This window comes from Bufo gargarizans, chromosome 1 (genome assembly GCF_014858855.1).
Source record: "Bufo gargarizans isolate SCDJY-AF-19 chromosome 1, ASM1485885v1, whole genome shotgun sequence".
In the NCBI taxonomy this organism is placed as follows: Eukaryota; Metazoa; Chordata; class Amphibia; order Anura; family Bufonidae; genus Bufo; species Bufo gargarizans.
The window spans coordinates 367530970-367675148 of record NC_058080.1 but is presented as its reverse complement, the minus strand read 5'-3'; the positions used below and the strand labels follow the sequence as shown (position 1 = coordinate 367675148).

The 144179-nt window shown below is 45.6% G+C and overlaps 2 protein-coding genes across 5 annotated transcripts in view; both read left to right on the top strand.

The window, feature by feature from the left end:
* The first annotated feature begins 42838 nt into the window (after window positions 1–42838).
* On the top strand, window positions 42839–123933 carry PALM (paralemmin). 4 transcript variants are annotated; one of them, XM_044284423.1, is made up of 9 exons: window positions 42839–42943; window positions 89977–90022; window positions 95930–96010; window positions 96983–97113; window positions 112543–112648; window positions 118596–118617; window positions 118733–118792; window positions 120903–121034; window positions 121911–123933. In XM_044284423.1, exons 1-9 carry the CDS (start codon window positions 42939–42941, stop codon window positions 122426–122428), a joined length of 1101 nt encoding a protein of 366 aa, XP_044140358.1. In that variant the 5' UTR covers window positions 42839–42938; the 3' UTR covers window positions 122429–123933. The 4 variants fall into 4 exon arrangements, with proteins under 4 accessions (XP_044140358.1, XP_044140385.1, XP_044140375.1 ...); XM_044284431.1 differs by lacking the exon at window positions 42839–42943 and adding an exon at window positions 74730–74863; XM_044284450.1 differs by lacking the exon at window positions 120903–121034 and having other exon boundaries at window positions 118733–118756.
* Window positions 123934–134305: 10372 nt separating this feature from the next.
* LOC122920246 (mitotic spindle positioning) overlaps window positions 134306–144179 on the top strand; it is a 59005-nt gene continuing 49131 nt past the window's right edge. The window contains exon 1 of the mRNA XM_044269604.1: window positions 134306–134435. The gene's annotated coding sequence lies outside the window, so the exon portion shown is untranslated. The remainder of the gene's footprint in view (window positions 134436–144179) is intronic.

The window sequence follows — 144179 nt, the reverse complement described above, 5'->3', positions numbered from 1 at the left end:
CAAAAGTATAGAGCTTATATATACTTTGTGAAACTTATCACATATGTAGGTACAAGTACACTAGTTAGGGTGGCCACTTGCTTCACCCCATAAAACTGGAAATTCTAGGCCCTGCCTCAATTCTGCTAAGCCATGCCCTGACTCAGCTAAGCCATGTCCCCATTCCCGCAAAAGAAGAAAAAAAAGAAATGGAAGACCATCAGGTGACCTGCGCTGGGGCTTCTCTCCCGCTCCGTCAGCCACAGAGACCCTTGTCCCCCGTCTCTAGCGTCTGACTGGGAGTGAGAGAAACCTCAGTTAGTCCCTTTGTGCTTGCAGTTTAGGGTCAGACAACACAATGCTGCTGTTGAGTGTGAGTTACTGAAAGGGAGGAGAGTCCTGCGCCGGACAGAAGATGGGGAGCCAGGAAACCAGACTGTCTGTCCTAAAATCAGACGTCTGACCACTCTAACAGTACTCTTGAAAAATTGTGCAAGTCAATTATACGTTTGGCAGAATAATCACTAGAGGTATCGTTTTCTAAGCTCTAACAAACATATCACTTATTTGAAGTAAACGAGGCAAGGAAATAGCCCGCGTTCAGGCAGACAAATGTTTACTTATCTTTACAGGACCCCTTGTGGTACAATGTAAGCACTGCATTTTTTGTATTATTATCAAAGTGACAGACATTGGAGGGAATTCATTATGAGGGGAATTTTTTATGTCAGCTTTGCTTTCAGCTACATTGGCCTAACCTGTGGCAGATTTATTAAATATATTTGACACATCTTTAAAGGGATTTAACGAGATTTTTTCAACTGATGACCTCTAATCTGGATAAGGCCGCATGCACACGACCGTGGTGTGTTTGCGGTCTGCAAAACACGGATGGCGTGTTTTCTTCTTTCCCAGACTGAATAAGCAAGTGTAAAATAGGCCTAAAGGATCTTTAAGGTGCTTATCGTATCTTCATTAGGACACACTGCAGTCTGAACTGTGTAAGAAGAGTCTGATAATTCAAGCCATATAAGAAAGAGGGAGGGGGTCACGTGTAATTTTCACCCAAAGAAAAGTGATATAGGTTGTTGACAGGAGTGCACCTAGCCTTTCTGCTGCCTCAGGCGAAAATTAAAACAGTGTCCACCCTCATCCCTGGCCAAATTCTCAACCGAACCTCTTTCCTCCTAACATTACATACAGCAATACAAAACATACAGGGTAATACAGTGCCACATATAGTACCTCTTACATCCAATGCTGTCTCCTTTGATGTAGATGTTCTCTTTCCTCATTTTCTCTTTTCAGACCAGACCACCATGATGATTTCTTTCAGCTGCATCTCGTCTCTGCAGAGTTTGACAAACAGACTTCTTAGTTTCCTACTTTTCCATCATCCTCCCATCATCTGAACACCCCATCCTGCCACCCCCAATACTGTGCCTGCTGTGCTCCCCAAAACGTTACTGGAGAAACAGTCCCCCAGAAAATACTAGTATCATGTAGATACTGTATATTCCTGCGTATAAGACTACTTTTTAACACATGAAAATCTTCTCAAAAGTCGGGGGTCGTCTTATACGCCGGGTGTCGTCTCATATGCCGGTATACAGCGTGCTGAAACTTACTTCCTAGCAAGACTGGAGAAGCTGTCCTTCTCCAGCTTCAGGGACAGGCGCCCTCTAGCTGAACCACCGTGTGCTGCATCCCGGCCAGCCACTCCTGAAGCAGCCCCCTCTTCCTGCTCTCAGTGGTTTTCTCATGCCGGCAGTATCACATTGCGTACTACTGCTCAGATCGTCTTGAAGACAGGGAGGGCTGGGCAGGCAGGGAGAGCTGACCCACCCAATCCAAGCAGGCTTTGTATGCAGTGTGCATAGAAAATACCGGTACATCGCTTGCTGTGATTGGCTGGTTGTTATATACTGGGTTGGATTGGCGATTCTGAGGGAAGGTAGGGGGGGATCAGGAACATCTACACTTCAGCGAATTCTTATGTTGGCAGATCTCTAATGAAGTTTGGTGTGCATCTTATCTGTGGTGAAAAAGATAAGAGGAGTCTATCTGGGGAGCAGATACATGTGGTGGTGAATACAGTACAACACCAGTATCTGTACCTGTACATACAGTACAGCACCAGTATCTGCATCGGTTCATACAGTATAGCACCAGTACATACAGTACAGTATACAAATGGCTAACAGTCAAGACCCCATCATGGCTCTACCAGCAAGAAGAAAGAAATATGAAGCCAGTTTCAAATTTAAAGTTGTAAACTTTGCCATGGAACATAATAACTGCGCTGCTGCAAGACAATATGGAATAACAGAAAAGATGGTTTGCGACTGGAAAGCAAATTAAAAGCATTAAAGAGTATGCCAAGGGGTAAGTGTGCATTAAGGAGAGGCACCCCACATTGGCCAGAACTCGAAAAACATGTAGCAGACATGGTGAATGAGCATCGCCAAAACGGTTATGTAGTGACACAAAATAAAATACATTTGTTTGCACTTCAGTGAGCCAAATCTAACCCAGATCACAGCAACAGATTTAAGGCCACTGCATCCTGGTGTACTAGATTCTTGGAAAGGCATAGTATGGTAATACTGAGGCAAAAGACGAAAATTGCACAACAATTACCTGCAGATCTTGATGCCAAAGTAAATGTTGTTGGAGGGGTAGTCTTATACGGCTAGTATAGCCCAAACCCTATTTTTCAACTGGAAAAGTTGGGGGTCGTCTTATACGCCGGAATATACGGTAGTTCCCTCTCAAATTTTATTTCAAGACACGGAGGCTCATATTGCTTAACCCTTTCTTTACTTCTCACAAATAGCAGCAAAGAATTAAACAACCAAAATCCACCAATGGGCACACAGCCCTCCCCTAGTCAGGGTATAAAGGGACCACCCCTTAAGTCCATCCTCCTCTTTCTTTGCTGCTGCACAAGTTAAGTATTCCACCCTCCTGCTTGCAGGGGTGGTGGGTTATGTTTAGATGTCATTATTACTGTTTTTTATCCCATTATAGGGTGTTTTCTTGCCCCCTGATGTTTCATGGCCGATTTTAACTGTTAGGGCTGTGGTGCCGCCGATTTTTCCTTACAGGTTCCCTCTTCCCCCCCCCCCCCTGCCCTTAATTGGGATCGGGGGGTCTCTTTTTGTTTCTGTGCGCCTGCTTGATCGGGTCGGCGATTACCTTTTTTCACCGCCGCTCCGTTTGCGTCCGAGATCTCTTGGCTTCTCGCGGGATCTCGGCCGCCATCTCGTCTTCCCCAGCTCGTTTCCCGCCACTCCGGCTGCTACGTCCGAGATCTCGCGATACTGGGCGGGATCTCGGACGTCTTCTGTGGTAAGCCGCACCGCTGTACTCGTGCAGCGTACGGCCTCTCTCCTGTAACTGCCCGGAATGGCGGCTCCTTCTGCAGCACAGAGTGACTAACTCTGCTTGCTTTTTTCTCCCTGTAGCTGGGTTTTAGGGTTAGTTATATAGCGGTGCTCAGTTTCTTCCTTGGGGCTATATATATATATATATATATAGTGTGTGAGTATGTCTGCCCAGAAGGCCCCACCATCAGTACTTGGGACTCCTTCCCTTGGAGACTCCCCTTGTCCCCCTCAAAATATGGGTGTTGCCCCAGCTGCAAGGGGGCCTGCTCCGGTCCCAGCAGATCCGCAGGCACTTACCCTGCAAAGGTCTATCTCTGAGGCCATTATCTCTGCAATGGGCTCTATGTCCTCAGTATTAACTCACTCTATATCCCAGGTCCTTATCGCCAATGCCTCATCTACGGTGGCCCCTAACCCCATGCCTTTGCCAGCCCCTGTTGCCTCCAGAAGTGATATGACTGATGGCGTTGTTCCATCCAATGACAGCGCGCCTCGGCCGCGCAAAAGAGCCTGTCCGCGCCAGGCAGAAAAAGCACGGCATTGGAAATCTGCTCGGTCCCACCCCGAGCTAGTTTCTGATTCTAATGGAGAATCTGAGGAGGAGGCTTTGATCGATTCATATAATGATTCAAATGAATATGACGATGATGATATGTCACCTGCTCAGGGGACGTCTGTTCATCAGCGCCTCAGCGACCGTTAGAGGTCGATCCGGTGAACCCGTCCCAATCCGTTTCCATTTTGGATCCGGCAGGGGAGGCGCTCTTTGACCCGGACTCTTTACACCACCCCAGGTCCGCGGAATGGCTCCCGGCTCCCCACATCGCTAGTTACTTGGAGTCCATGGTCCGTAAGCCCCTTAGCAAGGAGGCACTGAACAAACTCCGGGCAGAATGCCCCCGCCCGGCGATACCTAATAAGGTATGCGAGACGCCGGTTGTGGACCCGAAGATGGTCCAATTCCTGTCTAAAACGGGATTTAGCCCCAAGAGAGGCCTAGACTCGGCCCTTAAAGCTTGCCAAGACAAGTTACTTGATATTATGGGCCCCCTGACAAAGATTTTTGATTTGGCGGAATCCGCCAAGGCTGAAGGCCGAATGGTCGACCCGGACGAGCTCCGTGGTTGGGCCCAAAGAGCCATTTGCATGGCAGGTAATGCAAATACCTCCCTCAGTATTGAAAGGCGTAAAGCCATATTGTTAAAAATTGAGCCAAAATTGACCAATATGGCCCTGTCGGAGTCTGGCAAGGATGCCCAAGGTTTCCTCTTTGGGGATCCCTTCATTAAGGAACTAGGAAAGTTTGTAGGAACCTTCACCGCATTGGATAAAGCCCAAACGTCGATGCGTAGGGTTTTTAGTGGTAGGGTTTCCACCAGGGCCGGCAGTTCAAGGGGCCGTCTGTCCGGCCGTTCCTCTTTCCAGACCCGTGGTTCGGGTCGAGGCTCCTACTCATCATACCGTCCACCTGCCAATGAACAAAGACACCAGCCGTCTTTCTTCCCTACCCGTGGTGCTTCCGGACGGGGAAGGCCTTACAGAGGAAACCCGAACCTCAGACGTCCATTTGGTAAGTCTACCGCCCCTTCGCCCTTTTTCGGAAAGCTGTGTAGGGGGCAGACTCCAACAGTTTATACATGCTTGGGAGTTCATTACCAACGACCCCTGGGTGTTGTCCACGGTTCGGGGTTTCCACATAGAGCTTGTCGCCCCTCCGGGGCTTCCAGTCCCGCCCCCTCCCACGTTCCATTCACGGGAATCCCAGAAGCTAATAGATATAGAGCTATGGGCTTTGTACCTCAAGGGAGCTATAGAGCCGGCTCCTCTCGACCACGAAGGGGTAATCAGCAGTATTTTCTTGGTGGAGAAAAAGGGAGGTCAGTTACGCCCCGTTATCAACCTCAAGGCTCTGAATGTATTCGTCAAATACAGGCATTTCAAGATGGAGGGCATCCATCTCCTGAGGGACATGCTACTCCCGGGGGACTGGATGGCCAAGTTAGATCTCAAAGATGCCTACTTGACGGTTCTGATTTCTCCTCCTTCCAGGGATCTTCTGCGCTTCCATTGGCAGGGAGCGGTTTGGCGCTTCTCTTGTCTCCCCTTCGGTCTTTCGTCCGCCCCCTGGTGTTTCACCAAACTGATGCGTCCAGTGGTGGCTTGGCTCTGCTATCGCGGGGTGAGACTCATAATCTATCTGGACGATATTCTGATTATGGCGGAGGACAGTCCCTCTCTGCTGTCGCACCTGCAGATGTCAGTTCATCTCCTCTCGGCTCTGGGCTTCATTATCAATCGGGAGAAGTCTTGTCTGATTCCTTCTCGGTCCATGGAGTTTGTCGGATTCCAGTTGGATTCTCTGTCCTTGACTCTCAGTCTCCCTCCTGTGAAGGTACGGTCGATCCGCAAGGAGTTGCGTCGCACTCTTACCCTTCCGCAGATTTCTCTGCGTCATTTGGCCAGGGTGATAGGTCTCTTGTCGTCCTCCATTCAGGCGATCTTTCCGGCTCCCCTTCATTATCGGGCCCTTCAGCGCCTCAAAATCGCTCACCTGCATGCCGGGGCTTCTTATGCGGACCTTATCTCTCTGGATCAGGAGACGAGAGACGAGTTGGAGTGGTGGATTGCCAACCTATCTGCCTGGAATGGCAGGGCTCTGTTCGGCCCACGCCCGGATATTGTGATAGAGTCGGACGCCAGCCTTCACGGTTGGGGCGCTCATTGCGAGGGTGTTTCCACGGGAGGTCCGTGGTCCACGGTGGAGTCCCACTTACACATCAATGCTCTGGAGCTTCTGGCGGGGTCGTTTGCTGTCCACAGTTTCGCCAGCGGGAGGGCCACGGCCTGCATTCGCCTTCGCATGGACAATATCTCGGCCGTCCGTTACATCAATGCCATGGGTGGTACCCGTTCGAGGATGTTGACGCACCTAGCCAAGGAATTTTGGGAATATTGCCTGTCCAATGGAGTTTCGGTAGTGGCGGAATACCTACCGGGTTTACACAATACTCTGGCCGATTGGAGCTCTCGCTACATCTCAGACGCCAGGACTGGAGATTAGACGGGGAGATACTTTCCTCCATCGAGTCTCTTTGGGGCCCGTTTTCGATCGACCTTTTCGCGTCCCGTTGGAACGCCCAGCTGCCCAGATACTTCAGTTGGAGGCCGGACCCGTCCGCAGAGGCAGTGGATGCCTTTCTCCAGTGCTGGTCAACGGACGTGATGTATGCATTCCCACCGTTCTCAATGATTCCTCGGACCTTGGCCAAGATACGTCTTCAAGTCTCGGAACTGGTGCTGATTCTTCCTTTCTGGAGCGCGCAGTCGTGGTTTCCACAGCTGTTGGAACTTCTGGTGGAGATTCCCAGGTTGCTTCCTGTCCGGACGTCGCTGCTGCTGGATCCGCTGAGCCATCCTCACCCACTGATTCTGGAGGGGTCCCTGCGTCTTCTGGCTTGCAGAGTGTCGGGTTGTCCTGGCAGGCCGAGGGACTTTCGGAAACGGCTATTTTCCTTTTGGAGAGCGCGTGGGCCCCAGGGACCAGAAGAGCCTATAGGTCGGCTTGGCGATCCTGGGCTGATTGGTGCAGCCTTCGGAACTTGGATCCCACTACGGCCGCTGTAGGCAATGTGGTTCAGTTTCTTAGTACTCTGTATGAAGATGGTAAAGCCTATCGGACTATAAATGTGTTCCGGTCCGCCATTTCCTCCGGTCATAGGGGATTTGATGGCTGTTCTGCCGGACGACATCCTTTGGTGTGTCGATTACTTAAAGGCTCCCGCTTTGCTCGTCCCCCCAGGCCTCGGTTTTCTAGTTCTTGGGACGTTTCGTCCGTATTGTCTTTCCTGTCGGCTTGGCATGCTAACGAGGATTTAGCCCTTCGCCAATTGTCAGCTAAATTGGTCACTCTTTTTTGCTTGATCTCTTGTAAGAGGGTCTCGGACGTCCGAGCACTAGATTTTGACGCTCGGTCGTTTACACCGGAGGGTGTGACGTTCAATATTTCCCGGCGTACTAAGACCGGTATCACTTCGGTTTCTTACCCTGTTTTTCCTTCTTCGGTGGCGCTCTGTCCTGTCGCGTGTCTAAAGGAGTACGAGTCCAGAACTCGATCCTTGCGGTCCTCTTCGGCGACCCAGTTGTTTATTTCCTTCCGCAGGCCTTTTGCTCCGGTTGCCGCGGTTACTCTGTCGCGTTGGGTGAAGTAGATTTTGTCTCTCTCGGGTATAGATACTTCCGTTTTTACGGCGCATTCTGTTCGCGGCGCTTCCGCGACTTCCTTGACTCTGTCGGGTGCGCGCCTGGAGGACGTCATGAGGTTGGCGGACTGGTCACGTGTCTCCACATTTAGGGAATTTTATTTTAGGACGGATCCGCATGTTTTTGCTTCTATTGTGGATCGACTTTGAACTAGCAATATGAGCCTCCGTGTCTTGAAATAAAATTGTATGATTTTCCTAAAATATGACGTAAAGTCATGATTTTATGAAAGACACGGAGGCGAGTATTGCCCCACCCGTGTCTTCTCCCTCCCTGGGGTACTGTTATTTATATTTATATTATGGGTCATGTGCATGTATTTTGTCCTTGTTGTTATTCTGCCTGTTGAGAATATGTTTAAATTATTTAACTTTCTTGCCTTGTCTGCCGCTATGTCACTGCTATGGTATTTCCGCATGGCGTTGCTGGAGATTATCTGTTTGTTTCTCTTTTTAAGGTTGATCTCATCCAGTTCGGTGGAAGGTGGAGTGGATCTTCGGCGCTCCCTGTTTGCCGTTTTTTCTTCGTGTCGATGGTTCAAGGCGTGTTGTTCTTCCGGTTGATGTTTCTCCTGGTTCCGGTTGTTCCTGTTTGATTAGTTGATGGAGTTATGAAGACAAAGAAAGAGGAGGATGGACTTAAGGGGTGGTCCCTTTATACCCTGACTAGTGGGAGGGCTGTGTGCCCATTGGTGGATTTTGGTTGTTTAATTCTTTGCTGCTATTTGTGAGAAGTAAAGAAAGGGTTAAGCAATACTCGCCTCCATGTCTTTCATAAAATCATGACTTTACGTCATATTTTAGGAAAATCATACAATTATTATTAGCACACAGTGCCCTAAAACATAACTGTGCCCAGCAAAGTGTCCCTGCACCAGTACAAAAAATACCCCCTTATAATGTGCGCCAGTACAAAAGATACCCCCTTATAATGTGCACCAGTACAAAAAATACCTCTTTATAATATGAACCAGTACAACAAAATACCCCCTTAATCCTTTAGATCAGACCCCCATATCACACCTCAGATCAGACCCCCATATCAGATCTCAAATCAGAACTCCATATTAGATCTCAAATCAGAAGCCAATATCAGACCCCCATATCACACCTCAGATCAGACCCCCATATCAGATCTCAAATCAGAACTCCATATTAGATCTCAAATCAGAAGCCAATATCAGACCCCCATATGAGACCTTAATCAGATTGCCATATCAGATCTTCAGATCAGACCCCCATATCAGATTCTCATATCAGACGCCCTTATCACACCTCAAATCAAAACCCCATATCAGACCTCAAATCATTCAGAACCTAATATCAGATCATCAGACCCCCCATATCAGACTTCAAATCAGAACCCCATATCAGACCTCGGATCAGAACCCCATATCAAACCTCAGATGAGACCCCATCAGACCTCCATGTTAGACCCCCCATATCAGACTTGAAATCAGAACCCCATATCAGACCTCAGATGAGATCCCCATCAGACCTCCATGTTAGACCCCCCATATCAGACTTCAGATCAAACCCCCTTTAGATCTCCATGTCAGATCGCGATTTCAGACCTCAGATCAGAGCCCCATATCAAGCATTAGATCGGACCCCCACATCAGACCTCAGATCAGACTCCATGTCAGACTTCAGATCAGACCCCATTGGACCTCCATGTCAGAACCTAATTTCAGAGCCCTTTTAGACCTCCATGTCAGACCCCTATTTCAGACCTCAGATCAGACACCCTTTAGACCTCCATGTCAGACCTCTTTTAAACCTCCATGTTAGACCCCCAGATCAGACCCAAAAAATACATAAATTCACTTAACTCTCCTTCTCGGCCACTGCTCTGCAGGTCTGGTAGTCTCTCTTGCACTCAATGTTCAACTTCTCTGAGTTCGCGCAGCACTGTGACCTGCAATGTCAGGTTATAGTGCACACATTACAGCCTGACACTGTACACAGTCATGACAGTTCAGCGTGTACAATGCAGCGGCAACAGCCAGGACCCCTTTTGTAATGGTGGTGGTACCCAGCTGTAGGAATGGCCGAGTGGTATAGGGTGGCCTAAAATGTTCCTTTATATGTGGTGTGAGTGTCACGGTGCTCCTACCTGGATACGGCTGGACCTCAGGCGTTGGCTCCGAAGCAGACAAATAGGGGGGAATAGTTGAAGAATTTGAAGAAATAATTGAGTCCAGACCTTGTGATGAAGTTGAATAGCAGCTTTACTTTGGTAAAGTAGTTTCTCCAAAACAGTTTACAGACTTTGTCTTGGTCCCAGCAGGCTTTAGCATTAAACTTGGCAGGCAAACTCAACTCTGCTACATCTGTTGCTCTCTGACTCTGCTGTGCTGGCAGGCTAGCTGTATAACTTAGTTTCTTCTTGATGCTGCAACTTCTCTCTTTAGTCTGACTCTTGATTATGCCAGGGAGCTCTCCTCCTGACTCCTGAGGCTCTAAGCTGTGGCCTCCATATCCAGCAGAGCTGAAGGTGCTCTGGCTGGCTTGGCTTGGGCTTGGCCACGTCCAACAGAGACGTTAGACTGCAACTAGAAACTGGTCCCCACCCTTCCTGCAGGAAGTGGGACTTGCCCACTCCTCCACAGAGGTGAGTTAGAATGGAATGAAAAGCTCCATTCTCTCTAACTGTAGCTCTTCCGTTTTTGCTGCCACCTGCCAGTGAACTAAGCACATTAAATTTAAACACAACAGGTACATTAGAAATAGGAATGCACAGTGTAGTGGACCTGAAATAAATACATAAGATGACATATATTAGCAGATACAGATAGAAGCAGGGCAGAGGAGTGGTAATGCTACTCTGGGGCGTTACACGTGGACCTGGAGACCTGGAGAAGACCAGGAAGGGTGAGTACAGCGCTAGCAGTTCTTCGCTCCCCGCTCCTCCTGCATACTAGTTAGCACTTCCATAATGGAAGCACTCACTAGTATTTGCTTTATAAGATGCACTGCATCTTATACAGAAATTGTCAGTGCACCACTGGTTTAGAGGCCAGTCACAATTGCGACCGCTGTAGCTATGTCACTGGGCAGAGCCCACCATCAGGCTAAGTGTTGCACCTTTTCTACAGGTTGCTGTACTCAAAATAAATATTTTCACAATGTCCTTGGTGGGATGTGGATCTTTAGCATCTTACAAGAGTGTGCTTGTATAGTATGTCCAGGTACCATAAAACCAAAATCTCCTGGACATTTAGCTGTGGATAACTTTTCTCCACAGCCACAGAGCATCTACTCGCACCTTCTCTCAACACTGTCTTGCTTTGTAAAGTTCTCTTTTGTTCTTTTCTCCAATTTTCTTTTCTCTATATTTTTGTGTCTCTGACTGGTTTACACTCCATGGCTTTGTCTTTGCATCTGCTCTCATCACAGTGTAGACAATGGGGTAGATTTATCCAGCTGGTGTAGAGTAGAACTGGCTGTAAAAAATGAAAGGTGAAATCTAATTGATTGCTATCGGCAACTAAGCCACTTCCTCTTTACACCAGTTTGATAAATCTCCACCACTGCCTCTACTAGACTTCTGTGCTGTCTAACAACTCCCTATGAGGCCCCACCTAGCAAATGGCTGTTACAGTCTGTTAAACATTTACTACCTATTGTACAGGAAAATGCGTAGAAATCTTAAAGCACCTCTGGACCCCCTTTTGCAGTGTACTACTGCTTTTCAGTGGGACACTGCACTAGGTATCTCGAACTGGTGCAAAACAGCCCATATATATCAGCTTCTATGCCTCGCGAATGGTGCAGTACAGCACTAAAGTGTCTGCATGTTCCAATAGACATTCCCAAAATTCAGATTTAGTCTTATGACAAGAAAGAATTCTTGTTTTCTTTGTAGAAGTTGAAATGAGAAGTGTTACAAATAGACCAATTCCCTTTAACTTACCACACATTCTCTAGGGACAGCATAGTGATATGCATCCATAAAACCCTCCAGCCCTGCATGGTCATGAGACATAACATATTCCTCTACATCTTTGTTTTAAAATAATGTTACTTGTTGATTTTCATTATTTACCTCAGTACAGTTTATTGTTAACACCCTCATATCACAGTGATATTATCAGGCCTATCAGAGGTCATGATGCCTAGATACATGTATCTACTTTCACACTTGCGGCAGAGTGATCCGGCAAGCAGTTCCGTCGCCGGAATTGCCTGCCGTATCCAGCAAAACGGACATTGCCAGACATTTTTCATGCAACGGATCTGTCGTTCCGTCGACGGAAATTCAAGCCGGATCCGTCAATCCGTTTCATACCGTAGACATTTTTTGACGGATCCGTCTGCCGGATCCATCGCAATAGCAGATCCCTCTATTCCGTTTTAAACGGAAAGACGGATCCAGTATTCAAATTTTTTAGATAAAAATATGCAATCTGTAAAGCAAATACTACAGTGGCTTTAAAAGACAACTGAAGGTCACTTCTGCAGATTGCAAAGATTATGCCGGACCATATTCGTTTTGGATTTCAGGCTCTAATTCTGGTTTCAAGCTGGAGAAGACGTCTTCGAGCCAGACGGCGTCGTAAGCTTCGCTATTGGGTGCATCCAATAACCTCTGCAAGAATAAGAAAGAGAGTTTTTGAAACTCTGTTTCCTGAATTGAGGGATTATCCTGAACAATTCTTTATTACTTACGGATGAACGTAGAACGTTTTGATGATCTGTTACAACGTGTGTCACCTCACATTCAAAGACAAGACACCACTCTCCGCCGCTGTGTTTCCCCAGCACAACGCCTATGCTGACAATAAGGTAAAGTACATACTTATTATAAATAGTAAAAATTATTTTCGGTATACATTTTTTTAAGATGTTATTTTAGGTAGTGTGAAACCATAAATCTTTTTTAATCCAAATGTGCTCTGTTATTCTGGCATCACTGTACAAAGTGCATAATTTTTGCGACAATTGATGCTCAGCATCATTATTTTGACTTCTACATCTTGTATGTTAAAGTTTTAATCCATATGTAACATCCCAGAGTTATGTTACTAAACTCTTTCTCCCCGCTACATCCTGTTAAGTGTATGTATATTGTCATCCTGTGTAATCTAACATTGCATCCTTCATTATGTGCATTTGCTAATCCTGTTATATACATATTTGCTGTAATTTCCATGTACACCAGCAGGTGGCAGCAATGTGTTTAGCATAGATCTAGTTTAGTTTAGTATATCTAGACTGGAATAGTACATTCCAGTTTAGCTCCCCTCCTCTTTGAGAAGGTGTGGAATGTTCCCACATCCTGCCTCATGGGGAGGAAAGGAAGTTCTAGTTAGTGTACCAGCCACCCCTGCTTGGGGAAGGTTGTGTTAGTTGGAGCTCCCAGAAAATAGGGATCCCAAACCAGGTCCTTGTCTTGGTTGAGTCCAGAAGCCTGCACCACAGACGGCGATTGGACCCCGCAATGACTACCAGGAGGCACCGGAAACTGTCCGCCCGGCCGCGACATCATGTATGAGCAGCCGCGCTCCCTGAGGCCCAGACCCGGTCCGTACCTGCCCCTGCACCGCTCCCTGAGGCTCCCGATACCACCAACAGGGCTAGGCCTGCTCCGCCAAGGACACTTACTGGTGCAGCGGAGGCGGCCGGAGCTCCCACTCCGCCGCCCAGAAGAGACAGCCCCATCACAGCAGCTGCAGCCACCTACATCATGCCTCTAACTACTACCATAATGGAGGACTGCCCTGTGGACATCGTCACTGCCCCTAGAGACTTTCAACCGCGTAGAAGACTCCCAGTCCCTCCTGTAGGCAGCAGCAGACTATCTGCCAGGCGGATTTTACCACAGTTGCCCCTGACTACTGGAATAGCAGAGCCAGAAAAGAGCCATTGTGACTATTATCACTTCAACTACAGAAATCTCTGGGCCTACTACTACTACTACTGTTACTATACAGTCTGAAACCATCAAACAGGAGCACTGCCCTGATGTGTGTGAGGATAAGGAGGAATCCACTGATACTGCTCCATGCACTCCGGAACCACTACAGAATCCAGCGCTTCTTGCTATGAAAGACCAAGGGTCTATCCTTTATTGCTGTCCTGAGAACCTGTCACCTGCCAGGAAAAAGCCAAGGCTTACAGAGGATTTTCCAGAGAAAGGTGATCCTGCAATTCCAAGTTCTGCCACAGAAAGCCACCAGCAGATTGCAGATGAAGCTTCTGCAGGAATTACAGCTGCTGAGAGCACCCAGGTTAAAGAAGAACTTTTGCCTCCTCAAACATGGGATCCAGGAGGAAGATTTCCAGACTTTCTTGTAAGAAAAACTACCCAGTGTGCAAATCACCCACTACCTTGTTTTGATTACAATTAACTTTTATCCCTGTGGATTACAATTGACTTTTACTTATTTCCAGAGGATTCTACTTCAACAAGCTTTATTTGAGCATTCTATTGCATTAATAAAATTGCACTACTTTTATTATAAAAATGTTTTAATGCAACATAAAAGATTGCACCCAAAGAAAAGACTCAAATGATACCTGAGCTCTTTGTGATTTTCATGCTATTTAATAATTTTGCACTATTTTACCAGTTACCTGTTATGCAACATTTAAGATAACATGCCCATTGTGTGTATTCTTTTCTAGGTGCCGCAATGTGACCTTCCTGCACTATTTGTGATGATTGCACTTAACCATTGCACTTAACAAAAATGTAGCAACTTACATAAGTGTGCCGTATTTGACAGCTCTTGTTCTCTCTCCTCTTTATACGGACTGTCTTCATAGGAACGTTGAATACTAATGGCCTACACCCGGTGATATATACCTATAGGCACCCAGGGTAGGACCAAGTGATAAGTCCAGGCAGATCCAGTAACTTCACAGGTACCCCCGCTGCTTCGGGAATCTTTAGAAGTCCTAGACTGCTCCTTCCCGCTTGTTAAATGTTCAGGATTGTTCCCATCCTGGGGTGTCTCATTTCCAGGAGAGCAATGGGATTATACTACCCTCCTCCTGTGACATTGCCAGAAGTGCATGGAGACGATAAATACCTCCCCTTCTGAGCCTTTTGCCTAAGGTAAGGCGCCTCAAGCCTTTGAGACATATTTTAGCTTCCCCTCAGTCATCATAGTGATCGTGCTACAAGCCAAATTTCTCAGGCTATGGTGCAGGGAAGGGAATACAGGATAAAGCCACCCTTTCATTTGCGGGCATTTCATTACACAATGGTGGGATTACAGAGTAAAGACACCCCCATGCTTTCTTTGGTGTTTAAAGGATCCAGAACATACAAAGTCAGTCAGTGATGCTTTGCTTTGTGCAGTATTTAGTTTACCTGGTTATACCAAGAGAAGGAAACTGTGTGTTGGACACCTTACTTTAGCGGGCAGGAACCTGGGGAAAACTGTTATGTGTTTTGTCTAAGTATGTCTTTATATGTATTTCACGCAGCACTTTGTATTTATTGGGTACCCAGAGCTGATTCTATCACCCTCCTAAACGTAAGCCAAGGGCGGCTTAATTTAAAGTAAAGGGGAATGTAACATCCCAGAGTTATGTTACTAAACTCTTTCTCCCCGCTACATCCTGTTAAGTGTATGTATATTGTCATCCTGTGTAATCTAACATTGCATCCTTCATTATGTGCATTTGCTAAGCCTGTTATATACATATTTGCTGTAATTTCCATGTACGCCAGCAGGTGGCAGCAATGTGTTTAGCATAGATTTAGTTCAGTTTAGTATATCTAGACAGGAATAGTACATTCCAGTTTAGCTCCCCCCTCTTTGAGAAGGTGTGGAATGTTCCCACATCCTGCCTTATGGGGAGGAAAGGAAGTTCTAGTTAGTGTACCAGCCACCCCTGCTTGGGGAAGGTTGTGTTAGTTGGAGCTCCCAGAAAATAGGTATCCCAAACCAGGTCCTTGTCTCGGTTGAGACCAGAGGACATTCCCAGCCTGAGCCATCAGCCTCAGCTGGTTGACAAGCAGGCAGCCACCTCCAGCCTCCAGGAAGAAGCATTCCCTGTGAGCCAAGCTGTGAGCACATATCCAGAGTCCAGGCCCATACCAAGCAGAAGATAGTCAGAGCAGAAGATAGATACCTGCCAGATTCTCCAGGCATATTATCAGAAGCAGAAGAGATATTGATCCCTGCCACATATTGCCAATACCTGCTGGGACCTAAAGGACTATTGCTGTAACTCGTATGGATTTATGCTGCATTAAGTAAAGACAAGTTGGATTATATCACAAGTCTGGATCTCATTCCTTACTACCAAAGTTCCTCAGTTACTCCTACTAGCAACACTCATTTTATTGCAAGTGAGCCAGGATCCAGGAGTCCAGCCGTACCAAGGTAGGAGACACCGTTGACATTACACAGAGACACTATCCCCATTCTGGCATTCTTCACCTGGCACGTGAGTTATTACATCTTAAAGGGCCCTGCAACAGTACCTTGCGCACATTGCAATTGGCGTCACGAACAAACCATAGACTTATATACATCTATCCTGACCACTGCATAGTTGGCCACCGTACCACGCCCTGGCTCACTGCACATATAATAGTCATTAACGATGTAGAATGAACTGTGATCAATATTTGTCACCATGGAGAACAAACTTTTATCGTTGCTTTTTCAAAAAAATTATATTGGCCACATAAAAAATCTTGACCAAACAAAAATATGGAAATAAGGTCCCATACAATTGCGTCCGATTGATATACCTTGTATATTATGTTTTTTAAAAATCTTTATAATACCCCCAAAAAAATTGTTTTTAGGTTTCTGGCAAGTGGAGAAAGTTTTAGCTCACTCCATTTTCAATTTCGCCTTGGCATATCAACTGTCTCCATAATTGTGAAGGATCATGCCGTGTTTTGTGGGAACAACTGCATGATGAATTTATTACACATCCAACTAGACAGCATTGGACAGAAATAGCTGAAAAATTTGGGGACGTTTGTCAGTTTCCCAACTGCATAGGTGCGATAGACGGGAAACATATTCGAACTATCAAGCCCCAAGGAACCGGATCAGAGTTTTACAAGTACAATAAATATTTTTCGATAATCCTAATGGCCATCGCAGATGCACAATATCGTTTTGTTGCCGTCGACGTAGGGGCCTATGGACGCACCAACGATTCAATGGTATTTAAAAATTCTTATATGGGCTGTAGTCTATATAACAGACAATTTGATTTTCCTCCTCCTCAACCACTGCCAGGTACTGATGCCCCACCCATGCCGTTTGTATTGGTTGGTGATGAGGCCTTCCAAATGTGTGGAAATCTTCTGAAACCGTATTCAAGCTGTGGATTAAATTAAAAAGAAAACGCACATACAACTACCGCTTGACCAGGGGTCGAAGAATGGTTGAATGCACATTTGGAATTTTGGTAGCAAAATGGAGGATTTTCACTAAACTAATTCATATGAAGGTTGAATCGGTCGACGAGGTTGTAAAGTCTGCTGTGGTGTTACACAACTACCTCCTTAAAAAAGAACCACTCAATTTGGAATAGATACCAGAGGACAGCGAGATGGCAAGGATTCAAAGTTTTGGACCTTGGCAGGGGCGTTGCTAGGGTCTCAAAAGATCCGGGGCACAAGCCCCAATAAATATGTCTTTCCCCCCCCCCCCCCGCACTATGCTGTGCTTGCTATACAGCGGCACTTACCTGTCACATCCAGGGCCTCCAGGGGACGTCTCCTCTCTGTCATCATCTTCTCCACTCGGTCTGGACAACTTCTCTCAGCCGCCTCGTCTCTGAGGAGTGTGACACACAGACATCTTAGCTTCCTCACATTCTATCATTATCCCCTAACTGGAGTCCCCACAGTGTTATCCTGCTGCTTGCTGTGCCAAAACCTCAACCCCCCCTCCCCCAATACCCCCCAAATACTATCCTGAAGAAACATTACTGCCCCCCATAGTAATAGTGCTCCTCATAGTCCCACCAATAGTAATTCCCTTCTAGAATGCCCTCGTTAGTAACACTGCCCCAACCGTGATAATGCTCCTCAACAATGCCCCCATTATTAGAAGAGCCCTCCCACATTAATAATACCCTCACAGAGCCCCCAGTAGAAATAAGGCCCCCTATTGTTCCCCCAGTGGTAATAAAGCTCCCTACAGACCCCTCAGTAGTAATAAGGCCCCCATAGTGCGCTTAGTAGAAATAAGGCAGATCTATAAGACCCTCCTATAGAGCCCCCAGTAGTAATAAGACCGCCTATAATGTCCCCTGGATCTGCAGTGCCCCCTGCAGTCATACTCCTCCCTCCACCATAGGGTCCCATGTAAATAACATAATCTCCTCCCCAGCCGCCTCCAACGCACAATCCCATGTAAACATCACCTCCTAAGGCTACTTTCACACTTGCGTTTGTGCAGATCTGTCCTGTACTTGTACAGGACGGATCCGCACCGATATAATACAAACGAATGCATCCGTTCAGGACCGATCCGTTTGTATTAGATTTGAATTTCTAAGTCCCAATACGGATCCGTCCTGACTTACATTAAAAGTCAATGGGGGACGGATCCATTTACAATTGCACCATTTTGTGTCAATGCAAAGAGATCCGTCCCTATTAACTTACATTGTAAGTCAGGACGGATCCGTTTGACTCGGCAAGGACATGCGGACACAAAAACGCTGCTTGCAGCATTTTGGAGTCCGCCTCCAAAATGGAACGGGGGGCCGTACGGAGCCGAACGAATGCATTCTGAATGGATCCGCATCCATGCAGAATGCATTGGGGTTAAACTGATGCATTTGGGGCTGCTTGTGAGAGACCTGAAACGGATCTCACAAGCGGATCACCAAACGCAAGTGTGAACGTAGCCTAAACATTAAGTCCCATGTACATAAACATCATTACCCCCGACCATCCACTTTCAACATACAGTCCCATGTAAATAACATCACTCCCTCCTCCAGCCACCTCAAGCACACAGTTCCATGTCAATAACATCCCTCCCTTCAGCCCTAACATACATCCCAGTTAAATAACTACAACTCCCACCATTGCTCTGCCTCTCCCTTCACTTACCTCTCCTGTACAGACATCAGCATTAGGCTCCTTCTCCTCTTCACTTCGGTCCAGCCCTGCACTGGTCACATGATGGTGACATCATCCAGGTCATCCTATCACAGCCTGTTTTGCTGATCACATGACCTGTGATGTCACCAAAGGTCCTTCGCCTCTTCCCAGTGTAAGATTCAATTGTATTGCCGTTCTGTGTACGGCAATACAGTTTTACATCAGACACGGAGGCTTCATATTGCTTTCTCTTCCTTTACTGATCACCAATAGCAGCAAGGAGAAACAAAAACAAATGCAAATGGTCACCATAGTAACCCATACGTCCCACCCCTACAGCCCCAATATAAGGCTGCGTCCAAGGTGGTACTCCCTCTTTCTTGCTGCTCACCAGATAAGTAACATGTTCATTTATCTGTTAGCTGCTTCTGTTCTCCCTAGGGGTTTTATATCGCTATAAATTATATTCCCCTTGTTATTTTCTCCCCTGGGGTTTGTTTCCTCCCTTTAGGTGCTTTAGGGATTGTGCAGCGGGATATCTATTTACCCTGCGTTCTTTGTCCCAGGGGCTTATCTCTGTCATGGCAGCCGTTGCCTACTTCAGTATTCCCTGGTCCTAGTTTGCGCGCTGCGTTTTTCCCCCTGGGACCCTTCCCTCTGGGGGTCCTTGTGTTTTCCTCCCTCTCTCCCCTTCTCCCCTCGGGAGTTTTTGCTTGGGGGTCCCATTCTGTGTTGTGCGCGCCGCTGGCCTTACCGCCATCTTCTGCCTCCCGGTTGTGGGCCACGCCCCCCTCTTAGCGCGCGTCTGCTTCTCCGGCTCGGCGGCCTTCTCTCCACTGTTCGCGCTCTTTTGGCTGGCTGGAGCGAGATCTCGCGAGATCCGGCGGCCATCTTGGTTCCCGTTCCCGCGAGATCTCGCTTCCTCCGGTCTCCTGCGTGCCTGCTGCCGGTCACCTGTGCTGCTGCTCCGCTCCCCTCTCTCCTGGGGTGATTAACCCCTCGTTTTCCAGGCGCCTTACCCCTAGTTCCTCAGGCTCCTCCCTCACAGTTTTCTTACTGCAGGTACCTTGTTCCCTGTGCTGGACCATTATGGACCCCTCTGCCCAGTCATCCCCCTCCTCTCTCCCTGGGGATGCTAATCTCGCTGACTCAGACACACAGGCGCAGCTCATCCAGCGCTCTGTGTCTAATGCTATTTTGCAGGCTATGGGTTCCATGTCCACTGTCTTATCACAGACCATCTCCCAGGCCCTGTCTGCACACCCCCTAGCTGGGGCCAGACTTGCTCCCTCTGAGATTGCTCAGCATTCTTTTGCTGCTGAACCTCCTGTTGGACAGGAGACAATGACCGGTGTGTTGATAACCACCCCAGACGACGCGCTGAGGTCGCGTAAAAGAGCTTGTCCCCGCCAGGCTGATAAATCGCAGGTGTGGAAACACGCTAGAGCCCAAGCGGATGCCGACTCTGACTCGGATCTAGGTTCGGGCCCGGAGGATCCGGCAGAGGCTAGCGATTTTTCAGAGGAGGATGACGCCCCTCTGGGGTCCGACCCTGTTACCACTCCCCCTGCTGTTCCTTTAACTAAGGATTCCTCCTCGGCCTCTGCTGACAATTTCCCTTTGGATTCCTCCGGGGCTCCCATGTTTGATCCTGAGGCCCTCCACCACCCTAGATCGGCGGAGTGGCTCCCCGACACACAAATTAGTAATTACCTGGAGCATTGGGCCCGCCGTCCTCTGTCCAAGGAGGCGCGCGGTAAGCTGCGGGCCGAGTGCCCACGGCCTATTATACCCCATAAGGTCTGCGACACGCCCGTCGTGGACCCGAAAATGACCCAATTTTTGTCCAAGTCTGGGTGGAATGCCAAGAAGGGTTTAGACTCAGCCCTTAGAGGATGCCAGGACAAGCTCCTGGATATTTTTGGTCCACTGGCAAAGATTATGGAATTGGCGGAGTCCGCCAGACATGAGGGTTCCCACATTGACCCTGAGGAACTCACGGGCTGGGCCCAGCGGGCGATTTGCATCGCCGGGGGAACCAATGCATCCCTGTCAGTGGAAAGGCACAAGGCCATCCTGCTTCAATCTCGCCCAGACGGAGACGGGCAAAGAGGCGGAAGGCCTGCTTTTTGGGGACTCCTTTATAAAGGATCTCAGCCGCTTCGTCGGCACATTTTCCGCTCTGGACAAGGCGCAGGCTACTATGCGCAAAGTCTTCCAGGGCCGGGTCTCTCACAGGGCCGGCAGCAACAGGGGCCGTCTGTCCGGCCGCTCCAGCACCCGAGGCAGGGGTGTATCCAGAGGCTCCTTCTCCCAGCGAGCCGCATTTCAAGACCAGCGGTCTCCCCCAACGTTCTTCCCATCCAGAGGGGGACAATGGCGCTCTCGTTCCTTCTGAGGAAACACGGCTCCCCGCAAGTCCTCCGGTAAGTCAGACCCCGGGCGGGGATTCTTCGGTCCTTTGTGTAGGGGGCAGGCTTCGGCATTTTTTACACGCTTGGGAACTAATTACGTCAGACCCATGGGTTCTGGCGACGGTCAGGGGCTTCTCCATAGAGCTCACAGACACCCCTTGCTCAGTGCAACGCCCGCCGTCCTCTCTTTGGAGGGGATCGGACTCCGCCCGGGTGGACGAGGAGCTCTCTTCCCTCTTCCTCAAGAGGGCCATAGAGAGAGCTCACGGCCACTCAGGGGGGGTAATAAGCAACATTTTCTTGGTCCAGAAAAAAGGGGGTCAGATGCGTCCCGTCATCAATCTCCGGGCCCTAAACAGCATTGTACGGTACCGTCACTTCAAGATGGAGGGAATCCATCTACTCAGGGACCTTCTCTCCCCCAGGGATTGGCTCGTGAAGCTGGATCTGAAGGACGCGTACCTTACGGTCTCGGTGGCCCCCCACTCCAGGGATCTCCTTCGCTTCCTCTGGAAAGACGAGGTCTGGAGATTCACATGCCTTCCATTCGGCTTGTCGTCGGCTCCTTGGTGTTTCACCAAACTCCTACGTCCGGTCATGGCCTGGTTGAGGAGTCGCGGAGTACGCCTCATAATATACCTGGACGACATCCTCCTGATGCATCAATCCAGGTCGACACTGCTGCAGCACCTCCGATGGACGGCGGATCTCCTGAAGTCGCTCGGCTTTTACTCAACTTGGAGAAGTCCTGGCTCACTCCCTCCCAGAGGTTGGACTTCCTAGGCTTTACAGTGGACTCGATCTCGGAATCCCTCAGCCTTCCAGGGGACAAGTTACGGTCCATTCGCAAGGAACTGCGACGGGCGTTGACCAGTGCCCACCTGTCCCTGCGTCACCTAGCCCGCATCATCGGCCTGCTGGCATCCTCCATACAGGCTGTCTTCCCGGCACCGTTGCATTACCGGGCCCTACAGCGCTTGAAGATTGCGCACCTCCGCTCGGGGGCCTCCTTTGCAGACATGGTGGAATTGGATTCGGAGGCCAGAGAAGAGATTCGTTGGTGGATCGCCAATCTGGAGGCTTGGAACGGCAGGGCGATCTTTGGTTTCCAGCCGGAATTCACCATCGAATCGGATGCGAGCCTTCAGGGCTGGGGAGCACACTGCAACGGGGTCTCCACCGGAGGACCTTGGTCGCAGGTCGAGACACACTTGCACATCAATGCCCTGGAGTTGCTGGCCGGCTCCTTGGCCGTCAAGAGTTTTACCAACGGTATGGCCAACGCATGTATCCGTCTCCGGATGGACAATATTTCAGCGGTTCGCTATATCAACCGTTTGGGCGGAACCCAGTCTGCTACTCTGGCGGGATTGGCGAAGGACTTTTGGGCGTACTGTCTCTCCAGGGACATCATGGTGCAGGCCGAGTACCTACCGGGACTTCACAACGTGCGGGCGGATTGGAGTTCCCGCCATCTTACGGACGGCAGCGACTGGCAGTTGGACCCGTCGATTTTCTCGGAGGTGTCATCCAGATGGGGACCCTTTTCAGTGGACTTGTTCGCCTCCCGGCTCAACGCTCACCTCCCTCGGTTCTACAGTTGGCGCCCGGATCCGGAGGCGTTGGCGGCGGACGCGTTTCTGCAGGACTGGTCCTCCGGCCTTCTCTATGCCTTTCCCCCGTTCATGATGATTCCGCGGATGCTTCTCCAAGTACGTCGCCATCTGGCGGAGTTGGTGGCGATAGTCCCGTTCTGGGACTCCCAGGTGTGGTTCCCGTCTCTCCTGGAGCTTCTGGTGGACATTCCCGTCCTTCTACCGAACCCGACCTCTCTCCTGCGCTGCCCTCAGGGGACTCCCCACCCTCTGCTCCTGGACGGATCCCTGCGTTTGATGGCCTGCCGGCTCTCAGGACTCCAGGAGCGGTCGACGGAGTTTCGGAGGCAACTAGGCGCCTCCTGGACGACGCTTGGGCTCCCGGCACCAGAAAATCTTATCGGGCGGCCTGGCGAACTTGGGCTGGCTGGTGCCTGGAACGGGACCTGGATCCCGTTTCAGCTCCTGTAGCTCAGTTGCTTCAGTTCCTCACCTCCCTCTTTGAAGAGGGAAAGGCTTACAGAACGATCAATCTTTTTCGTTCGGCGATTTCTTCGTCACATCAAGGTTTTGACGGCGTTCCGGCAGGACAGCATCCTTCCGTTTCGCGCCTCCTCCGCGGCACGCGGCTGTCTCGGCCTCCCCGGCCGAGGTTTTCTTCCACTTGGGATGTTTCCCTGGTGCTTACCTTTTTGTCCTCTTGGCCTACCAATTCTGACCTTTCCTTACGTCAGCTTTCCGCAAAGTTGGTCACTCTCTTTTGCTTAATTTCTTGTAAAAGAGTTTCTGATGTGCGGGCTCTGGACCACGACGCCAGGTCCTTTACCCCGGAGGGCGTGTCTTTTAATATTTCGAGACGCACGAAGACGAACATCCGGGTCGTGTCGTACCCCAGCTTTCCTGCTTCCCCGGCCTTGTGCCCGGTAGCTTGTTTAAAAGAATACGAGGCCAGGACTCGTTCTTACAGGGCTCCGGCTGTGCCGCAATTGTTTCTCTCCATCCGTCACCCGTTCGGTCCGGTGACTAGCCCCACTTTGGCCCGTTGGTTGAAATGGGTTATGGCTCTGGCCGGTGTGGACACTTCGGTGTTTACAGCTCATTCGGCGCGCGGTGCGGTGTCTACCTCATTGGCGGTCTCGGGAGCTCGCCTGGAGGACATCCTACGATTGGCGGACTGGTCTAGTGCCTCCACCTTCCGTGAGTATTATTTCCGTCCTCCTCCTCATTTGTTTGATCCCTTGGTTAACCAGCTTTGAACTAGCAATATGAAGCCTCCGTGTCTGATGTAAAACTAACTGATTTTCCTAGTCTACGACGTAAAGTCATAGTTTTATTAAGACACGGAGGCGAATATTGCCCACCCTTCCCTCCCCTGGGCTCTTGTACTGTGGGGGGGGTTTTGGCCTGTTAGCTCTACTTTATTTGGTAGGCCTATTTTGAACTGTTATACATTTATAGTGTTAAGTTTTTCGCCCTTATGTGCTCATACTTGTTTGTATGCTTTAAACCGGCCTGGACCTCTTGTGCCCGCTGGATATGGGTTTGGCTTGGCCATGCTCTCGCTTTATCGGAGTTTGCTTCTCTTGTTCTTTCAGGTTGAGTCTTCCTGCCCTGGAATGTTCCTGTTCTGGACGATGTTTTCCTCCAGCTCCTGCATCTACCACGTTGGATTTGCTGAGAGTCTTGGATGATGGTTTCCAGTCCTTCCCTTGAAGTGGATCCTGTCGCTGGAAAGTTCCTGCTTGGACTCCGTGGGTCTCTTTGGCGCGGGTCATTCCTTGAGTGTTCCGGAGTTGTTCGTTCATCGGTTATTATGGACTGGTTCGCAGAGAAAGAGGAAGTACCACCTTGGACGCAGCCTTATATTGGGGCTGTAGGGGTGGGACGTATGGGTTACTATGGTGACCATTTGCATTTGTTTTTGTTTCTCCTTGCTGCTATTGGTGATCAGTAAAGGAAGAGAAAGCAATATTCGCCTCCGTGTCTTAATAAAACTATGACTTTACGTCGTAGACTAGGAAAATCAGTTAGTTGTATCTAGCAGGCAGGCAGGACATTCGGGGCATGGGACAAAACATCCGGGGCCCAGGCCCCGAATGTTTTAACCTAGCGACGCCCCTGGACCTTGGTCAAGTGTAACAGTTTTACAGATGAGAGACTGTTTTGCAGATTATTTCTGCTCTGAAGAAGAAAGGGTGGACTGGCAGGACCGATTTGTATAAACATTTTGTGATTCATTTTCAAATAACCGTTAATTTCTGTTTGTTTGCCTGTTTGTTGGTGGTTACAGTGTGTTGTATTTGTTTTCGATTGGATTTTTGGTTCAATAAATATTGTTTTTCAACGTAGTTGAAAGTTTTTTTAAATATATTTATGTGCCCACAATAGAGGAGAAACACATTATTGCGTCGCTCCATTGGCGATGGTATATTATGTGAGGCATGTTTATAGAGACTCATTTTCAATCTCCCCACGCTAGAGAAGCGACACATACTTGTGTCGCTCCACTGGCGCTGGTAGATTTTATCAGGCCTGTTATGGAGACTGAGGTTAAATCTGCCCACGCTAGAGAAGCGACACATACTTGTCTTCTGGCCTCATACTGCTGGTTGGGCGATAATTGTTCCAGCGCAGGTAACAACGATACAATATAGTGATGCATCGGACTCATTTGTGTCATCATCACCGCCCCCTCCTGAAGACGACGCAAATGATCCTCCACAGATGCAACCCTATTTGTGATCCCCACCAAGGACTCATACATGAGCCTTGCGAGGTCTTCGTAGTCCGCCTGGAGGCTCCTACCTGACTTCTGGCGACGCAAGAGGGCCTAAAAAAGTGGAGCCATAGTGGACATTGTTTCGTCGCCAGAGGGCCCAGGTAGGGAAACAGGTAGGGAAACAGGGTGTTCCTGACCAGCAGTAGGAGCAGGACGAGAGGGACCCGCAGTGGCTTGCTCTTCAGGGACTGCCTCCTGTGGAACTTCGGGCTCCAGAGTACTGCTTGATGTTCTGTAAAGCAAAGAAAAAAAAATTGCAATTTTTTTTCATGGGAGAACCTCTGGAATAGAGGTGAGCAAAGAGTCTTCAGAAGCTACATAGAAAGTTGCATTCCAAAAAATACATAAACATACTGTACATAGCTAGAGCCCATGCATTATATTAGTTTTCATAGAAGTGTCTATGTACAGTATAGCCTTTTTTGGTGAAAGAAACTTCAAAGAAAAGTGAAAAATCGGAAGCATGCATCGCTCATCTGTACTCCACTAAATGTGGATGTCCAAGACAGAGTGCCAAATGACAGTCTGCCTGGGCCATACACCTAGTTTGAGAACACATAATCTATATAAACCATATATCTTACCTTCGCAGCTCTAGGGTTCTTCGTAGGAACCCCAAGGCGGCAGAATAGCTGTATTCCCGCCTCGAGGTTCCTCCCGACCCACTCGGGCGCCGAAGTTCATCATTAAAGGCCTTCTTGTAGCGGTCCCTGATTGAGCGCCACCGAACCATGATCGTATTCCCTATAAAGTAGTAAATAAAAAAAATTATGTATATTATAAAAGTCAGTGGTTTAATCAAAGATGGTTTACAAATTAATTGAAACAGCCACAAGAATAAAAAAATATATATTTTGAAAAATATCAGTGGTGGTGATAAAAAAATAGACTGTAAACCACTTTTGATCAATAAAAACATTACGTGTCTGCTAGCTACAAATGAAATACTTTATACTTACGGCACTGCTCCCGTTGCCTTTCTCTGAGGTCGTCCCAGTTGGGCAGAATGGCCGCACATATCTCGTGCCAGAGGAGCTGTGTTCCCTGATGGTCTGCGTGGCGACGGTCAGTGTGGTCCCACAATGGTGGACGCTGCTCCACCATATGGATGAGGAGGTCATTGTCGATAAAAAATCCTTCGCCGTCCTCCTCATCCCTTCTGGTGGAGAATTGGGAACCCTAAAGGAAAGAAAAATAGAGAAAAAAATTAAACTTTAATCTTTGATAAATTTGAATTGAATAAAAACCATAACTTTACAATACTCACATGACCACGACTGCGGCGTGCTCCACGACGTCCTCTGGCAAATGGTAGATGACCTCTCTGACTGGCAACGGGACGAGATGGCTAAAAAAATAAAAGAAATACGTAAAAAAAAAAAAAGTAAAATACAATGCCTTTTTACTTTGAAAAGTATAACAAAAATATTAACCTACCGTTTCTCCTCCACCCCCGACTTCCTCCTCCCCTGTTCCTCTGGGTTGCCCGGGACAACTCTCCTCCATAGATGATGACTGATTAAAAAAAACTAATTAATTATTAGGATGCATTATGTACACAATATACAGTTTGGAATGCTAAGGAACTTTACATACCACATCCTGGTGGCACCGTGATTGAGGAGGAGAGCTCTCGGCCTCACTGGATGACGAAGATATGCCTATCAAAAAAAAGAATATTGTATATTTGGACTTTAAATAAAAGAACAGATCAACTGAAAATAATACTTACTTGTCATTGTAATTTTAATGAAAAGCTGGCTGGCTGGCTTGCTGGCTGGATTGCAAAAAACGAAATACTACTACTCCTAACATGCAATATGTACTTAAATTACCTGCAATCCCTATGCTATATTACATAGGGGTTGCAGTTAATATAAGTACATAGTGGATGCTAGGAGTAGCAGTACACAGGACTACTACTCCTAACATGCATTATGTACTTATATTACCTGCAATCCCTATGTTATAATACATAGGGGTTACAGTTAATATAAGTACATAGTGGATGCTAGGGGTAGCAGTACACAGGACTATTATTCCTAACATGCACTATGCACTGACAGCTACTATGTACTTATAGCTCCTATGTATAAGTATATAGGAGCTGTTTATATTTTATTTTTCTGTCAAACAACCCAAAAAATATATAATGCACTCACCTTCTATGGTTTGCTCCCGACTCCCTCGCAGGCAGGATCCAGACAGGATGGCGCGAAACTTGCTCCTCCTCTATCCAGAGCAGGAGCAGATAGGATATCCGGATCAGTCGTTGCGTCGTTCGCCGGAACATTTTAAGCCGGATCCGTCCTTAATACAATTCAATGGAAATGAAGGACAGATCCGGCGTAACATCGAATGCTACGGCTTTTGAGCCGGAGATGAAAATTGAGCATACTACGGTTTTGTATTTCGGCGGAAACGTCTAAAAGACTGAAGCGGAGTAATCCTGATGCATCCTGAAGGCCGTACTATCCATTCAGAATGCATGGGGATCAAACGGATCAGTTATTTTCCGGAATTGAGCCCGTAGGACGGAACTCAGCGACAGAAAAGAAAAACGTGTGAAAGTAGCCTTAAACTTGCATTTTTGTGTTTCTTGAATGGTTTCCTTTAATTAAAGGGGTAGTCTCACTTATGCAAATAGCATTTATTATCTATTATCTATTATCCGTATTGCTTTATTTGCTGGCTGGATTCATTTTTCCATCACATTATACACTGCTCATATCCATGGTTACGACCACCCTGCAACCCATCAGTGGTGGTCATGCTTGCACACTATAGGGAAAAGCACTAGCTGCGCTCCCATGGTCCTGATTGTAGGGTGGATGTAACCATAGAAATGAGCAATGCTCCACATGACCAACTTTTTGAAATTTACGACATATCGGTTGGCTATTGGCATTAAACTGGTCAGTGGGTAATCCACCATAATTCCTAGGATTACCATTATTTCGGTCTACCTCTAGGGTACCAAGTATCAGGCTGGTGGCTTTGTTTTATGCCCTGTACCTCTTTTTGTAACACCTCAACATTTTGTGCAAGCTGCAACACCAACTCCTTCAAGTTAACTTCGGTATTTTCATCACATTTCTTAACATTAGGCTCTACTGGTGTGCTCCTTTGTTCAGACATAATGGCACAATTATAACCTGGGTCTGAATCAGAACCCAGTACCTTTACTGCAAGCTCCTTAAAGTCAAGGCATGGCATATCAGGGTGTTGTAATGCAAGAACTCTCAGCTGGGTTTTTACAGCATCTAGTCTGGCACCCTCTACAAACTGGTCTTTCAGAGTCCATTCTGGGTTAAATACCTCATGTGGACTCATGTGCTGGATGGTACGCAGAGCTTCCTGGAGGCTTAGAGCAAAATCTCGCAGGTTTTCATCCTTCCTTTGTTTGCGGCTAAAGAAATGCATTTTTAACTCTGATAACATGCTGGCAAGTCTGTCTAAAATTTGGTCAGCAGTACGCTTTTCAGTACTAGGCCATGACTTAACCTCCCTTAGGGATATTCTTTCCAATTGACCAATCAAAATAGTGACTTTCTGGTCATCATTAAGGGAAATCATCTTGTAAATGGCGCTAATCTGATCCCTAAAATCTTTGAGGCCTGTAGGCTCTCCTCCATATTTCGGTAACCATGGTGTACCAAAAAAATATGGTACTGACAAGGGTATTGTTTGAAAAGGGCTAAAAAACCCAGAACTGGCAGGTGTATCACGGTCTCCATCTACTGACATGGCAGCAAAGTATAGTAGCACTATGAGGTAGTAACCCAGTCCCTCACTAGCAAATCTCTAGCTAATAATGCAGGAAACAGTCTCACTAGCACAGTCACTTGCCTGTGGCAGACCCCACAAGGGGAACACTTACAGTACAGATGCTTATATGTTGCTGGTTCACCTCAGATACAGGCTGGGGCATTCCTGTAGTTGCCACTGGCTGTCTTGATCCACTGGAGCTGGATCCACAATAACTGTTGATGCTGGACTGGATCCTGTTCGTGACGCCAAATTGCAGTGGCCGGGTTTGTGGTGGCCCCAACGGTATGCTGGGTCCCCCGGAATTCCTCGATGTGTCACCATGTGTTGCTGCTGTGCGGAAAGGATGGTAAGGCGTGGTGCACCCCAATGGAAAATAAGTCCAGAGAGTCAGGGTCTGCAGTAAACCAGGGTGCTTCTTTTCTGTAGAAATTCAGGTACAAAACAATACAGGCGAGGCATTGGGCTGGCTTCTTCAGTCTCCTCCCTGGCAGAAGAAGGTTTTGATGCTGAGGAAAGGCCTGAGCTAGCTCTCCCTCTATCTCTCTCAGAAGGCTGGTATTCTGGTCCAAGGCTGGTGGATCAAGGGTCTGTCGCAGCGTATCCTCATCTCAGCGTCTTCTTCTGGTCACACAGTAGTCTGGCAGAGTCTCCTCTTTAAAGCACTGTCCCCTAACTGCAGCACACTAGGGGCTCTGACTGCTCTCCTAATATACAGTTTTTGCTATACTAGAACCTTCTAATGGGAGGGGTGGAGTGGAGAAACTCTGCATAAACAGATACATTGTTTCAGCTCCCGTCTGGTATAGACTTACATTAGAGCTTCAATGAAACTCAATGGCAATGACACAGAAGGTTTTCCAGACAAAAACAAGTTTCTAGACATAGCAACATAGCTAAACCAGACATTTAAAAGGTCAGACTGTCTGCTTTTTGGTGGTAAACAAGTCTTGTTTTTTTCCCTCCAAAACATAATCTTCTTTAAACCCTATGGCAGTTGTGGAAAATGACCAGCTTCTCGATCAAAGCCCTAACAGTCTCTCAGTATTCATTAAAGGGATTTTCCCATCTTGCTATTTCATCCTCACCTGCAGCCAGCTCTGCTGTTCACTTCCTGGTTTCCAGCTTCTAGAGCTGGGCAGGCTTAGGCAGTTTGAGTGAAGGCCTGCAACGCCTCTGTATGACATCACACTGAGAACTCAGTCCTTGCATGCTCGTTCATGTGGATAGTATGAGTCATCAGTCTGGGAGCCTGCAGTGTCTGTGAAACCGATCCCTCCTGCTGGGGAATCATCAGTCAGAGAGCCATGGGAAGTGAGCTAAGACAGTAAGATGTGGCTGTCCTGCAGTCTAATACAGTTTTACACACAAAATCTCTGTCTTATCTTTTACAAACCCATTATGTGGAGCAAAAACAATAATTCCATATTATACATTAGCCCAAAAGCATGTTAGCTAGTAGACTTATAATCTTTGCTTTGACTCCCATAAAACATGACCAACCCCCACTGACCAGCACTGATGCAGATTGGTTTCTATTACAGCTAAACTACAGTTGTGAATAAACCTTAGACCATGTATCTGTATATATGCATATACAGCTCTGCTATATCTGTCTTCACCAGTCCCCTAACATCACTTTGGCTGAATGGCTTCCGATACAGCTCTGCTACATCTTTATTCCACTCCCCCACTAGCACTGTATCTGAAAAACTTTATATACAGCTATCACGATCGGCGTAACTGTCACATACGTGACACGGAGGGAGGAAAAGAGGGAGGCCCTGCCCTAGTGAGAGGGAAGGTGGTGACCCCTGACTCACCTTGCGGCTGGCACCTGGCTGCCCTGTCGTCCCTAGACGGGTTCCTCACCCGTACGCCGATCACGTGCCTAAAAGCCTGGCTTTCCCTAGGATGAGCCCTAGATAGTGAACAGGGCGGTGGGAACACTAGTCCGCACCACTAGCTCTAAAGGAAAACACCAAGGGGAGGACAGACAATACAAACTAAACATATAATCCCAGGTGGGCAACAACAGGAGACAACAAAAGCCCAACAGGGATCCGGAGGGTAGCACTCTGGAACAACAACCAGATTCTCAGCTCCAGTGGGTCAGCATAGATGTCCAGGCAGGAAGCTCTATAACTGGCAACAAGAGAAGTGTGAGAGGAGAATATAAGGAGTTTGGGAAGTGGCAGACAAGAAACAGCTGAGGAGGAGAAGCTACGGATCCCTGAGTGAGACAAAAAGGATAGCAAGGCAAACACAGAAAACAAACACTAAGAAACACCGTGATCTTTAGACATAGAGCGCGCAGCCACCCGCTGCGACTTCCTGACCCCGGGTATAACGGAGTCAGACGTGGCTCTTGACACCCTCGTGACAGTACCCCCCCCTTTCACGAGGGGCCTCCGGACACTCAGGACCAGGTCTCTCCGGATGAGAGACATGGAAAGCCTGAATCAACCTGTTGGCGTTTACCTCTGACGCTGGAACCCACATTCTTTCCTCGGGACCGTAACCCCTCCAATGCACCAGATACTGAAGAGAGCGGCGGACCCGACGAGAATCCACAATTCTGGATATTTGAAACTCCAGATTACCATCCACAACAACAGGAGGAGGTGGCAGCGGTGATGGTTCTAGAGGTGGAACATACTTCTTGAGCAACGACTTATGGAAGACGTTATGGATCTTAAAAGTCTGAGGTAGCTCCAGGCGAAAAGCCACAGGGTTAATGACGGCTACAATTTTATAAGGACCAATGAACCTAGGACCCAGTTTCCAAGAGGGAACCTTCAACTTAATATTCCTAGTAGACAACCACACATAGTCATTCACTCCTAGGTCCGGACCTGGCGACCGTTTCTTATCGGCCATGCATTTGTATTTACCACTCATATTTTTCAAGTTAGCTTGCACCTTCTGCCATACCGATGAAAGAGATGAAGAAAAACGTTCCTCTTCGGGAACCCCAGAAGACCCCCCCTCTTTGAAAGTACAAAATTGGGGATGAAAACCGTATGCACCAAGAAATGGTGACTTGCCAGTGGATTCCTGACGGCGATTATTTATGGCAAACTCGGCTAACGGTAAATATGATGACCACACCTCTTGGTTTTCAGACGCAAAACACCTTAAATATGTTTCTAGGTTTTGGTTGGTACGCTCAGTCTGTCCATTCGACTGAGGATGGAAAGCTGAGGAAAAGGATAAGTGTACCCCTAAACGGGTACAAAAAGCTTTCCAAAACTTAGAAATAAACTGGGTTCCCCGATCCGAAACCACATCGGAAGGGACCCCGTGAAGCTTCACGATTTCACTGATAAACACCTGAGCAAGAGTCTTAGCATTAGGAAGTGCGGGTAGCGCAATAAAGTGTACCATTTTGCTAAACCTGTCTACAACTACCAAGATAACTGTTTTACCCGCAGACAAAGGTAAGTCAGTGATGAAATCCATTGATAGATGTGTCCATGGTCTATTGGGGATGAAAAGTGGCAATAAAGACCCTGCTGGACGTGTATGAGAGACTTTCGCGCGTGCACAAGTAGAACAAGTAGACACGAAATCTATTACATCCTGACGCAACCTTGGCCACCAAAAACGACGAGACAATAGCTCCAAGGTTGCTTTACTACCCGGGTGCCCAGCAAGTGCCGAATTATGATGTTCCTTCAATAACTCAAGACGCAGGTTTAACGGTACAAACAATTTCTCTGAGGGGCAAGAGGCCGGGGCGTCCCCCTGGGCCTCTAACACCTTTCCCTCTAGAACAGAGTGTACAGCAGAGACAACCACTCCTCTTTGTAAAATAGGTACCGGATCACTAACATTACCCCCTCCAGGGAAACTACGAGACAATGCGTCTGCCTTGATATTTTTTGCCCCAGGACGATAGGTGATTACAAAGTTAAATCTGGTAAAGAATAGCGACCACCTAGCTTGTCTAGGGGTGAGACGCTTAGCCGATTCTAGGTACAGAAGGTTTTTGTGATCCGTAATTACCGTGACGGGGTGGATTGCTCCCTCTAAGAAGTGACGCCACTCTTCAAACGCCAGTTTAATCGCCAACAGTTCCCTATTTCCAATATCATAGTTCTTTTCTGCTGCAGATAATTTTTTGGAAAAGAAAGCGCAAGGACGCCATTTGCCAGGAGACGGACCCTGAGACAATACAGCCCCCACTCCCACCTCCGACGCATCAACTTCAACAATAAAAGGCTGGGAGACATCAGGTTGAATTAGAACAGGTGCCGAGGTAAATCTCTCTTTTAGAGAGGAAAATGCAATTTTAGCGGCGTCAGACCATTTAGAAAAATCAGTCCCCTTCCTAGTCATGTCAGTAAGGGGTTTAACGATCACTGAATAATTTTTAATAAACTTTCTGTAGAAATTCGCGAAACCCAAAAACCGTTGTAGAGCTTTAAGGTTCTCAGGAAGATCCCAATCTAAAATTGCCTGGACCTTCCCAGGATCCATACGGAAACCTGAAGCAGATAATAGATATCCCAGGAATTGTATTTCCTGAACGGCGAAGACACATTTTTCAATTTTCGCATATAATTTATTCGTCCGTAGGACCTGCAGTACTTGCCTGACATGTACTTCATGTGTTTTCAGATCAGCCGAATAAATTAAGATATCATCTAGGTATATGACTACAAACCTGCCGATGAGATGACTAAAAATATCATTAACGAAATGTTGGAAGACAGCAGGGGCATTGGTCAGACCGAAAGGCATGACTAAATTTTCGTAATGCCCCTCAGGGGTGTTAAAAGCTGTCTTCCACTCATCCCCTTCCTTGATACGAATCAGATTGTAGGCCCCCCTAAGATCAAGTTTGGAGAACCACCTAGCACCCGCAATCTGATTAAAAAGGCCAGTTATAATATCACGATCGGCGTAACTGTCACATACGTGACACGGAGGGAGGAAAAGAGGGAGGCCCTGCCCTAGTGAGAGGGAAGGTGGTGACCCCTGACTCACCTTGCGGCTGGCACCTGGCTGCCCTGTCGTCCCTAGACGGGTTCCTCACCCGTACGCCGATCACGTGCCTAAAACCCTGGCTTTCCCTAGGATGAGCCCTAGATAGTGAACAGGGCGGTGGGAACACTAGTCCGCACCACTAGCTCTAAAGGAAAACACCAAGGGGAGGACAGACAATACAAACTAAACATATAATCCCAGGTGGGCGACAACAGGAGACAACAAAAGCCCAACAGGGATCCGGAGGGTAGCACTCTGGAACAACAACCAGATTCTCAGCTCCAGTGGGTCAGCATAGATGTCCAGGCAGGAAGCTCTATAACTGGCAACAAGAGAAGTGTGAGAGGAGAATATAAGGAGTTTGGGAGTGGCAGACAAGAAACAGCTGAGGAGGAGAAGCTACGGATCCCTGAGTGAGACAAAAAGGATAGCAAGGCAAACACAGAAAACAAACACTAAGAAACACCGTGATCTTTAGACATAGAGCGCGCAGCCACCCGCTGCGACTTCCTGACCCCGGGTATAACGGAGTCAGACGTGGCTCTTGACACCCTCGTGACAACAGCACTGCTACATCTGTCTTCCACTCCCCCACTAGCACTGTGTTTGAACAGCTTCATATACAGCTCTGCTACATCTGTCTATGTCTCTCTCCCACCAGAACAGAGGCTGAACAGCTTTATATACAGCTCTGCTATATCTGTCTATTTCTATCTCCCATCAGCACTGAGGATGAACAGCTTTATATACAGCTCTGCTACATCTGTCTATTTCTATCTCCCACCAGCACTGAGGCTGAACAGCTTTATATACAGCTCTGCTACACCTATCTATGTCTCTCTCCCACCAGAACAGAGGCTAAACAGCTTTATATACAGCTCTGCTACATCTGTCTATTTCTATCTCCCACCAGCACTGAGGCTGAACAGCTTTATATCCAGCTCTACTACACCTGTCTATGTCTATCTCCTACCAGCATAGAGGCTGAACAGCTTTATATACAGCTCTGCTACATCTGTCTATTTCTCTCTCTCCCACCAGCACTGAGGCTGAAAGGCTTTATATACAGTTTTTCTACATCTGTCTATGTCTATCTCCTACCAGCACAGAGGCTGAACAGCTTTATATATAGCTATGCTGCATCTGTCCATGTTTCTCTCCCACCAGCACTGATGCAGAAAAGCTTTATATACAGCACTGCTACATCTGACTATTTCTATCTCCCACCAACACTGAGGCTGAACAGCTATATATACAGCTCTGCTACATCTGTCTATGTCTCTCTCCCACTAGCACTGAGGCTGAACTGCTGCATATACAGCTCTGCTACATCTGACTATTTCTCTCTCGCACCAGCACTGAGGCTGAACAGCTTTATATGCAGATCTTCTACATCTGTGTTCCCTGAACCCCCCTATATACAGCTCTGCTTTGAACCACTCTATATACTGCTCTGGTACATCTGACTTCCACTCCACAATAACAGCACTGTGTTTGATTCACTTCATATACAGCTCTGCTACATCTGTCTATCACTACCCCACTAGCACAGTCTGAACCGTCTCATATAAAGCTCTGCTAAATCTATCTATTTCTCCCTTCCACCAGCACTGAGGCTGAACAGCTTTATATATAGCTCTGGTACATCTGTCTATTTCTATCTCCCACCAGCACTGAGGCTGAACTGCCGCATATACAGCCCTGCTACATCTGTCTATTTCTCTCTCCCAGCAGCACGGAAGCTGAACAGATTTATATACAGCTCTGCTACATCTGTCTTCCCTGAACCTCTCTATATACAGCTCTGCTACATCTGTCTTCACCAGTCCCCTAACATCACTTTGGCTGAATGGCTTCCTATACAGCTCTGCTACATCTTTATTCCACTCCCCCACTAGCACTGTGTCTGAAAAGCTTTATATACAGCTCTGCTACATCTGTCTTCCACTGCCCCACTAGCACTGTGTTTGAACAGCTTCATATACAGCTCTGCTTCATCTCTCTATTTCTGTCTCCAACCAGCACTGAGGCTGAACAGCTTTATATCCAGCTCTGCTACATCTGTCAATGTCTCTCTCCCACCAGCACTGAGGCAGAACAGCTTTATATACAGCTCTGCTACATCTGTCTATTTATCTCTCCCACCAGCACTAAGGCTGAACAGCTTTATATACAGCTCTGCTATATCTGTCTACCCTGAACCCCTCTATATACAGCTTTGCTACATCTCTCTTCCCTGAACCACTCTATATACTGCTCTGCTGCATCTGACTTCCACTCCACAATAATAGCAATGTGTTTGAATCACTTCATATACAGCTATGCTACATCTGTCTTCCACTACCCCACTAGCACAGTGTCTGAACTGTCCTATATACAGCACTGCTACATCTGTCTATTTCTCTCTCCCACCAGCACTGAGGCTGAACAGCTTTACATTCCACAATGGCGTCCCCTGTGTCCCTCCATTTCAGAATGTCATCCCCTCTGTGTCCCTCCATTCAATAATGTCATCCCATCTGTGTCACTCCATTCAGTAATATTGTCCCCTTTGTGTCCCTCCATTCAATAATGTCATCCCCTCTGCGTCCCTCCAGTAATGGCCTCCCCTGTGTCACACCACTTATGAATGTCATCCCCTCTGTGTCTGTCCATTCCACAATGGCGTCCCCTGTGTCCCTTCACTTATGAATGTCATCCCCTCTATGTTCCTCCATTCAATAATGTCATCCCCTCTGTGTCCCTCAATTCAATATCATCCCCTCTGCGTCCCTCCACTAATGGCCTCCCCTGTGTCCCTCCACTTCAGAATGTCATCCCCTCTGTGTCCCTCCATTTAATAATGTCATCCCCTTTGTGTCACTCCATTCAGTAATGTTGTCCCCTCTGTGTCCCTCCATTCAATAATCTCATCCCCTCTGTGTCCCTCCATTCAATAATGTCATCCCCTCTGTGTCCCTCCACTTGAGAATGTCATCCCCTCTGTGTCCCTTCATTCAATAATGTCATCCCCTCTGTGTCCCTTCATTCAATAATGTCATCCCCTCTGTGTCCCTCCATTCAACAATGGCGTCCCCTGTGTCCCTCCATTCAATAATGTCATCCCCTCTGTGTCCCTTCATTCAATAATGTCACCCCCTCTGTGTCACTCCATTCAGTAATGTTGTCCCCTCTGTGTCCCTCCATTCAATAATGTCATCCCCTCTGTGTCCCTCCAGTAATGGCCTCCCCTGTGTCCCTCCACTTCTGATTGTAATCCCCTCTGTCCCTACATTCAACAATGGCGTCCCTTGTGTCCCTTCACTCCATATTGTTGTCCCTTGTGTGCCTCCATTCCGCAATGGAGTTCCTCCTGAATTCCAGAGGAACCCCCTTTATTGTTATCGTTGGTGGATTTGGTGGTTCATTTATTTATAAAAAAATTATACTCACCTATTTCGCTGATGTCCCGGTCCGCGGATAACTCTCCGGCACGTCCTCTCTCTCTCTCTCCACTCTGTCTCCGAAGTCCGCTCTGAAAACAGAGCATGCGCGACTCTGTTTTAGGCACGGCACATAGTAATAAAGATCAGCGCATGCGCGGCCGGCCGCTGCATCTATCTCCTTTATCTGCGCGTGCGCGGCCGCTGCATTCGGCAGGTGAGAGGTGGCCGTAACTATGGGATACAGAATGCCAACAATGAGGTAAGAGGGGAACAATTTTCTTAAGAACGGTGGGAATTGGGTAATACATTATAATTACAAAAATGATCACTGTCACATCATTCATTACAAGATTAAACAGTGATCATTGGGTTAGGAATACCCCTTTAACCCTTTCCACAGAGCCATGTAAATACAGTGATAATGAACAGGATATATATCACAAGAGATATACACTCATCTAAAGAATTATTAGGAACACCATACTAATACGGTGTTGGACCCCCTTTTGCCTTCAGAACTGCTCAGGTAGCCTGTGGCATTTAAATGATGGCCAATTGGCACTAAGAGGCCTAAAGTCTCCCCAGAAAACATCCCCCACACCATTAAACCACCACCACCAGCCTGCACAGTGGTAACAAGGCATGATGGATACATGTTCTCATTCTGTTTACGCCAAATTCGGACTCTACCATTTGAATGTCTCAACAGAAATTGAGGCTCATCAGACCAGGCAACATTTTTCCAGTCTTCAACAGTCCAATTTTGGTGAGCTTGTGCAAATTGTAGCCTCTTTTTCCTATTTGTAGTGGAGATGAGTGGTACCCGGTGGGGTCTTCTGCTGTAGCCCATCCGCCTCAAGGTTGTGCGTGTTGTGGCTTCACAAATGCTTTGCTGCATACCTCGGTTATAACGAGTGGTTATTTCAGTCAACGTTGCTCTTCTATCAGCTTGAATCAGTCGGCCCATTCTCCTCTGACCTCTAGCATCAACAAGGCATTTTCGCCCACAGGACTACCACATACTGGATGTTTTTCCCTTTCCACACCATTCTTTGTAAACCCTAGAAATGGTTGTGCGTGAAAATCCCAGTAACTGAGCAGATTGTGAAATACTCAGACCGGCCCGTCTGGCACCAACAACCATGCAATGCTCAAAATTGCTTAAATCACCTTTCTTTCCCATTCTGACATTCAGTTTGGAGTTCAGGAGATTGTCTTGACCAGGACCACAACCCTACATTGAAGCAACTGCCATGTAATTGGTTGACTAGATAATCGCATTAATGAGAAATAGAACAGGTGTTCCTAATAATTATTTAGGTGAGTGTATAAATATATATATATATATATATATATATAATACAGTTAAACATTGGTTATATATAATGCAGTTACACAGTATTAGGCTACTTTCACACTAGCGTTCGATCGGATCCGTTCTGAACGGATCCGATCATAATAATGCAGACGGAGGCTCCGTTCAGAACGAATCCGTCTGCATTATATTGGCATATAAAAGCTAAGTGTGAAAATAGCCTCGGACGGATCCGTCCAGACTTTCAATGTAAAGTCAATGGGGGACTGATCCGCTTGAAGATTGAGCCATATTGTGGGATCTTCAAACGGATCCGTCCCCATTGACTTACATTGTAAGTCTGGACGGATCCGCACGCCTCCGCACGGCCAGGCGGACACCCGAACGCTGCAAGCAGCGTTCAGCTGTCCGCCTGTCCGTGTGGAGGCGAGCGGAGCGGAGGCTGAACGCCGCCAGACTGATGCAGATCCGCATCCATTCAGACTGCATCAGGGCTGGACGGAAGCGTTCGGGTCCGCTCGTGAGCCCCTTCAAACGGAGCTCACGAGCGGACAGCCGAACGCTAGTGTGAAAGTAGCCTTAAACAGTGCAAGTTAACCCTTTTAGGTGAAATAAAGTAAGAAGTTTTAACTTTGCATAGGGGAAATAGGCAAATGTCCAAAAATGTCCAAATGTCAAAGTACTCCCTGCTCCAGGGCACTACAATTGCCTGGCCTATAAGACTCCTTAGGCCCACTAAGTCAACTCTACAAAGAGAATAGCACTGCCCAGATCCCGATAAAGGCCTCTTACAGTTAAAGGGGTTATCCAAACCATATAATGCCCGGGCCCCTCACCCAGGTTGTAGTTATCTTGCTCCCCGGCACCTGCGTCGCTTCTGATGCCCACATGGCCGCCGCTGCATCTCCCCGTTGCGCGGATAAAAACATCTGGCAACGGGGGAGGCAGACAATAGCAGGCCGTGGCAGGGATGAGCCTTCCTAGCACTGCGGGTGATGCTAGGAAGATATCATCCCCGTCGCTGCCTGCTATTGGCTCCCCCGCCCCCGATCTGCGGATGTTTTTATCCGTGCAACGGTGAGATGCAGTGGTGGCCGTGCAGGCATCAGAAGCGACGCAGGTGACGGGGAGCAAGGTAAGTACAACCTGTGTAACCCCTTTAAGCCAGTTCTTTGTGCTCTACATTTATAAGGGGCAATCACCCCGAAACAGCTATCTGCAGATGAGGTACTGGCTTAGCTCTAATATTAAATGATGTCTCAAGGTCTGTTTAAAAGGTTGAGCATTGACTTATAGCATAGCTACATTATATCTGGTGGCACGAAAAGCAAATATTTGTTTTCTTTTTGCAGAGAGAGATAATTAGCATCTTTTTCCCAGAGGAGCATTGCATGGCCTATAGAACCCCTTTATGTCTACTATGTGCTCTCCACAAGGAGAAATAGTATGCCTCCATCCCAGCATTTTACAAAAACATTCCCTTATACAGTGATCCCTCAAGATACAATGGTCTTCGGATACAATATTTAGACTTACAATCGTCTTTCCTGTGCCATTGTATGTTAAAACTAGACTCAACATACAATGCCTCAGGCTCAGATCTAACCAATCAACATGGCCATGTCACTGGTAAAACACTGTTATTGGCTGTGTAGTAGCTTCTCTGTAGTACTACGTACTCTGTACTGCCCCCTGTCTGTGGTAGAAGAGCTGCTCCTTTGGACACCACGTGAGCAGCAGCTTCATTTTATTTTTCTGGTTCATGTATGTACTAAACAAGACCCTGAAGAAGCTCAAGTCTACATCATAGGAAGTGATTTCCAGCTTCTAGCATCTACTCCTGACTGTTATATAGAAGGACTTGCTTTATCTATCTGTTATTTGCTTAAAACCTCATGTTTTTGGGGTGTCATTTTGGGGCTTTGGAACCAATTACTTTCTTTCCATAGCGTTTTGGACCCAAGTTACAATGGTTTTAACTTACAATGGTCGTCCTGGAACCAATTAATATTGTAACTTGAGGGAGCCAACCCCCCACACTTTAGTTTAAATCAGATATTCCTTAATGGGGGTGGGGACAAGTTTTTTGCTTAAGGAAGAAAATCCAGAGTTACCCTAAACCCAAAGAAAAATAAAAAATAAATGCTAAAGCCCTATATGTCACATAAAAATGTTGCAAAAATTATTTTGGTAGTCCTACAAATAAAAAGTTGCAACCGTTTGAACCACCATGTGCGCTAAATCACAAAAAAGTGTCTGGTCATTAAGGCCTTTTCAGGCCTGGTCATTAAAGTGTTAACCAATGAGCGCCTTCCCCACTAGTAAGGGAAAGTGCTTACTGGTTATTATATGGCGCCTGTAACTGGGGGACAGGAGCTGGTAATAACCACGGTAATGCCGTCCTCTGCAGTGAATGAAAACGCTAATTTATGAATAGGAGGTAGGATATAAGGCAATGTCGCCACTTTTCCGGGTTATTCCTGTAAAAATGATTTTATTAACAAGTTCCTGCAGCATTGCCTCTGAAACAGATTACCTGCTCCATACGGCCCTGGTCCTCTGCGCTGCCCCCGCTGTTTACACCTGGCAGTGCATGGCCATGGTCACATACACCGCTCCAGTCAATGACTGGCTTCAGTGGTGACACGCTGCTTGTGGCCACATCACCACTGAAGCCAGTCATTGGTTTGAGAGGTGCATGTGACCATGGCCATGCACTGCCAGGTGAAAACAGTATGGGGACCGGAGGCAGTGGGGGCAGTGCGGGAGGACTGAAGCAGGGGGGAGCAGGTAAGTTTAACTCTTCGGTTTCAGGGGCCATGCTTCAGTAACGTGTTAAAAAATCATTTTTACTGGAAAATCCCTTTGAGCCCCTATTACACTGCATGGTATTTAGGCTAATTACTGGGAACAAGTGCAACAAGTTCATAGGAACGCTCATTCCTGATATCTGGCGGTATAATCGTGCCGCTGATCAGCAGATAAACAAGGAATCACTCGTTTGTCGGCTGATTTGCATATTTTATCGGGGTGAAAGATGTACAATAATCGTCAGCACATCTCACCGTGTAATCAGGGATGTGCTACCGATAATCAATAGAAATGAATGAGGGACAATGTGGGCCCCAGACGAAAAAAGGTTGTGCACCCCTGACCTACAGCATTTTCAGCAACTTCAGACTGGGCTCACACCTATGTTGGGATTCCATTTTTGTGGTCCATCATAGGGTCCGCTGGGTACCGTCATAGGGTCTATCATTCTGTCATGGAGAAATCATGGCCTTACCATAATACAGCCTCAGAGTTAGGGACGACCTTGAAGCCATTGCAGAAATATGACCTGGAGGATGGTCGGAAGGTCGTCTGCCATCTTGCTTTATATATGAAAACGTTGCAGCAATATCCTGTATTTTCCTGTATTATTTTCCAGGTCATCTGTGGGAAACACTATAGCCGCAGCATTTACTTCAGTTTAGTGGCACATTCGGATCAGTGGAAGGTTACCATATTTCTCACCGCACAATTCATTTTCCCATTGATTCACAGACTGCATTTTCTTCCTTCTCTCCGAAAGCAAAAATATTCGGATGCCCATCAGAAGGAACCAAACTGACCCTTGCATGGCTTCAATTGGGAATTCAGGAGTGAACCTATCCTGCTTGCCCCTTTCGGGAAAGCAACCTTCCAGATGTACGCAGCAGGAAACTAGAGGCCCATTTCAAGGGCCATATAATGCTGGAATAACACATAGGGATTTGCACGTTTCCCACACCATGTTTGCTGTGGTACAAGATACAGTAAATGGAAATGTGTCCTGCAGCCTCCTGTTTGTCCTCTAGAGGGCGCAGGGTCCATGCAGATGGTGTGGTGAGGAGCCTGCCCTGCCGGTGCCTCCCTCCTCTCACAGCAGCACATCCACACTGAGGGCCAGACCAGGCTCTGCCGCCTGCACATCACCCGAGCTGTTGCAGGAGCCCGCACCATGGAGTGAGTATATGAGAGCTGGAAACGTTTTACCCTGCCTATTGCCTGCAATTCCTTGTGCATCACCTACCTCCCCTCACTCAGCCCATTCCTTCTGTCACCTACCTCTAGGCTCATTGCCATTCCCCTTGCATTCCCATGCTTCCTTGCATTTTCTTTTGCACTTCTGGATTGTCCTGTCTCATCCACATTCCTTAATTCCTGCATGACCCCTAGGCCCCCTTTTCCTGTTCTCCCCATATCTGTGTGCACCACCCCCACCTTTCCCAATCTCTGTAGTGCTTTCTCAAATTTCTCATCTTCCTGTAATCACATCTAGTGCCTGCATCCCTGCTGCTGCGCCTCAGCCACTCCTCCTGGTATATCAGGGCTGCTGATGGCTCCCCTCTGCCTGGCCTACACCCCCCCTGCTGTTGCATGTCCTTTGCCCAGGACGCCGTTCTGTAGGGTCACTCTCTATGCTGTGATTGCCTGCCCTTCATATGAACTGTTCCTCACTATAGGGAGTCACCCTCTGGATCCTTTCCTGGCATCTGACTTATTAACACCTGTTGGCATTGCTGTATTTTCCCCAATGCTGCATGATTGTGGGACCCCTATAAAAAAAAAAAAAAAAAGAGTGACCACCTGTGCCGCTGGAAAGGAGGGGCTGCGATGCAGATTTTAGACATGGCTGCAAGGTGCAATAGGAGGGCAATAGGCGGTAACGGAAGAAGAGGGAGCAGGGTAGCACTAGGAAGATGAAAGAATGCAGAGGCTGTGGGGGAGAGGAGAAGGAGGGAGACATCATGGAGTGGAGACAGAATGAGCAGGAAAGGGAGCAGGGAGTGAGTGGCCTCAGTACGGAACCAGAGACACATTCCAAAACAAGGTTCCAATTCCTACTCCAGCCAACAATGCACTTCCTCCAGAAATCCTCCTTCACGAACCGACACAGCGAGGGGCTTACAACCTGCAGCGAAGGAGAATAACATGGAACTGCTTGTCAAGAGGCAGAATCGTGAGCGCAGCCATACGGTATCGCTCAGGGAATTAATCACCAACAAACACAATTATATAATAACACATAGGGGGGATATAATAACGACAATTTAATCACGCAAAGTGTAATATGGATGGTGGCATGCTGCCACCGGCTTTATGTGCAGATGACTTTTTATTACTGAGCACGGTGTTTAACTTAAATGTTTATGTCGGTATTAAAAACGGATTTGTAGGTTCTCAAAGCCTTGATCCATGCTGCAGAGTTCTGCAATACAGAAGAGCCTGGGCTGGAGCCACGAAACTTGGGAAGTGGGCAACATTCCCATCTCACAGGGGTAGGGTTTCACATTGGTGGTGGGAGACCAAAACGTGGCCCTCTTCTGCTCTTGGTGGTGCAGTTGATAAATTTACCACAAGAGACCTCTGTATTTTTATTACAGTATTCATTACAAACAGGATGTTCGTAGTAAGCACTCCTAGACATTTTCTGTGGGTGCCCAACGATTTGGGTTATTTTCTGCCGACATGGACGGAGTTTCTGGCTGGTGAAAGAAAACAAGCAGGTTCTGCCATCTGTTGTGGTCCAGCCAGTAAAGTGGCAATAAAAAAACTAAAGAAGGGTTATCTCACTTGTTATCACTCCTGTCCTGTTCTGGTCTGCCCGGACACACAGGCAAGGACCACTTACTGGTTTCAGCAGTGACCCACCTGAGCCAGTGACTGGCTGAGCCTTCATTTTCTTTGTGTCGAGAGGGACCAGGGGTGTGCTGAAACGGGGCTGGGCAGCCCTGAGGTTTCCCATATTTAGTTTTTTAAGGCCATTCTGAAACCTTCTTTAAATAAAAAAATTTCACTAGCCAGACAACCCCTTTAAAAAGGTTGGCCACCTTTTTTGTGGGGCAAAACCTCCCCTCCTGGCCTGACCTGTAAAAGGGAAGCATACTTACCTGCTCCCCGCCACTGGATTCCAGCTCCTTCGCTCGGGTCCCCTCCTGTAAACATCTACTTTGACACCACTGCAACCAATGACTGGCCACAGCAGTGACCTGCTCCCCTTGCCTCATGTCAGTTGGTCACGTGGCACAAGGGGGAGCAGGTCACCGCTGCAGCTGCGTCAAAGTGGATGTTAGAAATGAGGGACTAAAGTGAGGCAGCCGAGGTCTGAGCGTGAAGGAGCTTGGACCCAGCGATGGGATGCAGGTAAGTATGCTTCCTTTGGCAGGTCTGGCCAGGAGGGGGGGTTCACCAAAAAGGTGGCCAACCCCTTTAAGTGTACAGTAATTTGCCCCCACACTTGCCTTATTTGGCTTTTATTCACATGTGTAACAATTTGAAATCTGCTAATCCAGCATCCATCTGGTCGCATTCATTTACTGCTTATATTGTAGGTGGATATTACATGTGGTACATATAGAAGGCTATTCACACCTAGATCCTTTCTGATCACGCACATTAGGATTCATTGACATGAGATACACACGATGGCCATCTCTCTCTCTATATATACACATACATATGCATGCATGCCCCATTTGAGCATGCATGTGTTGTGAATCAGAGAGGGGAGAAAACTGCTGCCAGACACCGACGGGGACTTATCGCCACAAAAGCATCAGGTGCTCCCTCTGCTGGTGGGGGAGGTGAACTGCCTAAATGAGATCTCACTGATGGTTTCTATTTCTGGATGACCTGTAACTGAGCAATATGGGGGAATTTATCAACGACTAAACTCCATTTTTCCAGCTTTAAAAAGTTGCCGATTGAGAAAAATGGATGGAGCTTAGTGAAGCTGATAAGCAATTGTAACCCGACATATTTACTATAATTTTATGCCAGAATTGCGTTTCTGGACACTCCACAGATGCGCCTTATAGTAAATTTGGTGTATCTTACTGTGTTATATTGTAGTATATATTAAGACCGGTGTATAAAACGCTGCACTATATATCTTTTATGTGTAGACATACTATGGCAGAGAATGTGCATTGACTTGTATGTATACACTGGGGCCGTATACCGTCCCCGAATCACTGCTTTTCCATGTGTGCTCCAAGGAATGGGATTTACATTGTAGCGTTGTTTGTGTTGAGCGCTGGTGGTTTACAGTATATTTTTGGGGCTTTTTACATTAGATTAGGTGTGCTGACAGTTTCTTGGGAACATGGGCAGTTTTGATTATATTAATGCCTGATGAGGATTCTCTGTATGTTGCTATGGAGAGATGGGAGGCAGCGAGGAACTATCTTCATAGTAGCATGCTGCCAGAAGAGAGCGGCTGCCTAAAAATACAGCTCATCTAACATAGTGATTATAATGAAAATGACGTACTATACCGTTTTCGTTTTATTTCTAGTGATATTGATTATACAGAACATAAAAATGCAGCTGTGACAGGGATCATTGATCGTCGTGGCAGCTCACAGAAATAGCTGCTGATTTCGCTTCATCGGCCACCGCTCCAATGGTGTAGGGCGACATTTTGACATGTATAATCTAGGCAGCTTTAGCTTCTCTCGTTTTGAGGTTCTTTCTGTAACGTATTAGGCTACTTTCACACTAGCGTCAAAACTATTCAGTAATCATAAACCTTAGTACAGCAGGGTCACAGAAATGACAACTATTATTGTGTGAGATTGGAAAAATGTGGCTGATTTTATATATTTATTTTCAGAATCAGCATTATTCCTGGCCACTCATCACAGTCGATGGGGCTGTATCTCTAGGATATGCCCTCATTGTCTGATAGGTGCAATTCCCGCTGGGACCCGCACCTATGTAGAGAACGGAGCCCCTAAAGTGGTGGAGGGCGTGCTGCGTATGCGCAGCCACTCTCCATTCATTTTCTATGGGGCCGCCGAAAATAGCTGAGCGCTTGCTCAGTTATTTCCATTGGGCCCATAGAAGTGAATGGGAGCGGTGGCCGGTCATGCGCAGTGTGCTCCCTCCCATTCTCTTGGTGATGGCTGGACTGGAGTCCTCCAGCCACCACTTTAGGGGGCTCCGTTGCATATATAGGGGAACTGCACCTATAATCAATGTGGTCAAGTCCTAGAAATATGCCCCTATTGTCTGAGATGAGACAACCCCTTTAAGTTGCCTATACACCTTCAATAGGTGTGGGATGAATGCTCATTTGTCTGACAGCTATCTCTCCCGACTCCCCATACACCTACATGCTTGGATCAGCCAGTGTATTTGTGGTTTCTGGCTGTACCGATCGGCAACAGAATGTGCTTCTCCCTTCAGCACCTTTACTCCACCTCCCTCCACTCCTGATGTCATCAAGCCACCACATCATGAAGCAGAGGGGAGCGGTGGATGGGTTCTGTTGCCAATAGGTACAGCCCTTTGGGCTCTTCGCATGTGGATCAGAAGCAGATTATGGGGGTAATAAACATCAAGAACATGTTTCACATTGGCTGCATGAGAACTACAGTGCGTCAGGAACAGTTTGAAATGTACAGAAATGGTGACAGACTCCCTTTAAAAGTAATGAGTAGTGATAATTCAGAAGATCGTCTTTGTCCATTGCTCACTATATACAGTATATGGAATTAATGGCACCCTGAAGTCTCTTATAAAGGGGTAAGGAAATTGACAGTTTTTGGCCTAGGGTGCCACTGATTCTATTCTGCTGGACAGAGAACTGAGAAATGTTCAAGTTAAAGAGAACCTGTCACATTGACCATGATGGGGGAGATATATGGATGCGCCAGTTTTGATCTCCCTGCACTGCCGTGAGATGCGCCCAATTTATTTAGAGGGAGAAGCCTCTTAACGAATTAGGTGCATCTCTGCCCTGCTCAAAAAGTCACAAATTAGGATGCAAACATGACGTGCACCATAATCAGCTACTTTTTTACACCACAATAGTGGTGTAAAGAGCTCAGTAAATGTCTGAGCTGAAGGTACCATGTTTATAGAGCAGGAGGAGCTGAGCAGATTGATATATAGTTTTATATTTAAGTACATTTATACATTTAGATCTGTGCTCATTCTGGACTTTGAAGTCCAGGAGACGGTCCTATCAATTACTGACAGCCTTCCCTCTATGACTGTGTATTCAGAGATAGCTGTCAATCACTGATAGGACCACCTCCTGGACTTCAAATGAGCGAGAATTTAAATAAATGAAAAACAAGTTATACGGACTCTTTTCCCACAAACCTATATACCAGTCTGCTCAGCTCCTCCTGCTCTATGACATGCTGCCAGCAGTTTACCCTGCGTTTTCATGGTCACAGGGTCCCTTTAATCACACTACAGACGGTGACAGGGTCTGCATTGCCCTGGATTGTGCAATGACAGAAACTAGATACAATAGGGAAGGACACTTCAAGGCTGAGAACATTTACAATCAGCGGGGGTAATAATGCTCTGGAGATTCTTTCCATGAATGGATTTTCCACCCTCAGATGATTTCAGAAGATTGATAATGCCTTATATTTCACAATATTACATAACTTATGGAAAAAGGCAAAAGTAAAAAAAATGCATTGTTTTGGCAAACTTTGTAGGTATTTAAAAGGGTTTTCCAGGATTTTATAACTGACAACCTATCCTCAGGATAGGTCATCAGTATCTGATTGGTGGGGGTCTGACACCTGGGACCTAGGATCAGCTGTTTGAGAAGGCAGTGGAGCTCTTGTAAGCGCAGCTGCCTTCTTGCAGTTTACCAAGCACAGCGCCATACATTGTATAGTGGCAGTGCTTGGTATTGCACTCTGCCTCAATTCACTTTTATGGGATTGAGCTGCACCTAGGCCATGTGACCGATGAACGTGACATCACTGGCCTAGGAAAAGCTGTGAGAAGGCTGTGGCGCTACTGCAAGCGTCACTGCCATCAAAGAGCTGGGGGTCCCGGGTGTCGAAACCCCACCGATCAGTATTAGAGTCTCGGGAAAACCCCTTTAATGCAAACAGTTTACCATTGTGTTTCGTGGTGTTTTTTAGTGATATTTTTTTTTCTTTAGCACAGCACAGAGTAGCGATAGAACTGCAGAGTCTCGATGTACGCCTTATGGGGTCCATACACAAGGCAATGTCTTGAGGCAGGAGAGGCACATATAATGTATTTCCTGCCAAAGAAATAAGGTTCATGCAATGAATTCCCTGAGATAATCACATTCACAACTATTCACATTGGGTCACCAAAGGATGACCTTTCATTTAAAAGTGTGTAATTGTGATTGTTTCTCATCATTGCAATAGGATATATACTGTAATACATATGTTAAAGGGAGTGTGTTAACGATACTTTTTCTGCTAGTTAAAACCAGATAGTGACACATCTCCTTATTTCTAATCTGCTTTTATTTTCTGATTGTAGATTTTTTTAATTCTATTTCCTGAACATGATTATAGGGGCAGCCATCTTGCCCGAGGTGTTAACAGCATTTAGAGAGATGTTTTACAGCAGCCACATGGGCCATAGACACAATGGACAGGAGGGTACTCATTGACTTCTATGGGAGAGTTTTCTAGGCATGCTCTGTGACCTGTGCAGAGGTCAGGAGGGAGTAGGTAAGCTGTGATATCACTTATTATGAATGGTCGATTTACTTGTGCTATCTATGTATCGGCAATATCTTTCATCCCAATCCTGCCTGTGATGACAATGAGATGCCTGCTAAAAATTGATCTGTACAGCTCGCTGAACTGGCGCCTATTATTAGGCTTAGTGGTCAATGCGAAAACTGCAGGATTTTAGACTTTTTCTTAAAATATAGATGTTGACATGGAAAACTAAAAATAACCACAAAAATTCAAAAAAATATATTTTTAACATAAAACCTTAATTTAAACAATAGGTAATTTTATGATGGCAGCTTCCCTTTAATGGGAATTTGTCACCACAATTCTAGACTATTATCTGCAGTAATACATGAATAGTACTGCACATAAAGAGTCCAGATCGCCACTTTTTATTTCCCTACTCTTCCTCTTTTCTCTGCTGCCAGTGCGCTAAGCTGTGCTACAATACACAGGACTGCTGTGCATGCGGACATAATGAAAAGACTCATGTGCGCGTGCACAGCAGTCCATATTGGAGGCTCGTTATGACTTTTGCTATCGGGTCCTCTTTCTTTTTTTGCTTTAGTATGCGCAGGTATTAGATATTCAGTTGACTGTTATATCATTGTTTGCAAGCAACACGTTGGGGAAGATTTACAATCTCCTTGTGCCAGGAGTTTCAATGCAACTTTTTAAAAATTAGTTGCAAGTGGTGTTTTTTTTTTACGCTGCCCTCACCACTTTTCAGAAAGGGGGCATGACAAGGGCAGGAAGGGGTGTGGCCAACCACCATGGCAGGTTTATCATCATTTATGCCAGTAATCTGGCGCAAATGATGCCAGCTCGGAGCTGCCGTAGACTTCTGTTTAGGCGCACCGACTGCCTAATTTATGTTGCGTCCTTCGTCAGCACAGGGGATATCTAGACTGGCCCAATGTCAGGTAAGACTTTTTAGGAAATTGTAATTGAAAGGTGGTGTGACTCCCTTGGTGAAAAGAATTAGCATTATGGCGCTAGCCTGCTATCTTTAAACTCTAAACTTTGAAATGTCAGTGTGCTGGTTGATATTTCTTTTAACATATGATCGAAGTAACAGAGAATTTTTTAAATAAATGAAAGCTGAGGGTTTTAATAATTTAGTGCCAGGTGACGTCAGTGCAGTTTATAGTGACATTACTCATTGATTTCGTCCCCACCCGTCAGAATACTGACAGCCCCATGAGTGGCTTGTCACAAGCTATCATTATCCAGTCATTGATTACCTTGGTGCAGGATCACTAGAACGGAGCTCTGATGGAAGTAATTACTCGCGACCATTCAGCTCATTTGTTTACCGCCAGTGACAAACTTGTGCTCACGCCATTTTGGCTGTTGGTGCTTGGCATTTTGTATTACATAACCAAGATGCTATTTAGAGCATCAGAGAAGTGTTAAGGTAAACACCCAGAAGATCCGTACGAATTTCTGTGCGGATTTCACTGCATTCCTGCACCATTTGATGTGGTTTTGCCGCAAATCTCACCCTTCATTTAAAAAGAGGGAAATTCACCGCTAAACCGCAAACATAAATAACATGCTGCAGTTTTCAAAATCTGCACAGCAGGTCAATCTCCACGCAGAAGAAATCTGTAAGGCTACTTTCACACTTGCGTTCAGAGCGGATCCGTCTGAGACGGATCCGCTCATATAATGCAGACGGTGGCTCTGTTCAGAACGGATCCGTCTGCATTATATTGTTAAAAAAATTCTAAGTGTCAAAGTAGCCTCAGACGGATCCGTCCAGACTTTTACATTGAAAGTCAATGGGGGACGGATCCGTTTGAAGATTGAGCCATATTGTGTCATCTTCAAACGGATCCGTCCCCATTGACTTACATTGTAAGTCTGGACGGATCCGCTTGCCTCCGCACGGCCAGGCGGACACCCGAACGCTGCAAGCAGCGTTCAGGTATCCGCCTGCTGAGCGGAGCGGAGGCTGAACGCCGCCAGACTGATGCATTCTGAGCGGATCCGCGTCCACTCAGAATGCATTAGGGCTGGACGGATGCGTTCGGGGCCGCTTGTGAGCCCCTTCAAACGGAACTCACAAGCGGACACCCGAACGCTAGTGTGAAAGTAGCCTAAAGTGTACATGAGAATTGTCTAATCTCATATACTTTGCTGGTACTGTTTAATGCTGCTTTTTCCCCCACATTGGAATCTGCACTGAAAAAACGCGTATCAGTAACATATGCAGGTGGCCTAAGGGTACAACCACACAGCGTGGAAATGTCTCTAATTCAACTTAGGCCTCATGCACACGACCGTTGTTCTGGTCCGCATCCGAGCCGCAGTTTTAGTGGCTCGGGTTGCGGACCCATTCACTTCAATGGGGCTGCAAAATATGTGGACAGCAGTCCGTGTGCTGTCCGCCTCCGTTGCTCCGTTCCGTGGCCCTGCAAAATAAATATAGTATGTCCTATTCTTGTCCATTTTGTGGACAAGAATAGGCATTTCTACAATGGTTCGCCTGTTCTGTTCCACAAATTGCGGAAGACACACAGACGGCTTCCGTGTTTTGCAGACCGCAAAAAACGGAACATCGTGTGCATGAGGCCTAACTAGGACTGCACTGTTTAGTCGGTCTGTATTGTTAATGGTTTTTATTGTATTGTGGGCTCTAACCTACTTATAGCCCACTGCAGCTTATACAGCTGTGCGGTACTTGACCACAGTGCAGCCGCAACACAACCACGCCATGTGGTCATACTTTAAGGCGTTTTTTTATTTTATTTTTACACATTGGCTTCATGCCTGGTTCCTAAATAAATTCCATTAGGGCTCTTGCACATGACTGTATCCGTTTTTGAGGACCGCAAATTGCAGATACACAAAATACGGATACTGCCATTTTTTTTCTGCTGCAGAAATATCCTATTGTTGCCCACAAAATGGACAAGAATAGGACATGTTCTATGTTTTTGCAGGGCCGCAGAATGGACTTACGGATGTGGGTGTGCTGTCCTCATCTTTAGTGGCAACATTGAGATGAATGGGCAGTGTGCATGAGCCCTTAATCAGAAGCATTAAATACACTTTTTATGTTTTTGACTTACAATATTTCATGTATGCTCCCTATTGTATCTGAGGCAGTAAACATCTGAACCAGTATGTGACCCTAGTCTAGGACATGCAGTAACATTAGGATCGGTAAAGGTCTGACCTCTGGGATCCTTAAAGGGTTTATCCCATCATTGATATAAAAAAAAATCAAAAATCAACAAAGCTAGAACCAGCCCTGTACCTCACATTGATCCAGAGATCCCCCCCATTCATTGCTCTGCTAGATTTATATCAAGGTGACTGCTCAGGGGGAGTGTCTTTTCTGCTGCATTTAAGGGGGCGTGTCTCAGCTCTCCCTATCACAGCTCAAGGGGAGTGTCTTTTCTGCTGCAGCTAAGGGGGCGTGCCAATGCTCTCCCTATCACAGGTCAGGAAGTAGTTGAAAGATGAAACTGAGCATGTGCGGCCTTCTTAGTGAGCAGGACTAAGAAATAAGAAAAAGAGCTAACAACAGGTGGCGCTATACGGATGTATTTCATTGAATAACTCAGTAGCTATTCTACATTTTTAATTACATGCAAATACAAAAGTAATTAGATTCAGGTGCTGGTTTGAAAACTGTAGAATATTTTTCATAGGACAACCCCTTTAAAGAGAATACAGGGGCTGAGATCCCTTCAGCAATTTTACTGCACTGCAGTGTTGTATAGGGAACAGCAACCACTGCCAGTTCTCTCCAAATGGTTGGAGCTGTGTTGTATTTCACTGCACAGCGGGCGGCTGGTTGAGTCACTGTGCAGGAGGAATTCGTAAAGGAGCTGCAGCACCTGACAGATACCTGTGTCATACTATTCCCTGATATAAACCTCCAAAGGAAGACTCCAATGCACACCACTGTATAGTCATAGAGTGGCATGGTCACCCATGGGCCCCAGTGTTAATATAAAGCATACTGCACTATATACATTTTTTGTGGTGGCCCACTGTATTGGAAAGGTTCGCTAATACATACTATCCCAGTGGATGCAGAAGGACACTCTTGTGGCCTCTGTTGGGTGAATGGCGGCATATGGATACATTCGACATAAAGCTGTCACGAGGGTGTCAAGAGCCACGTCTGACTCCGTTATACCCGGGGTCAGGAAGTCGCAGCGGGTGGCTGCGCGCTCTATGTCTAAAGATCACGGTGTTTCTTAGTGTTTGTTTTCTGTGTTTGCCTTGCTATCCTTTTTGTCTCACTCAGGGATCCGTAGCTTCTCCTCCTCAGCTGTTTCTTGTCTGCCACTCCCAAACTCCTTATATTCTCCTCTCACACTTCTCTTGTTGCCAGTTATAGAGCTTCCTGCCTGGACATCTATGCTGACCCACTGGAGCTGAGAATCTGGTTGTTGTTCCAGAGTGCTACCCTCCGGATCCCTGTTGGGCTTTTGTTGTCTCCTGTTGTTGCCCACCTGGGATTATATGTTTAGTTTGTATTGTCTGTCCTCCCCTTGGTGTTTTCCTTTAGAGCTAGTGGTGCGGACTAGTGTTCCCACCGCCCTGTTCACTATCTAGGGCTCATCCTAGGGAAAGCCAGGGTTTTAGGCACGTGATCGGCGTACGGGTGAGGAACCCGTCTAGGGACGACAGGGCAGCCAGGCGCCAGCCGCAAGGTGAGTCAGGGGTCACCACCTTCCCTCTCACTAGGGCAGGGCCTCCCTCTTTTCCTCCCTCCGTGTCACGTATGTGACAGTTACGCCGATCGTGATAAGAGCTTTCCCAATGCATATGCTGCACATAAAGAAAAAGTGCTGTGTGAACATAACCTAAACTCCAAGTCAGTGCAGGAGATTTGGTGCTTTGTATCAGAAGAAATTAGCTCCCACCTCTGTAAAGATATATATAAAGAAGTTAATGGCTTCCTAGCATATAACCACTGACAGAAGCAATAGTTCGTGTCCATGGGTTTCACCTGATGTGGACAGTCAGCTCGTACATGGCCAGGCTCCTGACACCACCAGCAGACTATAGGAGCTGGGTCCACAAGGGGCATATCCTGGGTGGGTTTGGTGGGCCCAAATCGCCGGGTCTGGGGTGGAGAGTTACGTGTTTTGACTAACTGCACATATCCTTTTTTATAATGTTTTTTCTTTCTGAATATTGCTTTACTGCAGTCGCACGGGCCATACACACAATGGTCAGGAGGGGACCTCATTGGCTTCTATGGGAAAGTTTTCTAGGCATGCTCTGTGACCTGTGCAGAGGTCATTGTACAAGGGAAGAATAGATACGATTTGATAATCCCCTATTGTGAATGGAGGATCCGGTCTTATCTGTAAGCAGAGTTGATATCATTACAGGCAGGCTTAGAAAGACAGATAAGCAGGTAACTGCAGTGATCTGTACACACAAGAAGTGGTTCTAATTAGGATTAGTGGCAGTGCGAAAACTGCAAGATTTTATGGGTTTTGTTTAAATATAGATATTGATATGGAAAACTACAAAACAAATCATCAAAATGTTAAAAATAAAAACATGATTTCAACAATAGGTCATTTTCTGATGGCACATTCTCTTTAAAGAAACGAAAATTGGGTTCAAGGGAGGAAGAGATTCACATAGGTGCCCTTTATTGGACCTTCTCTTGTTGCATTTCAGCATTCCTGTAATACACTACTGTTATGTGAAGCCGTTCCTGTACAAGGGGTATTCATATTGTGACGTCTGTCCTAGCACTGCCAGCTGAACGCAGTTGACATTTCCAGCTGAAAAAAGGTCTGTGTTCCTTGAACAGCGCAGGGGTAGCAGGAACAGTTATCTGATTTCCCACAGTGTGTTTATACCTAGTGCCTGGGTGAGATACAGGTTAGAGCTGTAAGTTGCTCAAAGCCTAATATACTTCTGTAACTGGAATCAGTCATTAAGGAGCGATTCCCACAACAGAAGTATTCTATGGTGCAGTTCCAGGGTGTTCAACCAAAGCAAAATCTATGGTGTAGATACGGTAAAACTAAAAACAAATAGGAAGTAGTAATGTAATAGCTATGATGTTCCTTGTGCTGCACTTCTGAGATTTGGGAACCCCTTCAGGTAGTATACAAATAGATCAATGGAATTCCTTAGGAAGTCCCAGAGGTAGGGGGCTCAGGGCCGGAAGACCCCACTCTGAAAGGTTACATCTGTGAACCAGATGCCAGAAACAGCTTAGCTTGTGTTAACTCTTAAAGTGCCAGAGAGATAACTGGGGTCCATGTATGATGTCAGATTGAAAACTATATACAGCTTCTAGCCAGTTGTATGTATACACAGTAAATAAGGCAGGGAGTACCTAATCCTCTTAGGTCAGGCGCTGGTGTCATTTTGATGATGTCATAATTTGACACTATTAATATTAAACTATATTTATATAGTGCCAACATATTCGACAACACTTTACAATTAGAGGGTATATGTACAACCAAGATATATAGTAACAAACGAATCAACAACTCGTACAATAGAAGCCAGGGCCCTAGAGTCTGTGAGGAAAAAGGGGTGACAAAAAAAGTAAAACGTGTTTTTTAGAATGGTCCAGAGATCTTTAAACTATATAGCCAGTATCTGTGTATGTACAGATATGAAGTGCATGGAGTGAGGAGGATACGGATGAAAAGATCAGCTTTGGTGGAATTATGTTATAGGGGGTAAATGGAAAAGTGTTAGATTAGTGCCATTGGCCACCCTAAAAAGATGTGTTTTTAAGACACACTTAAAACGTTGGATATTAGAAATGATCTTGATCGGATGGGGTAGCACATTCTGGACAACTAGTGCAGCGCTAAAAAAGTCTTAGAGATGGGAGTGGGACGTCCAGGCTATGGAGGATATTAGTCTGGCAGAATGTAGATCACGAGCAGACAGAAATAATGGAGGAGATATAGAGAGGTTAGCACATTACCAGCACTCTAGAGGACTTTGGGAGTGAGAATGATCAGTTTAAATTGTAGTCTGTAGTGGATGGGCAACCAGTGACTGGCAGAGGGTGGAGGCATCAGCATAGCGGTTGGTCAGAAAGATGACCCCATCTGCTGCATTCAGGATAGATTGGAGAGTTTAGTTACTAGAAGACTAATCAGTAATGAGGTACAGTAGTCAAGATGAGAATTATCAACAATAAGTTCATTGGCTGTTCCCATAGTAAGAAAAGGGCAATGGAGATGTTTCTGAGGTACAGGTGACATGAGTGGGCTTAAATATAGTGGAAGTGCTGCTAGGAGTTATGGTAGAACCACACACTTGTTTAGGTGGGTTAGGAGATGGCAGAAACACAAGAAGCACCATTTTTGAAAGCTGTTGGTAGAGAGAAGACATGCGGATAGAGTGGGCAGAGAATCACTGGTGTTTTGTAGTGGTGCAGGGAGGATGTCATGGGATGAGGAATTAATTGGGTGTCATCAGTGTTGAGTTAGTAATGAAAGGCAAGAAGCAGAAAAAGTTGCAAGCAGCACATTCAAGTGGTAGCTGAACTCTGGGATGCATAATCCCAAATTTTGGATCTGTAAATCAGAAAACAAAGGTGTGACAGCATGAAAATGCAGAAAAAGGCAGTGTATTTTTCACATTCCAATCACAGAAAAACATAAAAGATGTGGTCAAAACATCAATTTTTTTGTGATTGAGATATATCACTGCCTTTTCCTACACTTGGCTATTGTCACACCTTTAATTTTTGAGGTCCTTAAATCCAACTCTGCTGATAGTTTGCCCAATATGGGTTGTGTAGACAGAAAAGAGGACCTAGGGCTGAATCCCTGTCCCATAAGTGGGAAGATGAGAAGAAGTAGAACCAGTGATTGATAAAACGAATGAAGGCTTAGATATAGGAAGAAAACCAAGAGAGAACAGTGTCCTTAACGGGTTTGTCTAGCTTTTTGGTCTTTTTAAACTGTTTTAACCCTGGCCAGTTCTATCTGTGGAAAAATCCATACTCACCTGCTTCTTGCTGATCAGTTCTGGCTCCCTAGCTCTCTTCACTGGTCTACCACTCACTGTCTGCCAGTTTATGCACAAATGAGGTAATTTGTGCTGCTGCAGCAAATGGATGACCTTATTAGTGACTTGTCCCCAAGCGACACTTCACTGCTGAGACACGTGCCTCTTGAGAATATATCCCTACTTAATTCAAGTTATTGGCTGCAACAGCACACATGACCTCATCTGTCCAGAACAGAGAAAAGGGTACCAGGTATGATTTTTTTTTTCAACAGGCTGAAGTTGAAAATTAAAAAAGACTATAAAGGTTTAAGGCCAATAGTTTATGGCATATAGTTAGTGGTCTACACTGTAAAATGCTGCAGGGAGTTTCAGGAGAATGAGTAGATAGTAGTTGCCATTAGATTTGGAGGTTATTTGAGACTTTGATTAGGGAAATTTCTGTAGTGTATAGACTGTGGGAACCAGATTGTCAGAGGTCTAGAAAAAAGCTAGCAGAGATACTGGATCAGGCATGAGCAGTCCATGTGTCCCAGGAGTTTAGATATATGAAAACTAGTGGTCTGTTTGTCACGCCTCTAAATTCCCAAAAGAACACATGGGTGTCTACCATTTGGGTCAGTGACTTCTTCATTTTGGTTTGTTTTAGACCATAGATCTTGATTCAGTGAAATAAGTTCTTGTTCATTAGCAAGGCTTCTGTTAAATTGTGGAAACCATGTTCTTAGATAATTGATGATTAAAATGAAGCATCTGCAAGTTGTGTCATAATTTACCATGTACAATACATTTTATTGGAATGTAAACCATCCATCACTTTTCATAAGAATACACATTAATTTCTTGCCAAGCCCGTTTACCCTGAAATTTGCTTATACAGCATTTCAAACCTTGAATGCTCATAAATCAGTGACAACTTGCTAAGTGAAAAGAAGAGCTCAGCATCTCTAAAGCAAAAGAAGGATGTATAAGTGCAATGTGCGGAAGATCATTTACAGTAAAGGCCCCTTTACACGAGTAGATAATTGATTCGGCCGAACGGCGATTGAGTCGTTATTCGAGACGTTAACATTCGAACCACAACCCTTTAGATGGGCAGGGCATCTTGTAAGTGTGATCGTGTAATAGATGTTTTGTCAGGCAAACAGTTGCATTTCAACCTAGTGTGGATCATCTGTGCTGTAAATGATACCTGTTTACACTTGTGGAATTCTGGACGATGAGCTAAACTAAATGATCATTACTTGTCGTTCAATCATTCAGTGCTTTTACACTACTCAATAATTGATCACTTTTGCTCGATTTTACTATTTTTCAAATGACAAAGGAGCCTTAACCACTTCCAGACCGGGCCGTTTACCCCCTTCCTGACCAGGCCTAATTTTAAAAGTCTGACATGTGTCACTTTATGTGGTAATAACTTTGGAACGCTTTTACTTATCAAAGCCATTCAGAGATTGTTTTCTCGTGACACATTGTACTTCATGTAAATGGTAAATTTGAGTCAATATGTTTTACCTTTAATTATAAAAAAAACAAAAGTTAATGAAAATGTGACAAAATTCACTGTTTTCTAAATTAGAATTTATCTGCTTTTAAGGCCCCATGCACACGGCCGTGTTTCACAGCCGTGTGCGGGCCGTGGAACCGCGGCCTGGATCCCTCCTGAGAGCAGGAGCGCACGGCGTCACTGGTTGCTATGACGCCGTGCGCTCCCTGCTGCAGGCACAGTACAGTAATACACTGGTATAGATCATACCAGTGTACTACTGTATTGCGGCGGCAGCAGGGAGCGCACGGCGTCATAGCAACCAGTGACGCCGTGCGCTCCTGCTCTCAGGAGGGATCCAGGCCGCGGTTCCACGGCCCGCACACGGCTGTGAAACACGGCCGTGTGCATGGGGCCTAAGACAGATAGTGATGCCTCATAAAATATTTATTAATTAACATTTCCCATATATCTACTTTATGTTGTCATCATTTTAGTCTACTTTCACAGGGGGGGTGATCAATGACAGGGGGGTGATCAGGGAGTCTATATGGGGTGATCAGGGGTTCATTAGGGGTTAATAAGTGACAGGGGGGGTGTAGTGTAGTGGTGTTTGGTGCTACTTTACTGAGCTACCTGTGTCCTCTGGTGGTCGATCCAAGCAAATTTTGTATGGTCTTGTGTGGGGGCTCATTTTTTGCGGGATGAGGTGACGTTTTTATTGCTACCATTTTGGGGTACATATGACATTGTGTTTTTTAGGAGGTGAGCTCACAAAAAAATCTGCTTTGGCGCAATGTTTATTTATTTTTATTTTTTACGGCGTTCACCTGATGGGGTATATCATATGATATTGTTATAGAGCCGGTCGTTGTGGACGCTGTGATACCAAATAGGTCTTACATTTTTTATATATTTTTTTTAAATTTTAACTAACGGATTTGGGGGGGATTTTTTTTTAATGTAAAACGATTTTTTTTTATTTTTTTTACACTTTGTGTCCCCCATACAAGACCTTTGGGGGACATTTAACTTAATATTTTTTACTGTTGATTTCTCCTGTAACTGGGGGTGACATAGTTTCTGATACCCGCACGGCCGCCGCTGCATCTCCCTGTTGCGCAGATGAAAACATCTGGCGTGGAGGGGGCAGCCAAGAGCAGTCCGTTACAGGAACGGACCTTCCTAGCATCACCTGCGATGCTAGGAAGGTTCGTTCCCATTGCGGCCTACTATTGCAGCGGCGGTCATGCGGGGATCAGAAGCAACACGGGTGCTGGGGAGAAAGGTAAGTACAATCTCTTTTAGTGGCCTGGACATATGGGGGGCATTTTAGATCTTGGATAACCCCTTTAGCACAAGCCACAATCTTAGGTTCCATTCACACGTCCGCAAATGGGTCCGCATCCGTTCCGCAATATCGGGAACAGGTGCAGACCCATTCATTCTCAATGGGGCAGGAATGGATGCGGAGAGCACACTATGTGCTCTCCGCATCCGCATTTCCGGAGAGCGGCCCCGAACTTCCAGGCCACGGCTCCACAAAAAAATAGAACATGTCCTATTCTTGTTCGCAATTGCAGACAAGAATAGGCAGTTCTATGGGGGGGTGCCGGCCGGGTGTATCGCGGATCCGCAATACACTACGTACGTGTGAATGAACCCTTAAGTTGCTATTACACTGCCTGATTTATGGGCAGTGTGAGTGCCGATCGATGAGAACACATCCATGGGTGCTCGTTTGCACTGGCCTGATTACACAGGCCGATGCAGACAGGATGATGGAGGAACGACTGCTTTGCACTTTCGTAGACCCGTAGATGCTTGCTTTGACAGTAGTGGCACCATGGGAAAAGCCGTTTAGAATAGGTCATGCTTAGCCCAGAAATTCAGCAGTAGTTGCCAAATACCCAACACATAGAATCAATTAGAATCTATATCCCATATTTCTCAATGTGTTTATACAAAATTTTGTTGTAAAATTAACCTTTTTAAAAGTTGCGTCTTAATATGCACCAAAATTGTGAAACTTTATTCAATCGCAGAGATTGAAAAGCCAAATGTACCAGTAGCATGATGAGAAACGACGCAAAGTCATTGAACAAACGTCTTAGCAGAAGTAGACATTTTTTGATGGTGAAAGAGTTCAAAATGAGCCAAACTTATTAAGAGACATTTGCCTTTAAAATATGTTTACTGGGAGTGAAATACTGATAACCTATCCTCAGGAGAGACCTTCAGTATCTGATCAGCAGGGGTCGGACACCCGGCACTGCCACCGATCAGGCCGTAGCACACTCGTGAACTCCTCACGGCTCACCAAGCTTCACAAAAAGTATGATTTTACTGCTCCCTCCAGTCCCATCTAGTGGGGTCAACAGTTTAGCATGGTCAAAACTGCTGACAGATTCCCTATAACACCCTCTCCACAGAGGAAATAAAAGGTTATTATCAGTTATAAGTCATTATTTTAACAATAGCAATGTAGAACTGAGGCAAATCAGGTATAATTGAAACATGCAATAATACTCATCTTTTTAATTCAGTTAACCTGCTTTTTGCAGACTTTTTTGGGGAGGAGCTATGAGATTTTAAAGGGGTTCTCTCACTTAGGCCTATTGCACACGGCCGTTTTTTTTTACCGTTTACTGGCCGTTTTTTGCGCTCCGTATACGGTCCGTATATGGAACCATTCATTTCAATGGTTCCGCAAAAAAAACGGAATGTACTCCGTATGCATTCCGTTTCCGTATTTCCGTTTTTCCGTTCCGTTTTAACATAGAACATGTCCTATTATTGCCCGCAAATCACAGTCCGTGGCTCCATTCAAGTCAATGGATCCGCAAAAAAAACGAAACACATACGGAAATGCATCCGTATGTCTTCCGTTTCCGTTCCGTTTTTTCCTGAACCATCTATAGAAAATGTTATGGCCAACCCAATTTTATCTATGTAATTACTGTATACTGTATATGCCATACGGAAAAACGGAACGGAAAAACGGAACAGAAACGGAAACACAACGGAAACAAAAAACGGAACAGCGGATCCATGAAAAACGGACCGCAAAACACTGAAAAAGCCATACGGTCGTGTGCAATAGGCCTTAAGCAAATTGTATTTATCATGTAGAGAAAGTTAACATGAGTAACAGATTATTAGGAAACCATTAAAAAAATAAAACCAAAGCAGTTGGAATAAGATTTTATTTTGATGGATTCTGCTGATATTTTGGGGATCTGACTGTCAATGACAGTGTAAACAGGAATAGTCACAATAGATTGTAAAGCCTGTATTAGACGGGCAGATTTTCTGCCAGATGATCGCTAACGAATATTCATAGTAGCGCTTGTTAGTGACCATCTTGCAGTGTAACACTGCTGCCGATTACCTGATGAACGAGCAAACACTCGATCATTGGGCAATCCAAATCTTTTAACATGTTTAAAAATCTCCGTGCAGACGGGAGATCATGGTGTCTCATCACGACTGGACAGCATGGGGACGAGTGATGGCATAACGATTGCTCCTCCCTATACTGAGGAGGAGATCACTGCATGTAATAGCTGCGGTCTCCTCCACTGGCGAGCAGATGATTGCTGAGAAGGAACGCTTGCCCCCCGACAATCGCCGGCAGAATCAGGCTGTGTAATACAGACTTAACTCATCTGCCTCTATTGTTTTCCAGATAACTGGCAAAAGAGAAGTCTGGTTGCCATTTATCTCCCTCTATCTACTGAAATAACATGCTAATGTGACATGGGGATTTTCTGCCTATGGACAGCCATGAGATATCTAATATTGCCTTTACCTCTATTCTCTATGTTATGAATGTTTCCCAGAATTGTCCCTTACTGCATCCATGTTAATGCTAGCCTGGAGTATATAAAGCTGCCCATACACATTCACTGTCTGTCTCTTCCTCATACACATACACGTTCAGCTCGGCCAGACATGTACTGAATGTGTATTCGATGGGGAGAGAGGAGAAAGCTGCTGCCAGGCGCTTCTGGGAGAATAAAAGTATCGGGGGAGATTCGGGAGCTCCCCACACACATTAGTGTGTCGGACGAACCCAGCGCTCTTGGAAGACAAAAGACCAGAGTGCATGACCAGCTTTAGTGTGGCCTGGTTAATAGGCCTGCAGAAACTGCAGGGAAATACTATGGGGGAGATTTATCAAAACTAGTGTAAAGGAAAACTGACTTAATTGCCCCTAGCAACCAATCAGATTCCACCTTTCATTTTCCAAAGGAGCTCTGAAAAATGAAAGGTGGAATCTGATTGGTTGCTATGGGCAACTAAACCAGTTCTCCTTTACACCAGTTTTAATAAATCTCCCCCTATATGTGCAGAATGAGACTGTGAGTACTGATGGATTGTATATAAGCCATATAAGATCATTGACAGGAGATGTCTTTATTTCCCTAGGTGCTTTAGTGCCTCTAGAGTTAAGGGGGGCCGGGGCATGTCATCCATGGTCTGAGAGCATTTTATTTCTAAATCTCATTAAATTTACAGGAACCCCTCTATGCAGACTTGCAGATCCTCAGGCCTTGCCCCCCCCCCAGGACACAGACTAGACTACATCCTCTTTCCTCCTGCACTCAGACTGCACTCTCGTTATCAGTGACACAGCACATCCCAATCACTAATGTACCAAATCAAGCAAAATCAATAACTATCTATCTATATATCTAATATCTAGCTATCTATCTATCTCTCATATCCACATCTATCTATCTATCCATCTCATATCTATATATATATCTAGCTAATATCTATCTATCTCATATCTATCTATCTATCTAATATCTATCTATCTATCTCATATCTATCCATCCATCTCATATCTATCTATATATCTATCTATCTAATGTCTATCTAATATCTATCTATCTAATGTCTATCTAATATCTATCTATCATATCCCTATCTATCGATCTATCTATCATCTATCGATCTATCTATTTATCTATCTCATATCTATCTATAACTATATATCTAGTGTTTTATATCTATCCATCTGCAGATGTTCAGCTATCCAATTTACAACCCGAATACCTTCCATTTCCATTCTGTTTATTGTGGGTTAGATTTGCTGGTGTTCTCTTGTGTGTGTTTTTGTACCTCCTGTAGATATTAGTGTGTATAGAGTGTCTATTGCTTCTATGTGGCATAGGCAGAGTGTCCGCTTCCTCTAGTCTAGTGCATCTCCCTGGTCCCCTGACGCCTTCTCTCCTCGGTTTCCATGGTGATGTTACCACAGCACCCGCCTCCCTGCAGTGTCAGCCATTAATCCCACACATCTCATCCCTCCCTCAGGGCCTGTCTGGGACACGATGGGAGGAATTTATAGGTGGCATGCTAAAATACAGACAGAAGAAAAAACATTTTGCCAGCTGAGTCCAGAGAAAATGGAAGGACGCCACTTCCATGGATTAGGAGATAGGTACCAGTTAGTGACATTTCAAGGAGATGATGAGGGCAGTGTCATGCTACATGGACAGTAAGAATTCATTTTGGAATAGTCGCCCTAAACCAGTATTTACTTCCGAGTACGATTTATTATGTGCATAAATTCAGTGTCCTGATAAAAAGCGGCATATGGACTAACGCTGGGTCTTACTTTTGAAAAGAATACAAATTGTATAGGGAGCGTTTTTGAAATTGATGACAAGTAAACAGTGCGGGGACATGCCCGTATTCTGGTCGACCACATTCAGCTTTGTAGTAAATATAGAAAAAAGATCGCGGCACTCACAACTAAAAATCTTCTTATTCCAAAATAACAATTAAAAATGCCATTTTGGTACAGGCAGCCGCCATTTTGTGCACTTGACCTTCCTCTGGGCCTTGCATGGAATAAAGAAGATTGTTAGTGGTGAGTGCCGCAAGCCTTTTTCTATGTTTACTACTATTTACTGTGCTGACATCACTGAGCACCTATACCCCTGGTTTGTGGACGCACTCCAGGACCAGGTGAATGTGGGGGGGGGGTTGCTGTGCAGATCCTTGCGTTACAGTGTTGCGGTGCCGGTCAATGTCTCTACTCCTGCTGACATCACTGAGCACCTTATACCCCTGGTTTGTGGACGCACTCCAGGACCAGGTGAATGTGGTGGGGGTTGCTGTGCAGATCCTTGCGTTACAGTGTTGCGGTGCCGGTCAATGTCTCTACTCCTGCTGACATCACTGAGCACCTTATACCCCTGGTTTGTGGACGCACTCCAGGACCAGGTGAATGTGGGGGGGGGGTTGCTGTGCAGATCCTTGCGTTACAGTGTTGCGGTGCCGGTCAATGTCTCTACTCCTGCTGACATCACTGAGCACCTTATACCCCTGGTTTGTGGACGCACTCCAGGACCAGGTGAATGTGGGGGGGGGGGGTTGCTGTGCAGATCCTTGCGTTACAGTGTTGCGGTGCCGGTCAATGACTCTACTCCTGCTGACATTGCTGAGCACCTATACCCCTGGTTTGTGGACGCACTCCAGGACCAGGTGAATGTGGGGGGGGGGGGGGGGGGTTGCTGTGCAGATCCTTGCGTTACAGTGTTGCAGTGCCGGTCAATGACTCTACTCCTGCTGACATTGCTGAGCACCTATACCCCTGGTTTGTGGACGCACTCCAGGTCCAGGTGAATGTGGTGGAGGTTGCTGTGCAGATCCTTGCGTTACAGTGTTGCGGTGCCGGTCAATGTCTCTACTCCTGCTGACATTGCTGAGCACCTATACCCCTGGTTTGTGGACGCACTCCAGGACCAGGTGAATGTGGTGGGGGGGGGGGGGGGGGTTGCTGTGCAGATCCTTGCGTTACAGTGTTGCGGTGCCGGTCAATGACTCTACTCCTGCTGACATTGCTGAGCACCTATACCCCTGGTTTGTGGACGCACTCCAGGACCAGGTGAATGTGGTGGGGGTTGCTGTGCAGATCCTTGCGTTACAGTGTTGCGGTGCCGGTCAATGACTCTACTCCTGCTGACATTGCTGAGCACCTATACCCCTGGTTTGTGGACGCACTCCAGGACCAGGTGAATGGGGGGGGGGGGGGGTTGCTGTGCAGATCCTTGCGTTACAGTGTTGCGGTGCCGGTCAATGACTCTACTCCTGCTGACATTGCTGAGCACCTATACCCCTGGTTTGTGGACGCACTCCAGGACCAGGTGAATGTGGGGGGGGGGTTGCTGTGCAGATCCTTGCGTTACAGTGTTGCGGTGCCGGTCAATGTCTCTACTCCTGCTGACATTGCTGAGCACCTATACCCCTGGTTTGTGGACGCACTCCAGGACCAGGTGAATGTGGTGGGGGTTGCTGTGCAGATCCTTGCGTTACAGTGTTGCGGTGCCGGTCAATGACTCTACTCCTGCTGACATTGCTGAGCACCTATACCCCTGGTTTGTGGACGCACTCCAGGTCCAGGTGAATGTGGTGGGGGTTGCTGTGCAGATCCTTGCGTTACAGTGTTGCGGTGCCGGTCAATGTCTCTACTCCTGCTGACATCACTGAGCACCTATACCCCTGGTTTGTGGACGCACTCCAGGACCAAGTGAATGTGGTGGGGGTTGCTGTGCAGATCCTTGCGTTACAGTGTTGCGGTGCCGGTCAATGTCTCTACTCCTGCTGACATTGCTGAGCACCTATACCCCTGGTTTGTGGACGCACTCCAGGTCCAGGTGAATGTGGTGGGGGTTGCTGTGCAGATCCTTGCGTTACAGTGTTGCGGTGCCGGTCAATGTCTCTACGCCTGCTGACATTGCTGAGCACCTATACCCCTGGTTTGTGGACGCACTCCAGGTCCAGGTGAATGTGGTGGGGGTTGCTGTGCAGATCCTTGCGTTACAGTGTTGCGGTGCCGATCAATGTCTCTACTCCTGCTGACATTGCTGAGCACCTATACCTCTGGTTTGTGGACGCACTCCAGGTCCAGGTGAATGTGGTGGGGGTTGCTGTGCAGATCCTTGCGTTACAGTGTTGCGGTGCCGGTAATGTCTCTACGCCTGCTGACATTGCTGAGCACCTATACCACTGGTTTGTGGACGCACTCCAGGTCCAGGTGAATGTGGTGGGGGTTGCTGTGCAGATCCTTGCGTTACAGTGTTGCGGTGCCGGTCAATGTCTCTACTCCTGCTGACATTGCTGAGCACCTATACCCCTGGTTTGTGGACGCACTCCAGGTCCAGGTGAATGTGGTGGGGGTTGCTGTGCAGATCCTTGCGTTACAGTGTTGCGGTGCCGGTCAATGACTCTACTCCTGCTGACATTGCTGAGCACCTATACCCCTGGTTTGTGGACGCACTCCAGGTCCAGGTGAATGTGGTGGGGGTTGCTGTGCAGATCCTTGCGTTACAGTGTTGCGGTGCCGGTCAATGACTCTACTCCTGCTGACATTGCTGAGCACCTATACCCCTGGTTTGTGGACGCACTCCAGGTCCAGGTGAATGTAGTGGGGGTTGCTGTGCAGATCCTTGCGTTACAGTGTTGCGGTGCCGGTCAATGTCTCTACTCCTGCTGACATCACTGAGCACCTATACCCCTGGTTTGTGGACGCACTCCAGGTCCAGGTGAATGTGGTGGGGGTTGCTGTGCAGATCCTTGCGTTACAGTGTTGCGGTGCCGGTCAATGTCTCTACTCCTGCTGACATTGCTGAGCACCTATACCCCTGGTTTGTGAACGCACTCCAGGTCCAGGTGAATGTGGTGGGGGTTGCTGTGCAGATCCTTGCGTTACAGTGTTGCGGTGCCAGTCAATGTCTCTACTCCTGCTGACATTGCTGAGGACCTATACACCTGGTTTGTGGACGCACTCCAGGTCCAGGTGAATGTGGTGGGGGTTGCTGTGCAGATCCTTGCGTTACAGTGTTGCGGTGCCGGTCAATGACTCTACTCCTGCTGACATTGCTGAGCACCTATACCCCTGGTTTGTGGACGCACTCCAGGACCAAGTGAATGTGGTGGGGGTTGCTGTGCAGATCCTTGCGTTACAGTGTTGCGGTGCCGGTCAATGACTCTACTCCTGCTGACATTGCTGAGCACCTATACCCCTGGTTTGTGAACGCACTCCAGGTCCAGGTGAATGTGGTGGGGGTTGCTGTGCAGATCCTTGCGTTACAGTGTTGCGGTGCCGGTCAATGACTCTACTCCTGCTGACATTGCTGAGCACCTATACCCTGGGTTTGTGGACGCACTCCAGGTCCAGGTGAATGTGGTGGGGGTTGCTGTGCAGATCCTTGCGTTACAGTGTTGCGGTGCCAGTCAATGTCTCTACTCCTGCTGACATTGCTGAGGACCTATACACCTGGTTTGTGGACGCACTCCAGGTCCAGGTGAATGTGGTGGGGGTTGCTGTGCAGATCCTTGCGTTACAGTGTTGCGGTGCCGGTCAATGACTCTACTCCTGCTGACATTGCTGAGCACCTATACCCCTGGTTTGTGGACGCACTCCAGGACCAAGTGAATGTGGTGGGGGTTGCTGTGCAGATCCTTGCGTTACAGTGTTGCGGTGCCGGTCAATGACTCTACTCCTGCTGACATTGCTGAGCACCTATACCCCTGGTTTGTGAACGCACTCCAGGTCCAGGTGAATGTGGTGGGGGTTGCTGTGCAGATCCTTGCGTTACAGTGTTGCGGTGCCGGTCAATGACTCTACTCCTGCTGACATTGCTGAGCACCTATACCCCGGGTTTGTGGACGCACTCCAGGTCCAGGTGAATGTGGTGGGGGTTGCTGTGCAGATCCTTGCGTTACAGTGTTGCGGTGCCGGTCAATGACTCTACTCCTGCTGACATTGCTGAGCACCTATACCCCTGGTTTGTGAACGCACTCCAGGTCCTGGTGAATGTGGTGGGGGTTGCTGTGCAGATCCTTGCGTTACAGTGTTGCGGTGCCGGTCAATAACTCTACTCCTGCTGACATTGCTGAGCACCTATACCCCTGGTTTGTGGACGCACTCCAGGTCCAGGTGAATGTGGTGGGGGTTGCCGTGCAGATCCTTGCGTTACAGTGTTGCGGTGCCGGTCAATGTCTCTACTCCTGCTGACATTGCTGAGCACCTATACCCCTGGTTTGTGGACGCACTCCAGGACCAGGTGAATGTGGTGGGGGTTGCTGTGCAGATCCTTGCGTTACTGTGTTGCGGTGCCGGTCAATGTCTCTACTCCTGCTGGCATCGCTGAGCACCTATACCCCTGGTTTGTGGACGCACACTACAGGTCCAGGTGAATGTGGTGGGGGTTGCTGTGCAGATCCTTGCGTTACAGTGCCGGTCAATGTCTCTACTCCTGCTGACATTGCTGAGCACCTATACCCCTGGTTTGTGAACGCACTCCAGGTCCTGGTGAATGTGGTGGGGGTTGCTGTGCAGATCCTTGCGTTACAGTGTTGCAGTGCCGGTCAATGACTCTACTCCTGCTGACATTGCTGAGCACCTATACCCCTGGTTTGTGAATGCACTCCAGGTCCTGGTGAATGTGGTGGGGGTTGCTGTGCAGATCCTTGCGTTACAGTGTTGCGGTGCCGGTCAATGACTCTACTCCTGCTGACATTGCTGAGCACCTATACCCCTGGTTTGTGGACGCACTCCAGGTCCAGGTGAATGTGGTGGGGGTTGCCGTGCAGATCCTTACGTTACAGTGTTGCGGTGCCGGTCAATGTCTCTACTCCTGCTGACATTGCTGAGCACCTATACCCCTGGTTTGTGGACGCACTCCAGGTCCAGGTGAATGTGGTGGGGGTTGCTGTGCAGTTCCTTGCGTTGCAGTGCCGGTCAATGACTCTACTCCTGCTGACATCGCTGAGCACCTATACCCCTGGTTTGTGGACGCACTCCAGGTCCAGGCGAATGTGGTAGGGGGTGGCTGTGCAGATCCTTGCGTTACAGTGTTGCAGTGCCGGTCAATGACTCTACTCCTGCTGACATTGCTGAGCACCTATACCCCTGGTTTGTGGACGCACTCCAGGTCCAGGTGAATGTGGTGGAGGTTGCTGTGCAGATCCTTGCGTTACAGTGTTGCAGTGCCGGTCAATGTCTCTACTCCTGCTGACACATATAGCTTTGTGAAAGCAAAGTGGGGGACACTTATTAAATTGGTGTGAAGTAGAACCGGTTTAGTTGCCCATAGCAACCAGTCAGATTCCACCTTTCATTTTTCTGAGCTTTACACCAGTTTGCTAAATCTATCCCATAGTTTACTGGTACAAACCAATCTGTCATTGAATGCAACGCCTGAAGGGGTTGTCCACGTTGGACAATGGCATTTTGTTAGAGAGATCCCCGGGCAATAAGCTGAGAAGATTATGGCCTACTTCTTGAACCTCAGCAATCAGCTGGTATCTGTGAGGGAACAGGGCACCAACTGTTTGGTAACTGCAGCACCACCACAGGGGAAATAAGGAACTACACGATCAGAGGCTCTGTTCACATCTGTGTTGGAACCTCCATTGTAGATTCCATCACATTGACAGAAAATGTAGCGCTGTATGCGGTATGGTTTTTTGTAGCAATACAATGGACCCCATTATAAGTCAATGGGGTGTGTCGGGTGTCGTTGTGGTATGCCGGGTTGAATTCAGTTTTTATGCAGAACGTAAAAAATTCACCACAGAGATGTGAGCTCACCCAGGGCCCTTCAGAACTAGAGACACTTTTTATGGTCAACCTATCCTGTGTCTAATGGGTAAGGGGCCTGGATGTGGGTGCTGCCCGGGGGTCCGCACTTCCGTTCCGCAAAAAAATTGAACATGTCCTATTCTTGTCCGCAATGGCGGCCAAGAATAGGCATTTTCTATCATAGCGCTAGCATGTACGGTCTGCAAATTGCGGAATGCACATAGGCTAGTATCCGTTTTATTTTATTACGCAATATGTCCACCTTCTTTACATGTAAGGTCCAGTACGATTGTCGTGTTTTGGAGCCCACATCTACCCTGTTCCATCTTCAGGGTCATACATTCTGTATGATGTATTCATTGCTTGTAGCTAGACTTGTTTTTGTCCAATGCATATTCCACTGATGATTAGCATATATAATTTAGTTTTTAGCATACTTTTAAACTTCATAAAATGGAAAACTGAGAACATTAACCCCTCAGTGCCTGTTTCGGACCAAGCATGTTTTTTGTCTGACAATTTATAGAATTTTATGATGCCATTTTGGGGTACACATAACTCTCTGATTACCTTTATTCAAACCCTATAGTGACCCCAGAATGCTCGGGCCCCTCTTCTAGAGCATACTTAGCTGCTTCCCTCTGAATCCCTTCACGGCCGCCGCTGCATCTCCCCGTCACACGAATTGAAACATCTGGCGATGAAGGTGTGCAGCCAATAGCAGGCCGTGACGGTGACCAGCCTCCCTAGCTCCCGGCCTGCTATTAGTTGCACCCCCTCATCGCCGTATGTCTTGATCCCCCCTTTTTATATATCGAGCTGACCCATCACAGCGTGTTGAGACACAATACTTATTATTTATTTACAAGTGGTCACTGGGACCAATGGTTGTCTCTAGGTTGACACATGTGATTGTTATCTAATATAAAACATAACGTTTATTGTTTATTAATAAAACACTACACTAAACTCACAATAAAAATTCTCAGCTATGTCTGCAATCTATATAATAATAAGCTATGTCCTAGTGGTGGCTGTAGGGTAGGCTGGAGGTTCTAATAGCTTCCCTTATCTGCTGTACTGCTTCCCTGATACTTGCACTGTTATTCCACAGTGTGGAGTCACTCGTGGTGGCCGGTGAACACTCTCAGAAAATCGCCTCACTAGCTATATAGCGCTTTCTGTTATTCGCTAATTGTTCAACGCAGGCATAAACTGTCTAAAAAACATGCTCTATTTCACTCTGCCCCTCAACATGTTTCACCAAGAACTTGGCGTCCTCAGGGGTTCGGGCAGTCTGCCCCCTTTAACTCTTTCTGTGAAAAAGATTTTTACGTTATAAATTTTGCGGCGCAAATTTTTTGCCATAAATAACACTATATCTTTGTTCTCTGGGTTAGTACGATTAGAGTGATACCATTTAACGTTTTACTACTTTTGCGCAATAAAACCCCTTTTTTTAGAAGAAAATCTTTTTGCATCTCCACATCCCAAGACCCATAACTTTTTTTATTTTTCTTTCTATGGAGTTTTGTCAGGGTTTGATCTTTGCAGGATAACTTTTAGTTTTCATTTTGGGATTATGACGTGGCATTACGGATGTGGTGTTACGGACGTGGCGATACCAAACGCGGGGGAGATTTTATTTTTGCAATTTTTTTTCATTGAAAAGTGCATTTTTAATGGAAAAAAGTGTTTTGTTTATTGGAATTTTTTAAACTTTTTTTAACCACTTAATAGTCCCACAAGGGGACTATAACAGGCAATATTTTGATTGACATTGTGCCTGTGATTGCATTGCATTTCCTGGGCAAAGAATCAGGACAAAGAACAAAATGGGGCCCACAATTTTGGTGCCAGGTTTTGCTTGTGTTAGCTTTCCCCTCCATTCCCTTTTTCATGACTCCTGATCTAATTCCCAGCCCCACATTTGCTAACAATGCAGTTCCTCTGGAGAAACCAGTTGTCACCAGATGACAAAGGAGATTACACCCCCCTGTCATGGACCCCATTGCATACTTATCAACATTTTAATTGGCAAATTGGGCATCTAGGCCCACCCCCTGTGAATGGCCTAAATACACCCAGGAACACCCAGGAAATGATGGCAACGAATCCAATAGACCCCATTGTAAGGCCCCTTTCACACGGGCGAGTTTTCCGTGCGGGTGCGATGCGTGCGGTGAACGCATTGCACCCGCACTGAATCCTGACCCATTCATTTCTATGAGACTGTGCACACGAGCGGTGATTTTCACGCATCACTTGTGCGTTGCGTGAAAATCGCAGCATGCTCCTCTTTGTGCGTTTTTCACGTAACGCAGGCCCTATAGAAATGAATGGGGTTGCGTGAAAATCGCATGCATCCGCAAGCAAGTGCGGATGCGGTGCGATTTTCACGCATGGGTTCTAGGTGACAGTCTATTCACTGTATTATTTTCCCTTATAACATGGTTATAAGGGAAAATAATAGCATTCTGAATACAGAATGCTTTGTATAATAGTGCTGGAGGGGTTAAAAATAATAAAAAAGTTAACTCACCTTCTCCTCTTGTTAGCGCAGATGCCGGTCTGTTCTTTATCTGTGGGCTAAAGGACCTTTGATGACGTCAGATCACATGCTCCATCACCATGGTGATGGACCATGTGATTGGAGCATGTGATCTGACGTCACCTCAGGTCATTCAGTCCACAGCTAAAGAACAGAGTGGCATCTGCGCGAACAAGAGGAGAAGGTGAGTTAACTTTTTTATTATTTTTAACCCTTCCAGCACTATTATACAAAGCATTCTGTAGTCAGAATGCTATTATTTTCCCTTATAACCATGTTATAAGGGAAAATAATACAATCTTCAGAACATCAATCCCAAGCCCGAACTTCTGTGAAGAAGTTCGGGTCTGGGTACCAAACATGCGCGATTTTTCTCACGCGAGTGCAAAACGCATGACAATGTTTTGCACTCGCGCAGAAAAATCGCGCATTTTCCCGCAACGCACCCGCCTCTTATCCGGGCAAAAAACATGACGCCCGTGTGAAAGAGGCCTAAGTCAGCAGTCGGCCAAACGGTCTGTCATATGATGAATCTAACACTCTCATTATTTCCATGTTTCTGACCCTCTAGCAGAACAGGAAGAAAAGCATAAAAATGTACATAAATGACAACAGAGTGTAACACGGTCAACGGACTATGATGCGTGCAAGCGCTACATCCTGTTCAATACTTACCTGCATTCTGTATCTCTTATAGCGGCAGTGCAGTGTAATTACAACTTACTCTCCCAAAAGCAGTAATTACACCGCACTGCTGCCACAAGGGAGAAGACGTGCAGGTAAAATTTGAAGAGGACGCAACCCTTGCACGAGAGCCATGACCCATTCAAACAACTGATCAGCAGAGGTGACTAAGGGTACATTCATATACGATACACGGATACCGGCCCGGATGCGGACCCAGAAATATGGTCATGTGAATGGACCCTAAGGCTACATTCACACGAACGTATGAATGAGTCCGCATCCGTTCCGCAATTTTGCGGAATGGATGCGGACCCATTCATTTCTGTGGGGCCACAAAAGATGTGGACAGCACACCGTTGCTCTGTGCCGCGGCCCCGCAAAAAACAAAACAAAAAACATGTCCCATTCTTGTCTACAATTGCGCACAAGAATAGGTATTTTCCATGATAGCCACAGCATATGCGGTCTGCAAATTGTGGAACGCACATGGGCCGGTAAAACACAACGGATCCGCAAAACGCAACTTTCCTGTGAATGTAGCCTAACCCTAAGGATAGGTCATGAATATTATACCCCTTTAATTTTTACACTGCAATGGATCCAAATTAGGTTTTCATGTGTTACATATATGTAAAGAAAAGAATACATATCAGTAGCAGGCATGACGTTAAATACGCACACACACACACACACACACACACACTATATATATATATACACTGCTAGTAGGTATACCTTTCTGAAATACATCCCTCAGCCCCCAATTCTTTCTTCACCAGTATTGTACTAGTAGGGTGGGGTATCTCCTTCCCTTGTTATTATAGGATGAGCTCATTTTCCATCCACCCTTTCCCTTGGGACGCCTATCTGTGATTGGCCGTGTACCCTGAGAAGCATAGTAACAATGCTTATGTGCAAATGGATTCATTCCAGAGTATCCGGGAAAACGTAGAGCCTGTCTTGTCAGTCAGTACCTGTGTAAAGTGAAAAAGAGAAATCCCAGCAGTCGTGTCTTGATGCAAATCAGATATCCTTTATTCCATAAATGAAAATAGTCCTATAACCAGGACGCGTTTCGGTGATGTGCCTTCATCAACAGGTATATGCTGCACTGGGCCTGATGCGGGGGGGGGGGGGGGGTCTCTTTAGCAATATTTTTTCATATTAGCCTTGTTGTTCTCAATCATTTCATCCTGTCAGATGTTTGTCTGTGCTTCAGGAAAAAGTGTCTAGGATTTGATGTCACCTGGCAGGAGACACCAGAAAGGCAGCACTGGAGCTGTAATGGATTTAACAGGTTATTTTATACCATTTCTAAAAAACATCTTGGACAGCCTCATAAACACATTTTTTTATTTATTTTTTGCCCAATGCAATCTACAAAACTGTTCATAAAATGAATGATCTGCTTAAAGGGGTATTAAATTGTTAGTGTATGGCCCCTTTACACGTGATGACAATCGGGGAAATTATTCAGAAGGAGCATTCCTAGGAATGCTGTTTCCTGAAAATTGTCCTGTGTAAAGGTGCCACCAATCACCCAATGAATGAGCAAACACTTCTTCATCTGGTGAAGGTATCAATGATGCGGGCAGCACAGGACTTGGGCAGGCTGTCCTCTGCTGGATTTCTTTGATGCATGTGTGAAAGTCTTCCTTGTGAAATTGTGCTGGTCTTGTTCTTCTACACAGCACCTGATCTCAGCACGTCGAGCTGTGGTGTAAATTATGGCCGAGGAATAGAGCAATAGTCTGAGCCACTCATAAAACAGTGCTTGGATTTTAAACCACCTCAGAACTTTAGACATGTGCATGTTAGGGTACTTTCACACTAGCGTTATTCTTTTCCGGCATAGAGTTCCGTCCTAGGGGCTCAATACCGGAAAATAACTGATTAGTTTTATCCCCATGCATTCTGAATGGAGAGAAATCTGTTCAGGATGCATCAGGATGTCTTCAGTTCAGTCTTTTTGACTGATCAGGACGGAGATAATACCGCAGCATGCTACGATTTTATCTCTGGCCCAAAAAACGGAACACCTACCTGAATGCTGGATCTGGCATTTTTTTCCATAGGAATGTATTAGTGCCGGATCCGTCAAGACTGAAAAAAAGGTGATAAAAATAAATGCTGGATCTATTTTCCCGGATGACACCGGATAGACGGATCTGGCATTTCAATGCATTTGTAAGACAGATCATGATACTGATCAGTCTTACAAATGCCATCAGTTGGCATACGTTTTGCCGGATCCGGTAGGCAGTTCCGGCGACGGAACTGCTTGCCGGATTACTCTGCTGCAAGTGTGAAAGTATGCTAAGGTCGCGTTCACATATGTGATGTGATCTCCGGCAGTCTGTTCCAGTGGAGGAGCAGACTGACGGAGTCCACTGTATCGGGCATAGCCGGATACCACCGTGAACTGCTGAATCCCCATTCACTGAAATGACATCCGGCGGGGATCCAGCGCATATGTGAACCCTGCCTAAAGCTGGCGGATTAGATTAAGGTTCCTGCACACGGGTTGGATTTAAATGCCGTGATTTAGTGATGGATATTTCCATGGATCTGCTGCAAATTCGCCGCAAAATCCACAAGTGTTACATATTTTGCGGAGTGAAATCACATTGAAAGGAGTGAAACCCACAGTGACGTCATGCATGGAGACGTCACCGCTGCAGCCAGCCATTGGCTGCGTCTCCACATGACCCCAGTCAAACAGAAAGTTTACCAGAAGGGACAGGAGAGCTATGGCAGGAGACCAAAGGAGTAGGGACCTAGTTGCCAGGGTCTGCCTGATAGGCCCCCATAGGTGGACAACCCCTTTAAGTGAAGATGAATAGTGAAATATTATAGTGGGTGTTATGAGAATGTTGCATATAGTGATGTGTGAGTAAATGAAGTTGACTGTATGACTAATAGGATTGTTTTACAATTGGCTGCTTTGTTTTGAACGCCTTGTCTTGGTTCTTAATAAGAGTGAAGTTCCAGATTATGAGCTGGCTCACATAAAAGGTTAGGGAGTTAGATAAATAGCAGTTCCTAACAGGTCATTTTGAAGACAACTCCCGTCCACCATATGACCTACTAGTGACCAACACTGTACTCCAGAATGGAGAACCACTGTGGTGGTCACAGGTGGTCCATGCACTACATCAACAGGCAGTTATTTGAATGGGCAACATTTGAAGATGGGGAAATGTATATAGGTGTCTTTCCACAGTGATAACAGCGGATCCACTGAGGTTGGAGAAGCTGGTCCCACAGCGATCAGCAGATCATAAGGCCGACATCTTTGTAAAGCTGTAGGGCAGCTACCTGACTCCAGAGACATGTAGGGATCTGCTCCGAGTTTGGCATCTTGATATGTGATCGTTTTTCTCTAAGGCTGGGTTCACACCTGAGCGTTTTACAGCGCGTTCCTACGCGCTGTAAAACGCACAACAGGCAAGAACCAATGATTCCCTATGGGAATGGTTCACACCTGGGCGTTTTACAGCGCGTACGATCGCGCTGTAAAACGCCCGCCGCTCAAACAAGTACAGGAGCTTTTTTTGGCGCGTTTGACGCGCGTTTGGGCCATAGACTCTTTGGACAACACTGCTGTCAATCACCCAAACGCGCGTTTACTATTACAAAAAACGTGCATAAAAACGCGCGACAAAATCGCGCATAAAAACGCGCGTTTGCGCAACGCTCAGGTGTGAACCCAGCCTCAAAGCACTGTCAATGACATCGGCTTCACATGTTTTATGGTATAAACTGTGAGCGCCTTCAACATAGGCCTCATTCACACGGCGATATTCAGTTTTCGTTCCACAAAAAAAAGGCATACTTTTCTGTGTGTATTCCCTCTTTTTTACTTATATCGTGCACATGGATCATACATTTGTGCATGTCATCATTGAAATGTATGGTTATCAGGCTATCAGTTTAAAAACGGATAGCACACTGAAGAAAAAATGGGGTAGGGGGTGAGTCAGATAGATACACTGTGGTGAGTTAGTTTTTTCTGCCTTTGGTCTCCAGAAATATGCCTTTGGTCTGATAAGGTGTCCCGCTAGTGGTGTACCATTAGTCCTTTTTCACACAACCGTTCTTTTTTCCGTATAAGGAACCATTCATTTTAATGGTTCCGCAAAAAAAACTGAATGTGTTCCGTATGCTTTCCGTTTTTCCGTTCCGTTAAAAGATAGAACATATCCTAATATTGCCCATAAATTACATTCCGTGGCTCCATTCAAGTCAATGGGTCCGCAAAAAAAAAACTGAACACATACGGAAATTCATCCGTAATTACTGTATACTGTATATGCCATACGGAAAAACGGAACAGAAACAGAAACAAAAAAAGGATCCGGAAAAAACGGCCAGCAAAACACTGAAAAAGCCATGTGATCGTGTGAAAGAGGCCTTAATGAGGCAAAGTAGGGCAGCGTTTCTTTGACTGTGGGGAGGTGGCAGCATTTTGGCACATATGTCGGTCATTCATGCACTTTGGGAGGCATAGTGCCACCTTTTATATCAGGCAGAAGCTAAAGGCATCAGCGACTATGGTAGTGCAGTGACATTAACTTCACCCAAGAAGTGCCAGCCTTTAGTCTTTAAATTTCGTTAGCTACCTAATTATATTTTAAATAAGTCATGTAAGATACAGTTTCTTACTGTGCTGGAATGGAAAATGGTATCTGTTTAGCTGATTTAAAAATAACATAATGTGATTCTTACCATCACTTTCATTACCACAAAACTTTTCATCCCTATGTCAAGTCAGGTCGCAGTGGGGTATGGCAGTGGGATTAAGGTTTTACCCCAAAAAACACCACACCACACAGAACTTGCGGAAACACGTACTGTTTACCTAGTAACATGGCCTTGATAGCTCATGTCCTTCCTGGCAGGCCACAGCCTGCTTTTGCCGGCTAGGCCTCTGCTCCTAGGACACGCTTGCATGCTCCCTCTGGCTTCTTAAGGGCCTGTGCATTTCCTAATTTTCACCAGCCAATGTCTGAAAACCTAGGGGGACTTCAGGCACCTTCCCCAGTGGGAGAGTGAGCAACAGTTGTCTTGCTTGCTAGTTTCCTGTGAAGGTGCGCTGTATTCATTTGTCTGCCCGTTAGGGTCCATTCACACGTCCGTTTTTTCTTTCCTGATCTGTTCCATTTTTTTCAGGAACAGATCAGGACCAGATCTGGACCCATTCATTTTCAATGGGTCCTGGAAAAAATCGGACAGCACAATGTGTGCTGTCCGTTTCCGTTGTTCCGTTCCGCATGTCCGTTTAAATATAAAACATGTCCTATTCTTGTCCTGAAAAATCGGATCCTGGTACAATACAAAGTCAATGGATCCGCAAAAAACGGATGACATTCGGATGTCATTCCGTATGTCATCCGTTTTTTGCGGATTCCGTTCCTGGAAACACATAACAAATTTATTTTATTTTTTTCAATTTTTTTTCAATTTTTTTTCAAAGAAATCCAAACAACTTTATTTGATTATTGAAATGTATACATGTTTCCGTTTTTTGCGGATCCGCAAAAAACGGATGACATACGGAAACATTTTCAGGAACAACGGATCCGCAAAAAACGGACCGTTTTTCAGGATGAAAAAAAACAGGACGTGTGAATGGACCCTTAGGCCTCTTTCACACGACAGTATGTCCATTTCAGTGTTTTGCGGTCCGTTTTTCACGGATCCGTTGTTCCGTTTTTTGCTTCCGTTGTGGTTCCGTTTCCGTTCCGTTGTTCCGTTCCGTTTTTCCGTATGGCAAATACAGTATACAGTAATTTCATATTAAAAATTGGGCTGGGCATAACATTTTCAATAGATGGTTCCGCAAAAAACGGAACGGATACGGAAGACATACGGATGCATTTCCGTATGCATTCCGTTTTTTTTGCGGACCCATAGACTTTAATGGAGCCACGGAACGTGATTTGCGGCCAAATATAGGACATGTTCTATCTTTAAACGGAACGGAAAAACGGAAATACGGAAACGGAATGCACACGGAGTACATTCCGTTTTTTTTGCGGAACCATTGAAATGAATGGTTCCGTATACGGACCGTATACGGACCGCAAAAAACGGCCCGCAAAACGGAAAAAAAAAACGGTTGTGTGAAAGAGGCCTTAACTGGATTCTGACTCTCCACTGCCTGACCTTTGCCTAAGCTCTTCATTGATCCTTTGCTGCCTATTCTGACCTTGGCCTGCTTACTGTATTGCACATATTCTACCTGCCCTGGCCTCAGCCTGTCCCTGACCAAAATTGTGCCTAACCCCTCGCTGATCCATACCGGTGTCTTTGATCCCCATAGGTCAGCTGTCAACCACGCAGGGACTACTTCAGAAGGCATCGGCGTGGTGCCCCCCTGCAGTGAAGTCCAGATCCCTATATAGTGGTTGAGAGTGACGGAACTCCCAGGATAATGCTCTTAGGGTTAGTCCATAGTCAGATCTTCTGGGTGACACAGTAGTTCCACACCCACTGCTGTAACACCATTATAGGTCAGTGGGATCTGTACGTGCTGTGGTTGTCCTTCAGTAGGGGTTAGTGTTTTTCACTCACGTTCTTACAAGTATACAATTAGAAATTTTAAATTGTAATATCTCATTTACAGTCTTAAGGGTGTGTCTTGGATCGCCTGATTATGGAGCACGCATTCTTATGTCATTATGAAGAGCATGTATTCATGGTTTAATTTTTAAGTACGTCTAATATTTATCTGCATTCAGCTTGACACACATCACAAATCTTTTTAGAAACCTCACATGAAAGACCCTCAGCCAGCCTGCAGCAGTTTCTCTGTGACAGTTACTGGTTTTTATGGGTTTGTGCAATCTGCATCTTTTATATGTGGTGCGTATGCAATCCTTCTGTGTGTCCTTCACTTCTACATCAATGAATTTGCTTTTAATGGAATGCAGATAATGGAGGCTCTTATCTCCCCTCCCCCACTCTCCTACTCTCCAGGGTCTCCTTTCTCGTCCACTCATCTTGATAACTGTCAGTGTTGCACTGCCCCCAGCATCACTGGACATTGTCTGTATCCTGTAGTGCCCCACCTATGTTTTTATTCTGGTGAAACTTCTAATGCCCAACTTGGTTACCAGTTTCCACTCTATGGCTGGTATTGTGCTTGTTTTCTTTATCCTCTCTCCCAGTGTAGTGCTTTTCCAGGCCATGTCTCCTGCTGGGTCCCATGATCCCATCACAAGGACCCCAGGAGCCTGAGGCGCAAGGTTTGAATATATGTCATTACCATGTGCGCAGCTTGAACTAACACCTCCCAGGCTGCAGCATTAACCCTTGTTTCAGAGTTGTAATACTTGGCTACAATAGAATAATCTACTTACTTTGGAACCTGAAAACATTTCTAAGATGAAAAATAACCCAATTGATGACCACCGTTGGAGCTATAGATTGACAATTTAAAGGAATTTTTGTGAAATAAAAATACTATATATACGGTAATTTCCAACATTTATTATTATTTATTAATAAAGTCCCATTCCTTGGCGCTGTACATGAAAAGGGCGTGCGTACATAATACCGAACTGAATTGTAATAAGCATGAACAAGAGGAGGTACAAAGTGGTACAGAGGAGGAGAGGGTTTTCAGGTCTCTTTTGAAGGATTCCACAGTAGGTGAGAGTCTGATATGTTGGGGTAGAGAGATATAGAGTATGGGGGATTCACGGGAGTAATCTTGGAGTTGATTGTGGGAAGAGGAGGTAAGATCAGAGTAGAGAAGTAGATCTTTTGAGGATCGGAGATTACGTGTGGGAAGGTACCAGGCGATCAGATCATAGAGGTATAGAAGGGACAGGTTGTGGATGGCCTTGTATGTCATAGTAAGGCCTCCTGCACACGACAGTTTTTTTTCACGGTCCGCAAAAACGGGGTCCGTGGGTCCGTGATCCGTGACCGTTTTTTCGTCCGTGGGTCTTCCTTGATTTTTGGAGGATCCACGGACATGAAAAAAAAGTCGTTTTGGTGTCCGCCTGGCCGTGCGGAGCCAAACGGATCCGTCCTGAATTACAATGCAAGTCAATGGGGATGGATCCGTTTGATGTTGACACAATATGGTGCCATTTCAAACGGATCCGTCCCCATTGACTTTCAATGTAAAGTCTGGAGTTCTTTTATACCATCGGATTGGAGTTTTCTCCAATCCGATGGTATATTTTAACTTGAAGCGTCCCCATCACCATGGGAACGCCTCTATGTTAGAATATACTGTCGGATATGAGCTACTTCGTGAACCTCAGATCCGACAGTATATTCTAACACAGAGGCGTTCCCATGGTGATGGGGACGCTTCAGGTTAGAATACACTACAAACTTTGTACAAGACTGCCCCCTGCTGCCTGGCAGCACCCGATCTCTTACAGGGGGATATGATGGCACAATTAACCCCTTCAGGTGCGGCACCTAAAGGGGTTAATTGTACTATCATATTCCCCTGTAAGAGATCAGGGCTGCCAGGCAGCAGGGGGCAGCCCCCCCCCTCCCCAGTTTGAATATCGTTGGTGGCACAGTGTGCGCCCACCATCGCCCCCCCCCTCCCTCCCTCTATTGTAATAAATCGTTGGTGGCACAGTCTGCCCCCACCATCGCCCCCCCCTCCCTCTATTGTATTAATACGTTGGTGGCACAGTGTGCCAACCACCATCGCCCCCCCCCTCCCTCTATAGCAGTAACATTGGTGGCAGTGTGCGTTCTCCCATTCCCCCCCCCCCATCATTGGTGGCAGCGGAGTTCCGATCGGAGTCCCAGTTTAATCGCTGGGGCTCCGATCGGTAACCATGGCAACCAGGACGCTACTGCAGCCCTGGTTGCCATGGTTACTTAGCAATAGTACAACAGTAGAAGATTCATACTTACCTGCTTGCTGCTGCGATGTCTGTGTCCGGCCGGGAGCTCCTCCTACTGGTAAGTGAAAGGTCTGTGCGGCGCATTGCTAAAGAACTGTCACTTACCAGTAGGAGGAGCTCCCGGCCGTTCACAGACATCGCAGCAGCAAGCAGGTAAGTATGAATCTTCTACTGTTGTACTATTGCTAAGTAACCATGGCAACCAGGGCTGCAGTAGCTTCCTGGTTGCCATGGTTACCGATCGGAGCCCCAGCGATTAAACTGGGACTCCGATCGGAACTCCGCTGCCACCAATGATGGGGGGGGGGGAATGGGAGACCGCCCACTGCCACCAATGTTACTGCTATAGAGGGAGGGGGGGGGGCGATGGTGGTTGGCACACTGTGCCACCAACGATTTATTACAATAGAGGGAGGGAGGGGGGGGCGATGGTGGGCGCACACTGTGCCACCAACGATTTAATACAATAGAGGGAGGGAGGGGGGGCGATGGTGGTTGGCACACTGTGCCACCAACGATTTAATACAATAGAGGGAGGGAGGGGGGCCGATGGTGGTTGGCACACTGTGCCACCAACAATTTAATACAATAGAGGGAGGGAGGGGGGGGGCGATGGTGGGCGCACACTGTGCCACCAACGATATTCAAACTGGGGAGGGGGGGGGTCTGCCCCCTGCTGCCTGGCAGCCCTGATCTCTTACAGGGGAATATGATAGTACAATTAACCCCTTTAGGTGCCGCACCTGAAGAGGTTAATTGTGCTATCATATCCCCCTGTAAGAGATCGGGTGCTGCCAGGCAGCAGGGGGCAGTCTTGTACAAAGTTTGCAGTGTATTCTAACTAGAAGCGTCCCCATCACCATGGGAACGCTTCTGTGTTAGAATATACTGTCGGAAATGAGTTTTCACGAAGTGAAAAAAGCTTTTATGCAGACGGATCTTCGGATCCGTCTGTATGAAAGCAACCTACGGCCACGGATCACGGACACGGATGCCAATCTTGTGTGCATCCGTGTTCTTTCACGGACCCATTGACTTGAATGGGTCCGTGAACCGTTGTCCGTCAAAAAAATAGGACAGGTCATATTTTTTTGACGGACAGGATACACGGATCACGGCCTCGGCTGCAAAACGGTGCATTTTCCGATTTTTCCACGGACCCATTGAAAGTCAATGGGTCCGCGAAAAAAAAACGGAAAACGGCACAACGGCCACGGGTGCACACAACGGTCATGTGCAGGAGGCCTAAGTGTTTTGTATTGGATTCTCTGGGCAAACAGTGAAGGGACTGGCAGAGAGGAGAGACAGAGGAATAACGTGGGGAGAGGTACATTAGTCAGGGTTCAGGATAGATTAGAGGGGTGTGAGGGTGCTAGATGGGAGGCCACAGAGGAGGATGTCTCGGTAGTCTAGGCAGGAGATGATGAGGGCATGTACAAGCATTTTTGCACTCCTGGTTGAGGAATGAGCAGATCCCAGAGATGTTTTTGAGTTGGAACTGGCAGGAGGTGTAAAGGGCTTGGATGTGCTGTTTGAAGGACAGTTGTTATGGATAATTATGCTTTTAGGCCAACATCTCCTAGCACAAACAACTCTTCCAAGTGTCCTAAGAAAGCTGTTTTCCTCTACTGCAGTATGGGAGAAGGATGGTGACAGCCTCATATCAGTGCTACTTTGTGTTCGAAGATTCAATGCAAACCCATACTAAATAAATATACTAAATATGCTTGACAATGGTGAATAAGCATCAAGTCCATTGAGTATATATTGAGGTATCTAAAAGGTTTGGGCTGGGAGAATATTTGACTTTTTTGTTTGCTTTTAGTTTATTGTCTTATGTTTAGGTTTGTCTTTATTCGGTGTGTATTCCCCCTTCTCTTTTTCCTTATCCTTTGTGTTTGAGAGGGTAAGGCCTCATGCACACGACCGTTCCGTTTTTTTGCAAGATCCACAAAACACGGAAGCCGCCCGTGTGCCTTCCACCATTTGCAGAATAGAACAAGCGCGCGCATTGTAGAAATGCCTATTCTTGTCCGTAAAACGGACAAGAATAGGACATGTTATATTTTTTTGCGGGGCCACGGAATGGAGCAACGGATGCGGACAGCATCTTTTGCGGCCCTATTGAAGTAAAGGGGTCCGCACCCGAGCCGCAAAAACTGGGGCTCGGATGCGGACCAGGACAACAGTCGTGTGCATGAGGCCTAAGGGGATGGAATTTGTCTGGTCCATGAAGCAAATCTAGAAACTCTAGCAGTACTGAACAGTTGCTACCCCAGCTATGTGGGTGGGAAGACCCCAGTGCAGGGCCCCAGTGTTGGGTTTATATACTAAAATGAAGATATGTGTGTTCTGCAGTTGTGCAGTACCACCTCATGCTAGCACAGTTTGTTCCATATACAAAACATTTGGATTCACCTGTCTGTTAACAGCGTTCCAGGAAATTTTTCACATGCTTATGACATTTCTACATTTACTTTATTTGATATTTCTTTCATCCTGTGTAGCACATACTGCTCAAAGGGAACCTCTAATCAGGTTCATGCTGCCTGAACTAGAGGCAGCATGAAATCCCCACAAATCTATTAACTGTCTTATGCCAGAAGTCAGACATTTTGCACAAAAGTTTGCATCACTTTTGCAGCATTCCAGCACTTTTGTCACTTAAAAAAAAAATGGGTGGGTGATTACAGGGCCCAACAGATTTATTTATTTCTTTTGCCAACATATTCTAGAGCACTTTACAGACATTGGCCCACATTTACCCAGACATTGGCCCACATGCGCGTAGACATTGTTGTAAACTCTTGTGCATCTTGGCACAGTTTGAGCACAATTTGACATGACTCGTTTTATGGAAATCCTCTGCACCTAGCTCACCAAGAAGACATGGCTTAGCAGGAAAGGCTGTGGTCTACGATGCCAATATTTGTGCCAATATTGTGCCACAATTCTGCTGCACACTAAGCCAACCAATAGTTGGTATGAAGTTAAACAAAGGTGTCTATTCCTGCACCACAATTGTTATCCTTCCTGAGCCATTGTGATAAATCTGGTGCAGCCACAAAAAAGGAAAAAAAGGAAAAAAAAGAGCTAAAAACATAATCACTTAAAAATGTGTAGTTTATTGGGATTTTAGAGTACAGACAGAGCCCAAAAACAGAAAAATAGTGAAGAATGTAACCCAATGGCGAACATCAGGGTATACACCAGGTATTGAACTTGAAAGATACTTTGTGGTCCACTGGATATATGAAAGAGATGGTGGAAAGCCTAACCAAGAATACATTGAATTGATAAGACCTAACTGAAGTTAAAAGCTCCTAAATCTGCCTGCTGTAACCCCTGTGTAACAAATACAACACCACCAAAAATAATCTGGTGCAGGTCTAGATAGTCTGTCTCATTATCATCGCATTTGGTACAATATTACACTGCAGTTTTTCTGCACAAAATCCACATGGAACAAAAAACATGCGTAATCCGCCCCTACCTAGGGTTTCATGCTGCCTGATGACAAGCGCCCTTTAATATTTATGATAATATGAGGGTGATGTCATTATAGAGGGGAGCAGGTGGCAGGACTAAGTAAGTAGCTCGTTAAAAAAGGAGGGTCTAGCAGAAGGTTGTAAAACATGAGGAGTAAGAACTAAAGATAATGCAGCTGGGGCAATAAAAAAGAGAGTTAAAAGAATGTCCATGAATATGCTGGATGTCACAAGTACCTTCATTTTCTGTTTTGTGAAGAATCAAGTCGGTTTTGGTTATATGGTAAAATATAAGTTGCACACAGATATCACAACAGTTCAGATTTCTTCAGTAAATCGAAATGTTGATCTCAGAAGAAAATCGTCAATAAAAGTATAATTGTATTGATTTGGGTGAAAATGAATTTTATATGCATAACCATTTTAGTTAGTAATGGGCTGGTTGTTGCATGTAAAGGGACATCACTGAATACTGACTACTAAATCTGTTCCAGTACCTAAAAAAGTCCTAATTAATTAGTGCTCGTGCACATGACATATCTATTTTGCGGTCCACAAGTTGGACGCATCCCAACTTTTTTCCCCAACTTCTCTAGAAATGTCCTATCCTTGTCTGCAAAATGGACAAGAATAGGACATGTTCTGTCTTTTTTACGGGGCCCACAAAACGGACATACGGATGCAGACAGCACGTGGTGTGAAGCATTAAAATGAATGGATCTGCATCCGATCCGCAAAAATGGTGAACAGAACAGTTAGACATGTTAGGAGAAGTGACAGGTCCTCTTTAGGTATCTTCCATATAATTAATATTGGATCTGCACAATATTTATTCAGACAGCAGATCACTGATATGAAGAGTGACGAGTGGCATTTAACAACCGTTGTGGCATAAAAAAGTTGTGCATTATGGTGCACGCCATATTTGCACCATAATTTGTGACAGTTTGAGTTCCTCACCACTTTTCTCAAAGGTTGACAAAAGGGGGTAGGGCTTATCTGAAGAGTCAGGCTTACAGCCCACCGGATTTTACTATAACTTACACCAGAAACTGGCATAAGTTATATTGCCAAAATAGATGAGCGACAACAAAGTATAATAGAGAAATGCATGATTTTATTATAACCAACACAATACACATGATTGACATAACACCATAAATAAAAACATAGTTAAAAGCCAAACAGGCTGGTGGTGCGTGGTCGGCAGGCCATTACATAAAGGGTCAGATCAGCCAAATGTTTAATACACCATGCTATAGTGCCAGCAGGTATAGGCACATGTGATGCAATTTAGAGTACACTGCGCGTGTCCAGCAATGTATGTGGAGACCACATGCAGTGTTCAAGACATGCACTTAGAGATGTATCTGCATCAACATGGGTTAATAACAATACAGTAAGGCTATGCTGAAAAGTAACAATGAGTTAGTACTGAGCACACAAAGTCCCCAGCAAGCACCACCAGTCCGCTCCCCGACGCGCGTTTCGCGTACTGCTTTTTGAAGGGGTGATGGCTAAACTAGCAGGGGTGCTTCATATAAGTATGGCACGAATCACGATGCAGGTGAAAACAAAGGGCATTCATTGCCCCGAGATTTAAACAAAGATTCAGTTAGATAATGATTGATTGAGTAATCATTAGCTATCCATCTCACCTGTATATTGAAACGGACGCCTGAATCACTGCCCATGTGCACCACGGGTGCGGGCGCGCCACTGTGACCGGAAAAAGGAGGACCAGGCACAAGTGCGTGATCCGCGTCGTTACGGAGCAACGGGACCCACTCGCACCCCGGCGCATGTGCAGAAGACCAGGTGCACCGCGGCCGCCCTGTTGGATGAGGGAGTGAAAGCTGGAAATGATGTGGGGGCGCAACAACATACATTGGACCAATATGATTAGTAACTGGTCCCCATGGTGTGTGTCCCACAATGGGACAATGCATATTACAAAAGCAGAATAAAATAGAGTTAATATATACAAAGTGTAAATAAGCATAAATAAACATAATGATCCACATAATCAGTTATGAACTGTATATTGGATAGCTGATCAAAGAATGCATGATTTACCCTAAGGTATCAATTAATGCTATAAGCAAGGCAGTCACCCCTTGGGGGAGCGGACTGGTGGTGCTTGCTGGGGACTTTGTGTGCTCAGTACTAACACTCATTGTTACTTTTTCAGCATAGCTTTACTGTATTGTTATTGGTATTAACCCATGTTGATGCAGATACATCTCTAAGTGCATGTCTTGAACACTGCATGTGGTCTCCACATACATTGCTGGACACGCGCAGTGTACTCTAAATTGCATCACATGTGCCTATACCTGCTGGCACTATAGCATGGTGTATTAAACATTTGGCTGATCTGACCCTTTATGTAATGGCCTGCCGACCACGCACCACCAGCCTGTTTGGCTTTTAACTATGTTTTTATTTATGGTGTTATGTCAATCATGTGTATTGTGTTGGTTATAATAAAATCATGCATTTCTCTATTATACTTTGTTGTCGCTCATCTATTTTGGTAATATGGTGAGGATCCATATATCCGTATAGGAGTTTGTAGCTTTTTTATATATGGGTTTAGTACAGTCATTTGGGAATTAGCTTTGGATTCTCATTGGCGTAAGTTATAGTACAGGTGTATGCTAACCCCTGCCTGGCATAGATTTGAGCTTCTAGCAGGGCAGAGACGTGACTAAAGAGTGGTCAGTACTGATAATGCCACAGTTAAATGATCATCATGGGGTAGATCAATCCAAAGCTCTAACACGGCTAGCAAAGGGAAATAAATTCAGCGGTTAGCAACCTCTGGCTCTTGCAAGACTACAACTCCCAGCATACAAAACTAGGCTGTTCTTGGAATTTCCCCTAGAAGTGAATGGAACATGCTGGGAGTTGTAGTCTCACAACAACTGGAGTGCCGGAGATTGCTGACCCCTGGACCAATTTATAAAGAGGCAGTCTGGCACTGATTGGACAGTGTCCGAGTGTGTAGGGAACCCAGCTGTCAATTTCTATATGAATTTCCAGGAGGAATAGCAGAGGAACGGTACAAAATTGAGTTCTGCAAAAAGGAACGTATTTCAGGGCGAGCACAAGTATCTAGACAATCACTCCCCTGCGATGGGGATTATTTCTCCCTTTGCCCACAGATAATCGCCCTGATGTGGAATTGTCAGGAATGTTAGTCGGACACCCACCACCCAGAGCGGTGAATAGGTTAATAGGCCCATGGGGAGCAGGAGGCACGCTGCCATTGTGACCCAGTGACCACCGATGCGCTCTTACTGATGAATGGAAGCCATTTTTTACATTAACACAATGAACCCTTTATTAGATAAGCATATTGGCGGCAGATTCTTCTGCATCTGTTTTGCATTAAAAACAGTTTATAAAAAAAAAAGCATATTGTTGGTTATTACATAATTATTCCACCATTAATCAGGATTTTCTTGCATGTATGTGGGAGGTTTTTTTTAAATTATTTATTTTCTATAATATCCCAATGCCAATAGATGTAATAAACTCCTGTCTGTGAGTTCTATGGGGGAGATTTATCAAAACTGCTGTAAAAGAAAACTGGCCCAGTTGCCCATAGCAACCAATCAGCTTCCACGTTTCATTTTTCGTTGCTCCTTTTTAAAATGAAAGGTGGAAGCTGATAGGTTGTTATGGGCAACTAAGCCAGTTCTACTTTACACCACTTCTGTTAACTCTCCCCCTGTGAGTTCAAGGTGAATGAAACCCCCGCCTCATACCTTTTGGCATGTCAAGGTATTGTTGTTGGTGCCAGTCTGACTTTCCTATTTCATTATTGTTTCCAGGATTACTGAGTCCCAAAGTCAGCAGGACAGACTGCAGATGATAGCGGTAAGTTCGATATGCTGTTGTATACAAAATTAGAATTTAGTAACTAAAAATAGGTGTGGGCACGCTTCTCACTGTGGTCGCTGACAGGCTGCGGTTGACATGTAGTTCCATCATGTAGCCTGCAGGTGTCACTGCTGCTTCACTTCTTCATGCTCAGCAGTTCTGAGGGCACGGCCACACAGAGATTTCTGGAGGAGGTCATGAGGCAGATCTGCCTGCAGTCAGAAGTGGATTAGAAAGAAATCGGAAATATAAAGGAAGGATTTATACTTCTCCTTCCTGGTGAATCAACTTCTGGCGTTGGCTGAACTCCTACAAGCAGATCTGCCTCAAAACTTCCTCCAAAAAACCCATAGGGTGACTGCATATATTGCGTATGGTTTTTCTGCATGGAAAAACCACAGCGTATTAAGCACCAGCAAAGGGAATGAGATTGCACAGATCTCAGGTACACTTTGTGACATGTCTTCCTTGTGGAAATCGACCTGCAGTGCACATTTCCAAGTCCTTTTCAATGGAAGGGTGAGATTTGCGGCAAATCCCGCATATAATCCGCACCAAAATCCGCAGTTAGACAATGTGGATTTGGTGCAGATATGCTGCAGAAACGCACATAACTCAGAACGGGAATTTGTGCGAATATTATGTGAGTTCACCCGCACCCGTGTGCAGGTGGCCAAAGCTGAAAATATTGTGTCCTGAGGCCATTGTATCTTGAGAGATCACTGTATTTGTACCTGCGGTCCTTTGATTGTAGTGCAGTGTATTATGCCTGCATCTGTAAGGCCTCTTGCACACGACCAAATGTATTTTTGTTCGTTTTTCACTGATCCGTTGTTCTTTTTTTTGTTTCTGTTGTGTTTCCGTTCTGTATTTCCGAAAAAACATCTCTGTATGGTTTCCATTTGCGATACGTTTTTTTTTGCAGATCGCATAACGGAAACATAAAATTTGTTATCATTACTGTAATGTACTGTAATGTTTGTAAACAGTAAACACATGGGCACAGTGGGCATGGATCCACAAAATACGGATGGGCGTGTCTTCCTATGTAAATGAATCTCTAGACAGATTTAGTATTGGGACTATTTAACAGGTCGCTAAAAAATGCGCAATTTCACTCCAGTGATGACCATGCTTATCTTATGAGACTTTTTAATAGAACATGCAACTTTTTCGTACAGATGTGCGACTTTTGTAAAGCTGCTTACTGACGGATAAACTGCTACCGTCACACCACATTTATTACAGTCTTAAAGGGCCGATCATAAATCTGACTTGGCTAAAACTGACTTAAGCCATATGTGAAAGTGGAGTGAGCTGTCAGAGTAATGATAAATCTGGCCCAATGTGTGTGCAAAATGCAGACCACTGACTTATTGAAGTTAATGGGACAGCCTAATAGATTACCTGTCAGTTTATTACAGACACTAATGGTTTGGTATACTGGGTATCAGCAATCAGCAGATCTCAATGTGAAGTCCCCCAGAGGAACTAAAAATAATCAAAGTTTTAGGCCTCATGCACACAAACATATTTTGTTTCCATGTCCGTTCCATTTCAATTGGTCCGCAAAACATTGCGGACAGCACACCGTGTGTCCATTCCGTGGCCCCGCAAAACAAAATATAACATGTCCTTCTCTTGTCTGTTTTGTGGTCAAGGATAGGCATTGTTACAATGGATCCGCCCAAAAAACGGATGCAATACGGACGTCATCCGTTTTTTTTTGCGGATACGCAATTTGCAGACCGCAATACACATACAGTAGTGTGCATGTATCCTAATACTGTTTAAAAAAAAGGTGTCCACTCCACAGTAAAAAAGTGAATGATTGCAACCCTAACAACCTGTATAGTAAAGTTAAAGAGGACCCGTCACTTCTTCAGATGTGCTTGTTTTATGAAATAATTTAATTCACCATGAGAGACTACTTCTGAAACATCCTTTTTTGTAACTCTAAGGCTACATGCACACGAACGTTTTTTGTTTCAGTGTCCGTTCAGTTTTTTTTGCAGATAGGATGCAGACCCATTCATTTCAATGGGTCCGCAAAAAATGCAGACAGCACACCGTGTACTGTCCACATCAGTATGTTCATTCTGTAGCCCCACAAAAAAAATAGAACATGTCCTATCCTTGACCGTTTAAGGCTACTTTCATACTTGCGTCAGACGATTCCGGCAGGCAGTTCCGTCGCCAAAACTGCCTGCCGGATCTGGCAATCCGGACGCAAGCGGATGCATTTGTCAGACGGATGCGGATGCGGATCCGTCTGACAAATGCATTGAAATACTGGATCCGTTTCTCCGGTGTCATCCGGAAAAACAGATCCGATATTTTTTCCCCCCACAGATTTAAAGGTCTGTGCAATGGAAATTAATGCCGGATCCGGCATTCCGGCAAGTGTTCAGGATTTTTGGCCAGGGAGAAAAATACAGCATGCTGCGGTATTTTCTCCGGCCAAAAAACTTAAGAGGGGCTGAACTGATGCATCCTGAACGGATCGCTCTCCCTTCAGAATGCATTAGGATAAAACTGATCAGTTGTTTTCAAGTATTGAGCCCCAGGACGGAACTCAATACCGGAAAATGTTAACGCTAGTGTGAAAGTACATTGTTACATTGGATCTGCAAAAAACGGTGTCATCCGTTTTTGTTTGCGGATCCACAATTTGCGGACCGCAAAAGACATACGGTTGTATGCATGTAGCCTTATCGTGATTTTATGGGTGTCACATAGGCCAGTCACTGCCCACACAACCTTGAATGTGACTCGAAGGGGTTGATCAGCTTCTCAGACACACACACACTGTCACATACACCTTTGTCAGGCAGCCTCTCGGCATAGTTGCCGTGCTGCGGTCAGTTCTCCGTCACTCCCAGACTTTCGGCAGCACACGTGTGCACACTGTAGTACAGATCCGGCAGCCTGTTCCCTTGCCGGAACAGCCTTCCGGAAAAGATAAATGTCAATGTGAAGCTGACCTTACCTGTCCAGTTTAGAGAATAGCTTCTGAGCTATTTATATTATGAGAAGCTGCATAAATCTCTCTGTACGTTTGCTACAATGTATCAGTCTGGAGACCAAAAATAAAGCATATTTGAAAGTTGTAGAACTTTTTATTTACGTACTAATTATACAAAGCTGGAAAAACCTGGTCTGCGACCAGCATCTTGACCGGCATGAAGTGATACAGAGTTAGGGCCCTTGCAGACGAGCGTTCCTCCCGCAGAGTGTCCGCATTGCAGCACCCGGCCTGACCTCCCAGGGGTCACATAGCATTATATTGATTTATGATGCTACAGTCAGGTCCATAAATATTGGGACATCGCACAATTTTAAAAATGTTGGCTCTATACACCACCATAATGGATTTGACATGAAATGAAAAAGATGTGCTTTAACTGCAGACTGTCAGCTTTAATTTGAGCGTATTTACATCCAAATCAGGTGAACGGTGCAGGAATTACAGTTTGCATATGTGCCTCCCACTTGTTAAGGGACTAAAAGTAATTGGACAATTGGCTTCTCAGCTGTTCCATGGCCAGGTGTGTGTTATTCACTCATCTTAATTACAATGAGCAGATAAAAGGTCCAGCGTTCATGCTTTTTGCATTTGGAATCTGTTGCTGTCAACTCTCAAGATGAGATCCAAAGAGCTGTCACTATCAGTGAAGCAAGCCATCATTAGGCTGAAAAAACAAAACAATCCCATCAGAGAGATAGCAAAAACATTAGGCGTGGCCAAAATAACTGTTTGGGACATTCTTAAAAAGAAGGAACGCACCGGTGAGCTCCACAACACCAAAAGGCCCCCGGAAGACCACAGAAAACAACTATGGTGGATGACCAAAGAATTCTTTCCCTGGTGAAGAAAACACCCGTCACAACAGTTGGCCAGATCAAGAACACTCTACAGGAGGTAGGTGAATGTGTGTCAAAGTCAACAATCAAGAGAAGACTTCACCAGAGTGAATACAGAGGGTTCACCACAAGATGTAAACCATTGGTGAGCCTCAAAAACAGGAAGGCCAGATTAGAGTTTGCTAAACGACATCTAAAAAAGCCTTCACAATTCTGGAACAACATCCTATGGACAGATGAGTCCAAGATAACTTGTACCAGAGTACAATAGAAGAGTATGGAGAAGGAAAGGAACTGCTCATGATCCTAAGCATACCACCTTATCAGTGAAGCATGGTGGTGGTAGTGTCATGGCGTGGGCATGTATGGCTGCCAATGGAACTGGTTTTCTTGTATTTATTGATGATGTTACTGCTAACAAAAGCAGCAGGATGAATTCCGAAGTTTTTCGGGCAATATTATCTGCTCATATTCAGCCAAATGCTTCAGAACTCATTGGACGGCGCTTCACAGTGCAGATGGACAATGACCCAAAGCATACTGCAAAAGCAACCAAAGAGTTTTTTAAGGGAAAGAAGTGGAATGTTATGCAATGGCCAAGTCAATCACCTGACCTGAATCCAATTGCGTATGCATTTCACTTGCTGAAGACAAATCTGAAGGGAAAATGCCCCAAGAACAATAATGTTCTAAAAATTGCTAAGTAACCATGGCAACCAGGACTGCAGTAGCGTCTGGGACTCCGATCGGTACTCTCCGCTGCCACCAATGATAGGGGGGGAGATTTTAATTAGGAGGGGGGGGCCCACTGGCCACCAATGAATCTACAGCACTACAGGGGAGGGAGGGGGGCCGGCCAGACTGGCCACCAATGTGTAAACTACAGGGGAGGGAGGGGGGGCCGGCCGCACTGGCCACCAATGTGTTAACTACTGGGGAGGGAGGGGGGCCCACTGGCCACCAATGAATTTAAAACTGGGGAGGGAGGGGGGTCTGCCCCCTGCTGCCTGGCAGCACATGATCTCTTACAGGGGGCTATGATACGCACAATTAACCCCTCAGATGCAGCACCTGAGGGGTTAATTGTGCGGATCACAGCCCCCTGTAAGAGATCGGGTGCTTCCAGGCAGCAGGGGGCAGTCATGTACACAGTTCGTAGTATATTCTAACTTGAAGCGTCCCCATCACTATGGGAACGCCTTTGTGTTAGAATATACTGTCGGATCTGAGTTTTCACGAAGTGAAAACTCAGCTCTGAAAAAGCTTTTATGCAGACGGACCTGCGGATCCGTCTGTGTGAAAGTAGTCTACGGACGCGGATGCCAATCTTGTGTGCATCCGTGTTTTTTCACGGACCTATTGACTTGAATGGGTCCGTGAACCGTTGTCCATCAAAAAAATAGGACAGGTCATATTTTTATGACTGACTGGAAACACAGATCACGGATGCGGCTGCAAAACGGTGCATTTTCCGAAAAAAAACAGAAAACGGCACAACGGCTATGGGTGCACACAACGGTCGTGTGCATGAGGCCTTACAGTTCTTGAATGTATTGGATAACACTGACAGCATTATTCCAGTGTTATCCAGAACATTCCAGAACTGTAAGGGTTACATAGCATCATAAATCATTATAATGCCATGTGACCCCCCCTGGCAGCGCTGGGAGGTCAGGCCGGGAGCTGCGGGAGGAACGCTCGTCTGCAAGGGGCCTTATGGTAGTGCTCCTAGCCTGTTTGTGTAGCACCGCAGTCATAGCAAAGCAATGGCTGTACAAATAGTGCACCAATAGAATGTTCAGCACATTAAATAAGCGTAATATGGTTCATTTGGTGCCTTCTGCATCTGTACATCATATTGCAAGTCTCCTCTAACTGATGACGTTACTGTTTGAGAGATGTATTTGTTACCAGCGCCTACACAGCCCAGTCATCGATGTGTCATATGTGATCCTTTGAATGTAAAAGTATGAAAATCACTCCACTGAATCATGATAGAACATGATGGCATTTATGCTATTTATTCATTTTTTCCTTCAGGAAAAAAGACGGCGTCAGGTGGAAATTGAAAACAGAAGACGTCAACTAGAAGATGATAGAAGACAGTTGCAGCACCTCAAAGTGAGTTTTTCCTTACATTTGTATGTCTTGTTATTTTATGGAAGAAGAGCACATGATAGACAGGACCATCAGGATAACAAGCGGGAATCTAGGTAGGCACAACAACTTATGGGCAGTGGAAAATGAGTATCAAGGTGCTGCACATGGTCCCCACCGAATCTATAAGCCGGACTGAAGTATACAGTAAAGAAGCAGAAGAAGAAGGAATTTTGGAGTGGCGCTACCTAAGCAGACAGTATGATCTTGCAGCGTTCAGGTGTCCGCTCACTGAGCGGAGCGGAGGCTGAGCGCTGGCAGGCGGATGCATTCTCAGTGGATCCGCCTCCACTGAGAATGCATTAGGGCCAGACGGCTGCGTTCAGGGCCGCTCGTGAGCCCCTTCAAACGGAGCTCACGAGCGGACACCTGAACGCAGGTGTGAAAGGAGCCTTAGGGAGGAGGGAATAAGTTGCTGCCAGGCACCTCTGGTGGTGGATTATTGTATCTTCCTTAAGAACAAAAAATTACAGAGTTTTGAAATCCAACATCTGCCATTATGGTGTGGGATTCAGGCCATCATACACGTTAAGTGGTCAGATGGTCCCTCAGAATTTGGTGGGTTTGGCCTACATTCATCAAATGTGTATGGCTAGCTTAAACACAGAAATAGCTTCTGTTCAAGTATGGATGGCATGTATCATTTGGCTGACGGTTGTAACTTCAACCCTCTCCCCATACACATGCATGTACCGCTTAGCCGAACAATCATGATCTCATATTAGGGACAGGGAAATAACCTATAAATGTGCCAATTACCTAGTAATCTTCATTTTGACTTCTTGATGATAGCTTCTTGCTAAACATATAAGAGGTATTTATACAGTGATGAACTATTGACCTCCCTTAAAGCAGGGCTAAAACAAATAACAAACAAAATAGATGTCAGTAAGAAAACTGCTTACAATGTAAATAAGTATTCCCTCTTAATTACAGTCTAAAGCTCTACGGGAGCGCTGGCTTCTGGACGGGGCTCCTGCCTCAACCCCTGAGGAAGATGAAGCAACAAAGAAACAGATGCAGGAAGATGAGCAGAAAATCCGCGAACTAGAAGAAAGTATCCAGAGGTATGTGGATTGGCCAACATTTATGTATGTGTGTGTGTCTTGTGGAGTTTTGCTCTGGTAGATAGGGTAAGCGGGCGCAGTACAGAGGCAAAATACAAGTTCTTAACTCACACTTATGGCAATTGCACAAAACAGCACCTAACTTTGCAGTCTTGGTGTTAATTCACACACAATGGAAAGTTCATATAACACAAGTCACCTTGCTGGCAGTTCTGCCTCCAGTAGTCCACAGCAGGCTTTAGGGGGCCTGTTTCCCGAGCATGCGGCTCTCAGCCCTCCAGCACAGCACAAAGCCTCAGATCCCAAAAACAGAGACATCTCTGTTGAGCCCAACTGCTTATTTAAGTACAGCCAGGTGCTGCCAAAAAGTTTAAGTGCCGGTCCGTTATTTGACCTCACCTGGCTGGAAACCAGCCCAGCTGCACATGTTGGGAGGAAAATACCTGCCTTGCCAGACACAACCCCTCACTGTGTCACATATTCCCCCCCCGCCCCTTTTTTCAACCCTGAGGGGGTAGACACACGCCAGACAATGCACCTGGGACAGGACATTCGCGTTTCCCTGCAACCGGCCTGCTCTGTGTTCTACCGAGAACTTAAAGTTCTGCAGAGACAAAAAATATCTGGTGACCCGGGCATTCCTGTCTTTGGCCTGGCTCATCCACTTGAGAGGGGAGTGGTTGGTCACCAGGCGGAACTTTCTCCCCAACAAATAGTAGCGGAGAGATCTGAGTGCCCACTTGATAGCCAGGCACTCTCTCTCTCCACTGTACTGTACCTGGTTTCGGCTGGGGTGAGCTTGCGGCTTAGGAAGACAATGGGATGCTCCTCCCCGTTGACTTCCTGAGACAGTACAGCACCGAGGCCTACTTCGGAGGCATCTGTTTGTACCACGAACTCCCTCTTGACCAGTGACCCACACAGGGCCGACTTCAAAGCGGCAAAAGCCTCTTCCACCCGATCATCCCAGCGAACCATCACTGATTTTAGTCCCTACAAGAGCCCTGTTAACGGCGTGGCTAGAGTAGCAAAGTGGGGAACAAGACTCATGTAATAGCCCACCATTCCCAGGAATTACTTTATTTGCCTAGTGGTGACAGGTCGGGGCCAATTTTGTATCGCCTCTATTTTGTTCACATGGGGTTTGATAACTCCGTGCCCAATGACATACCCCAGGTACTTAGTCTCTTCTAACCCTATCGCACATTTTTTGGGGTTAAAGGTTAGGCCAACTTTCCGAAGGGAGTCCACTACAGCCTGCACTTTGGGTAGGTGAACTTCCCAGTCGGTACTGTGGATTTCAATATTGTTCAGGTAAGCCGAAGTGTACAGACGATGTGGACGAAGCACAATTTCCATTAGTCGCTGAAAAGTGGCGGGGCGACATGCAGACCAAAGGGTAAGACCTTATATTGATACAGCCCCTCAGGCGTGATGAAGGCAGTTTTCTCTTTGGAAGCCTCCTTTAACGACACCTGCCAGTACCCTTTCGTGAGGTCCAAAACAGAAAAATACCGGGCTTGTCCTAACCTCTCGATGAGCTCATCCACCCGGGGCATACGCATCGAATTTGGAAACCTCATTAAGTTTTTGAAAGTCGTTAAAAAACTGTAACATCCCGTCCGGCTTGGGTATCAATACTATAGGACTGGCCCACTCACTTTTTGACTCAATGATGTCTAGCTGTAACATTAGCTGTACCTCTTCCGATATGGCTTGTAGCCGAGCCTCTGGTACACGGTATGGTTTTAATCAGACTTTTGCCTCAGGCTCAGTGACAATGTCATGCTGGTGTCACAGTACCTCCTGTTAAAGAGGTGAGAAGATTGGATAGACTTGCTGCTTGTCTCTGACAGGTCTCTATGTTTTCCTCTATGTATGTTGTTGTTTGGCAGGATCTCACCTATCCTCAGGTGCCGCTCGTTATCAGTGATGAGGCTCTATTTAGATCCGCCTCACACTGCTGACCATGCGTACTTATTGCCTTCGCTGTTTCTTATTATATGGTGTGTGTTGTTTCTAGGCCTCAGGGTGACGCAGGTTCCTTTATTCTGGAAGGAACCAGCGGTCTCATCCCCTGCTACCTATCCTAGGCCTCGTCAGTTTTTGTAGGGCTTTAGGTATCCGGTGTATGAGTATTTCCACCATCAGGATCTGCTCATACTGGCAGGAGTTAGGGAAAGGCCTAGGGATTACTAGGAGGTCTCCATCCCCCTTCTTTAGCTTTTGAGGTCTAGATTGTTGTCTATTCGTTGTGGTGCGTATTTGGTATTTTCCCTTCCCCTTAACCTGTGACATTATCAGCTGCCCAAACTGTTATCCTTTGTTTTATCAGTGCAGCAAATCCAGAGTCATTGAAGGAGGCCATGTCTCTGGCAGTGCATATTGATAAACGCCTGAGGGAGAGATCTAAAGTTCCTCTCGCTTGGGACGTATTATCTTACAGGGAAGCGGTCTCTTCTGACACTCTGGGTAAAGAGAGACTCGAGCTCGTGTTTGGTGATGAGCCAATGCAATTGGGTCAGGTCACGCCTGTACCAGGTGATAAAAACTTTAGGGTTAAGAAAATATTTAGCTTTTTCTGCGGTCAAGGAGGACATTTTGTTAACGTGTGTCCTTATGTTAAACATCAAGGTGAAAAGGGAAAAAAAAGTCCTAATGTGTCTTGTCCTCTTCTCACTCTTGGTAAGTGTGGATGGGGAAGTTGAGAATGTACTTTTGTCTTTTACCGGTAGTACCCGATTTCTCCTGCCTGCCAAGGTGGCGCTAGATTCCAAAACTGTGGAAATGGAAGTATTTGTTGACAGTGGGGCAGGAGTTAACTTAGTGGATGGCCAGTTTGTCCGTATGCATGGTTTGACAACAAGCGCATTAGACAAAAATATTTCTGTGTTTGGGATTGATTCCGCCCCTCTCTCTCAAAAGTGTCTGTCTCAAATGGTGCAGGACATTTGCCTAAAGGTAGGAGATTCTCATATTGAATCTATTTCATGTTTTGTGCTGGAGAGTTTGCCTGCTCCTCTAGTGTTAGGTTTACCATGGTTAACCAAACATAACCCTACTATCGATTGGCAAGCGAGACAGATTCTCGATTGGAGTGACTTCTGCCTTGTCTACTGTCTTAGCAGGTCACTTTCTGATGTAACTACTAACATATTACCTCCTTTCCTTTCAGATTTTTCTGATGTATTCTCTAAGGGTGGAAACTAGGAGTTGCCTCCTCATCAGGAGTATGATTGCCCCGTCAACCTTATTCCCGGAGCTAGATTGCCAAAGTCTTAGTTTTATAATCTTTCTGAACCCGAAAGATTAGCCATACGAGAGTATATCACCGGGAGTTTGGATAAAGGTCATATTAGACCATCCAAATCACCAATGGCGGCGGGGTTCTTCTTTGTTAAAAAAAAGGATGGAACTCTTAGGCCATGTTCGGACTTCCGTGAGCTTAATCGCATAACTATCCGTGATCCCTATCCCCTTCCTTTGATCTCAGATTGTTGACGCCAAGGTGTTCTCTAAGTTGGATTTGAGGGGGGCAAATAATCTGATAAGAGTCAAGGAAGGGGACGAATGGAAAACGGCCTTTAATACTCCTGAGGGTCATTTTGAGAATCTGGTCATGCCTTTTGGTTTGTCCAATGCTCATGCAGTTTTTCAACACTTCATCAATGACATCTTTTATCATCTGGTGGGCAGGTTTGTGGTGGTTTATCTGGATGATATTTTTAGTTATTCCCCTGATATGGAGATGCATAAGGATCATGTGAGACAGGTCTTACAGATCCTAAGAGAGAATAAATTGTATGCCAAAATGGAGAAGTGTGTATTTGCAGTCCCTGAAGTGCAATTCCTGGGGTACCTACTCTCATCTTCGGGTTTTCGTATGGATCCGGAGAAAATCCGTGCTGTGTTTGACTGGGATCGACCCGAAGATCTGAAGGCACTCATGCGATTTTTGGGTTTTACCAACTACTACCGTAAATTTATCTTGAATTACTCAACTGTTGTTAAACCATTAACTGATATGACTACGAAAGGCACAGATTTCTCAGTCTGGTCTGAAGAAGCATTGCATGCTTTTTTAGCAATAAAGGAATGTTTTGCTTCTGCTCCTATTCTGGTGCAACCGATTGTGTCACAACCATTTATTATGGAAGTTGACGCATCAGAGGTAGGGGTTGGAGCAGTCTTGTCGCAGGGTTCTTCTCCTAGTAAATGGCACCCTTGTGCTTTTTTCTCTAAAAACCTCTTCTGCCGAAATAAATTATGATGTAGGTAATAGAGAGTTGTTGGCCATAAAATTGGCTTTTGAAGAGTGGTGTCATTGGTTGGAAGGAGCGATTCATCCCGTTACGGTAATTACTGATCACAAAAATCTGGCCTACCTGCAGTCGGCTAAACGTCTGAACCCAAGGCAGACCAGATGCTCGTTGTTTTTTTTGCTAGATTTAATTTCATTGTCCTGGGATTAAAAAACGTCAAGGCGGATGCCTTGTCGCGTATCTTTCCCAGAGGGAGGCCCAGGACGAGACACCCGATTCCTGTCCTTCAGGGAAGTTGTTTGTCCCTTCGGAACTACAACAGAAGGTGTTTAAGGAACATCATGATACTGTTCTTACGGGACAACCTGGAAGTAGATCCACTATGGATCTCATTTTTCGAAGATTCTGTGTGGCCAGGGTTACGTGAATGTGTTGAGGGCTATGTGTCAGCTTGTGAGACTTGTGCGCGTGCTAAGGTGGCTCATATTTGGCCTTCAGGATCTCTACTTCTCTTACCTATCCCATCCCGACCCTGGACTCATTTGTCCATGGACTTTTTCACAGATTTGCCTAATTTCTTCTGGTGTGATTCTGGAGGTTGTTGACCGCTTCAGCAAGATGGCGCACTTTATACCATTATCAGGTTTACCTAATGCCAAAACTCTCGCTCAAGTGTTTGTCGATAAAATCGTGAAACTACACGGCATTCCCTCTGATGTGGTGTCTGATAGAGGGACTCAATTTGTTTCCAGATTCTGGAAGGCGTCCTTCTCTTCGGCGTTTCATCCTCAGTCGAACAGGCAGACTGAGCGCACTAACCAGAATCTGGATACTTATTTGAGATATTTTGTCTCAATAGAGTGGTCTTCATTTTTGTCTTTGGCCGAATTTGCCATAAATAACCGTAGACAGGAGTCCACTGGTTGCCGTTTTCGTGCATATGGGTTCCATCCGCAGTTTCGCATCTATTTGGCGGAAGATTCAAAACAATTTAAATAAAATGGGCAAAAAGTATAAATGTATGGTCTGACAAGAGAAGTGTGAGTGGTCCAGACCTGAGTGGGTGATTCTGTGTGGCTGTCCACAAGAAACATTAAGTTGAAGGTACGCTCTTGGAAGTTGGGGCCAAGGTTTATTGGGCCATACAAGATCTTTGCCATTATTAATCCGGTTGCTTTTCGTCTTGAGCTTCTGCAGGCTTTGAAGATTCATAATGTGTTTCACAAGTCATTACTGAAAAGATATGTTGAACCTGCTGAACCGTCCTCCCTGCCACCACCCTCTTTCATGGTGGATGGTAATCTTGAGTTTCAGATTGCCAGTATAGTGAACTCACGTATTCTTCGTGGATCTCTTCAGTTCCTCATGCACTGTATGGGTTACAGTCCAGAGAAAAGAATGTGGGTTCCTGCGATCGACGTGAATGCCAGTCGCCTTGTGAGGGCCTTTCACAGGGCGCATCCTGATAAAGTCGGTCACCCGTAGAAGGGGGTGTACTGTCACAGTGCCTCCTGTGAGAGAGGTGAGAAGATCGGAAGGAACCAGCTGTCTCATCCCCTGCTACTATCCTAGGGCTCGTCTGTTTTTGCAGGGCTTTAGGTATCCGGTGTATAAGTAGCTTTTGAGGCCTAGATTGTTGTCTATTCGTTGTGGTGCGTATTTGGTATTTTCCCTTCCCCTTAACCTGTGACAGCTGGATTATGGAAGTGCGTCCAGGGAGGTTGGAGAACACATCCATGTTCCGACTAACGAACTCCCTGGCCTCTTGAGTCTGTTTAGAGGAGAGGCTGTCAGCAATTTTTACTGTGGCATCCGACAAAGGGGCCGGTACCTCTTCAGCCACGGGCTGTCTTCTGTACAGGTTTCCCTATCGTTCCACGGTTTGAGTAAATTCACATGGTAAACCTGCTCTGGCTTTCGCCGCACTGGCTGGTGTACCTTCCCTAACAAGAGGCAACACTGTCCCTATCCGATCTTGCATCTGGGTAACCTACTCAATGACACTTTTATGTGGAGTGGGTTGTTGTTCCCATGCCTCTTTGGCCATGTCCAAGAGATCGCGAGGGTCTCTGCCATATAGCAGTTCGAAGGGCGAGAACCCAGTAGAGGCCTGGGGCACCTCTGGCATTGCGAACATGAGATAGGGCAGAACAAGGCCCCAGTCCTTCCTATCTTTAGACACTACCTTTTTCAACATATTTTTTAATGTTTGGTTAAACTGCTCTACCAGACTGTCGGGAACCCACCCTATCCCGCGCCTGGGAAAATGTGTTAATAGTAGATGGTGAACCACAACAACCTGGGGCAGAGTCAGTGTTTTCCCGTTTTGTGGTTCATCAGGATATGTTGTATTGGGTAAACCAACTACGGGGTGAGCCTCTTGTTAGGGAAGGTACACCAGCCAGTGCGGCGAAAGCCGGAGCAGGTTTACTATGTGAATTTACTCAAACCGTGGAAAGATAGGGAAACCTATACAGAAGAGGTACCAGCCCCTCTGTCTGATGCAAGAGAGGCGACTGCCACAGTAAAAATAGCTGACAGCCTCTCCTCTAAACAGACTCAGGAGGCCAGGGAGTCCTCCGTTAGTTGGAACACAGATGTGTTCTCAGACCTCCCTGAACGCACTTCCATAATCCAGCATGACATTGTCACTGAGCCTCAGGCAAAAGTCTGATTAAAACCATACCGGGTACCAGAGGCTCGGCTACAAACCATATCGGAGAAGGTGCAGATAATGTTGCAGCTAATTCGCAGATAATGTTGCAGTCATTAAGGAGTCAAAAAGTGAGTGGGCCAGTCCTATAGTATTGATACCCAAGCCAGACGGGACGTTGCGTTTTTGTAACGACTTTCGAAAACTTAACAAGGTTAACGAGAGGTTAGGTCAAGCCCGGTATTTTTCTGTTTTGGACTCACGAAAGGGTACTGGCAGGTGTCGTTAAAGGAGGCTGCCAAAGAGAAAACTGCCTTCATCACGCCTGAGGGGCTGTATCAAGATAAGGTCTTACCCTTTGGTCTGCATGTCACCCCCACCACTTTTCAGCGACTGATAGACATTGTGCTTCGTCCACATTGTCTGTACACTTCGGCTTACCTGAACGATATTGAAATCCACAGTACCGACTGGGAAAGTCACCTACCCAAAGTGCAGGCTGTAGTGGACTCCCTTCGGAAAGCTAGCCAAACCTCTAACCCCAAAAAATGTGCGATAGGGTTAGAAGAGACTAAGTGCCTGGGGTATGTCATTGGGCGCGGAGTTATCAAACCCCAAGTGAAAAAAATTTAGGCCATACAGAATTGGCCCCGACCTGTCACCACTAGGCAAATAAAGTAATTCCTGGAAATGGTGGGCTATTACATGAGGTTTGTTCCCCACTTTGCTACTCTAGCCGCACTCTTGACAGGGCTCTTGAAGGGACTAAAATCAGTGATGGTTCGCTGGGATGATCGGGTGGAAGAGGCTTTTGCCGCTTTGAAGTCGGCCCTGTGTGGGTCACCGGTCAAGAGGGAGCTTGTGGTACTAACAGATGCCTCCGAAGTAGGCCTCGGTGCTGTACTGTCTCAGGAAGTCATTGGGGAGGAGCATCCTGTTGTCTTCCAAAGCTGCAAGCTCACCCCAGTCTAAACCAGGTACAGTATAGTGGAGAGAGAGTGCCTGGCTATCAAGTGGGCACTCAAGTCTCTCCGTTACTATTTGTTGGGGAGAAAGTTCCGCCTGGTGACTGACCACTCCCCTCTCAAGTGGATGAGCCAGGCCAAAGACAGGAATGCCCGGGTCACCAGATGTTTTTTTGTCTCTGCAGAACTTTAAGTTCTCGGTAGAACACAGTGCAGGCAAACGCGGATGCCCTGTCCTGGATGCATTGTCTGGCGTGTGTCCACCCCCTCAGGGTTGAACAAAGGGGGGTCATGAGACCCAGTGAGGGGTTGTGTCTGGCAAGGCAGGTATTTTCCTCACAGCATGTGCGGCTGGACTGGTTTTCAGCCAGGTGAGGTCAAATACCGGACCAGAGTTTAAGTGCTGGTCCAGGTTTTGGCAGCACCTGGCTGTCCTTAAATAGGCAGCTGGGCTCAGCAGAGATGTCTCAGTTTTTGGGATATGAGGCTTTGTGGGAGGGCTGAGAGCTGCACGCTGGGGAAACAGGCCCTCTAACGCCTCCTGTGGACTACTGGAGGCAGAACTGCCAGCAAGGTGACTTGTGTTATATGAACTTTCCATTGTGTGTGAATTAACACCAAGACTGCAAAGTTAGGTGCTGTTTTGTGCAATTGCCTCAAGTGTGAATAAACACTGACATTTTGAGTTAAGAACTCATATTTTGCCTCTGTACTGCGCCCGCTTACCCTATCTACCAGAGTGAAACCCCACAGTATATATATATAATGTGTTATCTTTAAATGTTATCTCTAAAAGGTTATGTAAAACATACAAATTGCATATCGTCAGGTTTTAGAGGAAATATTATAATAGAAACGAGAATGTCCAAATATTCCATCCCTCATTTCTGGACATCAGTTATTATTCTGAAACTATACCGTTTTTCAGTGCTAGAGCACAATAGTAGAATTTTAACAATTTCTAATAATGTAAGCAGTACATCTTATATCATTGAGATTAGGGAACTGTGATATTTCTTAAAATATGCCACCAAGATGAGTCCAAAGACTAAATGTGCAGAGATAAATACAATGCACTGTGCTCCAGAGATAAATACAATGCTCTGTGCTCCAGAAATAAATAAAACACCTCGTGCCCCCAGAAATAAATAATACAATGCACTGTAACCCTAGAAATAAAAAATACAATGCACTGTGCCCCTAGAAATAATGCAATTCAGTGCACTCCAGAAATAAATAATACAATGCACTGTGCGCCTAGAAATAATGCAAATCAGTGCACCCCAGAAATAAATAATACAATGCACTGTGCCCCTAGAAATAATGCAATTCAGTGCACTCCAGAAATAAATAATACAATGCACTGTGCGCCTAGAAATAATGCAAATCAGTGCACCCCAGAAATAAATGATACAATGCACTGTGCCCCTAGAAATAATGCAATGCAGTGCACCCCTTTAATAGCTGATAGTTAATGGCTATCCCGAGTGTTAGACTGAGGCGCATCCAATCTACATTTTTTACGGGTCTGATGCTGACCCATTCACTTCAGTGGGGCTTCAAAAGATTCAAACAGTACATATATTCTGTTCTTGTCTGTTTTAAGGACAAAGATAGGACAGTTCTATAGAGGGCAGGATGTTCTGTTCCGCAAAATGCGGAACACACACGGCTAGTATCTGTGTTTTGCAGATCCGCAATTTGCAGACCACGGAAATGATCGTGTGCATGAGCCCTTAGGCCCCTTTCACACGGGCGAGTTTTCCGTGCGGGTGCGATGCGTGCGGTGAACGTATTGCACCCGCACTGAATCCTGACCCATTCATTTCTATGGGGCTGTGCACATGAGCGTTGATTTTCACGCATCACTTGTGCGTTGAGTGAAAATCGCAGCATGCTCTATATTGTGCGATTTTCACGTGACGCAGGCCCCATAGAAGTGAATGGCGTGCGTGAAAATCGCATAGCATCCGCAAGCAAGTGCGGATGCGGTGCGATTTTCACGCATGGTTGCTAGGTGACAGTCTATTCACTGAATACAGAATGCATAGTAAAACAGCGCTGGAGGGGTTAAAAAAAATTAAAAATAATTTAACTCACCTTAGTCCACTTGATCGCGAAGCCCGGCATCTCCTTGTGTCTCCTTTGTTGACTAGGACCTGTGGTGAGCATTAAATAGAGGTAAAGGACCTTTGAAGACGTCACTCCGGTCATCACATGGTTCGTCACATGATCTTTTACCATGGTGAAAGACCATGTGATGACCAGAGTGACGTCATCAAAGGTCCTTTACCTCTATTTAATGCTCACGACAGGTCCTAGTCAACAAAGGAGACACAAGGAGATGCCGGGCTCCGCGGTCAAGTGGACTAAGGTGAGTTAAATTATTTTATATTTTTTTAACCCCTCCAGCGCTGTTTTACTATGCATTCTGTATTCAGAATGCTATTATTTTCCCTTATAACCATGGTATAAGGGAAAATAATACAATCTACAGAACACCAATCCCAGACCCGAACTTCTATGAAGAAGTTCGGGTTTGGGTACCAAACATGCGCGATTTTTCTCACGTGAGTGCAAAACGCATTACAATGTTTTGCACTCGCACGGAAAAATTGTGCATTTTCCCGCAACGCACCCGCCTCTTATCCGGGCAAAAAAACTGACGCCCGTGTGAAAGAGGCCTTAGTGTGTTGGATGCAGTGTAGCGCATCACAGAAAATAATACCTGGTTTATTAAGCAAATAAACCAATTTCCAAGTCAAGTTAACACCCTTCTATATACACTGTGAAACTACAGCTTCCAGTGTGATCTAAACAGTGGTGAGGGTATGCTGGGAGATGGTGCTTTACAAACAAGAATAATATCACCATTATCTCTCTGCAGGCCTTAAAATGGATTGGATATAGTCAGGGGTGGAATACATTTTTACATTTAGTGACTCTCAAGTGACGGCCAAACACATTGCCCTTGATTAAATTAATTACACAAGCTATGCATTCTGAAAATATCACCAAACATTATGCCCCCTAACACTGCACCTGATATCAATAATACAATGCACCATGCCTCCACACATACAATGCATTGCATCACCAAACACAAGTACTGCACAACGTGCCTCTAGAAATAAATAATATAATGAATTGCACCATCAGAAATAAAGACCCCCCCCCCCCCACCCACACACACACACACAAAAAAACACTCGCTTAACCCCAGAAATAAATAATACAATGCACCACATCCACAGAAATAATAATACATTGCACTGGGCTCTCAAAATAAATAATACAATGGATTGCACACTCACAAATAAATACAATGCACTGTGCTCCAGAAATAAATACAATGCACCACACCTCCAGAAATAAATACAGTGCACTGTATTCCAGATATAAATACAATGCACTGTGCTCCAGAAATAAATAAAACACCTCGTGCCCCCAGAAATAAATAATATAATGCACTATACCCCTAGAAATAAAAAATATAACGCACTGTGCCCCTAGAAATAATGCAATTCAGTGCACCCCCAGAAATAAATAATACAATGCACTGTGCGCCTAGAAATAATGCAATTCAGTGCACCCCCAGAAATAAATAATACAATGTACTGCACCCTCACAAATACAACTCACTGTGCCCCTAGAAATAAATACAACAATCTGTGCCCACAGAAATAAATATGGTCATTTACCCCCAGAAATAAATAATACAGTGCATTGAGAAATCAATATATTTCCATTAGATGCACCTAGGTTTTAGAGAGGGAAAATAAGAAAAAAATATTTTTCACTAGACCTCAGGTCAGACCCCCAATATTCATCAGACCTTATATCAGACCCCCATATCAAACCTCAGATCATTTTTTTTATTTTATTTTTTTGGGGGGGGGTGCATCTTATAGAGCAGGAAATATGGTAGTAAAAGGCACTGTGCTGCCCTGAAATAAATAATACACTGCCCTGCAGGAGAGGCCACAGCCCTTGTGTGTAGTGGACAGGTTGAGTACTTATCCGGTGACTGTGCCCAACATGAAAGTGCAGAGAGATGCCAGCAGGCACAGAGCACCGGAGAACGAGAGAAGCAAGACAGGTGAGCAACCAGTGGACTGGCTGACATATATGTAAGACAGTTTTAACTGTCTGGCGCTATCAGTGGATAGACGCTAGATCTGTGCAATGAAGTGCAGTTCACATATATCAGTTGCGTCCAGCTCCCGGCCTGAAATGGCTGGACACAACTCATAAATGTGAGGGATATATGTGAAGGGGTCCTTAATCCAAAGTAGCAAGGAGAAATCTCAGCACTGTTCCACTGGTTAAAATCCTTCACTTTATTGGGAAATGACTCATTAAATCAAAGTCACAGGAATATAGTCCACATGTCGGTGTCTTAGCATAGCAGCATGACTATCTGGTTGACGCGTTTCATAAAGCAACCCGTTCCTTACTCATAACCTTAATCCAAAACTCCAAGACTTTTCTTGTGTTGCATCATTTATCAGAAATACACTACTCCGGACAATTGGATTAATTCCCATTAAATCCACAATTTTAACCGTGTCCTAAGTCTGATTCCTTAGCCTTAGGCCTCTTTTACACAAATGTGACGGATTGGCTCCGGATGCTTTCAGGGTGCGTTCAGTGAAACTCGCACCATTTTGCAAGCAAGTTCAGTCCGTTTTGTCTTCAATTGCGTTTAGTTGTTCAGTTCAATGCGTTTTGATGCGTTTTTCATCCGCGTGATAAAGAACTGAAGGTTTACAAACAACATCTCTTAGCAACCATCAGTGAAAAACACATTGTATCCGGACTTGCTTGCGGATGCAATGCGTTTTTAACTAAAGCCCAATTCACTTCTATGGGGCCAGGGCTGCGTGAAAAAACGCTGAATATAGAACATGCTGCGTTGTTCACGCAACGCAGAACTGATGCGTGAAAAAAAAGCTCATGTGCACAGACCCATTGAAATGAATGGGTCAGGATTCAGTGCGGGTGCTATACGTTCACGTCACGTATTGCACCCGCACAGAAAACTCGCTCGTGTGAAAGGGGCCTTACTCCTCAGAACTTAATCCCTTCGTTCAACATTATTTCCCACTCTCCGTTATTCCAATGCTCTTTATATCTGGTCATAGACAGATAATGACCGATGACTGGCTCATGCAGTTTTGTTTACAGAAGATGTCTGGATCATCGAACTATGGTGCCTTAAATATTGGCCAACCTCGTGTGACTGCGATATTCTCTACGTCCTGATGCGGCTGCGCATGCGTTTGGCTTATTATATTTATTACTTGTTATCTACAGCAGAGATACTTTATGTTTAATCCTATCTTGCACCAGATGACAGGATTATAATTTTTTTTTTATGTACCATGTAGAAGTTTTTATTACAGTCCTGTTTGCACTGTTTTACTAGGACATGATTTTCAATATGCCATTTTATATCTATTGATTTGAAAATCCGTGATTTCAGCTGATTATCTTGATGTTCTACCACTTTTATTAGTTGCATGTAATCTGAGAGACGTGTACACATGGTAAGATTTTGATGTTTTCTGTGAAAGACAAATCTGCATAATTCTCCTGCACAGTATACTGAATCTCACTTATTACAGTTACATATTCAATTGAGAATTTAAGGTATAAGGTGGCGTTTCAAACTGTCCCGCTTGTTATTTTCCCCCGAAATTTACTTCCGCATACATAAGAAGAGGATCTTGTTGCATTGCTTGCATACTCTTATACAACTTCCTATTAAATACTGTACTAGTCCTCTTGAGAATATATTTGCACAATTTGCAACCAAACGACTATTGTTCCAATGCTGCATGTCTGCCAACACCCATGCAGTATTTCCTCTTACCCTGCTTTCACACCTGAGCGTTTCTCAAACGCGTGTTTTACGCACGTTTTTGTCGCGCGTTTTTATGCACGTTTTTTGTAATAGTAAATGCGCGTTTGGCGCGCGTTTGTATAATTGACTGCAGTGTCCTATGGCCACAAACGGGCGTCAAAACGCCCCAAAGAAGCTCAAGAACTTGATTATGCGTCAGGCGTTTTACAGCGCGATCGTACGCGCTGTAAAACGCCCAGGTGAGAACCATTCCCATAGGGAAGCATTGGTTTTCATGTGTTGAGCGTTTTACAGCGAGTTTGAACGCGCTGTAAAACGCTCAGGTGTGAACTTAGGGTTAGGGTACTTTCACACTAGCGTTTTTCTTTTCCGGCATAGAGTTCCGTCCTAGGGGCTCTATACTGGAAAAGAACTGATCAGTTTTATCCCCATGCATTTTGAATGGAGAGCTATCCGTTCAGGATGCATCAGGATGTCTTCAGTTCAGTCATTTTGACGGTTCAGGACGGAGATAATACCACAGCATGCTACGGTTTTATCTCTGGCCAAAAAACCTGAACACTTGCCTGAATGCTGTATCCGTCATTTTTTTCCATAGAAATGTATTAGGAATGCCATGTGCAGACCGAAAAAAATTTGAAAAAAATAAATGCCAGATCCGTTTTTCCAGATGACACCGGTAATTCGGATCCGGCATTTCAATGCATTTGTAAGACAGATCAGGATCCTGATCAGTCTTACAAATGCCATCAGTTGGCATACGTTTTGACGGATCCGGCAGGCAGTTCCGGCGACGGAACTCCTTGCCGGATCACTCTGCCGCAAATGTGGAAGTACCCTTAAAGAATTGCTCCTTTACTACTGAGATAGGGATGTCTCCACTGTTACTTTGTGGCAGTTATAGCCGTTTCAGAGCAGTAGCCGGCTATCCATGCAGTCAGCTTGAAGACAATACCTGTACTAGCGACAGCTGTAAGGACAATCTAGTAACAGACTTATATTTCCTTACCAAATCACGTCACCCCTTAAAGAGGTGTTCTCATCACAAACATTTATGACATCCAGATGCCTGATATATGCAGCTCACACATCTGGGACTTACGTCCAAAACAGGGTTCTCTGACCCCTTCCTCTTCCCGTTCAGATTGGCGCCATGCACTTGCTCGGTCTTTCCAGAACTCCCATAGAAAGGAATGGAGACAGCCGCATATACGTGGCCCCCTTTCCATTCACTGCAGCCGCAGCACCAGTCAGAATTAGGGGGAATCTCACATTTTTGCCATATCCTATTTTTGATAAGAACACCATTTATGTGGACTTAAAGACATTTTAATCTGCAAAATAACTTGTAGTTGCATTATGGTACTATATCAACTACAACATCACATTTTCTGCCAAAATCACCCTCTGTCTCAAAATCAGAGGTCTCAAAAATATAAAAATGCATAAAGAGGATGGAGAAAAGTGGCTCACTTGACTCCACAGATTAACTGTTTTGGCTACTACTAGAAGATATGGCTCCTTCCTCACAGCAACTCTCTTCAACAAACCTGAGTGTGGAGGGCACAAAATATCATAATCTGGGTAACTTCTAGCCTCTTTGTAAAGATTGCTATTGGTTGGCTTGAGAAATAAGGTAAATGTAAAGTCAAATTTTAAAGTTCCTTTTTTCCCATTCCCCAGGCTGGAAAATGAAATTGAGCTACTAGAGACTGGCATGTCTACCACATCTACCAAAGAGAGTTTAGCTTCAGAGCCTGAGAACCAAGAAGTGGCCAGGAGCAACAAGGTGAGGTTCTAGTTTTTACATTTCACAGATGTTTTTTACTTGTTCATACAGTCCCAATTAGAGCCACAGAGGCACGCCATTTCCCACCATAAAGTATTATTATTAGGCACGTTTAGGTGCTTTATGGGCCCATAGCATACTTAAAGCAGGTGCACCTAGCCTTTCTGCTGCCTAAGGCAGTAACTGAAATGGCACCCTCCCCCAATCCCCATATGAAATTCTCACCTGAACCTCTTCCCTCCTAAAATTACACACAGTACTACAAAACATACAGGGTAATACAGTGCCACATACCTCTTACATCCAATGACGTCTCCTTTGTTGTAGATGTTCTCTTTCCCCCTTTTTGGGACCCCAGTAGAACCAATGTCCCCAAAGTGGCCCCATAATCTGTGCCAGTTCAAAATACCCCTATATAGTGCCCCCAGTAGATGCCACCATAGTGCTCATCTCCCCTTTCCCCAGAGTGCTCCCCATAATGTGTGCCAGTATAACATGCCCCTATAAAGTGCCCCCAGTAGAAGCTCCCATTGTGCTCCTCTTCCCCTTCCTGTTAGTGCCCCCATAATGTGTGCCAGTATATAATGTTCCCAAGTAGATGCCCCCATGGTACTCCTCTCCCTCCTTCCCCATTGTTATGCAAGCGGGTTTGGACCCACTGCGCCACTGACTGGCGTGACTAAGCAACTACCTGGTCTTCACTAGAGCCTCTGATGGTGAGGATAGGCTTTGGCTGTTAGGGTAGTTGCCAGGTGCCACTCCAGAGCAGTCCCAGAGTCAGTGGCAGCTGACCAGGGGGTCATAGATACGGATACAAGCACTGAGGGGAAGTACGTGGTCAGGAAGTATGGGGTCAGGGCAGGCAGCGATCAAGCAAGGTCCGTAAACAAAGTCCGAGGTCAGAGGCAGGCGGCAAATAAGCAAAGTCCGTAAACAAAGTCAGAGGCGGGCGGCAAACAGGCAAAATCTGATAATTCCAAAAGCAGGGTCCAGTACACATTTCACACTTGGAACTAGATAGGCATCTTCCTGTGGTAGCGCCTTCAAAGGATAACTGTCATATTTTCACTCAAATTTAAATTGTCATATATGTTGTTGCTGCTGTGGTGATAATCCATAATCTCTAATTATTGTGTTCACATACCACTTGTTTAATAAGATTCTGTCCGCTCCTCACAAGACTTCTTTCTGACTATCTTCTCAAGATGGCTGCCGATGCCCTTACCCTGTGGCTAAGACCTCCCTCCCTAACTACCCAGAATTCATTCGGCTCATCTCGGGAAAGCGCAGCCTCACCCCAACCAATTGTCTTTCTCCAGACTTAAACACGCCCTCTTCCTCCTGAGTAGTTGATCACAAATTTTTATCGTAAATTTTTATCGCGAATATCGGGACTATCCCTGTCCGACGGGAGCGCGCACGCAGCGTTAGGGACTGCCCACTACTACATCCTCCGTCTTCTGTATATAGAAGATAGGAGACGGAGGACACCTAGCAACGCTGTTTTAGCCGCACCACTGAAATTCCTGGGGGAGGAAAGAACATGCTGCAATTACTAGGTAATTCAATACCTATACAAAAGTATTAACTAGGGAACTAAGGTAAACTTAGAACAATCCAATTACATAAAAAAAAGAAACCCTTTAAACACTTCCTGCAATCCAGCTATAGGCTGGTGAGACAGAGGGCATGTACATGCTGCCTCACATGGGAGGAGAGACTCACCCATACAAGCCTTGACAAACAGTACAGGTCTCCAGCAGGAAGTAAACTCTGGCATGGAACACAGATGCAACAGTTAAGCTACCTTCTGCACGCGCTTGTCAGCATGGCGCATGGCAGCAGGAGGGAAAGAGGGAGCCCGGCGCCCTTGCCCGCGGGTAGGGGCAGCAGAGCCGTCACGGACCGCTGGGCTAACACCCATATTGGCGAACATCAAATCAAATACCTCCATGTGGCTGTCAGGATGCGGTGCAGGCCTCTTCTATCCTGTGTCCTGCTCTGTATGCTGCCTGGCTCTAGGCCCGAAGCCTGACAGAGGGGCAGGGAGACATCACTCCTGTGCCTCGCCGCAGCATCCAACTGTAATGGATGGCAATGCAGTTGAATAGAGAGAGATGAGTGCTTCTACAATGGAAGCGCTCATTTCCCTTGGCCCTGCCGTTGCCTCCCTCATCTCCAGGGCCGTGCCGCCTTAGGCGATCGCCTCATCTCAGCTAATTGGTCATGCAGCCCTACCTGGACCCTGCCCTGTAGACGTGATGTCAGCAATTATGCTGTGTCTTAGGCTTCTTGCAGACGAGCGTGAGCATATTAGGTCTGGATGCGTTGCTGATGCGTTGAGTGAAAAATGTATGATTTCGCAAGCAAGTTCATTCAGTTTTGTATGCGATCGTGTTCAGTTCAGTTTTTATCGCGCAGGTACAATGCGATTTAATGCATTTTCCACGCGCGTGATTAAAAAACGGAATGTTTACAAACAACTTCTCTTAGCAACCATCAGTGAAAAATGCATTGCAGCCCAATTCACTTCTATGGGGCCAGCGTTGTGTGAAAATCTCTGAATATAGATCATGCTGCGATTTTCACGCAACGCACAAGTGATGCATGAAAAACAACATCATGTACACAGACCCATTGAAATAAATGGGTCTGGATTCTGTGCGGGCGTAATGCGTTCACATCACGCTTTGCACCCTCCGGGAATACTCGCTTGTGTGAAAGGGGCCTTAGGGTAAGGTTTTTCCAGCAGGGCTTCAAGCATTTTTTTTTATGTTTTACCTCTTCTCCATGAGTTTCTATATATGTTTGAAATAAGCATCTGCTCATATAGCAAAATGTAGAAAGATACAGAAAAATACCTAGTTTCTAAAAAATAAAGACAAATTGGGGACAACACCCAAATCAAAAATATCCTGACAATAATGAAATAGGAATATACAGGAAACATGAATACACCTTACTAAATCCATGCACAGTCTACTCCAGTCAGTGCTGCCAGTGGTAGACTTTGCAGGGACACAACCCCCACTGCACTTTCATTTCACACTGCTAGTAATTCATTCATTAATTCTAGCCGGATGGTTATTACATGGGGAATGTAAGTAGTTACTAAAACAGACATGTCAGGAGAGGTGACAGGTAGAGATGAGTAAAGTTATCAAAAATTATATTCGGCTGCTTCACCGAAGTTCACAAAGAAATTCGATTCATTACGAATTACTTTGTCACGAATTGCATTCTAATGTATGTAGCAGGCGCAATAACGGGGAACGGCGATTGCGCCGCCCCTGTTATTGAACCCCTTAGATGCTGTGTACAACACTGATTACCGTATCTGACAGTCACATTGAGGCCTTTAATAAGGGTTAATAATAAAAAAAATACACCTCATCCATTTGCTTGCGGAGAGGACGTTGCGGCCATCTTATTAGAAGAAAACATGTCAACTCTCTTGCACGCTGTGACGTTATAACTGATTGATTCGTTACCACAAAAGTCGAGGAAATTCGTTTTTCTGACAAAATTCGGATCAAAACCCACCTCGTTAACTTTCATTTGCTCAACACTAGTGACAGGTCCGCTTTAATAATATATCTGTGATGTTATCCTATTGCTTTGCATATGTTTTGCGGTATTTTGATAATTAAGGCAACTTTGCTTACAGTAATGATTAACCTTTACAACTTTTATACAAAAGGGGACCCCAAAGGGGAGAGTGTCTATCTCTAAAACATAACTTTTAATTGATAATGAAATAAAACACACCACTGTGATGCAAAACTCTAAATACGTAAGGGGTCCAAGCCTGGTACGCCAACAATACTGGTAGACAAAGAGAAATCCTGCTCCACCCAGTGAAAGGTGTGAGCAGTCTTACCAGACCAATGGATATACCAGTACCAGGAGAATCTGAGGAGGGCGAATCCGACGGACATCAGGTGTAGGTCCAATGGAGGATCACAGTGGTGGACAGGGTCAAATAAAGATGGTGGAGCTCTGTGCCCTAATACACCCTAATGAAGGTGAAGGGGGCTAGTTTCATTCTACCTATCTACACAGAGCAACCGCCCTGAGAGGGGCGACCCCGTCAGGATACCTGATCCCTAAATCTAAAAATATCAATAGTCAGCTAGTGTGCTCCTGTTACCATCCCGACGTGGCACGTTTCTGTCCATGTCGACTCTTCTGGGGAATTCGTACAGAACGATACAGACGCCGCAGGTAAACCTGTGGCGATAACTGGGTCCAAAAAATGCCTCTGAGATGGGAGGGTGCATTTGTACAGAGGATTGGTAATCCTAGGCTGAAACCATGTTATAAGGGGAAATAATACAATCTACACAACCTTGAACCCAAACCTGAACTTTTGTAAAGAAGTTCGGGTCTGGGTACCACATTCAGTTTTTTATCACGCGCGTGCAAAACACATTGCACCTGTGATAAAAACGGAACAATGGAACGCAATTGCAGTCAAAACTGACTGCAATTGCGTACCTACTCGCGCGGGTTTGCCGCAGCGCATCCGGACCTTATCCGGACACGCTCGTGTGAAAAAGGCCTAAATCTGTAGTCCTAGTCTTGAATCTTGTACAGATATCTGCTCTTCCAATAAAGCAGATGAGTCCCGGTGCATGTTTTTTAGTCCCTGAGGCTATATTAACGCGATTAGGCCCCTTTCACACGAGCGAGTTTTCCACGCGGGTGCAATGCATGACATGAACACATAGCACACGCACTGAATACTGACCCATTCATTTAATTCATGGGTCTGTATACATAAGCATTTTTTTATTACGCATCAGTTTTGCGTTGCGTGAAAAACGCAGCATGTTCTATATTCTGTGTTTTTCACGCAGCCCTGGCCCCATAGAAATGAATGGGGCTTCAGTGGAAAAACGCAAGCAAGTGCGGATAAAATACGTTTTTTACTGATGGTTGCTAGGACATGTTGTTTGTAAACTTTCAGTTTTTTATCACACGCATGAAAAACGCATCAAAACGCATTGCACTCGCGCGGAAAAAACTGAACAACTGAACGCAATTGCAGACAAAACTGACTGAACTTGCTTGTAAAATAGTGCGAATTTCACTGAACGCACCCTGAACGCATCCGGACCTAATCCGTTATACTTGTGTGAAAGAGGCCTTAGGGCTCATGCCCACAAACGTAAGGCACTCTGTGCTGCAGATACGTACCTGTTAACTTGAATGGGTCCGCGATCCGCAAGATACAGAAAAAACAGGACATGTTTAGCAGTGCGGAGGCATGGACCCGAAAGCCCACGGAAGCACTTTGTAGTATTTCTGTGGGCTTTCAATCCGTGCCTCCGCTCTACAAAAGATATGTCATGTCCAGTATTGATCCATATCTTGCGAATTGCAGACCCATTCAAGTCTGCGGTCTGCAATACAGGCACAGAGCCCTTACGTTCATGGACATGAGCCCTTAAAATCCACCACAGATTATATTACAGGTGACAGAAATTGGCAAAAAATGCTTCAAAAACCTCGTCTCACAACCCTTTCAAAATCTTCACTCAAAAACATTTCAAAAATGCTTGTAAACAGTCCCCTAAAACGGCACCAATTAAAATCTGCCACCAAAAAAACACATTTACGAAGTTGCACTCATTGAAGTCTTGAAGAGCTTACCTTCATTTTACAGGAACATTTTAAACAATGATATTCTGACCCATAGGTTGGAGGTAGAATATTCTGATAAAGGGTCAAAATGGAAATATAATGGGTATTATTCCTTTTCCCATATTCGCTCATTAAATATAAGGAAGATCTCCCATGCCCATCTCTCAGAAGTGTCCATTATGGATCGGTAAAATATGCAAGACATGATTGTACTTCACCAAAGAAATGTGTAATGAACGGACAGCTATAGGATTGTATTCTCACAGACGTGCCACACTAATTCCCTTCTGTTTCATTTCAGACCATAGTGAACATTGCCAGGGGTAAGTTCTACTGCTTTTTTCCCATTTGGGTCTCATCAGAGCTAGATACAAGTATAACTTCTGCTTCACTGCATAGCTACATTCTTTTCAAGCTTTCTTTGTATGCTTTCCATAGATCAGACTACTTCACAGTCCCCCGGTAAGAAGACAGATAGTGCAGATATGATGAGAGCAGGTAAGTGGATATCTAAGGGTAGGTTCGCACTTGCGTTAAACGGGTCCTGGCAGAGAACAGCCTGGTGGAGTTCACAGGATGTGGCCTAGCCAGATACTGCCCTTCACTATAATGGGGCCGGTGGGAATCTGGCATAAGTGGCAGTTTTTGCTGGAAAGCGGACAGATCCCATTATAGTCAATGGGGTCCGGTGGTGAACACCAGTATCTGGCTAGGCTGGATACGATGAACTCTGGCAGGCTGTTCTCTCCCAGAACAGCCTCCTGAACCTGTTTAAAGCAAGTGTGAACCTACCCTAACTTAGCAAGGTTTGTGGCATCTCATAATCTGCTGGGCACTGCTTAGCTTTCTTGGCATTCAGGAAGGATGCATGGCTGGGCTCTTCTGAGGTTAACATGACTTGTTATTTAACATAGCCATGTAATATCAAAATAAAGAAAATAGAGGAGATTTATCAAACTGGTGTAAAGTAGAACTGGCCTAGTTGCCCATAGCAACCAATCAGATTCCACCTTTTATTTTTCACAGCTCCTTTGGAAAATGAAAGGTGGAATCTGATTGGTTGCTACGGGCAACTAAGCCAGTTCTACTTTACACCAGTTTGACTAATTTCCCCCAAAATATGGCACAGCATGGGATTTTGACATTGAAAGGGGCATTGTTTGCTCAAACAGCATGCTTTTGTTTTTTTACTGCCATAAAAGAAGTCCTTGGGCTGGGGCTATACACATACTTTTGGATGTGGTATCATCAATCTCATGCCAGAGGCAGTCAAGCACCTTGTGTGAGCATGCGACATTCACTCTACTTCTTGATTCTTTTCACGTAATTTTTACATAATATTTCCATGTACGTGTGACTGTGGTGTGATTAAATGTATTCCTATAGACAGCGACTGTTGCTATTGTGTACCCTGAGCCTTACAAAACCATGCACATACACCTTCTCTCCCCACAGAGATAAGTAATCTATATGTCAGCCCATTATACTTGGGCAGATGATGGATGATAATGGATGTGTAGTAGGACCATAAGCTTATGGAAATGGTGAACAGTGATATGCCCAGTTATAACAAGGAAAATAACTTCGTCATTTTTTCACTGATGTTTCAGCCTTTAAAGGGAACCTGTCACCTGGATTTTGGGTATAGAGCTGAGGACATGGGCTGCTAGATGGCCGCTAGCACATCCGCAATACCCAGTCCCCATAGCTCTGTGTGCTTTTATTGTGTAAAAAAAAAGGATTTGATACATATGCAAAAAATATGACTCTTCTCTGATCACACAAGTAAGATATGACTCTTTTATGTTAATTTGCATATGTATCAAATCGTTTTTATTACACAATAAAAGCACACAGAGCTATGGGGACTGGGTATTGTGGATGTGCTAGCGGCCATCTAGCAACCCATGCTCTATACCCAAAACCCCGTTGACAGGTTCCCTCATGCCACCATTAAATGCCATCCAATCTATTGCCAGACCAAGAGGATCGGAGCAAACTGATAGAAAAAGATTGGGGAATAGATTAGTAGAACCTGTAATGTATTAATTTAAATCCATTCTCTGCTTGGGAGTCCAGTGGGCAGCTCTAATCAGTAATTCATGCTATCTCTGTATGAATATGCACAGAAATAACGATCATTCAATGATAAGACCTCCCAGTGGACTCCTAAGCATGTTCAAGTTCTACTAAATTACTTCTCACAAAATCTACTCAGCTCCTCCTGCTCTAAAACATGCTGCCTACCAGTCAGCCACAGTGTTTAACTCCCATGTCAATCACATCACCCACACCAAATATTGCTATTGGCATAAGATAGTATCCTTACGCTCAGCACCATACTGCAGTAGTGCACTGAAGCCCAGCTGATCACCGTCTGCTGCTGGTGACTCTGGTTTCCTCACAGCATGAATAATATTCTTTGCCTGGGATCAAGCAAGCTGAAGGAAACGGCTGTTGCCCCTGCTATCTCCCTGCTTCGCTTTTCTTAATTTAAGCTCACTCCCTCCTATATCTTGCTACCCTTGCTTGCTGCACCTCAGCAGGATAATGGGAGAGATTGAGAGGTATTATGTGATATAATGTCACTATCCTGTTTGTATCCCAGCAATGTACTCTGTGGAGATTACAGTAGAGAAAGACAGAATCACAGGGAAGACTAAGGTCCTCTCTAGCAACACTGTGCTCCCTCAAGAGCAACCCCTGCAGGGGGTCAAGGTGTATGAAGATGCACAGAAAGGTAGGGTGCCCTGAAAGTTCTTTTTGTGCCAAGGAGATAATTTCAGTAGCAAACATCTGACCATGTCATGAAATGGAACACAGTTATGTTTGCTTGTACCACACGTAGTGTCCAATTGGGTCTTATTTTGGTGAACATAAGTTTTGATGTTTCTGTGGCTTTTGAGCCTTTAAAGGAGTTTTCTGGGTTCAGAGCTAAACCCAAACATATCCCCTTCATCCAAACAGCCCCTCTGAGATGAGCATCAGAGCATTTCATGCTCCGATACTCGCAGGGCAAGGGCTTTTTCTAAAGATCCGGTGACGTACCTGGTCTTTGCTAGACAGAGGCTTCTGACTAGCAGTGTACCCACTGACGTCACCAGCAATAATGAGCGGGTTTAGCACTTCCCTAGTCTGTTTTACAGGCTAGGGCAGCGCTAAAGCCCACCCATTAGTGCCGGTGATGTCACCAGTAATACTGCTAGGCGGAAACTTCCGATTAATGTAAAAGTCTAAGGGCAAGGGAGAGCATCGGAGCATGAAATGCTGCTATGCTCATCTCAGAGGGGCTGTCTGGGTGAAAAAGGGGATATGTCCGGGTTCAGCTCTGAACCTGGAAAAACCCTTTAATTCAGCTTGTTCTATGAATTGTTTTCTCTATCTTTCCTATGAATACGTACTATACCGTGTTCTATTCCATTTCCCCAATACTTATTCATTATAGAATGATAGATAAGTTTTCTGTCAATGCAATTCTCCTGTATGTTAAATACCATGGTGGTGTGTGGAACCTGTATAGTAATATTTAGCTTTATATTTATACTACCTCTTTCATTTTTTCTATGTCAACAAAATGTCACATATTTTCCTTAAATTTTCTTTAATTTGTCTACAGTTGTACATGCAGTGAGATCAGAGGTTGCAACACCTAATGATACAGTCCACCAGCTCACTTCCACAGAGGTGGAGGATCTGATCCACAAGGCAGAGGAAGCGACTCTTAGTGAAGTTTCTTTAACATCAGATGAAAAGGCCTCAATCCAAAGAGCATCTCCTCGAAAGGAAATCCCAGGTGTACAGGCTCGACCTCCTGAGACATCACCTGGCCCGGAGCAACCAGTAACCATGATTTTTATGGGTTACCAGAATGTGGAAGACGAGAACGAAACAAAGAAGGTCTTGGGTCTTGAAGAGGCCATCACCGCTGAACTAGTTGTCATTGGCGATGGAGACCCACAGCCGGCTGCTGATGGAGATGTACCAGAAAAGGCACAACATCCTCCTAATGGTGCTCCTGTAGAAAATCCAAACAAGAGTGAGAAGCCAGAGACCAATGACACAGCAGCACCCAAGAGTGGAGAGCAGGATCTAACTATGAAGAAGCAGAGATGCAAGTGTTGTAGCGTGATGTAAGCAGTTGAAGGTAGGGTAAAGGTGTGCCTTTCCTCTAACCATCATACACCATAAAGCCTGAAATTGGAGGTTGTACTTTACCATAATTCTTGGATGGAGAGCTATTACCCCGAAGCCTTTAGTTTATAAAAGGGGTACTCTCTTTATCCATCACAGCCTTTGAGGGAGTCCCCTCCATGATCCAAAACTTTAACGGTGTTCTCATTTCTGTTATATACACTCCTTCTTATGAAATCGGAGAGGACATTCAGTTATTAATCCACAAGTAACGTGGGTAATGTTCATTCTATACTGAGTTTGCAAGCTCTCAAACTGGAAAGGAGACTTCCGTTTACACAACCTTCAGATGTATGATAGGAGCATCATACGACTAGCAAGTGTTCACCCTTCTTCTTGGCTATATTTGCTCCTGGTATTTCCTTCTGAAGAATCTGCAGCTCCCTCTATATATTATGAAAGCTACTGCCATTTTTTATCAAGACGAACCTAGTAGATGCCCCTTATTTCCTCTACCTCCTATGATCATTTTTATAGCCACCAACTTGAACTATTCAGATGGAATCTCAGAAGATAGAAACTGTAGATTGAACACACAACAACATTGGATGAATTGAATGCTCAGTACATACAGGATTTTTCAAATGTATTACAAAATTGGGACATTTCAGGAAATGATGTGATAAAAAGAGACAAGATTAACACGGCTCATGAGTCTCTATTAAATTGTGTATTTCAGTAGGGTTTACACTTTATGATGATATTCATTACAGTTGAACATCAGAAGGATTTCAAGTAGCAATTTTGTTTGGCCATTTTACGAATATGGAAGAACAGATATTAAATTCCAGTTGTAATAAAATTAACATTCACATCAGTAATAACCTACAGTATATGTTGCATTAACAGCTTATAAATATGCTGAATAATGAAAGCTAAAACTGATTAATAGGAAAATCCTCCTCATTCTCAATTTCAGTGTTTAGTGCGTACAGCTTGCCTTGTGTTAGAATCCCTGTAGAAGGTCCGACATGTCATTTGGAATGTGCTCCAGTGTGTGACAAGATTATTGTTACAAGTATAGTCATTTGAATTGGTTTTTGTGTTTCATCAAGAGTAAAGTCCAGACACGTGATATGAAAGTTAACTTTATTTTTATATCCCTTAGCTACTGTGTATGATTTCCATTCTGCAAAACATTGTAACGATGTGAATATAGAGTTGCTGCAGGTTCTACTGAAATCCCCTTGACCTTCACCCTCTTGCCTTTTCTCCATGCCCCTTGTATGTTAACTGTGAACCCTACTACCCTGGTTGACTGTGTGCCCATAGTGCAGGACATGAAGCTAGGTGGAGCCTGTGGGCCTCAGCTGGACTTTCAATATATTGGTGCCTCTGTCTATTGCTCTGCCTGCCTGAAATTGACCCATATCCAAACCTCCCCTATCTAAATTTTAAATGTAAAACATAAGAAACAAATAATTAAATAAAATGTCATTTAATCTCAAGATGCAACATTGTTTATGTCTGAATGACTGAGAACAATACACATAGTATCTTAAAAAATGAATGATAAAAGGAAACAGGAGATTAAAGGGCTTCTGTCATCCCCCATTGTGCAATTTTCATTAGCCGACATTAGCTATTTGCTAATGTCAGCTGAGTGCAATAATACATGTCCTACCTTTGTCTGTGGCTTATTTCTTGTAAAAATCATACTTTTATCATATGCAAATTTCTTCACTACCAGCAAGTTGGGCATGTACTTGCTGGTAGCCACCGCATCTGCCGCTTCTAGACACGCCCCATCTCCTCTTGATAGACAGGGCCAGCGAGCGCTCTCCTCCTCCTGTTGGCGTCGTCTGCTGCTGAATTCCCGTGCCTGCGCCGTAATGTTCCTCGATCGGCGTACTGAGTGAAGGACGCGCGCTCGGCAGCTCCTTCCTCAGTGCGCCTGCGCCGATTACGTCACACTATACCCGGAAGAGAAGACTGCCGATTATCGCTGATGCCGGCAGTCTTCTCTTCCGGGTGTAGTGTGACATATTCGGTGCAGGTGCACTGAGGAAGGAGGTGGCAAGCGAGCGTCCTTCTCTCAGAGCACCTGCGTCGAATGAAGACCGGTACGGCGCAGGCGCGGGATTTCATGGGCAGAGAGGGACAGAGGGAGGAGGAGATCGCTCGCTGGCCCTATCTATCAAGTGGAGGAGGGGGCGTGTTTATAGTCCGACCAGCAAGTAACCGCCCAACTTGCTGGTAGTGAAGTAATTAGCATATTATAAAAGTACGATTTTTAAAGAAATTACAGCACAGAGAGAGCTAAGAGTGATATATATGGACTCAACTGACATTAGCAAATAGCTAATGTCCGATACTGAAAATTGCTAAATGGGGGGTGAGAGAAGCCCTTTAAATTGCCCTCCCTGTTCTCAGTCTGCAGGATTGTTCCTGAAATACACAATCTTGTAGAATTGCTGCATAGAACAGAGGGGTTAATCTCCCGCTGATCTTTTCCATTTTGGGCTGATGAACCTCTAAGTGGGTTGGGATTTATTCAAGAAGAGGAGATTAACAATCTTTAGATCCTACCATAGATGGAATTGAGGTGGGGGGCTCCTGATGCTGATTGTCTTACAATCAGACACTGGATTGGGAGAGGAGGGTAATGTTGATCTTTTGGGACACGATAAGATTTGAATTAAAATTTCATGCAAAATAGGTCTAAAAGAAATTAGGGCTTTACCAGGTTTTCCACAGGATAGGCCATCAATATCAGACTGGCAGGGGTCTGATATCCCGCACCTCTGCCAGTCACTTGTTCAGGAATATCTCTGGCGCCAGAACTACACAGACCTGTCCATTATATAGTAGCTGGTGCTGGTTATGTTGGATGCGGGTGTTGGACCCTACCAATATCATATTGAGGATAGGCCATCATGAAAAACCCCTGTGAGGGAGGAATTGCTGAGATACTTTTCTATGCATTTTCCATGTTTAGTGTTCCTTGAAATAAAATAACAACAACATTGTACACACTCACAGTTATATGATAAACTTATAATAGAACCTGGCATCCATATAAGCAGGTAGGACTAACTACAGTACCAGTTAAAGGAGTTTTCCGGAATCTTAATATTGATGACCTATATTCAGGATAGGTCATCAATATCAGATCAGGTGGATAGCCGATAGGCCATCAATATTAAAATCCCGGAAAACCCCTTTACATTTTTGGACACAGCTAACTAGGTGTTGGTTTTAAAGACATTTTGATCTAAGGGTATGTATACACAGCAGTGTATGTTAGGCAGATTTTAGTGCAGTTTTCACACCATTTCTGCACCAAAATCCACACGTGTTACTTGCAGATCTTGCTGCGGATTTTGATGTGTTGCAAACGGTAAAATCTGCATTGAAGTATTGTACATGCTATTCATGTATGGATAGTTTGTGTTGTGAGGATAAAGCCTAAACATTTTTGGAAATACATCTATCTCATTTTGAACTTCACTGATATTTGGAAGTGAAAAATGGTGAACCTCAATAATTCAGACATCAATTTTAAGGAACTCATAAGTGTGCCTATAATGTACATCAGGGGTCAGCAACCTCCGGTACTCCAACTGTTGTAAGACTACTAAAACTACAACTCCCAGCCTGCACACACACTCCGTAGCATCCCTTGTAAATGAATAGAGCATGCTGAGACATGTTGTATCCAACAGCTGGAGTGCCGGATGTTTCTGACCCCTGATGTACATAATAAGTGTGCCTATAATATGCATAAGTGTGTGGATAATGCGCATATTAGGTTTTGGGGTTTTAAAGTTTATTTGTGGGATATCCTTGTGCATGCTAAACAGTAGTGCCAGCAAAGTAGGGTGGCTCATAAATGGCCTTGTTTTGGTCTTTCTGTCAATATGGAAAATTGCAGGAACTTTGAAAGTTTCTTCAAGTGCAGTGTGAGGATTGCCACAGGTAATGCAGACCATCATCACCACAGACAGGTGATTCGAAAAATATTAACTATCACGTGACAGTGGTTCCTGTTAAGCGGTGGAATATGCACTGCCTGTTCCAAAAAAAAAGTCGCCACCAAAAAAAGCCTTTAGCTTTGATTACGACACGCATTCGCTGTGGCATTGTTTCTATAAGCTTCTGCAATGTCACAAGATTTATTTCCATCCAGTATCGCATTCATTTTTCACCAAGATCTTGCATTGATGGTAGAGTCTGACTGCTGCGCAAAGCCTTCTCCAGCACATCCCAAAGATTCTCAATGGGGTTAAGTCTCATGCTCCCTGAACCACTCTTTAACAATTTGAGCCCGATGAATCCTTGCATTGTCATCTTGGAATATGCCCGTGCCAACAGGGGAGAAAAAATCCACTGATGAAATAACCTGGTCATTCAGTATGTTCAGGTGGTCAGCTGACCTCATTCTTGGAGCACATACTGTTTCTGAACCTAGACCTGACCAACTGCAGCAACCCCAGATCATAGCACTGCCCCCACAGGCTTGTACAGTAGGCACTAGGCATGATGGATGCATCACTTCATCTGCCTCTCTTCTTACCCTGATGCGTCCATCACTCTGGAACAGGGTAAATCTGGACTCATCAGACCACATGACCTTCTTCCATTGCTCCAGAGTCCAATCTTTATGCTCCCTAGCAAATTGAAGCCCTTTTTTCTGGTTTGCCTCACTGATTAGTGGTTTTCTTACGGCTACACAGCTGTTCAGTCCCAATCCCTTGAGTTCCCTTCGCATTGTGCGTGTGGAAATGCTCTTACTTTCACTATTAAACATAGCCCTGAGTTCTACTGTTGTTTTTCTTCGATTTGATTTTACCAAACGTTTAAGTGATCGCCCATCACGATCATTCAGGATTTTTTCCCCACCACATTTCTTCCTCGAATACGATGGGTCCCCTACTATCCTTTCAGTTTTTAATAATGTGTTGGACAGTTCTTAACACAATTTTAGTAGTTTCTGCAATCTCCTTAGATGTTTTCTGTGCTTAAAACATGCCAATGATTTGACCCTTCTCAAACACACTCTGTGGTTGCCATATTTTCCACGACCACGAGATGTGTCTTTCAACGTGGTTGTTTAGGAAATGAGAAGCAACTCATTGCACCAGTTGGGGTTAAATAACTTGTTACCAGCTGAAAGATAATCGCCCAGTAATTATGCAGTAATTATCCAATAGGGGGCTTATAACTATTTGCTTATTTAAATCCAGGTGGCGACTTTTTATGGGATAGGCAGTGTATATTGGACAGCAAGAGAACGGTTAGTTCTTGAAGGTGCTGTATTGAAATTAGTATATAGGCAAATGTAAGGAATATTAGAAACTTTTACAAGGGCCAAATTTTTATGTTTAGACCACTGGGTCACAGCATCTCCAAAACGGCAGGTCTTGTGAAGTATTCCAGGTATGTAGTAGAAAGTACCTACCAAAGGTGATCAAAGGAAGAACAACCAGCAAAATGGCATCAGGGTCGTCGGTGCTTAAGGCTCATTGATGGGTGTGCAATGGCAAGCCTTTCTGCTGTGATACTACAAAAGAGCTCCCGTAGCACAAATTGCTGAACAAGCTAATGATGGATATGATGGAGAGGTGTCAGAACCCACAGAGCACTGCAGCTTGCTGTATAACCACTGAAATATCACAGCACACCTCCAAAGGTCTTGTGAAATCTATGGCTCGATGGGTCAGAGCTGAGAGAAACCTACACAATTTTAAGCAGGTGGGTTAAATGTTAGGTTGATAGGGTGTATCAACCTCAAACATCAGATTGGTGTCATTATCACTGAGTTCAAATAGCAGATAAGTCTGGACAGGGACGGTTCAGAGTACAACACTCATCTTGTGAGAATGCATAGAGTGTGCGAAGCCAAAGGGTGGCTCCTTTTGACTGGTACTATATATGACCAGTGTATGAACAGTCTGTAGCTAAGATAACACTTAGCAGCAACACACTGTCAATGAATAATCAAGAACCATCTAATAAGTATGAAATATGTCTGAATGTATTTCATCAAGCATATATTGATTTAGTAAAGTATGACATTATACAATATTAGCTGCGCTCTTCACTCAGAAAATCGTTTTACACGGGCCGGGGATCGGTACAATTACCGTGGACGAATGTTTATATGCTTGTTCCTGATAATTGCCCTGTGTAAAGATACTGCTGAACACCGGACGTGTTTGCTCGTTCATGGCATGTTTCATACGGTATTTGTCTGCAGCACATTGCACTGTGTTAAAAGGGATATACTGCCAACATACAGTAAAACTGCTCAAACTCCGTCAGTTTGAAAGGGCCCTAAATGATATTTATCTTACAATAGTTGGAAAAGAAAATTACTTTCTGCGGAATGTCTTTATTTTTAATATTTTTAAACATTGTAGCTTTTGTTTTAGTCAGAGGAGGAGACCTGACCATGTGCAGCCTGATTGCTCATATAATTGTATATCCTGTATTGCAGTGTATTACCCTTGTCAGTGTAATGCTAACAGGCCAACCTAATAGGTATACAAAGATGGGAGACCTAGAGGTCCCCAACTACTATTACAAACCATTAGTACTTCATATAAGAAAAATAAATAGTCTCTCAAAACGTTGTAGGGTACTTATCGGCGCTGCAGATCCACCGCGTGATGTGGGTCAAGTTCACATAGAGTTCAAGCGAATAGGTAATGGTGGTCTCGCTGCCCAATACATAGAAGTCCGTCAGGTCAGAGGTATATCGGATTTCCAAGCTTTTCCAAATGCAGCCACACAATAAATTCAGGGGTCGATGCACTGGTGGACATCCAAACCGCTGTAATGAAAGTTTGGCACACAATAGTGAAGTTCCACAAGGATATATTTCCCAAGGGTTTTTAATACAGGTCCTTCTAAAAAAATTAGCATATTGGGATAAAGTTCATTATTTTCTGTAATGTACTGATAAACATTAGACTTTCATATATTTTAGATTCATTACACACAACTGAAGTAGTTCAAGCCTTTTATTGTTTTAATATTGTAAAAGCATAAAAGCGTAAATTGTAAAAGCATAAAACCATATAGTGGTTCCTCGTGTGGTGTGGTATTTAAGGGTAGTGCATGAAGCACGCCCCCTTTTTTTCGAGGTTACAACATATTCTTTAAAACAATTTTAAAAAATTCCAGCATTAACATACAATACATAAATCGATAAAATCTGCATATATAATCTCTCGAAAGTAAAATGGGATAATGTACCACATCCCTTTTCTTGTTAAATCGCACAAGTAGCCACCCTTTCCATTGATAAAATGGTCATATGACTCATCCTCCGATCACTGTCATTTTCCTCCAATGACATTCTACAACTCCTATTACTCTAGTCACATGATACCTAGGTGAACACCTTCATACGAAGGTCACCTTTCCACACAGTCCGATCACGTGTCCATTTTCATCCAATGAAATCACACACCCGTCCAACTAGTCCAAGTTTCACATCGATTCTTCTGTTTTGTTATTACATATTAAATCGAATATCTATTGAATCCCTCTTTGACAGAGCAAATATACAAGAGACGGTCCACAAGCTTTGTCTACTTGTCCAAGCAGGGCTTAAGATCAAAATCAATATTCAGTCCGCCTGGTTTCAAAGTGTCCATTTTAAATATCCACTCCACTTCTTTGCAATTTATATCAAATACTGGATCCCCCCACCAGTTCGAACTGACTTTTTCTAATCCCATAAATTTCAAACCATTCAGTTTTTTTTATGATGTAGTTTGAAGTGGAGCGGGACACTATGATTTTCCAAACCTTTTTTGATATTGCCAATGTGCTCTTGTATTCGTGTTTTGAGTTTGCGGAAAGTCCTGCCTACATACTGGTGCCCACACGGGCACTCCAGTAAATAGACTACTCCCATTTTTTCGCATGACATATCACCTTTAACGTTATGTACCACACCCGCTATGAAAAACGTACAATTCGCTATTTCCAAAGTATCTCCTAGAAAACCTCCAAACAGTTTACCCAAAACAGATGTTAAACTTACCGGCCTATAGTTTCCAGGGTATGCTTTTGCACCCTTTTTGAACATTGGCACCACATTTGCTATGCGCCAATCCTGTGGAAGACTCCCTGTCAGTATAGAGTCTGTAAATATCAGAAATAAGGGTCTGGCTATGACATTACTTAATTCTCTTTGGATACGGGGATGTATGCCATCTGGCCCTGGCGATTTGTCTATTTTAAACTTTGCTGTTGTACTTCTTCCTGGGTCAGACAGGGCACTTTTAATGGGAAATTTAGTTTTACATTCTGCATTTCAATTGACACTTTATTTTCCTCAGTGAACACAGTGGAGAAAGCTTTACTTTCTCTTCGTCGTTCTCTGCAACTCCCCCCTCGTTGCTCTGTAGAGGCCGACACCTTCAGATTTATACTTTTTACCATTTATATAATTCAATAACATTTTAGGGTTAGTTTTGCTCTCTTTGGCAATCAATCTCTCGGTCTCTAGTTTGGCGGCTTTTGTTTTTTACATATTCAATTTTTTTCCTTATAGTTTTTCAGTGCTTCCTCGCTACTCTCCTGTTTTAGTGATTTAAATGCTTTCTTTTTGTCATTTATTGCCTTCTTTACAGTTCTATTTATCCACATTGGTTTCTTCTTGTTCCTTAACCTTTAATTCCCATTAGGTATGTACCTCTCACAATTAGATTTTAGGATGCTTTTAAAAATATCCCATTTTATGGCGGCATATGGCCTCTCTTAGTTCGCTAAAGTTTGCTTTTTTGAAGTTTGGTATTTTTGTTCCTCCCTGCAGAAACGCTTGTTTGAAGGATAATTGGAAGGTTATTACTTTATGGTCACTATTTCCCAGGTGTCCCCCAACCTGCACATCTGTTGTTCTGTCAGATCTATTGGTTAATACTAAGTCCAGTATGGCCGTCCCTCTAGTCGGGTCCTGAACCAGTTGGGAAAGGTAATTGTCTTTGGTGATTGCCAAGAACCTGTTTCCTTTATGAGATGTACAGCTTTCAGTTTCCCAGTCTATATCTGGGTAGTTGAAGTCCCCCATAATAACCATCTTATTATGATTTGCCGCCTCGTCTATCTTGTTTAGTAGTAGATTTTCTGTGGACTCTGGTATAATAGGTGGCTTCTAATAAACTCCTATTAGTAATTTATTATTTTTGCCTCCATGTATTTCTACCCACAGTGACTCCACATGTTCATGTCCCTCACTTATATCTTCTCGGACTGTGGGCTTTAGACAGGACTTTACATAAAGGCAGACCCCTCTCCGGTTTTGGCGATCCTTTCTAAACAGACTGTAACCTTGTACATTGACTGCCCAGTCATAGTTATCATCCAGCGATGTCCCAATTATTCCCACTATGTCATAGTCCTCCTCACACATCACTAATCCCAGTTCAATTAGTCAGGCTTCTGGCATTAGTATACATACAATTAAGAGGTTTATGTATATTTTTTACCCTATACCTTTCCTTCTGAACTGTTCTAGTCCCTCCTTCCATTCCTGCCCCAGTCCTACTACCTTGCCCCCGGCCTCTATCTGCACTATCTTCCCCATTGAGGTGCAGCCCATCCCTGCGATAGAGCCTGTAGCTGACAGAGAAGTCAGCCCAGTTCTCCAGGAACCCAAACCCCTCCTTCCTACACCAGTTCTTGAGCCACTTGTTAACCTCCCTAATCTCCCGCTGCCTTTCTTGTGGCGCTCATGGTACAGGCAGTATTTCAGAAAACACTATCTTTGAGGTCCTTGCCCTAAGCTTTTGACCTAAATCCCTAAAATAATTTTTAAGGACTCTCCAGCTTCCTCTACTCTAATCACTTTGTCATTGGTTCCAATATGGACCCTGACTGCTGGGTCTTCTCCAGCCCCTCCCAGTAATCTGTCAACCCGATCCGCGAAGTGTTGAACTCTAGCGCCAGGAAGACAACACACTGTTTGGCAATCACGGTCTTTGTGACAGATTTCCCTTTCTGTACCCCGAATAATAGAGTCTCCCACTACCAGCACCTGTCTGGCCTGCCCTGCTCTCCTGGTCCCCTGTTTACTGGAGCTGACATTCCCCTGACTGGCAGAGTAAGTGTCCAGCTGAACCGACATCCCCCTCATCTGCCAACTGTGCAAACTTGTTGGGGTGTGACAGATCAGGGCTAGCCTCCTGGCACTCTTCCCTCTACCCCGCTTTCTAACTGTTACCCAGCTAGCTACCTCACTTTCCTCAGCCTCCTCTCTGTCACCCTCCCCCTCATCTACCCCAAAGAGTGCTTGCTCGGTGAGAAGCAAACTCTTTTGCAAATTGTTAACGCCTCTCAGTATTGAGACTCGCCCGTTTAGACACTCAATTTGTGATTCCAAACGGGTAATTTGCTCACATTTTGAACAATGATATACACCCTCGAACGGCTGTTCCAAGACTGCATACATCATGCAAGATGTGCACTGGACTGCGTTGTCACTTATGGAACACATACTAATGGGGATTACACAATGAGAGCGAAAAATACAATATAATGCAGTTATAAGATTTACTGCAGTCCCCCACTGAAGTCCCTGAATCTGAAGTCACTTAATCTAAAGTCGCACACTTATACAAACACACACTTAAATCAAACACGCGATGCGCAAACTCGCACTATATGCCTGCTTATATAAATGGAGCTCTCAAAACCAGCCTGTTTTATTTCCTCTGGATTCAAATATGGCAATAAAAAGAAACAATAACTTGTTTAAAAAGTTTTTTTTAGTATTAAAACACAAGAAAAACTATACAAATGCATGACCGTAATTGTACTAATCTGGAGATGACCACATGACACACTAAGGATGGCCACATGACACGCTAAGGCATTTACCTCCCTGACTGCTTGCATAATGATCCGGCAGAGAGCTTATACAGTGTTCTTCTGGATCAATGAGAGCGATGTCTCTCTCTCTCTGCATGACACCGGTCTGTATGATCAGTGCAGGCAGGAGGGTGCACAATCTTGAAGGGGAACATATGCCATCTCCATGCTGAAGGGTCCTAAGGTACATTCAGCGTCCACATCAAAGCACTGTACAGGAACGTGCATCTTGATGTGGGTGCTAGCAAACACAAGGGGGTCCATGCTTAGCCAGCGGGTAATCCACCAATGTCTATTACAGTCACCATCCTGGGACGGGCTACCTACTAGTAAATACATATGATGGAAAGTAATCCAGTGGTACTAAAGCATATAGGAGTTAGTATGGTTCTTACATGTCTATGTAAGGCCGCATGCACACGACCGTGGTGTGTTTTGTGGTCCGCAAATCGCAGATACGCAAAACACGGATGGGGTCCGTGCGCGTTCCGCAATTTGCAGAACGGCACGGACAGCCTTCAATATAAATGCCTATTCTTGTCCGCAAAGCGCGGACAAAAATAGGACATGTTATATTTCTTTAGCTGGGCCACGGAACGGAGCAACGGATGCAGACAGCACACCGAATGCTGTCCACATCTTTTGCGGCCCCATTGAAGTAAATGGGTCTGCATACGAGCTGCTAAAACGGCGTCTCGGATGCGGACCAAAACAACGGCCGTGTGCATGAGGCCTAATACAGTGAGACACTGAAACCTTACATTAGTTAAAACTGGAATTTGATAAGCTGTTGTAATACAGTGCTTCATCGCGTGGATCTGTCTGTTTTTGGCCTGTGTAAATGAACAAAGTCTGATCACCCAACATCCCCTGCTGCTCTCCTGAAGTTTCCCGACGCAGGCTGTGCTCACAAGCTTATGTTCGGTATCTGTCAGATAAAAGCGCCTCTGTGATCAGCAACATTCCTGGGTGTGCATTCCCCCCGTCAGCATCCCCTGACTATTGTCCTGTGTCGCTCCTGGTCACTGGGTGCCAACGGGCAGCATACTATTGACAGACCCTGAATTATCTGCTGGAAATGGGCAGAAGCGAGAAGATGCATGACCTTCGGGATGGATGTGTGCAGGTAAGAAAATGCAGGCAGGTATATGGGTATAGACAGCTTGTGCTCATTTCTTGTATTTGGGGGGAGATGGTCATTTGCAGGGGCTATTTGGGGAAAGATTTGGGGTATTTCAATGAGTAGCTGATAAAGAAGTAGCAAAATACTTCCCATAATGTCTGATTTATGATGTAAAGCACATTACTGAGTCACTTAGCAGTGATGTATTTGTTGTTGTGCAGCATGTCTCTTATAATATATAATATAATATAGTTGATTTAATGCAGTAGAAGTATTGTAGATGAAGAGCACAAGTTAGGCCAAGTTCACACTTCAGTTATTTGGTCAGTTATTTCCATCATTTATAATGAGCCAAAACCAGGTGTGGGTCAAAAACACAGACCAGGTGCAGATCTTCCCCTTCTTCCTTATGTCTGTGCAGGCTCCACTACTGGTTTTGGCTCACAATCACTGATGAAAATCACTGACCAAAACACTGATGTGTGCACTAAGCCTAATTGTGCACATAAGATAAGGTTAAAGGGGGAGTAATGTAAAAATGAAAATCAGGCATCATATAGGACATGGCAATCTCTTTCTAGCAAAGCTAGAACCAGCCCTGTACCTCACATGGATCCAGAGATCTGCCCATTCAATGCTGCAAGATTTATTTCGAGTTGGCCGCTCAGGAGGTGTGCCCTTGCTCAGGGGGCGTATCCTTTTTGCTGCAGCCGTTGGCAGTTGAAGGGTGGAACTGAGCTTGTATGTAGGGATGAGCGAACTCGAACTGTATAGTTCGGGTTCGTACCGAATTTTGGGGTGTCCGTGACACGGACCCGAACCCGGACATTTTCGTAAAAGTCCGGGTTCGGGTTCGGTGTTCGTCGCTTTCTTCGCGCTTTTGTGACGCTTTCTTGGCGCTTTTTGAAAGGCTGCAAAGCAGCCAATCAACAAGCGTCATACTACTTGCCCCAAGAGGCCATCACAGCCATGCCTACTATTGGCATGGCTGTGATTGGCCAGAGCACCATGTGACCCAGCCTCTATTTAAGCTGGAGTCACATAGCGCCGCCCGTCACTCTGCTCTGATTAGCGTAGGGAGAGGTTGCGGCTGCGACAGTAGGGCGAGATTAGGCAGATTAACTCCTCCAAAGGACTTGATTAACTGATCGATCTGCAGCTGTGGATCATTGAGCTGCTGATCCTCAATTGCTCACTGTTTTTAGGCTGCACAGACCGTTTGTCAGTCACATTTTTCTGGGGTGATCGGCGGCCATTTTGTGTCTTGTGGTGCGCCAGCACAAGCTGCGACCAAGTGCATTTAACCCTCAATGGTGTGGTTGTTTTTTGGCTAAAGCCTACATCAGGGTGAAGCTGTCACACCAAGTGCATTTAACCAGCAATAGTCTGTTCATTTTTTGGCCATATACAAAATCAGGGGCAAGCTGCGCCTGTCACCAAGTGCATTTAACCCTCAATGGTGTGGTTGTTTTTTGGCTAAAGCCTACATCAGGGTGAAGCTGTCACACCAAGTGCATTTAACCAGCAATAGTCTGTTTATTTTTTGGCCATATCCCAGTCTAATTCTGTCACTAAATCCATACCGGTCACCCAGCGCCTAAATACTAGGCCTCAAATTTATATCCAGCTAAATCTGTCCCTAGTGCTGTAGCTGGGCGAGTTATTTAGTGTCCGTTCAAGCACATTTCTTGTTCTGGGTTGAAATACAATTCCCAATTTAGCAATTTCATAATTTAGTGGTTTCTGCTATATCAGAGCTATTTGAAATCTATCCCTAAAAGGGTATATAATATTCAAGGTGCACATTGGGTCATTCAGAATAACTTCACACACACCCGCTACTGTGTATTTCCAAGTCTAATTCTGTCACTAAACCCATACCTGTCACGCAGCGCCTAAATACTAGGCCTCAAATTTATATCCAGCTAAATCTGTCCCTAGTGCTGTAGCTGGGCGAGTTATTTAGTGTCCGTTCAAGCACATTTCTTGTTCTGGGTTGAAATACAATTCCCAATTTAGCAATTTCATAATTTAGTGGTTTCTGCTATATCAGAGCTATTTGAAATCTATCCCTAAAAGGGTATATAATATTCAAGGTGCACATTGGGTCATTCAGAATAACTTCACACACACCCGCTACTGTGTATTTCCAAGTCTAATTCTGTCACTAAACCCATACCTGTCACCCAGCGCCTAAATACTAGGCCTCAAATTTATATCCCGCTAAATCTGTCCTTAGTGCTGTAGCTGGGCGAGTTATTTAGTGTCCGTTCAAGCACATTTCTTGTTCTGGGTTGAAATACAATTCCCAATTTAGCAATTTCATAATTTAGTGGTTTCTGCTATATCAGAGCTATTTGAAATCTATCCCTAAAAGGGTATATAATATTCAAGGTGCACATTGGGTCATTCAGAATAACTTCACACACACCCGCTACTGTGTATTTCCAAGTCTAATTCTGGCACTAAACCCATACCTGTCACCCAGCGCCTAAATACTAGGCCTCAAATTTATATCCCGCTAAATCTGTCCTTAGTGCTGTAGCTGGGCGAGTTATTTAGTGTCCGTTCAAGCACATTTCTTGTTCTGGGTTGAAATACAATTCCCAATTTAGCAATTTCATAATTTAGTGGTTTCTGCTATATCAGAGCTATTTGAAATCTATCCCTAAAAGGGTATATAATATTCAAGGTGCACATTGGGTCATTCAGAATAACTTCACACACACCCGCTACTGTGTATTTCCAAGTCTAATTCTGGCACTAAACCCATACCTGTCACCCAGCGCCTAAATACTAGGCCTCAAATTTATATCCCGCTAAATCTGTCCTTAGTGCTGTAGCTGGGCGAGTTATTTAGTGTCCGTTCAAGCACATTTCTTGTTCTGGGTTGAAATACAATTCCCAATTTAGCAATTTCATAATTTAGTGGTTTCTGCTATATCAGAGCTATTTGAAATCTATCCCTAAAAGGGTATATAATATTCAAGGTGCACATTGGGTCATTCAGAATAACTTCACACACACCCGCTACTGTGTATTTCCAAGTCTAATTCTGGCACTAAACCCATACCTGTCACCCAGCGCCTAAATACTAGGCCTCAAATTTATATCCCGCTAAATCTGTCCTTAGTGCTGTAGCTGGGCGAGTTATTTAGTGTCCGTTCAAGCACATTTCTTGTTCTGGGTTGAAATACAATTCCCAATTTAGCAATTTCATAATTTAGTGGTTTCTGCTATATCAGAGCTATTTGAAATCTATCCCTAAAAGGGTATATAATATTCAAGGTGCACATTGGGTCATTCAGAATAACTTCACACACACCCGCTACTGTGTATTTCCAAGTCTAATTCTGGCACTAAACCCATACCTGTCACCCAGCGCCTAAATACTAGGCCTCAAATTTATATCCCGCTAAATCTGTCCTTAGTGCTGTAGCTGGGCGAGTTATTTAGTGTCCGTTCAAGCACATTTCTTGTTCTGGGTTGAAATACAATTCCCAATTTAGCAATTTCATAATTTAGTGGTTTCTGCTATATCAGAGCTATTTGAAATCTATCCCTAAAAGGGTATATAATATTCAAGGTGCACATTGGGTCATTCAGAATAACTTCACACACACCCGCTACTGTGTATTTCCAAGTCTAATTCTGGCACTAAACCCATACCTGTCACCCAGCGCCTAAATACTAGGCCTCAAATTTATATCCCGCTAAATCTGTCCTTAGTGCTGTAGCTGGGCGAGTTATTTAGTGTCCGTTCAAGCACATTTCTTGTTCTGGGTTGAAATACAATTCCCAATTTAGCAATTTCATAATTTAGTGGTTTCTGCTATATCAGAGCTATTTGAAATCTATCCCTAAAAGGGTATATAATATTCAAGGTGCACATTGGGTCATTCAGAATAACTTCACACACACCCGCTACTGTGCATTTCCAAGTCTAATTCTGGCACTAAACCCATACCTGTCACCCAGCGCCTAAATACTAGGTCTCAAATTTATATCCCGCTAAATCTGTCCTTAGTGCTGTAGCTGGGCGAGTTATTTAGTGTCCGTTCAAGCACATTTCTTGTTCTGGGTTGAAATACAATTCCCAATTTAGCAATTTCATAATTTAGTGGTTTCTGCTATATCAGAGCTATTTGAAATCTATCCCTAAAAGGGTATATAATATTCAAGGTGCACATTGGGTCATTCAGAATAACTTCACACACACCCGCTACTGTGTATTTCCAAGTCTAATTCTGGCACTAAACCCATACCTGTCACCCAGCGCCTAAATACTAGGCCTCAAATTTATATCCCGCTAAATCTGTCCTTAGTGCTGTAGCTGGGCGAGTTATTTAGTGTCCGTTCAAGCACATTTCTTGTTCTGGGTTGAAATACAATTCCCAATTTAGCAATTTCATAATTTAGTGGTTTCTGCTATATCAGAGCTATTTGAAATCTATCCCTAAAAGGGTATATAATATTCAAGGTGCACATAGGGTCATTCAGAATAACTTCACACACACGCTTCTGTGCATTTCCAAGTCTAATTCTGTCACTAAATCCATACCGGTCACCCAGCGCCTAAATACTAGGCCTCAAATTTATATCCAGCTAAATCTGTCCCTAGTGCTGTAGCTGGGCGAGTTATTTAGTGTCCGTTCAAGCACATTTCTTGTTCTGGGTTGAAATACAATTCCCAATTTAGCAATTTCATAATTTAGTGGTTTCTGCTATATCAGAGCTATTTGAAATCTATCCCTAAAAGGGTATATAATATTCAAGGTGCACATTGGGTCATTCAGAATAACTTCACACACACCCGCTACTGTGTATTTCCAAGTCTAATTCTGGCACTAAACCCATACCTGTCACCCAGCGCCTAAATACTAGGTCTCAAATTTATATCCCGCTAAATCTGTCCTTAGTGCTGTAGCTGGGCGAGTTATTTAATGTCCGTTCAAGCACATTTCTTGTTCTGGGTTGAAATACAATTCCCAATTTAGCAATTTCATAATTTAGTGGTTTCTGCTATATCAGAGCTATTTGAAATCTATCCCTAAAAGGGTATATAATATTCAAGGTGCACATAGGGTCATTCAGAATAACTTCACACACCCGCTACTGTGCATTTCCAAATCTAATTCTGTCACTAAACCCATACCTGTCACCCAGCGCCTAAATACTAGGCCTCAAATTTATATCCCGCTAAATCTCTCGTTACCGCTGTCCTGTTGTGGCTGGGAAAGTTATTTAGTGTCCGTCAAAGCACATTTTTTGTTCTGGGTTGAAATACAATTCCCAATTTAGCAATTTCATAATTTAGTCGTTTCTGCTATATCAGAGCTATTTGAAATCTATCCCTAAAAGGGTAGATCATATTGAAGGTGCACATAGGGTCATTCAGAATAACTTCACACACACGCTTCTGTGCATTTCCAAGTCTAATTCTGTCACTAAATCCATACCGGTCACCCAGCGCCTAAATACTAGGCCTCAAATTTATATCCCGCTGAATTTGAATACAATACATTGGGCCAAATAATATATTTGTTGTTGTGGTGAACCATAACAATGAGAAAAACATCTAGTAAGGGACGCGGACGTGGACATGGTCGTGGTGGTGTTAGTGGACCCTCTGGTGCTGGGAGAGGACGTGGCCGTTCTGCCACATCCACACGTCCTAGTGTACCAACTACCTCAGGTCCCAGTAGCCGCCAGAATTTACAGCGATATATGGTGGGGCCCAATGCCGTTCTAAGGATGGTAAGGCCTGAGCAGGTACAGGCATTAGTCAATTGGGTGGCCGACAGTGGATCCAGCACGTTCACATTATCTCCCACCCAGTCTTCTGCAGAAAGCGCACAGATGGCGCCTGAAAACCAACCCCATCAGTCTGTCACATCACCCCCATGCATACCAGGGAAACTGTCTCAGCCTCAAGTTATGCAGCAGTCTCTTATGCTGTTTGAAGACTCCGCTGGCAGGGTTTCCCAAGGGCATCCACCTAGCCCTTCCCCAGCGGTGAAAGACATAGAATGCACTGACGCACAACCACTTATGTTTCCTGATGATGAGGACATGGGAATACCACCTCAGCATGTCTCTGATGATGACGAAACACAGGTGCCAACTGCTGCGTCTTTCTGCAGTGTGCAGACTGAACAGGAGGTCAGGGATCAAGACTGGGTGGAAGACGATGCAGGGGACGATGAGGTCCTAGACCCCACATGGAATGAAGGTCGTGCCACTGACTTTCACAGTTCGGAGGAAGAGGCAGTGGTGAGACCGAGCCAACAGCGTAGCAAAAGAGGGAGCAGTGGGCAAAAGCAGAACACCCGCCGCCAAGAGACTCCGCCTGCTACTGACCGCCGCCATCTGGGACCGAGCACCCCAAAGGCAGCTTCAAGGAGTTCCCTGGCATGGCACTTCTTCAAACAATGTGCTGACGACAAGACCCGAGTGGTTTGCACGCTGTGCCATCAGAGCCTGAAGCGAGGCATTAACGTTCTGAACCTGAGCACAACCTGCATGACCAGGCACCTGCATGCAAAGCATGAACTGCAGTGGAGTAAACACCTTAAAACCAAGGAAGTCACTCAGGCTCCCCCTGCTACCTCTTCTGCTGCTGCCGCCTCGGCCTATTCTGCTGCTGCCGCCTCGGCCTCTTCCTCCGCCTCTGGAGGAACGTTGGCACCTGCCGCCCAGCAAACAGGGGATGTACCACCAACACCACCACCACCACCTCCGTCACCAAGCGTCTCAACCATGTCACACGCCAGCGTTCAGCTCTCCATCTCACAAACATTTGATAGAAAGCGTAAATTCCCACCTAGCCACCCTCGATCCCTGGCCCTGAATGCCAGCATTTCTAAACTACTGGCCTATGAAATGCTGTCATTTAGGCTGGTGGACACAGACAGCTTCAAACAGCTCATGTCGCTTGCTGTCCCACAGTATGTTGTTCCCAGCCGGCACTACTTCTCCAAGAGAGCCGTGCCTTCCCTGCACAACCAAGTATCCGATAAAATCAAGTGTGCACTGCGCAACGCCATCTGTGGCAAGGTCCACCTAACCACAGATACGTGGACCAGTAAGCACGGCCAGGGACGCTATATCTCCCTAACTGCACACTGGGTAAATGTAGTGGCAGCTGGGCCCCAGGCGGAGAGCTGTTTGGCGCACGTCCTTCCGCCGCCAAGGATCGCAGGGCAACATTCTTTGCCTCCTGTTGCCACCTCCTCCTTCTCGGCTTCCTCCTCCTCTTCTTCCACCTGCTCATCCAGTCAGCCACACACCTTCACCACCAACTTCAGCACAGCCCGGGGTAAACGTCAGCAGGCCATTCTGAAACTCATATGTTTGGGGGACAGGCCCCACACCGCACAGGAGTTGTGGCGGGGTATAGAACAACAGACCGACGAGTGGTTGCTGCCGGTGAGCCTCAAGCCCGGCCTGGTGGTGTGTGATAATGGGCGAAATCTCGTTGCAGCTCTGGGACTAGCCAATTTGACGCACATCCCTTGCTTGGCGCATGTGCTGAATTTGGTGGTGCAGAAGTTCATTCACAACTACCCCGACATGTCAGAGCTGCTGCATAAAGTGCGGGCCGTCTGTTCGCGCTTCCGGCGTTCACATCCTGCTGCTGCTCGCCTGTCTGCGCTACAGCGTAACTTCGGCCTTCCCGCTCACCGCCTCATATGCGACGTGCCCACCAGGTGGAACTCCACCTTGCACATGCTGGACAGACTGTGCGAGCAGCAGCAGGCCATAGTGGAGTTTCAGCTGCAGCACGCACGGGTCAGTCGCACTACAGAACAGCACCACTTCACCACCAATGACTGGGCCTCCATGCGAGACCTGTGTGCCCTGTTTCGAGTACTCCACCAACATGGCCAGTGGCGATGACACCGTTATCAGCGTTACAATACCACTTCTATGTCTCCTTGAGAAAACACTTAGGGCGATGATGGAAGAGGAGGTGGCCCAGGAGGAGGAGGAGGAGGAGGAGGAAGAGGGGTCATTTTTAGCACTTTCAGGCCAGTCTCTTCGAAGTGACTCAGAGGGAGGTTTTTGGCAACAGCAGAGGCCAGGTACAAATGTGGCCAGCCAGGGCCCACTACTGGAGGACGAGGAGGACGAGGATGAGGAGGAGGTGGAGGAGGATGAGGATGAAGCATGGTCACAGCGGGGTGGCACCCAACGCAGCTCGGGTCCATCACTGGTGCGTGGCTGGGGGGAAAGGCAGGACGATGACGATACGCCTCCCACAGAGGACAGCTTGTCCTTATCCCTGGGCAGCCTGGCACACATGAGCGACTACATGCTGCAGTGCCTGCGCAACGACAGCAGAGTTGCCCACATTTTAACCTGTGCGGACTACTGGGTTGCCACCCTGCTGGATCCACGCTACAAAGACAATGTGCCCACCTTACTTCCTGCACTGGAGCGTGATAGGAAGATGCGCGAGTACAAGCGCACGTTGGTAGACGCGCTACTGAGAGCATTCCCAAATGTCACAGGGGAACAAGTGGAAGCCCAAGGCCAAGGCAGAGGAGGAGCAAGAGGTCGCCAAGGCAGCTGTGTCACGGCCAGCTCCTCTGAGGGCAGGGTTAGCATGGCAGAGATGTGGAAAACTTTTGTCAACACGCCACAGCTAACTGCACCACCACCTGATACGCAACGTGTTAGCAGGAGGCAACATTTCACTAACATGGTGGAACAGTACGTGTGCACACCCCTCCACGTACTGACTGATGGTTCGGCCCCATTCAACTTCTGGGTCTCTAAATTGTCCACGTGGCCAGAGCTAGCCTTTTATGCCTTGGAGGTGCTGGCCTGCCCGGCAGCCAGCGTTTTGTCTGAACGTGTATTCAGCACGGCAGGGGGCGTCATTACAGACAAACGCAGCCGCCTGTCTACAGCCAATGTGGACAAGCTGACGTTCATAAAAATGAACCAGGCATGGATCCCACAGGACCTGTCCGTCCCTTGTCCAGATTAGACATTAACTACCTCCCCATAACCATATATTATTGGACTCCAGGGCACTTCCTCATTCAATCCTATTTTTATTTTCATTTTACCATTATATTGCGATGCTACCCAAAGTTGAATGAACCTCTCCTCTGCCTGTGTGCTAGGCCTAAATATATGCCAATGGACTGTTGCAGTGGTGGCTGACATGAAGCCTGATTCTCTGCTATGACATGCAGACTAATTCTCTGCTGACATGAAGCCAGATTGTCTGTTACGGGACCTCTCTCCTCTGCCTGGGTGCTGGGCCTAAATTTATGACAATGGACTGTTGCAGTGGTGGCTGACGTGAAGCCTCATTCTCTGCTATGACATGCAGACTGATTCTCTGCTGACATGAAGCCAGATTGTCTGTTACGGGACCTCTCTCCTCTGCCTGTGTGCTAGGCCTAAATATATGCCAATGGACTGTTGCAGTGGTGGCTGACGTGAAGCCTGATTCTCTGCTATGACATGCAGACTGATTCTCTGCTGACATGAAGCCAGATCCTCTGTTACGGGACCTCTCTCCTCTGCCTGTGTGTGTGCTGGGCCTAAATATATGCCAATGGACTGTTGCAGTGGTGGCTGACGTGAAGCCTCATTCTCTGCTATGACATGCAGACTAATTCTCTGCTGACATGAAGCCAGATTCTCTGTTACGGGACCTCCCTCCTCTGCCTGGGTGCTGGGCCTAAATATATGCCAATGGACTGTTGCAGTGGTGGGTGACGTGAAGCC

Excerpts from the sequence above, each read along its gene's own strand:
- PALM (XM_044284423.1), top strand. Across the intron at positions 97,114-112,542 it reads CTAGAAGAAAGTATCCAGAG|GCTGGAAAATGAAATTGAGC; the intron begins GTATGTGGATTG and ends CCCATTCCCCAG. Across the intron at positions 121,035-121,910 it reads GTATGAAGATGCACAGAAAG|TTGTACATGCAGTGAGATCA; the intron begins GTAGGGTGCCCT and ends ATTTGTCTACAG.